Below are 133,570 nucleotides of genomic sequence, written 5' to 3'. Positions count from 1 at the left end.
TCTCATCAGAAGAAAAGTGCAAGGTTCTATATTATTATATATAGAAAAAACTGGCAAACAAAAATAAAATATTAAATACAAAATTAATTTTTTTTTCTTGGTTAATGTTCTTATGCCGTTTCGTTTATGTATTTTCTCGGTGGGTAAGTGAAAATAACAGTAAGACGGATATTAGCTCGATTAGTTTATTTGTAATAAAACGTACTACTATATTTATGATAAATGTACTGCCCGAATATGGCATTAAAAATTAGTAACAAAATACAGTAAAGTATATAATACACACGTATATAATCAAATAACATTATAAATAACACCGTAAGGCGGGGCAAATATCGTAACCAGGGGCCGGAAAAAACATCGTAATTCACATCGTAACCTGAAAAACTGTATCCTTCGCCACCGTATACCGGGGTTATATTGTTCATGGATAATCGGATAGCTTCGAGTACTTTCTCTAACACTCGCTTTGACCAACCCAGTCATTCGCTCTATGGTTATTATCTCATTACTCACGCAGCTCAAATAAAAGCCATTGAATTCACCCACGCGTGTGGAATCCGTTTGGGTAGAGCACTGTCGTAAGTATTCTCACCCGCTACTTAATTGGCTGAAAAATGCGACGCTCGCTCTTTGTTTATAAACAAAACGGTTAGAGCACTGTACAAGTGATGGACGGATGTTTATTTAAATAGACATTTGGCGAGATTATTTACGGGCACCGCTCCCGTGGGTCGATGGTTGTAGGTTCAATCCTCGGCTTGGGAGAGGTGCTAGTCTAGCGGCACTGATGAGTTGTGATACAATGAAACAGGACTGTATGTCGATGACTACGCATATATATATATATATATATATATATATATATATATATATATATATATATATATATGCGTAGATCATCGTATAACGACTAGATCACTGTGGCTGACGTTACAAGCATTTTACAAAATAAAATGTTTAAATTCAATGTTATTTCTCGTGGTTAATGGTAGCCGATTGGATACGGTCTTTGCTAATCAAGCCAGAGATGGCTCGTGTTGCTAAGTTCGAATCTGTAAATTGGTGTTAATTGTGGCACCCTGCACTGAAGATTTCCGAAGGGGTGAAACACTAGTGTCTGTGCGTATTTAATTATTATAGTAAAAACTGATTTATATATATATATATATATATATATATATATATATATATATATATATATATATATATATATATATATATATATATATTAGTGTTGGGATGATTAATCGAAATCCAGAATCAGAAAAATCGGGACTTTTGTGGGTATTGGAATTTATATTATAAACTTTTTTAGATTCCAAACCGATTCTTTTAATTTTCTTGTTTTTGTTTTTGGACAATAAAAATTGAAACAAACACAAATTACTGTTTTATTAGAAGTTGTTCATTTACAACATAAGACTGAGAAGGGCCACAGAATGGGTTATAAATCTCATTTACAGATTTAACATTGATTCACGGAGTTTAATTTATTTTATTTATTGATCATTTATCGAAAGATAACTTGCCTATTTACTTTGTAAAGTTTTTACATCTACTCGCTAAATGCCTATATGCTCCCATCCGAGGGAGTTCACTTGATTATTAAACAATTTTAAATGCTCTGGACAAGTTTTTTTTTTTAATTTCGTTGGTGCCAGCTGTACATTGGCGGTGTCTATCATCGGCTTCTTCTGAAAGAATTCCACTTTTATGGCTCTTCTCTTTGGACGCAAATGAAAAATATAGATGAAAATCTCAAATGGGTCTATCAAAATCTTGGATAAGATACATCATAAGAAAACATTCTGAAGGTTTTCTTAATTAAAAAGGAAATTATATCTACATTTAAACTTATACACGCACCCTGAAAAAGAATGGGATTGTGACATTTATTACTGTAATTAAAAAAAATATGATAAGCAAATATGCAACAAATAAATGTTACCAAAGGCAAAACTCTTCTACATACCTGAATAAATTTGCGCTTAAACTTCTTTTAAAGTGTGTTTTTCGGTTCAAAACAAACTTAGTGTCTTCTCTTTCAGTTAGAATTTTTTAAAATGGCTGTCCCGGCAGAAGTACCATTGATAACATATCAAAATTGAAAATTAAACAAACGCTGATAGAAATGATCTGAAATGGAACACGTACATCAAATCTGTTGCCAGGGACGCTGGGAAAATGGTGTGATCCTTCTACCGCTCCAGAAGATATCTCACTACTGATGCAATTCTCTATCTGTATAAAAGCCAAGTACGTTCAAGGATGGAGTACTGCTGCCACATCTGGGCAGGAGCTGCTAAAAACAGCCTATCCTGCCTTGACAGAGTACAAAATAGACTTTGTGGTTTAGTGGGGGATGCCCTTTTCTCTTCCCTGCAGCCTCTCTCCCACAGAAGAGACGTTGCGAGCCTGTCTTTGTTTTATCATTATTTCCATGGCAGGTGCTCGTCTGAGCTCCAATCACTCGTCGCTTCTCGCCAATCTTTCATGAGAAACACCCGTCTGGCTGAAACTACTGTGCCTAAATCCAAACGTAGATTCCATGAGCAGAGCTTCTTTCTCAGAAGTGCACGACTGTGGAACTTTCTTCCGTTTGCCTGTTTCCCACCTGACTACAACTTGGACGTCTTCAAGTCCAACATAAAATAATTCCTGACAAACCGCCCCCTTAAGTAAGACACTCTATCAAACCCCAATACTAATGATTACTATAATACTATCTCATTGATTACTGTACACGCAATAACCCTTATCCCTGAGTGGCCTCCGGGCCTTGATAAGTGGTGATCTCCATGTAAAAAAAAAAAAGAAATACAAAAGTGTTAATAATCGATAGAAAATGTTATACTGTACAAGAATTTGTTTATGTTGAACTTGAAGAAAGCCAAGTTGTAGTCAGCTTGGAAGCAGGCAAATGGAACAGAGTTCCACTGGCGTGCAGTTCTAAGAAAGAATCTTTGTTCATGGAAGTTACGTTTTGATTTAGGCACAGATAAAGAGCGGGGAAAATTATCGACAGTGGTTTCAGCCAGACGGGTATTTTTCGTGAAAGATTGGCGTGGGGGACCAGAGATTGGAGCTCAGACGAGTACTTGCCAGGGAAATAATGATAAAACAAAACCAGGCTCGCAACGTCTCTTCTGTGGAAAAGAGCTTGCAGGAAAGAGAAAAGGGCATCACCCCCACTCAAGTCTTCAAGCACCTCCGACAGTATTACAGGTAGATCCGAATATTATTCGCTATTATTGATTTTATTTTACAGCTTAACTGAAAAGCTACTATAACTGAGTATTCTAATGGTTGGCTTTGATTTGCGATTAGTCTGGATAGACCATCTGCATGGCCAATTCTATTAGTTGGTAAAAACTTCACTTTATAATTACAGTTGTGAAGGGTGGCATTTCATTTCAAAATCTATTTGCCGTATAAACTGGTAGTCTCTTTCTCCAACCGAATATTGTTAGTAAGAGCTTATGATCAGGCAGCAGATTGTAAAACCTTTCATGCAGATATCTTACTGCAAAAAATATATTGACGACTTTGTTTTCAATTTGGCTTTACGCTTTTCCTGTGGGAAGTAACATTCTCGAAGAGTGTGTAATTGTTGACTTTTCGTTTTTGCCCCATCTGACATAAGATATGGTGTGCACGCTCCGGGTTAACATCACAGGCAACAGTGACATATAACAGGGTGCTGAAGTATGTCAAAATCGTTCTGATGTTAGTGTAGTCTTTATTTTTATTTATTTTTTATTTTTTCAAAAGCTGACACTCAGTTGTCCATTTCCACTTTTTATCTTTTTGCAAATGCGCGCGTAGTTCATACATGTTTTTAATGAATATTTCATGATAGCTGGATAATTCGAGAAAGCTTGTGAATTCCGTGACATTTTTTCGTGAAGTCATATTTTTGATAGCTTCTATCCGCTCTGGATCAAAACGTCTTCCGTTCTTGTCAAGATTCCTTATGAATCGGAAAAGTCTGACGAGTCGCACAACAAAATTCACTCTACACAGGTTGAACGCTTCTGCCCACTCCCCCCCCCCCAAATAACCTGCTTTTATGGTGCCCGGGCACACCTCAAAATCACGTGTGAGACACAATTTTTCGAGAACTGTTCGAGACCGTAGGCATTAAAAGACCACGGTCACCATCTTGAATCTTTTCGTTTTTCCTTCTCAGCCCGCATAACAGACAGACCCGAGCACGTTTTTGCAGTAAGCCTTCTCTTTTTTTCCCCACACCAATCTCGATGTCTGGAAACCTTCAATCCAAGAGCTTCAACACCTTTTTGGTATATTGTATCTCTTACTGTCTCCCAATCACAATCTGAGAAATCCACCTGATTAAAAGCAGATTTCAAGATTATTACATGCTTCCAGCCTGTTAGGCCTACACATGTCACAACTTCTCCATCACCACAGGACCTTTTTTTTACCTGTGAACACAATATAACAATGATAATAGTAAAATTAAGACAGCAAAGCATATAGAAATAACAAGAACAAAAGAACAATGGAAAATAAAGGTCTTCTCCCACTAGATTTTGAAGCCAGTAATAAAGGAAATAATAAGAAAACATAATTGGAAGTAAACCAGCAAAACTATTATTAAAAACTTATTTCTCTTAGCTGACTTTTTGGTGCTTCCATATTCTACAAACAAAAAAACGTAAATTTTATCCTTTCTTCATAGTAATTATGCAGAAAACAGTGCTTAGAGATTTTAAAAAGAAACAAGTGAAGCATGTATGGTCCCCCGTGAGTGCACAGTGAACGAGGCATAAAAAAAATGACTAAGTTCAGCAATTGACCACACTTCCCCCCCCCAGTTTGCCCCCAAAGTCCCCAGGAGACGTCAAATCCTAGTGAAAATGAACAAAAGATGTAGTTTTAGGCCTTAACATATGTAATTTTGAGTTTTGCACCATGCAAAAAAAAAGAAATGACCAAGTCCCTCATTTGCCCCACTATTTAGCCCCAAAAGTCCCCAAGGCCTTAACATATTTAAATTTGAGTTCAGCACTATGCAAAACTGCTGAATAGACATAGACAGAAAATTTTGGCCAAATATGGTAAAATAGTCCCAAAAATGGAGTGTTTTTATTAGCCCTAAAAGAGCCTCTGGGGCACACCCAAAAGTTATCGCAAAGTATAGAAAAACAAAATTATTTAGAAATTCAGTTAGTTACAACTTTTCAGAAATTTTTATAAAAATCCAACACATCAATTTCTTTTAATAAGCACAAAAGTGTCAATTTTAGCCATTTTAACCATAAAGGCACCCCCTGGGGAGGGGGATCAGTTTTCCCGGAAAATCCGTTCTGTTACTTTTATACTCATATCATTTTTAATGTTTGTGCAAAATTTCAAAACAATTTGAAAGCAGTTATTAAGGAAAGTGCAGACAGGCTAACAGACAAGGGTGAATTTACAGGTTCACCCTCCGTTTGTCGGGGGACTAATTAATTGATGTCCTATTTATTTTTTTTTAGTCATGTTCACCCCAAATAAGGGATATTGCCACTTAGACATAAAGGGGTTACTATTTGGGATCCTGTTTAGAGGTGATGAGCAAGATGTCAGTTTAGATCACATTTAAACTTCTGCATGTCAGTATAGTCAGGAAAGCAGGTAAGAGGGAAGGAATTCCAAAGCTTAACAGCCGAAGAGAAGAAGCTATTAGAGTAAAAGGCTTTCCAGCATCTAAAAACTTCTACAGTGAAGAGGTGAGATTTTGTTGCGAAATGGGTTTGTCGGGAATATGTACGTCAAGTGGGTACAAGTGCAATGAGGTGAGAGCAGATTCCATTAAAATACTTGTAAATCATGTACAGAGATGTAACATTGCAGTGATGGGACAGGGGTTGGAGCTTGGTTGACAGTACGAAACCTATTAGATTAGAGACTCTTTTTTTAAACACTGTCCAAGAGGAAGAATCTAATCGTAGTTGTACCAACCCAGATGTGGCAACAATACACCATACATGGGCAAATGGTGGCTTTATAGAGGAAAAAATACTCTCTGGTAAAGGGAACCCACATTCTTTGCAATAGTCTTGGCAATGTCTTCAATGTATTTGTTCCAGTTCATGTTGCCTGTGAATGTTAGGCCCAGGAGTTTGAAAGATGTGCTCTAAGATAGTCATACTATCGATGGTTGAGAAGACTTCTTGTAATTGTTAAAGGAAAGAAGTTTAGCCTTAGTAGCATTAAATGTTACTATTCACTTACGGCCTCATTCCTTACAAACTAGAGATCGATTTTTAACGATTCTGCCATTGCCTTAATATGTGCACATTCTTTTTCCCCCGATTATAGTGTTGTATCATCAGTAAATATACCCATCTCAGACACAATTTTAGATCAACCCCTGAGACACTCCTACACTAATATCATGCTGTTTGTCTCTTGTCCAAGGAGGATCTAATTATATTTAGCATTTCTCCAGTAATACCGTCTAATGCCAGACTATGTCAACAGCTTTGTCTCAAGTGATTTCCATTAAAAAAAAAATAAAAATAAATAATAAAAAAAAGAAATGCACAAGTTGGTTGGCATTTCTGAGTAGGCTATGGGTATGTATCATGCAATTTTCGCTAGAGACTAAAAGAAAAAAAAAAGCTACAATGCCTTCCTTCTATAGAAAAGTTTTCATCGTTATATGTAGTCTTCAAGATCATTGCTTTTCCAGCTGGTCCATTGTATATGGATACATGTCCAGCCAGTACCAAAAGTTGGTGTCTAACAACTGCTGATATGCGTGGAAGGTAACCGTAAAGCATTTTATTATTACACCAACCTGGGTGCCCGGTGTTACCCAGGCAGGCAGGCTCGAACCCGTGACATGAAGGCAGAAGAGAAAGTGAAAAAAAAATCTGATGTCTTATCGCCACTCCATGATGCCACCGGAAGTTCGGAACATTGAAATTAAGTATACTCATTTCAACTGATACGATGCCTTGCAAAATTGTCAAAAAAAAAAAAAAAAAAGACCCTATTTATAAAAAACTGCTCAGTTGAGGGTGAAGGAATTAATGTTTTTAGCCAATTTTTCGATATTTATTGCCCGAAGGGTTGAGCTTCAAAACGATAGTGATCTCATGAAAATCCGTCGCCTCTGTCGAAAGTTTTAGGCAGATATACAAACATACATTTAAACAGACAGGTGAGATTTATGTTATAGACTAGCGAGGGGTACCCGGCGTTGCCCGGGTGTTTGGAGGTGTGCGTGGGGGGGGGATTAAAAAAAAAAGTAAGTATGAGGATCGAACCCGAACCCTTGAGGCAAAATTGTGAAAAAAAAAAAAGTGCAACGTTAACCATTGCCCCACCGCGACATGCTTACAGAAACACGTTTGAATTTATTTAATTACTTGGATTTAGCAGGTGGTCATTTTAATGAGTTAATGAGGTCAAGTTTGACTGCGGGATTTCATTTACTGCTGAACGCTTTTTTTCCCCCAAGATGTTATAGGAAAAAGACTAACCCACATGCGGCGAGTGACAAATATTGAATATTTATCTTCCCGAAATCGGGCAAATTAAATAGACAGGCGAGCTTCATTGTTAACTGTGAGATATTACGATTTATATGTGATATAAAAAGTTTTAAAAAGTTGTGAAGCGACCGAACGCTTCTCTGAAAGAAGCCTTTTGTAGACACACAGAAAAAGCGAACACACATACATACATACATTTTCGCTTTTATATATATAGATGGTCCAACAGTCTGATATGTAGAGACAGATGGATTCGACTGATGACTTGAAACTGAACACAATGATGTAATGTAGGCAGTTTTGTTTTTATAAATGCAAAAGAATTTTTCCGATATTGTGTGCATCGATATCTCTAAATATAAATATAGCACTATTTTAAAGAAAATATCAATATCTCTAAATATAGTGCTATTTTAAAGAAAACAAAAACAAGCCACAAGGGAAAAATTTACTTTCACCATGACTAATGTTTGTGTAAAATTTAAAAAAAAAAATCAGGAAGTGGTTATTGAGAAAAGTGCAAACAAAAAAACGGACAAACAATTCTGAGGCAATTTTACCCGTATAATTATCTCAGGAGATTGGGAACAACCAGAGTTATTCCAGAAAATCCGTTTTGGCAAAAATTTACTTTCACCATTGCTAATGTTTGTGAAAAAAAAATCGGAGGCTGGTTATTGAGAAACATAGGAACAAATGAACAGGAGTGAATTACTAGGTCCAATCCTTCCTTTGTCAGAGCGAACCAAATAGCCATTCACCAATATAGTGAGCTTAATGTAGGGTTTGAAGTCTTTTATAAAAAGAAAATCCAAGTTTTTTTGGGGTATTTTTACATGGAGGTCACCACTTATCAAGGCCTGGAAGCCACTCGGGGATAAGGGTTATTGCGTGTACAGTAATCAATGGGATAGTATCATAGTAATCATTAGTATTGGAGGTTTGATAGAGTGTCTTACTTAAGAGAGCGGTTTGTCAGGAGTTTGTTTATGTTGGACTTGAAGACATCCAAATTGTAGTCAGGTGGGAAACAGGCAAACGGAAGAGAGTTCCACAGTCGTGCACTTCTAAGAAAGAAGTTCTGCTCATGGAATCTACATTTAGATTTAGGCACAGATAAAGAGTGGGGAAAATTAATGACGGTAGTTTCAGCTAGACGGGTGTTTTTCGTGAAAGATTAGCGAGGGGGGACCAGAGATTGAAGCTCAGATGAGCACTTGTCATAAAAATGATGATAAAACAAAGACGGCTTGCAACGTCTCTTCTGTGGGAGAGAGGCTGTAGAGAAGAGAAAAGAGCATCCCCCACTAAACCACAAAGTCTATTTTGTACTCTGTCAAGGCAGGATAGGCTGCTTTTAATAGCTCCTTCCCAGATGTGGCAGCAGTACTCCATCCTTGAACGTACTTGGCTTTTATACAGATAGAGAATTGCATCAGTAGTGAGATATCTTCTAGAGCGGTAGAAGGATCCCACCATTTTCCCAGGGTCCTTGACAACAGACCTGATGTACGTGTTTCATTTCAGATCAGGAGTAAAGGTCAAGCCCAGAAGCTTGTCAAAACATGGAGCCTCCCCAAGATGAGAGCCATCCATTTCAATTGTTGCCAGATGGGGATCAGAGCATTAATGATGTAAAGATAGAAGCTTGGTTTTGGATGCATTAAAAGTAACCAGCCACCTCTTCCCCCACTGTACCACACGCTCAAGATCAGAGAAGAGAGAATCCGACAGAACTTTGTCATTTACGGCCTTTGATGTGTTGAGGGCAAATATATATCCAGTGGTGTAAGCTAGTGCAACCCGAGAGCACATATAAGGTAAATTAGGGTCTTCTCTGGAGATATCCCTACCACATGGAAAGCCATCTTTAATATAGGCACATACTCCATGTCCATGGCGATCTTGGGGATCAGATTTAGATGTTAAGTTAGAGTATCCCTTAATTATGAACTCATCTAGGGAAGTGGTCGGCCCTATGCCAGTTTCAATTAGAAAGAATATGTCCGGTTTCATCTCCTGTAATTGTGTTTCAACCTCTGGAAGGTTGGAACATAGACCCCTGATGTTGGAGAAGACATGGTAGTAGGGGTCTACGTTGGAGGATGGGGTTCTAGGTTTATTCGTGTTTTTTTTTCTGGAGATTTGTCATGTTGAGGTTTTGGGATTTGTGGAACAGGTCGATAGACTTGGTTCGAGCAGGACAAAGAGTGAAAGTAAGAGAGAAAAAGACAGGAAATTTTTTTTTTGTTTTTTTGTAGCACATGAAAAGGTAAAGCTGTAACAATTACCCACTAGTATGACACCAAGAGGCCCTACCAGAAACTACTGCATGGTCCAGAATCTATTCACCAAATGGCAATACAGCAGCCCCGGTACTTTGCACCTGCTGATAGGACAGCCTCCTTAGTGGTTAATCCAAGGCTCAGGTCCCTGACTATCAGGCGGATAACATCAGCCCAGATGAAACGTTTACCTCCAGCACCCTTACTAGTGACATGACCACAAGGATAGACATAGAAACAGAAAATTTCCGACATCTCTGGCTACTGTTCACAAAGTACTACCGACCTGGAAAGCAGCTTTTTCTTCACCCTTTGTCAGAAAAAACACTCATTGGAAATGAGGACTGAATGACAAAAAAAGAGAAGCGAGAGTTACTGGAGCTGCTGATAGCACATCCACATGCATTATCTACTCTTCATTTAAAAAAAAATAATAAAAAAATAAAGGAAAATTGCGAGCACGTAAAAAAAAAAGTAACAGGCAGGCAGGCTCAAACTTGTACCATGAAAGAGGAAAAGAAAGTGAAAAAAAACAAAAAACATGGTGTGTTAGCTGTTGCGTCCATCACCAAACCGGAAGTGATGTATGTTTAAATAAAGGTTAGACAATCGAAATGAGGCGATGACTTTCAAAAATATTGGCAAAAAAGCGACACCTTCCCTGTATAAAAGTGTCCGATTGAGGGTGAAGGAATAAATGTTTTTGACCAATTTTTCAATATTTGTTGTCCAAAGGGCCAAGCTTCAAAATGACACTGATCTTGTGAAAATCCATTGCTCTGTTGAAAATTTTTGTGAGGCATACAAACATATATACACACACTTAAACAGACAGGTGATATTTATATTATAACTAGCGGGGATGCCCGGCGTTGGCCGGGTGTTTGGAGGTGCAAAAGAAAAAAAACAGTTTTGATAGGAAAGTAGGATCGAACCGGAAGCCTTGACGCAAAGGTGGAAAAGAAAGGGAAAAAAACCCTCACAGCTAACGAGGGGAGAGGAAATATGAACTGTCTTCATTTAACGTTTATAAAGTGAAATTGACATGTGCGAGAATTTAATAAGGTCAAACATCACGTGACTTAAGTTTGATGCTGCAAGCCAGTTTCTGTGTATTTGTTTGTTTCCCCTACGAAATGAATAGCAATTGTCTGATATGACGGGGGTTTTTACCCAGCATTCATCAAACCTTATTTCCTTTATGGATGTCTTGGCGGCAGAACACAAATTCGTTTTCAGTTTTGCTTTTTTATACTGAAAAGCGAAACAAAGACAAGGCAATCGAAAAAAATCTCGAAAATAGCGTGTAAAAGTTGTTTGTAACTCATAGGTATTATGATTTAGACAGTATATAAAAAGTTTTAAGAACGAGTGACCCGACCGAGTGCCCCCGTAAAAAAGGCTTTGCCGGACATACACAAAAAGTGCACACACACACACACAAACACACATTTTCGCTTTTATATATATATACTAGCGAGGGGATACCCGGCGTTGCCCAAGTGTTTGGAGGTGTGTGTGGTCGGACGGGGTTGGGGGAGTGTTAATGAAAACCTAAGAATAAGCAAAGTAAAAAAAGAAAACAAAAAATCGAAAAATAAAAAAAGATATCTCACACCACGATTCAAACCCAAAACGTTTAGAGAATGACCCAGCGCTCTAACCAACTGAGCTAACACAACGTACATGAAATTGTGTCAGTTCTTCAATTATATAAACTAAATCAGGTTATGACATTGTCTGACGCATGCGTAGAACTGATCTCATCATGAGAGGACAGTTTGCTGACCCCCCCCTTGTAGAAAAGTGTTGATTTCAGGGTGAAAAAATTAACGTTTTTGGCCAATTTTTCGATATTTGTCGGGCGAAGGAAGGGGCTTTCATATGAGACCAAGTTTTTTTTCAGTCTGTCGAAAGTTTTTAGCAGACACACAAACATACATACATTTTCGCTTTCATATAGACTAGTGGGGGATACCCGGTGTTGCCCGGGTATTTGTAGGTGTGTGTGTTTGGGGGGGGGGGGTAAATCAGAAGAAAAAGGAAACTTTAACGATAGCAATTTAAAAAAAAAAAGATGGGGGGTTGGTGGCATGTGGGTTCGAACCTGGAGCCTTGAGGCCTATAGACTGAGCTTGAACACCTGCGCTACGGCAACAATAGTAATGTAAGAGCGATTAAAGTGAGTCAAGTCAAGGAGGTTTGATTGACAGACGGACGCTTAATGAGTTCATCGTGGTAGCGTTACGATGACGGGGCAGTTTTTTGGCGTTTGTTTACTTTGTTTCACTGCGGGACCGCAGATGATGGGAGGGGGGAAACCAGCTCCCCATTGAAAGGGGATTGTCCAAATTGAATAGCAATTGTCTGATATAAGGGGGGCGAAATGAAAACAAAGCGAAGTAATAACCCTGTTTAAATATTATTAAAAAAAAAAAAAATGTGAAAACTTCTAAAAAAAATCGTGAAAAATAACAATTAAAAAAGCGAACGTGATGCAATATATAGTCCGGCGGTGCCCAGGTATTTGAAAAAAAAAAAAAAAAGTTTGAGGGAGGAAGGCATGCTCAAACCCGAATCCTTGAGGCAAAAGTGAAAAAAAGCGTGATGACTTAACTAAAAAGTAAATTAGGTCAAACATCAATCCCGCAGTCAAGTTTGTTTGGTTTTGTTTCACCAAGATGTTCTTCCCCATAAAAAATGGGGGTGTCCATATGAAAGCAATTGTCTGATATGACGGTTTCTACCACATAAATCAAAAGCTGATTGCTTTCTGGATGTTCTGGCGTGAAAGCCAAGAACACACACCGTTTCAATTTAGTTTAACTTTATTTATACTAAAAAGCCGAACAAACAGGCAACATAGCGAAATAGCGCGAATCTTATAAAAGTCGATGTAAATAAATCTAGACGCGACGTGAGTTCGCAAATCCTTGATATTATGATTTAGACGGTATATAAAAAGGTCTAAGAAATAGTAACCCCCCCCCTCGAGAAGTTTGGCGAAAAAAGCCTTTGCCAGACATATATAAAATGTGCACACACATTTTGCCTTTTATATATATAGATAGACTAGCGAGGGTAACCCGGCGTTGCCCGGGTGTTTGGAGGTGTGTGTGGAAACTCCAGGGGGTGGGGGTAAAAAAAAAAAAGAAAAAAAGTAAGTATGAGGATCGAACCCGAACCGTTGAGGCAAAGTTGTAAATTGAAGTGTGAAAAAAAACAAAAACGTGCAACGTTAACCATTGCCCACCGTGACATGCTTACGGAAACACGTTTGAATTTATTTAATTACTTGGATTTAGCAGGTGCTCGTTTTAATGAGTTAATGAGGTCAAGTTTGACTGCGGGATTTCATTTACTGCTGAACGCTTTTTTCCCCCCAAGATCTTATAGGAAAAAGACTAATCCACATGCGGCGAGCGATAAATATTGAATATTTATCCTCCCGAAATCGAGCAAATTAAATAGACAGGCGAGCTTCGTTGTTAACTGTGAGATATTACGATTTATATGTGATATAAAAAGTTTTAAAAAGTTGTGAAGCGACCGACCGCTTCTCTGAAAGAAGCCTTTTGTAGACACACAGAAAAAGCGAACACACATGCATACATTTTTGCTTTTATATTTATAGATGTTAAAAAAAAATTGAGTCTCAACTAAAAACGAATGTTAATTATTCATTAGTAACAGATTACTACATCATTATAAGGGCTAGGACAACAGCATATTCTTTTCATTGTTTTGACTCTCGAGTGTGTATCCATTGATATCTTATATGCTTTTATATAGAGTGATGTGAATCCTCGTTGATTTACTGTATCTGTCGGATATATACTTGAGAGTCAAAACAATGAAAAGAATATGCTGTTGTCATAGACCTAATCATTACATACATTTACTTTCATGATCCAGTGAACGGTCTTCACTGCAGTTAGTTTCCCTGAATCCATGCAGTTACCTCCCCTACTTTCATAAAAACTATTGTTAATTTTTTTTTTATTCAAATAAAACTTTGATTTTTTCCAAAGCAATTTTCATAATTTTCTAGTTTATCATTTTTCATAATTTTTCAACATGTTATTAATTCTGACATAAATTTTTAGTTGAAATTGAATTTTTAGAAAAAAAAAAAGAAAAAAAAAGAAAAGAAATCACATTATGATACAGAAACAGACAAAAATGCAATTTGATAAATTTTTCTTGATTTACTATGAACAGAAATCTAGTTATGCTATGAAGCAATAAAACGATTCAATGCAATGAATTAAATTTTATAGGAATAACCAAAGTTGCACAGATCCCTCATAATTATTGCTTGAAATCTGCATTTTTAGCCATACACTATGGAGTTTACTCAACATCAGATCTTTCTTTGACAAGAGAATAATCCAAGTTGTCCTCAATTGCTGAAACCACTACAAATAATTCCCCCCACTCTTTATCTGTGCCTAAACCTAAACGTAGATTCCATGAACAAAGCTTTTTTATTAGAACTGCACGCCTGTGGAATTGTCTTCCGTTTTCCTGCTTTCTGGCTGACTACAATATGATTGTCTTCAAGTCTAACGTAAATAAGTTCTTGATGAGCCGTTCCATATAAGTTAACAAATTTAACAAATTTTCATTACTAATGATTATTATATTGTCCAATTTCTACTGTACACTCTTTAACCCTTATCCTTGCGTGGCCTCTTGGCCTTGATAATGAGTTGATACCTATGAAAAAAAAAAAAAAAAAGAAAAAGTCCAATGTGAACAAGTTCTAATTGAATCGTCCCCCTAAGTAATCCAAGTTTCAAAATTCCCACTGTTTACTATGCTAAAATCACAATGACTAATGTATACCTATTAACCCTTATCCTCGAGTGACCTCTGGGCCTTGATAAGTGGTGACACCCTTGTTAAAAAAAAAAATACAAAAAACAATTACTGTACAGCTAAACAAAATATTAATGCAGATATGCTCCAGGAGTCGATCCTAGGACCTTTATTATTACTAATATTTATAAATGATCTCCCTGATAAAATTGTGCCCGAGATGGGTATATTTGCTGATAACACCACACTCTGATAGATATGAGGGAAAAACGAATGTACACATATTCAAGGCAATAACAAAAAGCCAAGAAAACGGGCTTTAACCTGTAGTGGAAGGATGTCGGAAGTGAATGGTAACATTTAATGCTGCTAAGACTAAGCTTCTTTCCTTTGACAATTACAAAAACCGGTACTCCTGCATAATTTGACCTGAATTCTTGTGAATTCCCGTCAAGCATGGATCGGGTGAGACTAGGAATCATCGGTGTCAGCTGAACGTTGTTCAAATGTTGAAACACTAACTTGACTTTTTATTTCATTTATTTAATTTTTTTTTTTTCTGTTATGCTTTTAATAATTTTTAAGGTGATGTTAAGGGGAGGGGGGGGACTATTTTCTTATTAGTTACCTTTTTTTTTTTAAATTTCTGGGAGTTTGATTAGCTAATGAAAAAGTGCTATCTAAATGGAAGCAAACGACATTCGAATTGGAAGAAAGTGACTAAAAAAAAAAATTAAAGACTAAAATAAACTTCATCAAATCTCCACAATCACAACGTACTGTACTTGCAATAATCCTTAACCCTGAGTGGCTTCCGGGCCCTGATAAGTGGTGACCTCCATGTAAACAAAATAAAAAAATAAAATAAACATTTTCATTTTGGAAGGTAGGTTTTTTTTTTGTTATTTTTGATTATTTGCATTTGTATTTTTTTTTTTCCGTTTTTTTTTTGTTTTTTTTTTATTAGTCTGCATCTATTAGGATACTTGGCTGACACCGATGATTGCTGGTCTCACCTGATCCATGCTTGATAGGAATTCGGGTCAAATTATGCAAGAGTACCCAAAAACCTTCTCATCGAATGCCATGAGAAATAACACCCTACCTGAGAGCCTACCTTTCAAGCTCTTCAGCCTAACATTCAAAGGCAACATTAATTAAAACAAAAACGTTGGGGACATTGCAAAGGCTATTGCAAAGAAGGTGGGTTCCCTCTACTGTGCTAGAAAATTACACGCACCAGAGAGCATCCTATAATAAAAACCAGATCTGCCTATGCATGGAGTATTGTTAACACATCTGAGCTAGTCTCACTCTTGAAAGCATAAAAAAAGCATTAAAAAAAATAAAAAAAAAAAAGTCTCAAATCTAATGGGTTTCGCACTGCGAGTTAAGCTCCAACCTCTGTCCCATTGTTGCATTCCTCTGCTCATTTTACAAGTACTTTAATGGAATGTGCTCTGATGAACTTCTAGTACTTGCGTCCCCCTCGACGTACATACTCCTGACTACACTGATGAGCAGCAAAATCTCACCCCTTCACTATTGAGGTCCCTAAATGCTGGAAAAACCTACTCTAATAGTTGCTTCCCATGGACTGCAATACTTTGGAATTCCCTTCCAGTTTCCCTGACTGTACTAAAATGCAAAAGTTTAAATGTATTGTGAATAAGCATCTTGCTATTCAACTCTCCACACAGTCCCCTATTAGACACAATCACAAATAGCAGCCACTTAATGTTCCAAGTCGTAATATGCCTTGTTTGGAGTGAAAAGAAATATAGCACACATTTTCGAATTTGCAACAAACTTTGAACCATCACAACTTGATGGTTAATTCAGTTATTAAAATAAATTTGGTATCCAAAAACTTTGGATTTGGAATTCTATTTTACATGCTGGGACCTTACGTCGGAAGTGATTAAGTTAGCTTGTGTGAATTTTGACAAGAGTCACAGTGAGTGCATGTTAAACCAGACCTGTAAAGCAGGATCGTTTTCATAGTTCAATGAAAAAAAAAAACAAATCAAAAAATAAAACAAAAACCAAAAAATCTAAAATCATTATTTATTTAAATTATCCTATTTACAGGAACTCCTGACAATCACAACACGAAAGGAGTAACCCTTTCTCAACAGTGTCATCCCCAAAAAGTTCCACAACTATTTACTCTTCTTCAGCCTCCTCAAACTCTTCATCATCAGCTGGAATTCCAAGTTCAGCATCTGTCCATTTGCTTGGCTCTGGATAAGTGAAATGACCCTACAAAAAAAAAAAAAAAAAAAAAAAAAATATATAATAATAATACGCAGTGGCATTTCAAGTTATTATATACTTAATCACGTTCCACACACATTTAAAATAAAAGATCATAAGCGATATATAATACATGTGACTGGAGACTGGGAATTTGATATTCCTTAAACACTTCCTCCTTCACGGGAAACTGGTTCAACCCGCCTAGAGTTAATGCCGCTGGCTGGCTGTAAGGTATGAAAATCTTACTTTAGCCATTTTAAAATGAATTGTTCCAAAATCTAATATCTTCCAAACAACTAATATAGTTTCATTTTAAACATTTCAAAGAGGGACATTTTTATTGAATTGTATTTATCTGGCACTTATTTTTGATGTAAAAAGAATATTGTTTTAAAAAGAAATTGTTACAAATTAAAAGTTTTTATTTAAAGAATAATTATCTGACAAAATGAATGAAATAAAAGTCATTTTTCTTAATAGTAAAAATCCTGTGAGACATTTGTTGATTTAAAAGGATTACTATTAAAACGTAAAATTATGCACATTGAAATGAAAACACTATGGAATTTCCGGCATGGAAGTCGGAGGAGGGGGGATCCACTAGGCTCTTTCTCTCATTATATATGAGTAAACATAATAGAAATATTCGGATGGAAACTTATTTTATGCTTATGTTTTGGCCAGACTATTGTTCTCATCTCTAGTGTTGTTTGAGCAAGGTTTTGGTCGATGAAGCCTTGCATAAATAAAGATGAGAAGAATAGTCCAATCAAAACAAGTAAAACAAACAATAAAAACGATTATATTGATAAGAAAAGTAGAAATGAACTTTTTTCCACTAAGTCTCTAAAAAAAATTTAAAAAAAAAAACAATTTGACACTGACAAAAGTAAAAATTATTGACCGGTGAAGGGGAGATAATTGCTCTTGTCTTGTTTAATATATCCACCAAAATTGAATTATTCAAAATGATTTTCTGCTTCACTTTATTATAAAAAGAAAAAAATTAAGATATAAAAATTTTTTAAGTCTATGGAACTGAAATATTTTTCATAGAATTATATTCACGTAAAGAATAATTGAAAGGTGAATTTGGAACGCTAAAGCTTACACAATTGAAAAAAATAGCCTCAAGTTCAGTCTAATTTGGATCATTTTTTTTCAAATTCATACAAATTTCACCATGAGGACAAGTAGATAATTTTTTCCCCTGAAATGCGTTGGTTTAAAAGATCACCAATGTAAACAAGCACTGAAAAAGTAAAAGCATTTTCATGTCATTTTTTTTTTTCAAGATGATATCGAATTTTGCCTAATGATCCAGATTAAAAATTGCTTCCATTATGATTAATTTTCTATAAGATATAACTTTTGTAAGAACTTTTTCATTTTTTGTTTGAAGCCTACATTTTTAGTTATACATTTTAAAATTGTTTTTTTGTCTAATAGCATGCAAGATTACAAATTTGTCTAATTCCCAACAAATTTGGAACAGACATATTCCGTTAGCTAATTTGAGCAACCAAAATAAATTTGGTGCCATTGTTTATAACTGGCAAAGGTTTATGTGTCCGCATGAAAGGTTTTAGTAGTGATGGGACGATTCCACTATTTTTCCGAATTTTGTACTAAATTACAGATCCCGATTCTTTATAAATATCCGAATATTTAACAAGGTTATTTATTCCCGATTACCGTAAAAATAGTTAAATGTGCAAAAATAGAAGTTAAATGTGCAAATATTTTCTCACGTGTAACAATAGTCCTGTGGGAGGAGGATCTTTAGATTTTACTTTTACTAGTTGTTTAAAATCAATATTTTTCAATCATTATCAACAGTGGAAGATCTTGCTTAACATAAAACAAGTGAAGCATACATGGTCCTCCATGAGTGCACAGTGAACGAGGCATAAAAAAAATGACTAAGTTCAGCATTTGACCCCCCCCTCCTCCTCCCATTTAGCCCCAAAAGTCCTCAGGGAACGTCAAATCCTGATGAAAATGAACAAACGGAGCAGTTTTAGGCCTTAACATATGTAAATTTGGAGATTTGAGTTATACACCGGGCAAAAAAAAAAAAAAAAAAAAAAAAAATGATTAAGTCCATCATTTCCCCCCCCCCACCCCACCCCAGCCATTTAGTCCTAAAAGTCCCCAAGGCCTTAACATATTCAAATTGGAGTTCAGCACCATGCAAAATTGCTAAATAGACATACACAATTTTAGCCATTTTAACCCTAAAGGGGCAACCAGAGTTTTCCTCGGAAAATCCGCTCTGTTACTTTTTTTTTTTTTTTACTCATATCATGTTTAATGTTTGTGCTAAATTTTTTAAAATTCCAAGGCGTAGTTATTGAGAAAAGTGTGCACAGACGAACAGACAAGGATGAATTTATAGGTCCATCCTCCTTTTATTGGGGGACCAAAAATACAATTAAAAGTTGTTTTTGGCATCGAGAAATAGGCACAAATTTTACTGATTCCATTGCTGATTCCAATACACCTAAAAGTTCTGATTTTTCCGATTCTTGATTCATCGTCCCAACACTTGTTTTTAGAGTTGATGAAAAATTTTTTAGTTTGAGTGATAAATATTGCTTGTGAAAATTAAATCTATAAATTTGATATTAAAAGTTTAACAAACGCACTTTTTGATGTTTAAGTGATTAAACATAAAATGTTTATTTCAGTTAAAGAAAAACTTCTGCAGTTTATGGGCCATGCCAAAATATACACTCAAAGTTAAAACTGTTGCAATGGAGACAGGAAACCTTTGCATTTAAATAGGGTTAAAAGATTGTTTCTTTTTTTTATTTAATTCAGAATTTTGATTTTTTTTTTCTTTAGTATATTTGTTTTGTACTTTGTATAATTTACTTGGTTCCACGTGAGAGCAGCTTGCAAAAATTTTAAATAAAAAATAATTTGAGGCTATTTTGTTTTTATCTACATCTAAGGGTTGATTTAACGATTCAGTTACAATTAAATAAATATTAGTTAAGCAAATTCCAAATTTTTTTTTTTTTTTTAAATGAAAAATATCAGCACACCAAGTAAGAAAGAAGAAAAAAAAAAGGTAATTCTTGTTTTTATAACAGATATTTAAGCTTGTCACTGACTATTAAAAAAATTAGAAGATTGACTGAATTAAACACCAAAGACTCATAAAGAGAATATTTTTCTTGATCACTTATTAATGAGAACATTACAATATCTAAAAAATAAGGGACCTTTACGATGTAATTATTTATGAAGGACAATAAATACAGTAGTGATGAGACGATTCCAATACCCCCCCCCCCGTTTAATTCCGGTACAATTATTGATTCCGATTATAAATTTCTAAATATTTCATTATAAGGAGCTTATTTTTCCCCATTACCATAAAAATAAATGTTAAATGTGCAGATATTTTCTTGAACGTAAAAAAAAAAAAAAAAAAACATTCGTGAGAGATGATCTATCAATTTTAGTTTTACTGGGATTTTAAAAATCAATAGACATTTTACCAAACCAAAATCAGGCCAAGGTCAAATCTGTTCATTAGATGCTTTTTTCTTTTCTTTTTTTACACAGGCAACACCACTTATAAAGGCCAATAGACCACTCGAGGATACGGGTTAAAGAGTGTACAGTAGAAATTGGACAATATAGTAATCAATTCGGTAAATTTGTTAACTTATATGGAACGGCTCATCAAGAACTTGTTTACGTTAGACTTGAAGACAACCATATTGTAGTCAGCTGGAAAGCAGGAAAACGGAAGACAATTCCACAGGCGTGCAGTTCTAAGAAAGAAGCTTTGTTCATGGAATCTACGTTTAGGTTTAGGCACAGGTAAAGAGTGGGGGGAATTATTGATAGTGTTTACAGCTAGACGAGTGTTTCTTGTGAAAGTTTGGCGAGGGGGAACCATAGGTTGAATTTCAGTCGAACACTTTCCATGAAAATAACGATAAAGCAGAGACAAACTCGCAACATCTCTTCTGTGAGATAGAGGTTGCAGCGAAGAGAAAAGGACATCTACTACGGGGCTACAAAGTCTATTTTGAACTTTATCAAGGCAGGAAAGTCCTTTCTAGCAGCTCCTGCCCATATGTGGCAACAGTATTCCATCCTAGGACGTACCTGGCTCTTATATAGATAGAGAATTGCATCAGCAGTGAGATATCTACTGGATCGATAGAAAGATCCCACCATTTTTCCAGCGGCCTTGGCAACAGATTTGATGCACGTGTTCCATTTAAGATCAGGAGTAATGGTCAAGCCCAGAAGCTTGCACTTCAATTAATTGATTTCGGTTAATGGAGGAGTAGTCCTTCATGACTGATAAAATTTTTATTTGTAACTATTTAGCATGCCCCTTTTTGGGGAGCTGAATCTTCCCCACATTAAAAACCGACCTTGTGTCTAACTGCCCTCATGGAGAGGCAAGTAAACAAACCAAAATTTAAAAAAAAAAGCCAATTAAAAGAACCATTTTTCGCATCGAAATAGGCACAAATTTTTCTGATACCGCCTAAACTTCCGATTAATCGTTGCAACACTAAAAGTACAGTTGATGAAAAATTGTGAAAATTCATTTAATAGTTTTGTTTTTATGAAATAAATTCAACTTTTAGTCAGATGAAAAAAAAAAATCACTGCTATTATGATATTCAAGGGCGATAATTCATTTTTTCACGTTTTAAAAAAAAAAAAAAGTTGATTTCTCTCTAGAAAGTTTGAATTATCTCCCTTGACTTTCAACCATAATGCGAACAATGGATAGAAAAAAATAATGAACATAATCAGAAACAAAGAAAAACGAATAAAACCGCAGTATCACACTTACCACTATATGATCAAATTCATGATATAATTTATAAAGCATCCAATACCACAAAGTGAATCCGAGAACATTTGCAATGGCTAATGAAGACTTGCTTGTTAATTTGGGTGTTTCTCGATAGCTGAAACTGAAAAGTAAAAAAAACATTTAATAAATAATTAATAATCTTCTCTACTATTACATAAAAGGAACTGTCTGAGTTTGTTCCTTATGAACTCAAAAACAGCTGGGCCGATTTTTACAAAATTTCACACGAGGGTACGTGATGTGTTCTTCGATAGGTTTCGTGTCGGAATGTTTTCGATGATAACTTTACGGTCAATTAGCACAACTCTTCTTATTAAGGTGTCAATAAGTCGAATGTTTTTGTAAAAATAAAAATATGCTAATGCATTTTTGGTACTGCGTTACTTTTAAATAGTTTTTTTCAGATTAAAATTCAAACGTTATAATTGAAAAGTGATCCCCCCCACGTTAAAGGTCATTAAATAAACTTTTTAAAAAATTAAAAAAATCCTGCAAATATGAAAGTTAAGTCTGTTATCGACGATAATACGCAGAAGAAAACATGAAAATAAATTAATTTTCCTGTAGGGGGTAAAGATCGTTCTCATTCAGGTCTGAGGAAGGGAAGCTTGTTCAGGTCCAAACTTTTTTTTTTTTTGAATATGAAATCGTTCTGTAACGAGTAAGTACGTCATGTAGACTTTTCTGTATTTTCTTGAATTTTAATTGCCGCTATAAGTGCAATTCTAGCAGTGTCAGAAACTGTCATTAAAAATTTTTTTATTTTTATTATTTTTATTTTTTTATTTTTTAATTAAAGGAGCAAAGACCAAATTTTTAAAAATAACACGTTTAATATCAAATTATGCAATATTTGCTTTTTTTTTTTTTTTTTTAAATCAGTTTCCTTTAAAAAAGATTTGAAGAAAATCAACAAAATTTTACTTCGATTATGAAAAATATATATAAATTCAAAAACATCATTTACCTATAAAAAAAATACTATTCAATGGGTACTTCCATTCTTCATTAAGAATTTATCCATATTTATATTTTAAATTCCATGTATTTTTTAAATAAAAGAATTTTTTTAAACAACTACTTGAAAAAGTCGCATTATGTAAGCATTTTTACGGTGTTAGCGAAACAGTGTTGGTCCTTGTTTAGAACTACGGATGCACAGAAGGAGGTAAAAACCACACGTTCGCGTTAGCCATCTAGTCTTGTGCGTGAAGAAATATGTGTTCCCATAGGTGAAAAATAGTCAAATTTTACTTATAAGTTTCTGCCTTAAAAAAAAAAAAAAATTGAAAAAAAAGAAAAATTAAATAAAATAAAAAAGTAAACCGAATATAATATTTTAGACAAACGTTTTTTTTTTTTAATTCACCCCCCCCCCATTTTGAAATGTCTATTAAAATGAAAATAATTTTCTCACCTCAAATTTATATATCACAAATTGAAGATAAAATAAATAAATAAAATAAGCTAATTTAAAACAAAAAAGAATAGTTATTTGCAAATTTACCTGTAAAGTCCAAAGTTTAAAACCTTTTTATTTTTAAAAACCATGTTGAATTTTTTTTTAAGTGAAACCTTAGAATCTTCTCAAACTGCACAGAAAGTTTTGTTTAATTACAACACTTATTTCTATTTCATTCAATGTTTTTTTTTTAGATATTAAAAAAAAAAAAAAATTCACTCCATAAAGAAGTAATATTAAAGCAAAAACTCATGTATTTCTTTGAGAAAAGAAAAAAAAAAAAGAAAAAAATTCCGACTGTTTTAAGGCAAAAACTTATAAGTAAAATCATCTATGGAGACACATATTTCTTCACGCACAACACGAACGTGTGGTTTTTACTTCCTTCTGTCCATCCATATTTCAAAACAAGAACACTACTTCCTGCATTTCACTAACACGTAACAATGCTTATGTAATGGTGTTTTTTTTTCAAACAGTTGCTTAAGAAAATTCTTTTATTTAAAAAATACATAGAATTTAAAATATAAATATGGATGAATTCTTAACAATGAAGAATGGAAGTACCCATTGAATAGTATTTTTTTATACGTAAGTGATTTCTTTGAATTTATATATACACATTTATTGAAGCAAGTTAAAAGTTGTTGATTTTCTTCAAATCGTTTTTAAAGAAAACTGATTTAAAAAAAAACATTACATAATTTGCTATTAAACCTGTTTTTTTTTAATTTGGTCTTTGCTCCTTTAATTGAAAAAAAAAAAAAAAAAAAATTAGAGTTTGAATTACATTTTTCAAGTAGTTATAAGCTTGGAAAGATAGGTCGAATTATTCAATTTTTTTCACGCTTTTTTAATGTTGGTTTCTGACACTGCTACTGATACACTTGGTGTATCAGAAGTGGCCATTACAAATGCATGATAAGAACTTTAATAATTCAACTTTCTTTGTAAGCTTATAACTACTTGAAAAATGTCATTCAAACCCTAATTTTTTTTATCAATTAAAGGAGCAAAGACCAAATTTTAAAACAATAACTGGTTTAATAGCAAATTATGTAATATGCTTTTTTAAATCGGTTTTCTTTAAAAAGATTTAAAGAAAATCAACGGAATTTTACTTAGATTATAAAAAATATATATAAATTAAAAAAATATCACTTACCTATAAAAAGTAATATTCAATGAGTACTTCCATTCTTCATTGTAAAGAATTTATCCATATTTATATTTTATATTCTATGTATTTTTTAAATAAAATACTTTTTTTTAAGCACGTATTAAAAAAAAACGCTGTGATCAGATGTTTCTCACAGTTGAAATAAAGGGAGAAAACTGTCTGATTTTCTTCATGTTAAATCTTTGGTGGCGCTAAGTGTCACAATTAATGTCTCTTTATTGCATGCTGTAAGCCAAAATTAGTATTTTGAGGCCACTGTAGTTAATAAACTGAACACATTCACTTAATAGTTTTTTGCCGTTTAAAAAACAAACCCACTTTACCGATTTTTTTTTCTTAATGAAATACATAAGTTTTTGATTAATATATTTTATTTCTACTTTATCGAGTGAATTTTTTTTTAATATCTAAAAAAAGAAAACATTGAATGAAATAGAAAAAAATTGTCGTCAGCATCCAAGAAAAAAAAAATCAACGTGGTTTTAAAAAAACAAAAAAAAAACACTTTGGACTTTACAGGTAAATTTCTAAAAAACACTTCTTTTTTTGTTTTAAATTAGAATATTTTATTTATTGATCTTTTATCTTGAATTTGTGATATATAAAACTTTGGTGCGTAAGTTAATTATTTAAATTTTAATAGACATTTTAAAATGGGGGTGAATTTAAAAAAAAAAAAAAAAAAAAAAAAAAAAAAAAAAAAAAAAAAAAAAAAAAAAAAAAACGTTTGTCTAAAATATTATATTCGGTTTATTGGAAAGAGCATAAAATTTCACTTTGACCCTGAAAATATCGTAAAAAATTGAACCAATAGAAAAATTTTGATAGATTTTTATAGTTTAAAAATTGAAAACAATTAACTCGTAAAATTCAATTGATTTCATTACGTAAAAAACATGGCTGCATGAACGCGCGTAGGCACTTTGTAAACACTGTTTTTTAAAAAAATAAAAAGAAATAATATTTCTACTATTTTTTGGTGCTAGTGCACTTACTGATCCGCGCTATTTTTTAAATCGTATTCCCAAGTTTAAAGTTTTATGTTTTTTTATTCAATTGTAAGGTTAAAGTATAGAATAGGTACAAAACACCCTCTCCATGTTAAGAATGGCTTTTTTGAATAATAACGTTATTATTTCAGCACGGATCAATAAGTGCACTGCACTAGTCCCTATTTTTTTTAAACTTAGTTTATTTTGGAATTATATTCCATCCACTTTAAAAAGAGAAATGGCGAGTTTTTTAGATTTTATTCGGAGTTTCGTGTTAGGGGTGTAAAAATTCCCCCAAAATTCTGATACACCTAGTGTAATTCTGACTATGCACCTTTCTGACATTGGGTTGAATATGTGTGTACATTTATATTTTTTTCTGATCATGTCCATGATAGAGCGTAGTGTCGTCAGTAAACGTAACCTTATTTACTTGTCTCCCCACGAGGGCAGAGGCAGACACCAAGGTAGTTTTTTTTTTTTTAATGTTTAGGTAGGATCAAAACTAAAAATTTTCTCAGTCGTGAAGGATTTCTCCTCCACTAACAGAGAACAAAAAATTGAACTGTAGCATCAGAGCAGATACTACACTTCGAGTTATTTTTGGTATTTTTTTTAGATTAGGTCGACCTCCACAATTTTCTCTAAATGGTTTTCGACTATGCTGACTACGAAAATTGCATTGAAATTTTGCAGAAATAATTAGTTATCGAGATATAAATGTTGTATTATGCATTGTATTCTTTGGCGGCCATCTTTTTTTACGCGCGTGTAATGTCAGTCATAGAGGAGTAGATTTGTTTGGGGCGCACGCGCGTAAAAAAAATGGCCGCCAAAGAATACAATGCATAATACAACTTTTTATATCTCGATAACTACTTGCTTCTGCAAAATTTTAATGCGATTTTCGTATTCAGCATAGTCGAAAATTTATAAAAGTCGTCATTTAAAAGGAAAGTGTTGAGGTGGACCTAATCTGAAAACTTACCTATTTTTTAGGGGGGGGGGTGTATTACTGTACACAGATTCGAAAAAGTTGTCAAAAAACAAATATATAACAAATGTTATCAAAGGGAAGATAAGTTACTTTTCTATCCAACTGGATATATTTTTCGTGTTTTTATTCAATGTAACATGTTTATTCAGTTCGAAAAGCATACAGTGTTTACCGATGTATTGGAAAATTCAAAATGGCGGCCGACACTCTCTTTAACACGGTAAGTTCAGGAAAAGATGTTATAAATAATAAACTAGACAAAATACTGTAAGAAATTCGCTCATTATATGTTACTGTGACATAAGTTGACATATATTCGGTATTTTTTTTTATAGTATTTTGTCTAGTTTATTATTTATAACACCTTTTCCCAAACTTACCATGTTAAAGAGAGTGTTGGGCGCCATTTTGAATTTTCCAATACATCAGTAAACACTGCATGTTTTTCGAGCTGAATAAACATGTTACATTGAATAAAAACACAAAAAATATATCCAGTTTGGTAGAAAAGTAACTTATCTTGCCTTTGATAACATTTGTTATATATTTGTTTTTTGACAACTTTTTCGAATCTATGTGTACAGTAATACAAACCCTTTATTTATTTTTTTTATTATTATTCACTCTAAAAGTTTACAACCAAAACAGAAATCCCGAAGGCCAAGAATCTTACGCGCACATGCTAAACAATTTGATGAATGGAAATTACATTGCTTGTTGAACATAAAATTATTATGGTTCCGAAGTTAATTTTCACACGTCTCCTATGTGATATATATATATATATAAAATAAACTCCTGGCAGACATATAAAATGTACAATATCAACGGAGAGTGTCATTTTGTTTTTGTTATCACGTCGTTAGAGGTCAAATCAAACATGACGGACGTAGTTTTATGAAGGAAATTCAATTAAATAGGTCAAACCTCCATTTTTGAAAATTATATAAATCTATCTAAAAACTTACGGTGCATCTCCTCCGTGCCTTACTGGTTGTTTCGAAATTAAAGGACGAGTTCTCATTGCCGCTATTCCAAAATAGCGGAGAGAACGGAGTGCAGCCGCCATTTTCCCAACTGGACTTGAGATCACGTTTCTCAACGTGAAGTCTTAACGAGATTTCGTGAGGTTTTATTTTTATTTATCTTGACGTAATTTTTTTAATTAATATTTTCATTAATAGTACATAAAAAAAATGATTCTATTAAAGAAAATCGTGTAAATATTATTTAAAAGATTGTTTGTTGTTGCTATAGTAACGACAACATATTTCCGCCATATTGGTCGTTATAACGGAACCGAGATCACGATTGATGTTACGTTTAAACGAGACTTTTATTTTTTTTCCCTCCATAATTATTGATTTATATTTTTAGTGAGTCATTGATGTTTAATCACTAATTTAAATATTGATACATAAAAAACGCATTGATTACTGTATTAGTAATCTGGTAGTAAACGCTAGTTTGTTTATTATCCCCATGGTAACAAGTGGCATATGATTATCTCCCTTGCTTTGAAAACAAGTGCTTGTTGTTATGAACTTAGAGAAAAACGAAAACAAAATAGTAATCATTACCTAAAATGCTAAAAAAAAATAATTAAATGAAAAAAAAAAAAAATATTAATGTTTTTTTTCAGAAATCTCATTAGTAGAAAATTCCTATGAATAATTAACTGAAGCTGAAAACTGTAAAACTTCACCCAGCTAATTATTTTGTAAGTATAAAAAAAAGTATTTCAATTTTAGACTTTAAATTTACATTAAGTTTTATTTATTTATTTATTTATTTATTTATTTATTTTATTTTATTTTATTTATTTATTTATTTTTGTAGTTACGACTCCTCCATCAATGCTGTGAAACTACCGCCTTTTATTTTATTTTCACGGATATATTAACAGTTTATGAGAAACTGGCCTTTGGGTGAGGGAGGTCTTGGAGCATAGTGTAGTATCTGTTAGGGACAATCTTGACAATCGTGGGTTGCATGCGGAAACATTTATAGCATGGCCGGAAGAGATGATGTCACTTGAGGAATGAAAAATGCGATATTCAGATACATGAAACGAAATACCTTGTAATAGTTTGGTCACGTTTTAATAGTTGTGTTTTATAAGCATTGCTACATTTGTAGAGGGTGTGTTTTTCGGTAGGATAGCAAATTCATAATCGGGATCTATCAGTTTTTAATACCGAGGTTGCAGGTGCAGGAATCTCTAGAAGTCGAAAGTGGTAGAATATCTGTGGGACCATTAAAGATAAATTTAACCAAATGTCCGATTTACAGAAGGTTTTCACCAAATCACATCCTCACAGACATAAAATAAAAATTTGCATAAATCCAGAAAATAATGACATTTGACAAAGAACTCGAGATCGTGGTATTAATATGAAACAACATTTATTTATGTGTTAGAAAAATATTCATTCAAATCGTTCCCACCTTAGTTTTTTTTTTCTTGCAACGAGTGTTCATTATGCAAATTTATTTAAATGAGAATCTTGTGAAAATGGCATGAAATTTAAGATTACTGTTTTTTTTTTGTTTTTTTTTTTACATGGTAGTCACAACTTATCAAGGCCCGGAATTCACTCAGGGATGAGGGTTATTTTATGAACCAAGTGACACACATAATTTGAATGTGGTAATTTTCTGATCTTGATCACGTGGTACAATGGGGAAAGGAATGACTGGTTACTTTTAATGCATCTAAAACCAAGCTTTTATCTTTACATCATCAACGCTCTGATCCCTATCTGGCATCAATTAAAATGAATTGCTCTCGTCTTGGGGAGGCCTCAAGTTTTGACAAGCTTCTGGGTTTGACCTTTACTCCTGATCTTAAATGGAACACGTACATCAAATTTGTTGCCAAAGCCGCTAGAAAAATGGTTGGATCCTTCTATCGATCCAGTAGATATCTCACTGCTGATGCAATTCTCTATCTATATAAGAGCCAGGTACGTCCAAGGATGGAATACTGTTGCCACATCTGGGCAGGAGGTGCTAGAAAGGACTTGTCCTGCCTTGATAGAGTTCAAAATAGACTTCGTAGCCTCGTAGGAGATGTCCTTTTCTCTTCGCTGCAACCTCTATCTCACAGAAGAGATGTTGCGAGTTTGTCTCTGCTTTATCGTTATTTTCATGGAAAGTGTTCGAATGAACTTCAACCTATGGTTCCCCCTCGCCAAACTTTCACAAGAAACACTCGTCTAGCTGAAAACACTATCAATAATTCCTCCCACTCTTTACCTGTGCCTAAACCTAAACGTAGATTCCATGAACAAAGCTTCTTTCTTAGAACTGCACGCCTGTGGAATTGTCTTCCGTTTTCCTGCTTTCCAGCTGACTACAATATGGTAGTCTTCAAGTTCAATGTAAACAAGTTCTTGATGAGCCATTCCACTTGTTAACAAATTTACCGAATCTCCATTACTAATGATTACTTTATTGTCCAATTGACTACTGTACACTCTTAACCCTTGTCCTTGAGTGGTCTCTGGGCCTTTATAAGTGGTTATGCCTATGTAAAAAAAACAAAAAAAAACAGTCATTAAACTATGTAAGTGAAATGTGAGTGTGTGTGTGTGTGTTCATCGCATAAACAAACAGTAGTTTGAAAAAACATTGTTAAAAAGAAGACTGAAATTCTCGTTCAATGTGGTAATTTTCCACGGTGAGAATTTAAGGTTCATGTGCTTGGCCTGCAAATTTAAAACAGCGAATTTTAATGCCTTCCAAGGGCAGAGTTATTTTTAGATCCAGTCTTCAGGAAGACAAGAGAAAAAACTGGAACAAAACTAAACTGATTTGATTTTCACGGGCGAATCCTTATATACAGGTTGTTTTCGAACATGCCAGCCTGTTTGCTGTATCACTGCAATATAATTCCTTTATTCCAGTGTGCAGATGGTCAAATTGCAACATTGTGTGCTGGTGCATTCTGATATACATGGGCATTGAAATGGTGTTTGCTATGGAATGTTCCTGCTGAAGATTCGTTCTAGCTATAAGGAGCGATCCCTCCACATTTAAAAAAAGTAGCAACAAATTGTTTTTCTTTTGTAATGAGTTTTTAAAGGCAAAATTTATCTATAATATAAATTTCATCTGTCTGTTTAAATGTATATATGTATGTTTGTATGTCTGCATAAAACTTTTGACAAACGCAACATAATTTCACAAGATTGATATCATTTTGAAGCTCGACCCTTCACTCGAAAAATATCAAAAAATTTGCCAAAACTCTAATTCCTTCTCCCTCAACTGGGTATTTTTCTACAGGGAGGGGTTGTTTTATTCGCCAATATTTTCGAAAGTCATCGCCTCTTTTCGATTGTCTAACCTTAATTTAAACTTACGTCACTTCCGGTTTGGCGATGGGCGCAATAGTTAATGTGTCACATTTTTTTTTTCACTTTCTTTTCCTCATTCGCGGTACGGGGTCGAGCCTGCCTGCCTACTACCACTTTTTTTTTTGCTCAACACACATCTCCAAACACCCGGGCAACGCCAAGCATTCAGGCTAGTTTTAAAATAAAAGTGAATCTCCTATGAATGTTGAATAATACTAGTCTCTCAGTTTTTGTGAGCATACATGAGTGTGTGTCATGTATCTTTCCACATGATCGTTCAATTCACGGTCATCTATAACAGGTTGCATTTTGCTTTTGTTATGCTGAATAATTGCCGTTAATGGGATTAATCCCTTTGAGGGACAGAACCCTTTTTCCAGGGACACTATCAGTTACTCATTGTGAATCTAAGTTAACAATTTGCAATTATACTTATTCCGAACATGTTTAAGCATGGTGTATTCAGGTATCTGATTAGAGAGCCGTTTTGGTGACTGCTCGTCCATCCATTTCCAGGTTGCAGCACAATGTTTCTTCATTGGGTTGAATATATCATTAAAGTCGGGTAGTTTTATTTTCACTGCAACAGCAGCATCAACACTGGAAACCTTATTTGGGAAATTGTCCTCACTGTGCTCATTTGTATGAACACCACCCAGCTGGTGGATGATGTCCAGCAGCAGATCAAACTCCGATAGACCTCTGTCCATGACCAGCATCTTCACCACTATGTAGGTTCTCTTATCCACTTGCAAATTAACTTTGGTCGCTCCTGTGGGAGCCTTTTCTAGTCTCACACAAAAACATGCGTTCACATCTCAAGCTATATTACTTGTCATATACATACGTGCACACAAACGTATGTACGCATGTCCACACACGTACATAACACTCATATTCACATGTATACACACACACACTAATGTACACACACATACGCGCACACGTATGCACACAAGGACAACGTCACTTTCCCTTTCAAAGGAAATCCACACATGCGCAAAAGACCACCGGAAACAATTATAAAAGCAGGAGCAATAAGCAGCATCTTTCTTTTCGGACCAGCTCTCGAGTTGAGAGGTTTGGCGAACCAGCCGCCTCCCTTTTGGGAGGCGCGTGCTCACACGCATCACATCCCCTGCTACTATGTATGGGGCACGAGCTAACAGACAGTATGTACACTTTATACGTTTTCTATCTCTCTCTAAATTACAATAGACTTTCCTCCTCACCAGCTAACAGCGAGAGACGCACACCAAACTGGATTGACTTTCTCTCTCTACGACAATAGACTTTCCTTATCACCAGTAAACAGCGAGAGATGCACGCCAAACTAAACACGTGTAGTACCCTTTTCTTTCACTTGTTTCTTCACAAAATAAATCCTAGTTCGTTTAATTCAAGTAAACGCGTTGTTCGTTTCTTCCTCGAGACAATTCATTATTACTAATTTGCACCACCTCTATACTCCTCTGCTGGCTATGCTCTTTCCGGCAATGGTCAACACTTGCGTCCATTCACTGGACCAGAAACCAAACTTTTCACAAAAGACCATGTGTATCCTGAGCCAATCAATGTGTCACACATAACTTTGTTAACGAACATACACCACTTGCAAGTTTGTATTCATTTTATACGGTGTGAGTGTGGCATTCACATCTTGCCCCTGCTTTCATTTTCAAATATTTTGACATGACATGGCCCTCCCTTTAGCATCTGTAAGATCAGATGGTTGGCTTATAATGCTGCTTCGGTTGTTCAAACTGGCTGTGCTTAGCCAGATGATTGGGCTCGGAGCAATTAAAACAATGCAATAAGTCCACTGCGAGCTAGGGTAGAGACATTTTTTCTGTGACTGATCGATCAGCGGTGGCAGCAGCCTTTCATTGTTCACTAGCCTGGGTGCTCGATGTCGCCCGACGTTGCCCGGGTGTTTGGAAGTGTGTGTTGAGCAAAAAAAAAAAAAAAAAAAGTGATGACAGGCAGGCTCGAACCGATGATGCGAAGGCAGAAAAGAAGGTTAAAGGAAATCTGACGTCTTACCACTACTCCATGACGTGATCGTAATTTCGGAAAAAGTCAATCCAACCGATTGCAAAAATGGCTCACAAAAAATCGACCCCCTCCTTGTAGAAAACAACCCATTTGAAGGTGAAGGAAATAATGTTTTGGCCAATTTTTCGATATTTGTCATTCGAAGGTTCAAAATGATACCAATCTTGTGGAAATCTGTTGCTTCTGTTGAAAGTTTTAGGCAGACATACAAACATACATACATACATACATACATACATACATACATACATAAAAAAAGACTTTCTTCAGTCTTGACAGACTATGGATACCCACTGTAAAGCTGCCTGCACAACATTGTTGAATACCAGTGGCAAGTGGATGTTCAGGACGACTGGAAACAATGCCGAGATGAGCGGAAAGCACATACATCGCCTAGAATTCCCATATGGTCACCCATCTGGTACCAGCCAGACATACATACACACATACATGATGATTGCAACGTCTTGTCAGACGAGTGCCACTCTCTCAGACACTTAAAGTCCATGAGCCCAAAAATTACTTCCATCGCCACAAGACGATTTTAATAGAAAATGCCTGAGGGAGTATCTGTACACAGATGATGTTCAGTCTTAGCTTTGTATGACAGCTAAGTCTCTCTCTTGGTTCAAAATGTTGAGATCCAGCAACAAGCAAGAGCAAGATAGCCAGCAACAAGTTAAAGTGCAGACCAGCTTAATGCGGGTACTGGTCTTCCGCTTTATGTTTTTTTAAATCAGAGATTTGCTTCTCCTCGAAAGGTTGCCTTCACCACACATACACACATACATACACACATACATACATACAATTAAACAGACACGTTAGATTTATTTATATTATAGAAGATGACACTGGTCCTGGATATGACCTTAAACTATATCCAGTGGTGAGGCCCCAGTTTGCGGGCTTTGGGGAGTGTGGAGCCACCTTTTAATTGCCATTGCTCCCAGGTCTACTCTGACCTGGAGTTGTAGTACCTGTTAGGGTCCCAACTATGGGTTAAATAGAAACTGACTTGAAAACAACAAATATATTCTATTAAAAAATTTTCTTCAAAATAACTGGATTCGGCATTAGATAACCTGAAAAGGGTTGATATGCCGTAAAACAAAAACAACCGACCAGAAGATGACAGCTCTTGCTTGACTGAGCATGCTTTATGTCTAGATGTGGTCAATGTTGGCAGATGCATGCAACAACCGTTAAGTATGGGCAGCAGTTCGTCAATGAATGTATACTTCAGTGTCCTGCTGGGTATTCCTCCAAACAGGCTGGAGAGCTTTATCAATGCCATGTAGAACTCATTCGAGCATAAGGTGTATTTCGAAACTGCTTGTATGCCTTGCATGGGTCAAGGACAAAGGCTGTTCACATCTTTTACCCATGTCACATTGGTCTTATGTGCTCTGACAATTATTGGTAGACGTTGAAGGCTCCTCCTCCGGTGGTCACAAGAGGATTACTTGTTGACGCTGTCAATTCCAGAGAATTTGTAAATCACGCCCACTATTTCCAACCAATCTACAATAGACGTTGCCCCATTATATTCCAGTGCGAGTATTAGGTTGAATCTTCCCTCAGTCATAACGCCGAGATAACTTGTGTTGAATGTTTCTGTTTCGTCGCCTTTAGCTTCTTCCTCCTCTATTTCTTCTACAATTACAGTCGATGTTGAAACAAACAACACGCGGGAATCTGCCTGACTCAGAAACCAAGACTCCTTACACTCAGAAATTCACCATATTTAATACTCCCAACGACTACGCTTATGCAAATGAGTATGGGCCCTGCTTTTGGTCCAGTCAGTGCTATTTCTACGTCCGTCGTGATGACATCCGCCTCGCCATGCATTGTCTACAGAATTTTTTTTATAGTTTATTACGACTTGTCTCCCTTAGATTGAGTCACTGTAGAGTTGCTTCCCTTGAAATTTTCAATTTTAGAATAAAAAATTTTGGTTGGTTTTCCTAACGATTCTAATTTTTTGTTATATAGAATTTTTATTGTGTAGAAAAGTAATATTTCAACTTTTAATGAATTTTCTTCTTGACATTATTGTTGCTGAAGACCATCAACTAAATTTACTCTCACTAATGAGAATCTACTTTTTCAAGCGATTACATCAGAACACTTTGAACAATTTGGGGAAAAATATTTTTTAGAATTTTTACTGGGGATAAGTTAGTTTCGTATATTAATTTAACGTAAAATGATCACTCACTTGCTTACCAGATAGTGTTTTGAACAGTATGTAACTTTTATAACTAGATATTAAATATAACTATGTTCCTTTTTTGTTGGGGGAGGGGGTTTGCTGCGACACTGACAGAGGATTAGTTGTAGGGTAAAAGGAGTTTTGGAAGAGGGAATTGTTGCTACCCAGATGTCGAATTAGTGATAGCATTATTTAGGCAGTTACCACCCGGATTATGGATTAGTGACTGATAGGGATAACAGAACTTTTTTATTGGGGGGGGGGGCGTCTGCTGCCACCCGATCTTAGATTTTGTAGTAGTGTTAAATAATTTTTTTTTTTGACAAGTTTTATTTTTTTAATAATCTTTTGAAATGTTCTTTGAAAAATATCCCCCCCCCCACTAGTTTTTGACGAAATAATTCTTTGTCAAAAATAAATAATTTTTCAAATAATGAAAAGTAATTATTTTATTTTGGGAAAACAAAAACCAATAGTATCTGCTGACCTTTTGTGTTAATTTCAACTCCAAGCAATGATGTCTACTTAATTGTTCCTATTTACAATGCCTCCTCACGAGACAGAGTTAGACACCAGGGTCGTTTTTTAACGTGGAGAAAAGGAACAAAAAATAAAAATTGTCTCAGTCGTAAAGGATTTTTCTCCACTGACAGAGAACAAGGAATTGAAGTGCAGCATCTGAAGAACAGATGGTATTTATTTGCTCCCCCACCGAGCAAATTAGGCACAAGGCCAATTTTTAATGTGAGGAGTGAAGGGAGGGGGAAGGGAAAAAAGGGACCAGCTCCCGAGAGGTGGGAAATGGGAGCTGGTTAAAGGTCAGGCATGTGGGGTTGCCCCCACATCTGGTCTTTGCTAGTCATAGCTTGCAGCATCTGAAGAACAGATACTACACTTTGATCTTGTCCCGAAGGCCAAAATTGTTATGTCAGAAGTTGTTAAATATTACCGCATTATTTAAAATACACAAGTTTTCGATGTTCATCCTAAAAAACCCTCGCCATATGTCTTTGGAAACACAAAGAAAGTAACTCAGTTATGCTACAAACAAGGCAATTAACTCGTATTTAAAACTGTTAATGCATAATTTATTCTAAAAGATTGGCAATAGTCACATGCTATTTACCTCCCCTTGAAATTCTCTTATGTTTTTTAGCCAAACATTTTATTTTCGCTAATTTTTGTCAAAAAAATGTTTTCTTTAATAATTTTTTTTTTTAAAAGAATCGTTTTTCGCATCGGAAAATATGCACAAATTTCCCCGATTCCGATGCCCCAAAAAATCCCGATTTTTCCAATTTCGATTCTGTTTAATCATCCCTACAATGAGTTTCTCATTTCAGGCCATTGACTACTACTTGTATAAACTCCTTTTTCTCATCGTATGTATGGCCGTGATTGTTAGTCATTTTCACAATAACTGCAATTTTTCCTACATGAGATGATTGATGGTAATTGATTTCCTCTTTTCTTTTTCAAGTATTTTTCTAGGTTTAACCATCAGTGACTTCTCGCAGACATTTTTGAGGCCAACTTCTCAACGTGAGTGGTGTCCGTGATGGATTCTAATACGGTCCCAAAGATACCCAACATCTTCGGCAATGTGCATGAGGACAACGTCGTATTTTGCATCGACACATCTGGCAGCATGCATAGCGCATTGCCTGTCGTTAAACTACACTTACAAGAAACCCTGTGCACAATGGCGGCTGACAAGAAAAAGAAATTTTTTAACATTATCGAATTTAATTCCAATGTTACAGCCTGGGCTGATAAACTGATTTGTAACACGAGAGAGACAGCGGCACTTGCCATGGAATGGGTCGGACATCTAAATGCCAAAACTGGTACAAATACGCTGGGAGTGCTACGATCAGCATTTAGCAATCCTCAAGTAGACGCTATCTATCTAGTCACTGATAGCCTCCCTGAACAGCATCGGAATGATATCCTAGATGAAGCCGTTTATTTAAGCAATGGTCGACCAGTCCATTGTATCTGCATCACGGATTCCGTCCCAGAAACAGGGCTTACCGATTTCTTGGAAGATCTTGCTGTTGAAACCTTTGGTTCTTTGCACGTCGTCCAGGTGTCGACCCACGGTTATGTCGAGCGGGTGACGCACATCTATTCTGCAGACCATGGCCCAGGTAAAATGTTGACGACATCGTCTGGAGGTCGATACATGCCTCAAAAATCATGCAGTCTCACAAGCACGTTACAGCTGGACCCTGATTACTGGAAAGGCTACCCTTATTTGCCGTGTCCATCTTTTCATCCCATCTTATATGATTCTCTGACTTGGCCTTACTATCCATTTGTCTGGCCCAGTCGTTACCCGTATGGTCCGAGAGGTTGGAGTCGGTTTTATCCTGCCAAGTCTTGGTTAAAAGACAAGCGGAATGAAATTGCAGCCAGCCTGTCACCTGGTGCCGGTGCTATTTTGATTGGAAAGAAAGTTCTTGCAAGAAGACATGAAGATGGACTTTTTTATCTTGGAACAGTACAAAGCCAGGTAAATGATTTTGGGAATTTCTTCATCTTTTTTTTATCTGTCTCTTTATTTTGTATCTCTTTATCCCTATCTCTTTCTCTCTATCTCTTTCTCTCTTTATCTCTTTCTCTCTCTATCTCTTTCTCTCTTTATCTCTTTTTATCTGTCTATTTATTTTTTATCTCTTTATCTCTATCTCTTTCTCTCTATCTCTTTCTCTCTTTATCTCTTTCTCTCTCTATCTCTTTCTCTCTTTATCTCTTTTTATCTGTCTCTTTATTTTTTATCTCTTTATCTCTCTCTCTCTCTATCTCTTTCTCTCTTTATCTCTTTTTATCTGTCTCTTTATTTTTTATCTCTTTATCTCTATCTCTTTCTCTCTCTATCTCTTTCTCTCTTTATCTCTTTTTATCTCTTTATTTTTTATCTCTTTATCTCTATCTCTTTCTCTCTATCTCTTTCTCTCTTTATCTCTTTCTCTCTCTATCTCTTTCTCTCTTTCTCTCTTTATCTCTTTCTCTTTCTCTCTTTATCTCTTTCTCTCTCTCTCTATCTCTTTCTCTCTTTATCTCTTTCTCTATCTCTTTCTCTCTTTATCTCTCTCTCTCTCTTTCTCTCTCTCTCTATCTCTCTCTCTCTCTCTCTTTCTCTCTCTCTATCTCTTTCTCTCTATCTCTCTATCTCTTTCTCTCTTTACCTCTTTCTTTCTCTCTGTCTATCTCTATCTCTTTATCTCTTTATCTCTTTCTATCTCTCTCTATCTCTTTCTCTCTTTACCTCTTTCTTTCTCTCTGTCTATCTCTATCTCTTTCTCTCTTTATCTCTCTCCCTATCTCTTTCTCTTTTTATCCCTCTCTCTCTATCTCTTTCTCTCTTTAGCTCTCTCTCTCTATCTTTATCTCTCTCTATTTCTATCTCTTTCTCTCTTTATCTCTCTCTCTATTTCTATCTCTCTCTCTATCTTTTTCTCTCTCTCTATATCTCTTTCTCTCTTTACCTCTCTTGTGCAAGCCTTTTTTAGTCGCACACAAAAACACGCGTTCACATTTCAAGTCACTTTTCTTGTCATTCACGTACGCGCACACAAACATATGCACGCACGTACACACACTTACATATATTCACGTTCACGTACATACACTCACATTCATGTGCATACACACACACACGCTAACGTACACACACGTACGCACACATGGGCAACGTCACTTCCCTTTAAAGGAAATCCACACATGCGCGAAGGACACTGGAAGCAACTATAAAAGCAAGAGACCTAGGCTTTTTCCTTCTTTTCAATGCAGCTCCCAACCTAAGTGGTCGACAAACCTACCGCTGCCTTCGGGGCGCGCTCGCGCTTCACGTCCCCTGCTACTATGTGTGGGGCAAGAGCCAACAGACAGTACGTACACCTTACACACTTTGTCTCTCCATAGCTTGGATTGACTTTCTCACCCTCTCTCTCTACAACAATAGACTTTCCCTCTCACCAGCTAACAGCAAGAGACGCACGCCAAACTAAACACGTGGCTGTACCCTTTCTTTTATTTGTTTCTTCATGAAATAAATTCTCGTTCATTTATTTCAATTTAACACGTTGTTCGTTTCTTTCTCAATTCAATTCATTTTTCCTATTTTGTACGACTGGGGGATATAAATAATATACCACCAGTCCGCTACACTCTCTTTTTATCTCCCTCTCTTTCTTTATCTCTTTATCTCTCTTATTTATGCAAGAAAATTTGATTGCAACATAAAATAAAATTTCACACAAAATTCAATAATACATGAAATTACTAGATAAGCATGCAAATTATTTTTTCTACTATGAATAAGGTCTGATTGAAAGACTAAAATATCAACGTTTTTAATATGTATCTGCTATTATTTGAACTAGTTTGTTTGCATGCTTATCCACTAATTCCATATATTAACTATACTCACACCTGAGAGTATCCTGTACCTCTACAAGGCCACCATTCGCCTATGCATCGAGTAGTGTTGCCACATCTTGGCTGGTGCATCTACCACTAGTTTCTTCCTCTTGGATAGGGTCCAAAAAAGAGGGCCCTGTCTGTGGGGCTTTAGAATACGCCGACTGCCCCCCTGCAGAGGGTAAAAGTCCCTCAATGGGGGTCCTGGATATGACCTTAAACTATATCCAGTGGTGAGGCCCCAGCTTGTGGACTTTGGGGAGTGTGGAGCCACCCTTTAATTACCATTGCTCCCAGGTCCACTCTGACCCGAAGTGGTAGTACCTGTTAGGGTCCCAACTATGAGTTAAATAGAAACCGACTTGAAAACAACAAAAATATTCTATTAAAAACATTTTCTTCAAAATCTTTGGATTCGGCATTAAATAACCTGAAAAGGGTTGATATGCAGTAAAACAAAAACAACCAACCAATCTACCTGATGGCACCCAACATATTTTTTTAAAACGTTTGAAGTCACATTTATATATTAGGTACAATATGATATTCAATTGAGAATTGGCTCTGTAATGATACATGAATCAAAATATTATATTTAAGTGTATTTTATGATTGTTAAATTCATTACCCTCACAGCAGCAGCCGTATAGCGTAATGGTGAGAAGACTTGATTGTCATTTGGGTGGTTGGGTTTCGATCCTGGCTTGAGGCAGTTGCCTGTCTAGCCGCACTGATGAGCTGTGAAACAGCGAAACAGTACTGTATGTGGATGATTATATATATATATATATATATATATATATATATATATATATTAAAAGAGTTTATTTGTGGTACAGAATTTACAAATAACGGGGAAAAGACGTCTTTGACCATCCTCATCAGGGGCAAACGATGCCATTTTCAAACTTTTTTAAAAAAGAAAATATGGGGTTGAAATTAAAATTAATAATGAACATGGGAAGGATTAATTTACAATTAAAATAAAATAAATGTACAGGAAAAAAGTGGGGGAAATGATAAAATAAAATGAATTAACGGGTGTTTCTGTGTGTGTATATATATATATATATATATATATATATATATATATATATATATATATATATAGATTATGTAGATTACTGTTTTAAAAAAATAATAAATAAATAAATAAATAATACGCCAAATATAAAATGGGCGACTTTCTAAGAAAAACACCGGTTCTCCGAGGCGGAGACATAAACATTACTATCGTTTAAAAAATCAAAACAAAAACCACTTATATATATATATATATAATGAGTATGAAAAAAAAAAAACTATCACGAATGGGAAATGATAATCCGCATATAGATATACGAGGAGAGAAAGAAAAAAGAGGAAAAGAGGATGTGGAAACATTTAAAATATCTCTACAATTCGACAAAAAGGTCCAGGGTGTTCACAAACCGTTTCTGTCTACAGAGAGGGGGTTTAAGGCGTGCAATAGAGACCGATTCGAGAGTTTTCAAATGACTACTCGATCGGCCTCGAAATAAGATTGAAAAAAAAGTCGTCCTTATAAGCCTGCCCACATCTCTATCTCCTATTTGGTTTTATCAAGCTTTTACATCTGGTTGAGATTATTGATTGAGATTGTCGGACTGACTTCCTCATCTTGATTGTTATTGTCACAATGTTTCAGCCGTTTTGCCCTCCGGCCTTCGTCAGTTGTTTTGTATCGAACTGGGGAACTGTTTGTTAGGACTCTCGAACCCAACCCTTTTATTATTATTACGGGGATACCGTGTTCGGACTCCAGCTAGGCTTTGGGACATAGTTGCTGATTCTCTGTTTTGGATGTTACTTTTTTCACTGCCTTTGTTCAGGATTGAACTCAGCACCTTTGGGTAACTGTAAACTTTGATACAACGTCTAGGACCACTCGGCCAGGGGGCAAAATGGCCGAAACGTTGTGACAATAACAACCAAGATGAGGAAGTCAGTCCGACAATCTCAATCAATGAAAACACCTCATCTCAAAAATACAGACAATTACTGGTTGAGATTACTTTATAAATATTAATTCTTTAATATTTATAATATACTTTAGTTTTACCATCTTGGATCATTTTGGTAAATTTAATTGTAATTTTTATTTTATATATATATATATATATATATATATATATATATATATATATGAATTTCCTTGGAAACATGAGTTGGAACAATTACATTGAAGGCATTTCAGGGCCACTGCAAGGAAGGCGGGCTCTCTCTACCGTGCTAGAAAACTACTAACACCCGAAAGTATCTTATACCTCTATAAGGCCATCATTCGGCCATGTATGGAGTATTGCTTTCATATTTGGGTTGGTGCATCTGCTACTAGTCTCTCGCTCCTTGACAGGGTTCAAAAGAGAGTCACAAATCTGATAGGCCTGAACTGGCATCTAAGCTTCAGCCTTTGTCCCATCGACTTTATGTTGCATCCCTCTGCCTGTTCTACAAGTATTTTAATGGTAAATGCTCTGACGAACTGCAAGCACTTGTGCCCTCACGACGTGAACACCCTCGACAAACTTGACAGGCTGCTAAATCACACCCCCACACTGTAGAGATCCCTAGATGTAAAAGATCTTTCTACTCCAGTAGTTTCTTCCCCAGAACCGCTAGACTTTGGAATTCCATTCCAGGTCCCTGCTTATCCAACTGTACTGACGTGCAGAAGTTCAAGTGCAACGTGAACTGACATCTTGCTGCCCAAATCCCTACATAGTACCCCAGTAGTTGTTGTCCCTGATAGTAGCCCCCTACACCAAAGTGGCAATGTACCTTGTTTGGGGTGAAAATGTAATAAAAAAAAAAAAATTTTAAATATAAATAAACATAGGATGGTATGATCTTATGGGAAAAAGAACAGAAAAACCTATAGCATTAGAAAAATATCAACGTTTCGTCCCTATTTTCAGGGGACTTCTTCAGGATGATAAAATGATTGAGAAAACAAATAGAACAATGATGAGCTGAAAGATTTTCGTGCAATCTTTCTTCGAAGGGGATCATTAATAATGTTTGGAAAAAGTATGTTTATAATGTGCTTAAAAAAGTATCTTTTTTATATACATACATTTTTTTTTATTTACACGAGAAAACTGATTGAAAAGATGTGAATTAACTAATCAGGTTCTTTGATTTTATGATAATGGGAGATAAATAATAGTTTGAGGAGTCTCCATCAGGCTTTACTATGAGCGAACTTAATTATTTTAACTTTTGTGAAAATAAAAAGAGTGATTCTGCTGTGAGACGTGAGATAAAATGGCATTTAGGGGGTTGCCATTTCTTATATCCCTCTCATGTTCATTGAATTTTTTTCTTAATTACCGAAGGTACTGTTGCGGATCAAAGTATAAATACTCTAACTCGCTACAAGAAAAAATAATGAAACGAATTGAATGAAGGAAAAAAAGAACTCAAATGCTGGAATAAAATAAACATGTCGTTTATTTTCTGTTGAGAAATGAAAGTCTTGGGTGTACACGTGTTCATTCAGCCGTTGACGACTACGCGCGTGGAAGGAAAGGGGAATGCAATAGAGAAACGCTAAGTGGCAAGCCGGCCTGTAGAAAGAGAGGGTTAAGCTCAGTAGAGAGTTGCGCACATGTCCATGTTGATGGACCAAAGCCGAAAGGGGAGATAGAGTGAGAATGTCAATCCAGTTCATGGAGAGAGAAAGCGTATAAAGTGTACGTACTGTCTGTTAGCTTTTTGTCCCACATAGTAGCAAGTGGTGTGAGGTACCCACGTGCGCGCGCATGCCGAAAAGGCACGCTGTCAGTCCGTAGACCGTCCAGCTAGGAGGCTGGTCTGAAAAAGGCTGAAAAATGCTTGTCTCTTGCTTTTATACTTGTTTCCGGTGGTCTTTTGCGCATGTGTGGATTTCCTTTGAAAGGGGAAGTGACGTAGTACTTGCGTGCGTGTATGTGAGTACATGTGTGCATGTTAGCGTGTGTGTATATACACGTGAATGTGAGTGTATGTACGCGAACGTGAATATATGTACGTGTGTGGATGTGGGCGCATATGTTTGTGTGTGCGTATGTATATGACAAGTAATATAGCTTGAGATGTGAACGTATGTTTTTGTGTGAGACTAGAAAAGGCTCACGCAGTACACAGGTAAACTTAAATTAACCCACGAAACAGAACAAAACAACTCTCTTACCATTTCTATACAAACTTATAAAATCAGAAAATAATTTACTGTGTAATGTACAGCGAAAACCACATACAAAAAACAACTGCATACATTTTTACTCACACAAAAAACAACTACATACACTTTTACTCACACAAAAAACAACTACATACACTTTTACTCAGAACACAACAACAAAATAAAACTGGCATGATAATCAATTTCTTCTTACGTGCTTTCAGAATTTGTAGCTCTCAATATTTCCATGAAAAACTCGAAAATATTACTAACTCGCTAAGAGCATTACATTATCCTACATATTTTATATAAAATGCGAAGAAAAAAAAGCCATAAAATTATTTTCCAATATAAATAGGCAGAAACATGACACACCCAATACTTTCCTATTAAGCAGATATCTTCTCGTACCCACCCATACCAACAATACAACAATTTGTCACACCCTAAACAAACTAGGATTACAAACGATACAAACGCCGTCATCTATAATATGAATCTCACCTGTCTCTTTAAATGTATGTATGTATGTATGTATGTATGTATGTATGTATGTATGTATGTATGTCTAAAACTTTCGACAGAGGCAACAAATTTTCACGAGATTGGTATCGTTTTGAAGCTCGACACTTGCAGACGATAAATATCGAAAAATTGGCTAAAAACATTAATTCCTTCACTCTCAACTGGGAACTTTTCTTCAAGAAGGGGTCACTTTTTTTGCCGATATTTTCAAAAGTCATTCCTTCTTTTTGATTGACTAGCCTTAATTTAAACCTTTGCCACTTTTTCGGTTTGGTGATGGGCGCAACGGCAAAAACGTCATATCTTTTTTCACGTTCTTTTCCTCCTTCGTGGTACGAGTTCAAGCCTGCCTGCCTACTACCAATTTTTTTTTTCTTTTTTGCTCAACGTACACCTCCAAGTACTTGGGCAACGCCGGGCACCCAGGCTAGTTAACTATAAATCAAACATTAAAAACTACAAAGCACTCTTTCAAACCCTTCACATCCGACGCCAGCATATACACTATCTTCTGTAATTTATTTCCCATCATCATCAAATTAATAATCAAGAAACAGAACATAAATTTAGAACACATTTTTAGTCGCTTTTATCCTGTACATAAAAAAACTGTATGTATAAAAAAATGAATGTATATAAAAAAATGAATGTATATAAAAAACTGTATGTATATAAAAAAATGAATGTATATAAAAAAAATGAATGTATATAAAAAAATGAATGTTTATAAAAAAATGAATGTATATAAAAAAAATGAATGTACATAAAAAACTGTATGTATATAAAAAAAACATACTTTGCTCACACATTATAAATGATCAGCTTTAAAGAAAGATAGCAAGGCTACTGCAGGGAAGGTTGGATCCCTCTACCGTGCTAGAAAACTACTTACGCCTGACAGTATCCTATACCTCTATAAGGCCACCATTCGCTATGTATGGAGTACTGGGATCAAGTAAAGAATAGATACCCTGTAGCAGACGACGCCGCCTGGCGGTGACAAGCGGACATTTCAACTAACACCGGTGATTCGACCTTGACATTGGCACGAGCACATAGCGTCGGTTGTTTGTAAACACGTCAAATAGCAAACATGCTCGAATATTCGCCAGCAATTTTTTTTTTTTAAATATGTTTACAAAACTATTGAAGATTTAAAAGAAAAATATATATTTACAAAACTTTTCTTTTTAAGTAACAAAACGAACGTATTTAAGCAAAAGATATTTAAATAAATGGGTGTCTTCTATTTCGGATTTTTGCGGCCAAATTTTTAAATCTCGATTGTTTATACTTGTGATTTTATTATGCATAAAAATTGCCCCGGCCTAGAAGGATTTCTCCTTCACTGAGCACCGACATACATCGCACTTTAAATAAATATTGAATTGTATTATAATAATAAATAAATAAATAATAATGAACCTTTTTTGTAATAAGTTTTATTCAAACAGTTTTTTATTTGAACTTAATAGACTGTTTTTTTTTTTTGTTTTTTTTTGTATTAATTAACTGTTTTATTCTATTTTATCAAACAAAAATAGAGCTTTTATAATGAAATATATATTATGGACTGTTTTTCAAACATCGAAATTTTAAAATTAAAGTTTACGGGTTTGTATTACTGTACACAGATTCGAAAAAGTTGTCAAAAAAATAAATATATAACAAATAAATGTTATCAAAGGCAAGATAAGTTACTTTTCTACCAAACTGGATATATTTTTCGTGTTTTTATTCAATGTAACATGTTTATTCAGCTCGAAAAATATACAGTGTTTACCGATGTATTGGAAAGTTCAAGATGGCGTCTGATTCTCTCTTTAACACGGTAAGTTTGGGAAAAGGTGTTATAAATAAAAAACTATACAAAATACTATTAAAAACCCGCCGAATATATGTCAACCTATGTCACGGTAACATATAGTGAGCGAGTTTTTAACAGTATTTTATCTGGGTTTGTATTTATAACACCTTTCAAGAAGTTCAAGTGTAATGTTAACAAACATCTTTCTACTCATCTCCCTTCATAATGACCCCGCTAATTAAGTTCCTGATAGTAGCCCCCTGCTTCAAAGTGGCACTGTGCCTTGTTTAGGGTGAAAATTGAATAAAAAAAAAAAAAGCACTAGCTGTCAATGGTTTTCCCCACTCTTTGTCTGTGCCTGGATCGCGGTGTAGATTCCGTGAAGAGAGCTTTTTCTTAGAACTGCACGCCTGTGGAACTCTCTTCCGTTTGTCTGTTTTCCAGCTAACTACAATTTGGCTGTCTTCAAGTCTAATGTAAACAAGTTCTTGATGAGCCGTCCTCTTAAGTAATACAGTTTATCAAATTTCTCCTACTAATGATTATTACGATATTATGCCATTGGCTATAGTACACCCAATAACCCTTATCCTCGAGTAGCCTCCGGGCCTTGATAAGTGGTGACCCCTATGTAAAAAAAAACAAAAAACAAAAAAAACTTTTAACTCGTTATGTTTTTACTTAATTTTCCTCAATCATTTTATCACCCTGAAGAAGTCCCACGAAAATGGGGAGGAAACGTTGATATTTTTCTAATGTTATAGTTTTTTTCTTTTCATTTTCCATATACATACATGATGATGATGATGATTGCAACGTCTTGTCAGACGAGTGCCACTCCCTCGGACATTTAAAATCCATGATTCCAATGTCTGAGGGAGTATCTATACAAATATGATGTTACAGAGTCTTAGCTTTGTACGACAGCTAAGTCTCTCTCTCGGTTCAAAATGTTGAGATCCAGCAACAAGCAAGAGCAAGATAGCCAGCAACAAATTAAACTGCAGACCAGCTTAATGCGGGTACTGGTCTTCCGCTTTATGGTTTTTTAAATTAGAGATTTGCTTCTCCTAGAAAGGTTGCCTTCACCACGGCTTACGGGAGCCCTCTCTACCCCAATACACACACACAAATATACACAGTGCTAGTTGGCCGTTGACCCAGAAAAAGAGTTCATTCGCCCTTTGAATATGAATATACATACATACATAAATACATACATACACACATACATACATACATAAATAATTATTACTATAATTATTTTTTTAATACCTACAGACACTAATGTTTCATCCTTTCGGGAATCATCAGTGCAGGGAGTTATGATTACAGCCAGTTGTGTGATTCGAACCCAGCCACAAAGCCTTTTCTAATTCTATTAGTAAGGAACAAACGGCACGGCCAACGTTAACTGCAAGAAATACAGTTGAAATTAACATTCATATAAATGTCAAGATGGCGAGAGTGATCTTATGATATCAACATCATGATCTGCGCACGTGAGCTTAAGTGACCAACTAAAATTACAATTTAGAGTGCTCAATAATAATAACCGAGTACATATATATATGTATGTATATATATATATATATGTATGTATATATATATATGTATGTACGTATATATATATGTATGTATATATATGTATATATATATGTATATATATATATATGTATATATATATATATATGTATGTATATATATATATATATGTATATATATATATGTATGTATGTATGTGTATACATGAACCCTTTTTCAGGGTCAACGGCCAACTAGCACCGTGTGTGTTTGTGTGTATGTATGTGTGTGTTGGAGTGGAGAGGGCTCCCGTAAGCTGTGGTGAAGGCAGCCTTTCTAGGAGAATCAAATCTCTGATTTGAAAAACCATAAAGCGTGAAAAAAATTACCCGCATTAAGCTGGTCTGCAGTTTTACTTGTTGCTGGCTAGCTTGCTCTTGCTTGTTGCTGGATCTCAACATTTTGAACCGAGAGAGAGACTTAGCTGTCATACAAAGCTAAGACTCTGTAACATTTGTCTTTTAAAATGGTCCTGTGGCGATGAAAGTCATTTTTAGGCTCATGGACTTTTAAGTGTCTGAGGGAGTGGCATTCGTCTGACAAGACGTTGCACTCATCATCATCGTATATATATATATATATATATATATATGAACAAAAAGTTTGACCTCTCATGAGTTTAAAAGCGATAAAAAAATAAAATTATATAGGACTTCATGGTGTAATGGATACCGCACCACACTGTAATACATATGGTCTGAGGTTCGATTCCTAGAAACAGTCAAACTACGCTATAGATAAGTAGGATCTCGAAACATGCACGTCCGTAGATTACTATTTTATAAGTAAAATAAAAAAAAAATAAAAAAATATATATATATATATAATTTTTTATTTTTTATATATATATATATATATATATATATATATATATATATATGAACAAAAAGTTTGACCTCTCAAAGTAGAATGGAACCAAATTAAAACTAAAGTCTTTCCATAAACAAATGCTCAATATCCTTTCAGATAGAGCCATATCAATAAAAGATTCTTAAAACATTACTACAGTTTCATAGCATTTGGTTTGTTCAAGAACAGAACAAAAACATTCTTTTCACATAAAAATTTCGCCACATTTAAAAATATTGTAATGGTGATGTGTCGTTTGAAGAAAAATAAATCAAATCACTCATTCCATGTCATAAACTCATTACATATTTTGAATTCTAACAGCTGTATTTTATTTGAAAAAAAGAAAACAAGAACATCGTTTTCACATGACGGAATATTTTTTAATATTGCACTTGTATTTTGTCTGTTCAAATCAATCATCTTGAAGAAGTCTTGAAATAAAGCCGAAATGATGATGAATATATAAATAATTTTTATTTTTCATTTTTCCATATGTGTGTGTGAGAGTGTGTCTTTGTCTCTGTGTATGTGAGTGTGTGAGATTTTGTGAGTGTGTGTGTGAGGGTATATGTATGTGAGTGTGTGCAAGTGTATGTGTGAGTGTATGCAAATGTGAGTGTGCGTGTGTGTGTGTCTGGGTATGTGAGTGTGTGCGTGTGTGTGTGAGGGTATGTGTGTGTGCGTGAGAGTGTGTGCAAGTGTGAGTATGTGTGTGTCTGGGTATGTGAGTGTGTACAAGTGTGTGTGTGTCTTTGTCTGTGTATGTGAGTGCGTGCGTAAGTGTGAGCGAGTGTGTGTGTGTGTGTGAGAGTATGTGTGCATGTGTGTGAGTTTATCTTTGTCTGTGTATGTGTGTGAGAGTTTCTGAATATGAGTGTGTGTGTGTGTGTGTGTGTGTGTGTGTGTGTGTGTGTGTGTGTGTGTGTGTGTGTGTGTGTGTGTGTGTGTGTGAAATGTTGATAAAAACCGTCAAAACATTTTTGAAGAACTTTTTAATCTTTGTGTGAATTTTGCAGATTCTCTTGAATCAGTTTCTGGTCGCGTTCGGCCCTTGTAAACATGGCGACTTCATGGACACAACTTACCAAGAAACTGACGTGTTCGATATCATCGATTACAACGAAGCAGAACGACACTCGATCCTCACAGGAGATTATGTGTTGGCTCCCTGGGAACCTGAGGGAGAAAAGTTCCGACCAGGGAAGGTCCTGCATGGCCAAGAGACACGACAATCTGAGCCAAGTAAAACATTCTTTATTCTTTTTTTTCTTCAATCCTTTGGATTTAGATTATTTCAAATGAAATGCGTGTCCTTATGGTTTTGCGGCGTGGTCCCTGGCTTTGGTAGAAGCCATTTAGGAGGATAATAGCATCTTGGGGTTTGATCAAGAATTGCGCAAACATTTAATTTAAATTGTCATATCAAAGTTATATTTTAGCAAAGGATAAAAAAAAAAAGAAAAGTATAGACAAGGGTGGTTCCAAAAGTAAAGCCTCCTATTTTTCTAATGCAAAAGATCGAGAAGCTACGATTGGTACCACTAAAACGAGTGACCTTTTGTATGCCAGAATTTATTTTTCTACATAGTCACCAGCATTCTTAATGCACTTTTGCCAGGAATTCAATTCTAGATTTCTGCTTCTGACACATGACAGGGGTTGTTTTTTTTTAGTGTCTCACACCGTCAATATCTATAAGAGAGAAATGAAAATCACACGTCATAAAAATGCAATTTGTAATCCCCTCTGATCCATTCAGGCAGAATAAAAAAAATTGGAGGCATTAATTTTGGAATGCCTTTCGTATGCATCCATAGAAAAAATTATAATTTATGCATTTTAGCGTTAGTTAAAAAATCATTCATGACTTCTAATCATTAGAATACTCTTTTACTACTTTACTCGCATTTGGCATTTATAGGTGTTTAATTTCCTTAATTCTTACATACTAGCCAATGGAGCCAAAGATAACTTCTTTTTTTTTTTTTTACACAGGCATCACCACATTATCAAGGCCAAGAGGCCACTCAAGGATAAGGGTTAAAGAGTGTACAGTAGAAATTGGACAATATAGTAATCATTAGTAATAGAGATTCGGTAAATTTGTTAACTTATATGGAACGGCTCATCAAGAACTTGTTTACGTTAGACTTGAAGACAACCATATTGTAGTCAGCTGGAAAGCAGAAAAACGGAAGACAATTCCATAGGTGTGCAGTTCTAAGAAAGAAGCTTTGTTCATGGAATCTACGTTTAGGTTTAGGCACAGATAAAGAGTGGGGGGGGAATTATTGAGAGTGTTTTCAGCTAGATGAGGGTTTCTTGTGAAAGTTTGGCGAGGGGGACCATAGATTAGAGCTCAGCCGAGCACTTGCCATGAAAACTTTGTAACTGAATCCCATGACAAGCAATAATTATAACTTCCTGCACTGATGATTGTGAAAACATGAAACACTAGCGTTTGTAGGTATAATAATAATAATAATAATAATAATAATAATGATAATATATATATACATATATATATATATATATATATATATATATATATATATATATATATACATTAGCAGGCAGCTTAGTGTTGCTTGGTTGTAATATTTTAATTTATGTAGATTTGGTATGTATAATTAAAGAGCCAATTCTCTATTGATCATTATATTGTACCCAATAAGTAGTAATGAATTTAATATTAGAAAAAAAAATGTGATTTGGGTTCCTCCGTCAGAATCAAAATCAAAACATAAAGCTCTCTAGCGGCATTTATTACCAACAAATGCTAACGACATATGCAGATCAAACTTGATAAATTAATGCAGTTAAACATATAAATGTATATTTGTGCATGCATAGAGCATTTTGACCCTTTGACAGCTATTTTTCAGCTAAAACCAAACTGCTTTTGTTCCACATAGTCCGAATATGCCATATATCAAGTTTCAAGTCTGTAGACCAAAACTTGACAGAGTAGTTTGGTAGAGAACATTTTACAGACAAAAAAGGTCACTTACAGATATATGCATATATATATATTAGGGTTGGATGATTAATCTGAATCAAAATCCAGAATCAGAAAAATTGGAAGATTTGAGGGTATCAGAATCTGAAAAATTGATGCCTATTTTCCAATGCCAAAACGATTCTTTTAATTATTTTTTAAAAATTTTATTTTGTTTAGATCAAAATCTTCCATTCCTGGTAATAATGATAAAATAATAAATATTTATTGATTTTAAAATACTTAAAAGGTAAAATCGAGAGATCATCCTCCACAAGTGTATTTTCACGTTTAGGAAAATAGCTGCATATTTAACATGTGTTTTTATGAAAATCGGGAGAAATAACAATCTGATAGTTAAATACTTAACTAGATAGATAAATACTTAATAACTAGATAGTTAAATACTTAATACTTAATAACTAGATAGTTAAATACTTAACTAGATAGATAAAGAATTGGAATCGGTCGGAATCAGGAATTTAGTTAGGAATCAATAATTGTATCGGAATCGGGCAAATTATTGGAATCGTCCAATCACTAATATATTTATATATATATATACTAGCAAAAGTACCCGTCGTTGGTATCTGAAGGTGTGTTTTATCCACTGAAAGAGATGCATCATCAGTCTTCATTAACCATTCATCTAGGGGAAGGAACATTGTTAAATAAATCCAGAGTTCCACTGTTTGCTCTGTCTTGTGGCAGCCATTACACCGTCTGAGATTAGCATTTATACCAAAAAGTGTGGTCAGTTCTGCACAAAGCCGTTACCACTATAAATAAATCATCTGTGTGGATTTCCGAACAACTGAGTTGTTGTGGTAGACTTAATATGTCAAAATCGTCAGAGGCTTCATCATGTGTGTGTGTGTATATATATATATATATATATATATATATATATATATATATATATATATATATATATATATATATGTGTGTGTGTGTGTATATACTGTGATACAGCGAAACAGTACTGTATGTGGATGACTATATATATATATATATATATATATATGAAATTAAAATGGTAGACTTATGAAGGCTTTCTCAAGAGGGATATTATAAGATGGGCGAAATGTTGAGCCTCTAGGGCTCTCTGCCTCCATTTTAATTTCATATCGTTGGATTTTATTCATTTTTAATAATAATAATAATAATAATAATAATAATAATATATATATATATATATATATATGTATACAATCAACAAGAAATGTACATACGTTTAAAAGTGATAAAAAATAAAATTATATAGGATTATATGGTGTAATGGATACCGCACCACACTGTAATACATATGGTCTGAGGTTCGATTCCTATAAACTACGCTAAAGATAGGTAGGATCTCGAAATATGCATATCCGTAGATTACTGTTAAGTTACATTATTGTTTCAGCTACTCGGCCGTTTTTTTGGCCGTCTGTAGCTTCCTCAGACTTTTACAGAAATGTTTCTGTAAAAGTGAGGAAGCTACAGACGGCCAAAAAACGGCCGAGTAGCTGAAACAATAATGTAACTTAACAGAAAGATACGGTAATAAAAAATCAAACATATATATATATATATATATATATATATATATATATATATATGACACATTTATATATACATATATATATACATATATATATATATATATATATATATATATATATATATATATATATATATATGTACTAGCAGGCTGCCTGCGATTGCCCTGATGTAAATTATGTTTAAATATATTTTAATTCATGCAGATTTCGTATTTATTATTATAGAGCCAATTCTCAACCAATTATTATATTGTACTCAATATATAGTAGTGAATTGAAAAGTAAAAAAAATCAAAAATGACTTGAGTGCTATCAGCAAAAATCAAAGCCAAAACGTGTAAGTTTCCAGCCTTATCCATGGGCGTATGACATAAATCCATATATATCTGTAGGTATGTATATGGATGCGGAGGAGTACGCCGGCGCTCCCGTGTGCAACCACATCTAACCAAAAAAAAAACCCACAAATGAAAATGAAAATATTATGTATACGACCTTGAGAATGAGTTCATGCTCATATCTATGTATAATCATGTCTATGTATAATCATGTCTATGTATAATCATGTTTATGTATAATCATATCTATGTATAATCATGTCTATGTATAATCATGTCTATGTATAATCATGTCTATGTATAATCATGTCTATGTATAATCATGTCTATGTATAATCATATCTATGTATAATCATATCTATGTATAATCATGTCTATGTATAATCATGTCTATGTATAATCATGTCTATGTATAATCATGTCTACAGCGAACGAAAGTATTGCGCCTATGTACCCACAAATGAACTTAGATTTAAATCTATTTAGACGAATATGTCTATACCAATAACTGTCTGTATAACTGGGTGCGCATGTGTGTGTGTTTGTGTGTACACACACGTGTGCGTCCACGTGTGCGTCCGTGTGTACATGGGGTACCGATGTATATGTACACGTACCTATGTATACGTGCGTGGATGTGAGAGTATATGTGCCCGCTGCCTGCTGTCCACATACGTGTGTGAGAGTGTGCAGCTGTGTATATATGTCGATGTATGTGTCCACGAGTATTGGTATCTGTATGTGAACATGCGCTTGCATGTATGCGTGGGGATGCAGGTATGCCTGAATCAATATGCGTGCATGGGCCCATGTATACGCCCCCTTGGGGGTAGAGGCGTCGATGTGTGTATGTATCTGTGTATGAGAGCATCCATGCTTGCGCACACATACCCAATTTTAGCAACTTAAGAAAAATTTAACATAAGCGGGAACGATGCGGGTATCTATGCATGCAAGTGCACATATGTGCATATATTTGCACGCCAGGGCAGAGATGTATGTGTACATGTGAACGTTTCTTTAAGTATATATGTGTGTACGTGCGCATGTGTGTGCTTGCGCGCGTGGCCGCTAGCTAACACTCTCCAAACAATTAACAACAAATAAAAACTAAATAAATAAACCGAATCATAGCCCCACCCCCGCCTCCGAACCTAAGCGAACACCCAACAGGTCAAGACATACTTATCAAGAAATCATTTCACCAACGAGACGCCAAAAACTTTAACATTAAGACTCGAATTTTAAAGTAACCCCCTCCTCCTACCCCCACATATTCCCCTCCCCCCTCAATGTATCTCTATGCCCTCAGCCACACCAGAAATTAACTTCCCAGACCCTCCCCCACAAGTTCCTTAAACTCCAAAACTAAAACATTACCGACATACCAAGCACCCACTCCCACCTTTCCCCTTTGTTCCCTTCCTCTTCCCCCACCCCGCTCTTCTCGCACCCCTCCCCTGTTCACTCTTACACTCTTTCATCCCAAAATAACAAACATTTCTGTAAAAGTCTGAGGAAGCTACAGACGGCCAAAAAAACGGCCGGGTAGCTGAAACAATGATGTAACTTAACAGAAAGATAAGGTAATAAAAAATAAAACGTATATATATATATATATATATATATATATATATATATATACACAAAAAAAAATGAAAAAAAATAGCGTTATTTAATTTATTACTTTTAATTAGCACATGCGCACAAAAAAAAAACATCAGATCAAGGTCAATGTTATTTTTATTTTTTAATTTTGACCCCTTGGAAGTTATTTTGCTAGCTAAAAACCAAATTAAAAGTGTGCTACAGGCTCAAAATCTCATTTCTATGTAGATTTATTATTCATTATTATTCCTACATAGAGATAAAAAATTTTGCAATCTAATTTACATATTCGTTTGTGGCTTGTACAGAGGCACATGTGTAAATTACATGGTGACCGAGAAAATACAGAATCTTTTTTTTTTTTTGCAATGCTAAGAGGACATAAAGAAAAAAAATAAATATTGGTTGAATAAACATACGATAAAAGTTGGTGACTAGATGGGTGTGATAATATACGATTAATTAAAACAATTAAAATAGAATTTATTTAAGAACATAACTGAATTCAGACTAAGGAATATTTTAACACAGATTTTGTGTATTTTATTTAAAGTTTGTGTGCGTGTATATATATATATATATATATATATATATATATATATATATATATATATATATATATATGTTTAAAGAAAAAATAGAAAAAACCGAATGAAATTATTAAAAAATCAACGTTTCGTCCTTGTCTCAGAGGACATCTTCAGGATAATTGAAATAAAAATGTGATAAAAGAAAATGTTTCAGGAAAATGAGTAGTTTCGCAGAAGAGAAAAAAAAAAAATGTACATATTTATTTTAAATGCATTTTAAAATTGTATATATAGACATCAAACAACCTTCCCATACGCACACATATTCGTCCTTTCCCGACATGGGTTGGATTTTAAAAAACTGTCTTTTTTCGCACGATCTATGACTTTTTCTTTTATCACATTTTTATTTCAATTATCCTGAAGATGTCCTCTGAGACAAGGACGAAACGTTGATTTTTTAATAATTTCATTCGGTTTTTTCTATTTTTTCTTTAAACATAACGTCAACCACCGCTGGTACATTTTTTCATTCCTTATACATATATATATATATATATATATATATATATATAATGCGTTAAGAAATTCCAACAAAAGAAAAATGTATATTTAAATAAGGGGGTAGTCACCAACAATGTGTATTTTTAACATTATTTTATCATTCCGTGTCTTGGTTTTTCATTGAGAATTATGTTTAGATCATTGTAATAATGTTTTTAAATCATTGAAATCGTTTTTAACGCGTTTCAGACATTCTACGAAGCGTTCTCTTCAGAAATTATTTTCAAATGTGTTGGAGATGTAAAAATAGCATTTTCGTAGTTCATTTGAAGTGTTTCCAAGGGATGGAAACGTGTAAGTGTCTACTATTCATTGGAATATCCACAGAACGTCTGAAACGCATTAAAAACGATTTCAATGATTTAAAAACATTATTACAATGATCTAAACATAATTCTCAATGAAAAACCAATACACGGAATAATAAAATAATGTAAAAAATACACATTGTTGGTGACTACCCCATTATTTAAATATATATATATATATATATATATATATATATATATATATATATATATATATATATATATAATTTATTTATACAAACATTAATGGCTACATATGTGCATACATGTTTCTGTAGTCACCTGTTTTAGGGAGACTACGTCTTCAGGCCAAGAATTTCCCTCGAAATCTCACTCAAGATATAAAATCGCCTTTTTCTCCACCCTATTCCCTCTGCTTCACTTTTTGTTATCAAGTAAGATCTTTGACTTACTTGTAGTTTCATCAAATACTTTTGCAAGCAAAATCCGATCCCGCATTTTGTCTAAATCCTACCCTCTGATGAGAAGGAAAGTATTTCTTCGAAACTCCGTGGATTAAGGACTATCCACTTATTTAGTGTTTCCTTTTCAAATTAAATATGTTTTTAACTCTTTTTCAAAGTGTTTTTAACATGTTTTATTAACTGTTTGCTCTTATTATAAGCTCTATCTCCTATTTGATTTTATCGAGCTTTTACATCTGGTTGAGATTACTTTATGAATATTAATTCTTTAATATTTATAATATACTTTAGTTTTACCATCTTGGATCATTTTGGTAAATTTAATTGCAATTTTTATTTGATTATATATATATATATATATATATATATATATATATATATATATATATACGCAAAAATATTTCCGTGTGCTAGAACGTTTTCATCTTAAATACTATGCAAGTATGCAGAATGTAGAAACTATGCATAAATAGTAATAGTGAAATGAAACGAATCATCTAATGAGAAACAATAAAACTAATTAATGCTCGTTTTTTAAAGGAATATGAAAACTAGTTAACCTTCCTGTCGTTGCTTAATCACGTTGACACACCAGTTCCTGTCAGATCACCGAAGTTAAGCAATATTGAGCCCGGTCATTACTAAAATGGGTGACCAATTTGGGAATTCCAGGCTCTGTATGGAGGAGGACGTCGACACCTCACTGCAAGAGTTGCAAAAACCCAACGTCGTCATCTTCCCTGACAGGGATATAAATTCGACTATGAATCGCTTGTGAATTTCATACTCCCATAAAACTTCCTTCTTTGGAGGAAGCCAGTTAAACCAGAATAGGATTAGTGCCGTAGTCGCTTGCGTATCCATGACTGAGTGTATTAAAAAGTTTGTATTAATACTTTTTAAATAAAAAATAGATTTTTAATATCAATGTCAGAGCGAGAAAAAATTCAACTTAATAGGTGTACTAGCTGGGAAACTCGACGTTGCCCGGCATTTAATAAGGATCAACGAATGTTTCACCCTCCCATATTTTATTGTCATCGAAATCAGTGAAGTCACCTATTTTTCAATCAAATCGATTGCTCACTATCTCTATTTGGGAACCCACTTGGGTGAAGCTTCAGATTCTTCCCCACACTGACTTAGTCCATAATACATTGCAGTATAGAGAACCTACTGTGGATTTTCTAAAATTAGTTTTGTATATAATGATTAGAATCAAAGTTAGGAATGCAAAAGTCAAGCATCATGCTTCAGTTGTGTTCTAAATAGAAACATTCATGTCAAACGCGTCCCTGTCATATCAAAGAACCTACTGTTGATTTTATATGCTGGCCATTTCTGTTTGTGTCATAATGAAACTTCTCAAATGCACTTGTGTAAACATGGTAACGTTGATCAAAATCGGACTGTTCCATTTTTAATGTTTTGTTTTTTTAAGATTATCGATTTTTAATAATTATCAGAGACATTCCGGTACTAAACCTATCTAAGAACACTTCCAGGCACATAAGGTACATTTGTATGAAATTTAAAAAAAATCGGTCCTGCCGTTTTGGAGTCTATAGGGTACAAACTCACAGATACACAGACACACAAAGTTCCTTTTATAAGTATATAATAGCAGAGATAGAGATATATATAGATTTTATGGGTGGCACTTTTTTAGGGTCACTTTGTAACAGATTGTAGACTAGCTTTGAATTTTACACATTAAATCAATCACCTATTATAATTAGAAACCATAAAAAATGAATAAATAATTAATGAACGCTCGTTTTTTTTTTCTTTTAAGGAATATGAAAATTAGTTAAACTTCATGTAGTCGCCTGCAACTCTATAACTGAGTATATTAAAAAGGTCGTTTTAATAATTTTTAAATAGAAAAAGTAGACTTTTAATATCAATGTCAGAGCAAGAAAAAAATTCAACTTTATAGGGTTTTTTATAGAAATGTATATAGATTTTATGGGTGGCACTTTTTAGGGTCACCTTGTTACAGACATTTTAGATCTGCTTTGAATTTTGCACATTAAGTAAAAAAATTTATCTATACTATTAATAAAATTCTTTTTTTTTTTTTACACAGTGATCACCACTTATCAAGGCCCGGAAGCCACTCAGGGATAAGGGTTATTGCAAGTACATTACGTTAGTGTGGAGATTTGATGAAGTGTTTACTTAAGGGGGGCGGTTCATTAGGAATTTGTTAACATTGGACTTGAAGACATCCAAGTTGTAGTCCGGTGGGAAGCAGGCAGACGGAACAGTTCCACAGGCGTGCAGTTCTAAGAAAGAAGCTCTGTTCATGGAATCCGCGTTTTGATTTAGGCACAGATATAGAGTGGGGGAAATTTTTCACCGTGGATTCGGCTAGACGGGTGTTTTTCGTGAAAGATTGGCGAGGGGGGACCAGAGATTGGAGTTCAGACGAGCACCTGCCATGGAAATGACGATAAAACAAGGATAGGCTCGCAACGTCTCTTCTGTGGGAGAGAGGTTGCAGGGTAGAGAAAAGGGTATCCCCCACTAAGCCACGAAGTCTATTTTGTACTCTGTCAAGGCAGGATAGGCTGTTTTTAGCAGCTCCTGCCCAGATATGGCAACAGTATTCCATCCTTGGACGTACTTGGCTTTTATATAGATAGAGAATTGCATCAGTAGTGAGATATCTTCTGGAGCGGTAGAAGGATCCCACCATCTTTCCAGTGACCTTGGCAACAGACTTGATGTACGTGTTCCATTCTAAATGTTTATTAATTTATGCGTGTGTGCCTATATACCAATAAAACTTTCGAACGGATGCACGAATTTAAAAATCCTTTTTTCCCTGAAAGGTGTGAGTACCTAGATTTTCCTTATCTATATATAGTTCGTAACGAACAAAGCTGAGTCACACAAAACGCCCGAAATAAAAAAAAGTTATCTGCCCATATCAGTCGTGCTAACATCTTTTGGCATACGGACAGGACTTGTGACGCAATGGATAACGCGTCTGATTACAGATCAGAAGATTCCAGGTTCGAATCCTGGCAAATTCGTAATAATTTTAACCATCATTTTATCCAATGTTTATTCATTATACTTACCCTTAGTTTTTGTTTTTTCTGTGCTTTTGTTTTGTGCATATGGGAATTTCCCATACTCCGAGTTCACAGAGTAAGCATTGATGGTAAGACGATGTTGAGTGTACTCGATGTTGAGTGTATTCGATTTTGTGTTTGACTCGGTGTTGTGTGTGCCGACGCGGCACAGCTGCTAGTATACAATATTTTGATAACTAATTCCTTTCTTTCTCTTTATTATCTTGTAGGATCTAAAGACGCAAAACTTACAATCTCATTCGACAATGGAGTTGTTGCTAATATCAAACCTGATGTCGTAGTATGGATTCCCAAAGAGTTCTATGAGCGGGTGAAACTGGAACTCCAAATGACTCCATTTGCTCGACGTTATGTTCAGGGTCAAGATGGGTATCCAAGAATATCAAAACCAGGCTACCCTTCCTCAGGACCTCGACCATCACCAAAATACTACCCTTGCGTTAACCCACTCTCCTTGCGACAACCTAGCTTTGCCCTAACAAACGGGAGGTTCCTGTCTTCTCCTTTTGGCTTTGTGCCGATTTCGACTGTTTATCCAGCTGCTGGAAATTTTCTCGTCGATGCCGATGGATCAAATAGGTTTGAGGGTGATATTGCTCACACATCCAAGGAGATTGAGTCGCAGGTTATTCCTGGAACGAATCTGAGCGTGAAAGAGCTGAACGAAAAGGTAGACTCACAGATAACCGAGCACAAAAAGGGCATGGACGCATTAGCGAAGAGAAGAACTCTCAACATGAAAGAAAAGCAAGATGGCAAAAGAAGCCTTCATCCGTCTCCTGACAGAGATCATAATATCAAAGAAGATGAGGACAAAAGTGATTACGAGAACATTCATAGGAAACAGGATGCTGATTTTGATGAATACAAAGATAACGATTGGTGCCCTTCAGGAAAAGACGTACTTGCAGCATCGGATCTTGAGAATTCTCCAGATTTGGGATTTTATGACGATTTTGGAATCGACGATCTCACTCCGAGACCAAGTACCAAAGACATTGGAATAAATACGGAATTTTCAGAATCCAAGAAAACTTCAAAGTACCAGCCTCCCTGGAAGTATTGGCACAGTGATCCGATTCCGCCTTTGTTAAAGTCACCCAGTAAAGTTGGCCCTTTCAGAGAGACAATGTTACAAGTGCCTCTAGAATTGCGTGACAAGTTCCAACCTCCGGAACCAGGTTAGTCAGATTTTTCAACTGATACACACACACACACACACACACGCACGCACGCAGGCACACACACACACACACACACACACACACATATATATATGCTGATTTTGTTTTGCTGTTATTGATCTTTTAGCTATAATGAAATTCGATATTTGTGCCCTCTTCCGAGGAGATCAAGGAATTAGTTTTACCTAAGAAATATCGCCCATATTTTTAGGAAGTTAACAAATAAATATATTATTTATTTTTATTTTACATTTTTAAAACAGTACTCTATGTATACGTGTTTCGCTGCTCTACAGCTCACCAGCATAGCTTGACTGTGTTAGGGCTCGAACGTCAAACCATAGGTTCTATAGTCAGGTGCGTATATGGTTACCCTACAGGCCCCTGCTGATATTGTTTACTATTTTTTATTACTTTTAAAATTATGTAAATGTTTTTATTGTTGAACTCCTGACGAGATGAGTAACTTTGTCGAAACGTTGATTAATCCACATAAGGTTTTTCTGATTTTTATATAATTTTATTTATGATAATTCTACATATGTATTGAATAGTGTTTTATTTTTAAATTTTAACTCAATATGTTTGAATTCATTTCATATATATATATATATATATATATATATATATATATATATATGTATGTATATATATATATATGTATATATATATGTATATATATATATATATATGTATGTATATATATATATATATATATGTATATATATATATATATATATATATATATATATATATATATATATATAGAACAATAGGAATGGAAAATGAAGTCACAAAACAATATATTGGTAAATATAGATTGGTTCATTTATTCAATAAGGGAATACAAACAATTAGTTGGGGGATAGAAGGGACTCTTTATGCCAAGGCATTTCGAAGCCTAATGCTTCTCATCAGAAGAGTAGAGAAGATTGTAGGTAACATAGTGGGGATGCGCCGTCTAGCATGGGATTCATTAGGAATGAAATAGATCAAATAACATTATAGATGGTGTTGGGGGAGTTTTATCGAATTCTAAATAAAGGAGGAGCGTATTATATAGAGTGTAATGTAGAAAGGTGTATAGGTTCTTTATCATAGTTTTAAATGTATGTAGTATTTGTTTTAGGGTTAGAGTGGGGATATAGCCTGGATGGGTGGTAATTCTATTTTAACGGTGTTTAAGGTGTCTATTATCTATGGACGGACATTTTTTGTATATATATATATATATATATATATATATATATATATATATATTTATTCGATTGGCAAAATTTTAGAATAATTATAAAGAAGTGAACCATCGCGTAAATTCAATCAACTAAAATAAGATGGAAAACGGGTGAGGAAAAGGAAAAAAAAAATGGGGCAAGTTATATGTAACACATGTACAATTCAATAAAATAAATAAGTCGATTAAAAACAAGATAAATACACCCGAATCCTTTTTATATGGTCCTCTTCTATTGAGGATTTAGTTAGCCAATCAGCTTTCTAGTATCCACCGCGCCCCTTCCTATCAGCCAATAGGCATGCATTTTATCGAACAAAGGACCTGTTTTAAAACTAGGTTAGTGGTTTAAGGCAGACATTTTCTTTTTTTTTTTTCTTTTGTTAGTTTATATATAAATATACATATGTGTACATGCATGCCCATTGGCTGATAGGAAGAGGCGCGGTGGATACTAGAAAGCTGATTGGCTAACTAAATCCTCAATAGAAGAGGACCATATAAAAACGATAAACAACCAGAGAATTCGCGCATAAGCCTGAGGAATCCTAGAGTGGATGGAACGCCGAATATTCAGTGTAGCTTAATCGCCATATATATTTTATAAATTACTATATATATATATATATATATATATATATATATATATATATATATATATATATATACTAGCAAGGTAGCCAGACGTTGCCCAGGATTAAATGGTGATCAACAAGTGTTTCACACTCCCATATTTTTATTGTCATCAAAATCGATAAATTGCTCATTTTTCAATTATATCGATCAATTCCCTGATTGGGGATTCATTGCAGTGTACTTGGAGGAAGCTGACATGCCTCTCACAATGACTTAATCCACAATACATAGTAGTCTATATTGCACTGTAAAGAACCTACAGGTCCTGGATATGACCTTAAACTATATCCGATGGTGACGCCCCAGCTTGCGGGCTCTGGGGAGTGTGGAGCCACCCTTTAATTTGCATTGCTCCCAGGTCCACTCTGACCCGGAGTGGTAGTACCTGTTAGGGTCCCAACTATGGGTTGAATAGAAACCGACTTGCAAAAAACAAATATATCTATTAAAAAAATTTTCTTCAAAATCACCAGATTCGGCATTAAAATAACCTGAAAAGGGTTGATATGCCGTAAAACAACCAACCAATCCAACCAAAAGAACCTACTGTTGATTTTATAACATTATTTTTTATGTATAGTCTTGAATTAAAGTTTAAAATACAAAAGTCAAGTATCATGCTTCAGTTGTCTTCTAAACTGAAAAATTCATTTCGAATGCGCCCCTGTCATATCAAAGAACCTATTTTATATGCCTGGCTTAACTGGTTTTGTGGTGATAATTGCTTGAATTTAAGTTTAAAATGGAAAAGTCAAGTATCATGGTGCAATTGTGCTTTAAAAAGAAACATTCATTTCAAACGCGCCCCTATCATATAAAAGAAACTAGTGTTGATTTTATAGGTTGGTTGCTTCTGCTTGTGTGGTAATAAAACTTCTCAAATGCACTTGTGATGTTAGGCTATGTAAGGTGTTAACTTTGGTCAAAATCAGCTGTTCCTTCTTTCATGGGATTATTTCGAATATTGATTATCGAAGACATTCCTATAAAAACCTATGTAGGAACACTGCCGGATACATGAAGTACTTTCGTGTTAAATTTCATAAAAATCGGCGCAAATGTTTATGAGTCCGTAGGGAATGAACTCTCACACACATATGCACACACACATACACGCATATATATATATATATATATATATATATATATATATATATATATTACAAGAATTAAATACGAAATAAATGACTTACTTTTACGTAATTGAATCAGTTAAAGTTAACAATTTTGTTGTTTTTTTTCTGACAGCTGAATGGTCATCTTGTATGTTTAATTATGTAGACAGATTCGCCCAGCACAGACATAAAGATTCTGTGAAGGAACTTTTGAAAACTCCTAAACCTCCTACAACAGCACTGCACACCAACAGACAATTGCTTCGTGATACACATACACCACAACATTTAACTGACGAAGAAAAAGCAATTGCACGCCAAAATTCAAGGTAAATTTATCTCTTAAGACACGGCTAATAATGATAATTCTCGAATTTTAAGAAGCTAAGTTTTTATTACGTTTCTGAATGATTTTGATAAGGATTGCTTATTTGTATGTTTCGGACTACTGTTTTCACCTTGAGTACCATTTTCACAATGTTTTGGGTAACCTCTGACCCTTTTCAGGTGTATGTTGTCGAACTCAGAAATCTTTCTGTCGAACTTGGGAGTCTTTCTGCACAGAACCCTTAATTAATCCACAGGGATACTTAGGTTAAAGGTTCCTAAAATTCATACTAGAATTGTCTACAACGATTCGTGAATAAAGTATTTAGTAAAATTTTGTTGTAAACTTACTCTCTTCTGAAGGTTGAAGATTCAATCGGGCGACACTCAAAATAACTTTGAATTGAATAGAAGAATTCGAGCCAGTCATGGGTGACGGGATGAGAGCATGTTACCACCGTGAATTAAATAAAAGGTACCATGCAGATTAAACATACACAGACCAATAGAAATATTATTCACTAGCAGGACCCGTAAACCGGCGTTGCCCAGTAGTAGGATGCACCCCACCCCAATGTAAAAACTTAAAATATGGCTGTTGTTGTTTTTGTCATTTGCCAAACCCAACCTCCTCATGTTAAAAAATTCATAAGCAACAAGTCAGGCTGACATATGGTCGCATATGGTATCGCACTCTGCCATCATATGCATCCGAGATCAATATCTATTTTAAAATTTGGTGTTTATGCATTTGTAATAATTGTTTTCAGGTTAAATTCAACTTCCATGCTATTTTTTTTTTATTCAATTGTAAGGTGGAAGAATATTTACAGAAGACCGTTTCCTGTTCAGTGCTTTTAATTATAAATTATAAAATGAAGCACATTTACTCATTGTAAAATTCATCTGGTATTATTTCCTTATTTGGTAAATATGAAGAATGATTACACCCTTGGTAAATCCTTTAAAACTACCAGATGTGACGTGACCCAGGTCTAGTCTAGGGGTTAGGAATTTCGCAAGAATTCTATACCCAAGTACACGTCGTAAGAAAAGTAAAAGTGTGGAATTTTGCCGGTCGTAAGAATATCACGACTGCATGGCATCTCCCAAGTTTCGAATCAGTGGAATCGTCATGTACTACCCAATAACATTCACGTTTAATAATAAAGATGGCAGGGAATGAAAAAGGTCGGACACCAAATGAATAACGTTAAAATATATAAATTTATTATTCAAACAAAAAAACAAATGAAGGAAATAAAAAGCATAAAACAGTCATAATGACAGTCCAGTCATAGACAACATCTGATCAGGATGGGGGGGGGTCATTGGTGGAGATATATTATTTTCCTCTCTTTCTTTTCTCTCCTTTTCTTTCTTTTCTTTTTTGATAAAATACAGAGTCACAGTTAAAACAAAATATTAGAATGTTCGAAATGAAAGTCGGGTCACAGACTTGGCAAAACATAAAAACACAGACCAAACAAAATATTAGGATAATCAAAATGAAAGTCGGGTCGCAGACAATATCAGGTGGGGATGGGGTTACGGTTTCTCTTTTCTTTTTATAATGCGTAAAGTTACAGTTGACACAAACATTAGAACAATCAAAGTTAAAGTTAGGTAACAATGTTCTTTCTTTCCTTATCCTTCTTTTCTTTTCCAATTCTTTCACCTTTATGCTTGGTGAGGGAAGAATTTATTTCACGGAAAGAACTCGACTGTCACTGAGTGGGCTGAGGGGGAGGTGAAATATGAGAGAATGGATATCGAACGATGCTTAGCTTTTTGGTGGGAATTTCTCTCCTGACGCGCGCATTTCGATGACGTGATAATGTCCTTAGTTTTTCCTTATCACTTCTTTTTCTTTCTTTGTCATCTTCGATATGCGGTTTGTCCTGACAAAGTTCTCGCGTTGAATTATATAGACCAAGGTAATTCCATGTTGGAGTAAATGTCCCTTTTTTGGTCTCATGGGCGTCCGCCAAGTTGAGTTGAGTTGATCATTTGCCGGTCACCATGCGTCGTCCGCGCGGGTGCATATTTCTGCTTTTTGGGGAGCAGAAAATATTGTCGTCGTTTCCCAACGGCTGTCAACTCGAAACTGAACTTCGCGCGCTTTCCTCGGCGCTTACGTCACGACCGCCTGATGTCGGCTGTCATGGTTACCTATGTTTGCGTGGGTGTTTGACTGCTGCTTATAGTTGATCAGTGAGGGAGGGAGGGGGTTGGGTCGTTCGACTGTTCAACTAAGGAAGGGGAGGTCTGCTGCTTGACTTGGAAGGGGGGAAGTGGAGGTCTGTCTGGCTTGACTTGGAAAAAGGGGGGAGGGGAGGTCTGTCTGGCTTGACTTGGAAGGGGGGAAGGGAGGTCTGTCTGGCTCATATCTATATATCCATTATGATATAAGGAGGGGGTATATATGTTTCTCCTAACACAGATATAAATAAATGTTAGTTTCTAAAATATGGGGGGATCACTTTTCTATAATAATTTAAAGCGAAATGAGTACCCACTTTATGGCCACATTTTTTTCGGGGGGGGGGGACATACAATGAACATAATCTAGCATAAAATGAGCATCGACTTTTTTGTTTGTGATTTATGAACGTCAAATCGATTATTAATGCCTGGTAGCTACAACCAAGCAAAAATTTAAAAAATTGGGTGCTCAGTTTATGGTAAATTGCGTTCATTGTACGCTGACCCCCTCCCTCAAAATAAAAGGTGGCCATAAAGTGTGTGCTCAATATATGTCAAATTATTATATACACGTGATCTCCTACATTTTTGAAACTAACAGTATTTAAAATTTTGCCAGAATTTTAAACGTTATTTTCGTTTTCAGCACACCCGAAACCCTTTTTGAAAGAACCATTTCTTCATATATGTTAAAGTACTTATTGGTCTGAATTTTAAAGGCGATTCTTAAGGATTGGTCGAAGGTGGAAAGAGTCCTTGTATTTACCCTTTTTATATCTATTAAATAACGTGGTAAAGTATTTGCTGGCAGGAATTTTAAACGTTAATTTTGTTTTCAGGGGTGCTGAAAACATATGAGTCGTAATTTGTAAGGATTGGTCGAAGGTGGAAAGAATCCTCATATTTACCCTTTTTTGAATTTGTTAAATAACATGTTTAAGTGAAATTTGTTAAATAACATGTTTAAGTGAAATTTGTTAAATAGCATGTTTAAGTGAAATTAAAATGTAATGACATCCTGACATGTGTAATAATAGCGTGATGTAATTTTATCCATTTATAGTTTGTGTATATAAGCAAACATGGAAACATATAAATCGAATCAGAAACTGGAAAGTCAAATGAAACGAAATATTATCGGATGCATTCCTAGAACTACTATTGGGGTATCTTTATTAATAAAATAAAAGGTGATTTTTAATTAATTGTTAACCACATAATCGGAAACTGGAAGGCCAAATGAAACGAAATAATTCTTAACCACATTCTAACACGTGAACTAATAGCGTGATTTAATTTAAGCCATTTATAGTTCTCTCTCTCCACCTTCTCTCTCTGTCTCTGTCTCTGTCTGTCTGTCTGTCTGTATGTCCGTCCGTCTGTTTGTCTGTCTGTCTCTCTCTCTTGCTCTCTCTCTGTCTCTCTCTCTCTATGTATCTATCTTTCTATCTATTTGTCTTTCTCTCTCTCTCTCTCTCTCTGTATCTGCGTCTGTCCCTCCCCCTGTATCCCCCTATGTCTCTGTCTGTCTCTCTCTCTCTCTATGTCTGTATCACTCGCTGGTCAGTGTAATATTCAGTGCGTAAGAAAAGAAAATACTGTCTAAGTAAATAAATAAAGACAACGAAGACGGGATAGGGCGTAATTCTCTGCATCTCTCTATCTCTGACTCTCTCTCTCTCTCTTTCTCTCTCTCTCTCTCTGCTTGTCTCTCACTTTCTATCTTTCTCCCTTCCCCTGTAACCCCCTCTCTCTCTCTCTCTTTCTCTCTCTCTCTCTCTCTCTCTCTCTATTGCTCACTGGTTGGTGTAATCGGCGAGTTCATAATAAAAGAACATACGGTGTTAGTAAGTAAACATAGGCATAAATAAATAGAAACATGTAGAAATAACAAAGACGGGACTGAGTAAGATTAAATGCAGAGCTTCGTAATGTAACTAATTCGTATGTATAAACATGGCAGCGTGATTATACGTTTCGAACCGTTCGTTTAAAGGGTTGAAAAGCGAATAACAGAATTACAGAATGTATACTGATCAGCCAATCAGCGAGGGATATTTTTTTTGTTCCGATTACAAAGTTAAACGATTATGAATTCATTCAAATGGTCCTTTATTCCACTTTCCGAATTTACTACCAATGTATATATAATCACTGTATTCTATTTTTAGGAGGTGTAGATTGGCTTATAAATTCACAATACTGTAACACGGCTTATTTCTCTCTCTCCCACTCTCTGTATATCTCTATCTCTAACTGTCCCTCTCTTCGACGTCAATGAGTTATGTTTTGGAGTTTAATATCCTCACAAACAAACAATAAAAGTTAAGAGTTTTTAAAGAGAATAATTACGCAAATTGTATAAATAAAACGTAAGAATAGTGTGTACTTACAGAAACGGCGGCCTAGTTTATTGTTGAGAACTGTTCATTTATTGTTGGAATAGCCGAATAGGGGATTTGTAGAATGCATAATTCTAAGCAAATCAGATTTGCCGGGTTTATAGATGGGAGAAATCATTATTTGTGTATGATGTAGAAGGAAAGAATATGCGATTCTGTAGAAAATCTGTAATAAGTTAATGACGGCTAACACCCAGGAAATTAAGAAAATTTATAAATGCACTCGGTGTAGAATGGTGTCGTAAGAGGAATCAGTATAAAGAGGGTGAAATTTGAGCTACTTCCTCTAAAGGGTAGAACAATATTGATCATGGTGCTCCTCGGAATAAAAGTAATGTTTTAATATTACAAAGTAATGTGTATGTGATTGCGTTCTATAGCTAGATAACGTAATGGCTATGACATATAAATAATTTTTATGTGCCATTTTCTGTTGTCAACCTACGACAGTTTCGTCCAGAGGGGAAAAATATATACAAGATAAGAGACCAATAAAAATGCTATATCAAACTTAAGTATGACAGAAGACTGAGTATGCTGTTTCAAACTTAAGCGTGAGAGACGAATAAATAAGCTATTTCAAACTTAAGCATGACAGACAAATAAATATGCTATTTTGGTAAGAACTAGGTTCTAGTGCAAACATAAGTGTTAATTCTTTTAAGAGTGGGAAAGGGATGTGATCCATTATTGTTGTTGGTTCATATGATGGATGAAGATGCAGTTGGACATCCCATCATCCAGGTGTCATCTTCTAATAAAAAAACACATATATTCAAGACTCATATTACACATTTTATATCATTTTTTTTCATGCAGAACATGCCTTATATTGCAAGATTCCATTTTCATACATGAATGCACCATGCTAATAGACTCTCCCTTTGGGCTCCGATAGTATTATAAGGTGACAAAATTTCTTCACAATTTTAATAGCCTCGCCAGCCAAATATATTTTCTCCACATCTGAGTTCTTATCTATATACATGCGATATCATAACAATCTAATTCCACTGCATTCTTGTGCATTCTGTACTAATAAGTATCATAAAAAATACTTATTATCGAACTCCAAAGTTTGTCTATTAAAGCCATAAGTTTGTGGGATTCAAAATAATTATCTTGTAATAATGCAAGATTATTTCTTTATGACAACAGGAGACAAGCTGTTCTCGCACGTGAATCAGCATGGAAGCAGAAAGTAGAGAAGGCCGAAAACCTGACAAAAACCAAGGAAGATGCACGTCGGGAGAAGATTCTGAGGCGTATCATGTCAGACAACCACTCTTTTAAAGAAGAGCAACGTCAAGTGCAGGCCACGTGCGACGCAAAAACGCAATTAAATGCAGAGATTCAGAATGCATTTGGTGCCAAACAACAGCGGGAATGGCAGCATGAAGATAAACGGATGAAGGCAAAACACGCCAAGAGAGAGCTCCGCGACAAGGAATATGCCAGTAAATTTTTTAAAACACAAGAAGACGAAGCAGCAAAAAAGGTATATTTGTTGCAATTTATTTAGTTTATATATATATGTATATATATGTGTGTGTGTGTGTGTGTGTGTGTATATATATATATATATATATATATATATATATATATATATATATATAAAGTAGGATCTTCATGTGCCCTAATGTTGGCATGTTCAAATTTTGTTTGAGGGAACATTCAAACTTATTAATACAACTAGAAGTTTTAGTTTTTTTTACTCTAGTTAGGTTCTGCATTATCTTTTAGAATTTTATTATTGTGTTTTTTTTAAATTATTTTTTCCCAATATATTACTGAGGCTATACCTTAATTAAATAGTATTTTTATTAAAAAATATAAAAATAAAATTATTATTATTATTATTATTATTATTATTATTATTATTATTATTATTATTATTATATAATATATTTTTATATTTATTATTTATTATTATTATTTTGTTTGTTTTTGTTACTATTTTTATTAATATTAATAATAGAATTATTATTATTATTATTTTATTAATCTTCTTCTTATTATTATTAGTATTAGTAGTGGTATAATTATTATTATTATGCTGGCTGTGGTTATTATTATTATTATTAATAAAATATGGACGGATGAGGAAAGAAAAGTAGCGTCCGAATGCTTTGTAAGAAGTGGAAGTACCAAATCTGGTGGATATATCCGAAAAGTGAAGAAAGAATGGGAATCGAGAGGCGGAGGAGCTAGAAGTGTCGCAAGTTTGGTATCCCAGTTAAAACAAATTAAAAATAACAATCTACTTTTAGAGAAGAGAGTGAATGGATGGTTAGAAATGAAGTGAATAACGAAAGTAAAATTGATGAATCTAGCTCTGATGAAAGAACTGAGAGAGTGGAAGTGCAGAAGAGAAATGTAAGCGATGATGGGAAGCGGACAACTGAGGGGGTATGGAATGCTATTGTTAGGGGAAGTAATGAGAAAGAATTTGAAGGGTCTAAGGCAGATGAGATCATTGACTCTGAGACAATGGAACCAGTGAAATGAGCAGATGTATGGAGAAGTGGTGATGAAGTTCGAACTTTGACCTCTGTAGAAAAAGAAGTACTTCAGAAGTTAAGAGAGGTTCTTCTTAGAGACGATATCATAGAGATTCCAAGTATAAAGAGTAATGATAGGCGGAAGGTGAAAAACGAGGTAAAAATAATTCAAGGAGTAATTCACAACATCATAAGAAAGAACATATCGATTACAAAACTTAACAGGCTTCTATATGCAGCTTCATACGTTATTGCGAATCGCCTTGGCTTATTACAGAAGAAAAAGGGAGAAATGAAGGATAGAAAGCCACACTGGCAGAGGCGGCTTGAAGAAAGTATTAAACGGTGGCGGAAAGACATTGGTAGAATCGAAGAAATAAGAAAAGGAGTTAAACTAGGACAGAAAGCTAAGGACGAGCTTGAAAGGAGGTATAGATTGCTGGAAAAGGGAACGATGAACGTTCTAACAATATTGAAAGGGAAGGTCCAGACTGGTGGTATGAAAATTAGGAACTTTGTTGGAAAAAGTGTTGTATTTCGGCAGAACAACCTTTTCCGGAACAATCAGTCTCAGCTGTATAAAGAATTAAATGGTATTAAACAGGCGGGAAATAGCAACACTCCAAATACAAAAGATGCAAGGAAGTTCTGGGGTGGGATTTGAAGGGCGATATAATGAGAAGGCTAGCTGGTTGGGAGAGGTCAGAGAAAGGCTATCAGAAATGCAGCAGATGAAGAACGTTGAGATAACTATCGATGACGTTAAAGCTGGCATACGAAGGATGACAAACTGGAAGGCACCTGGTCTAGATGGAGTGATGGGCTTCTGGTTTAAACAGTTTTCATGCCTTTATCCACCTATAGCTGCTGATCTGCAAAGGGTTGTAGAGTTGGGAGATGTCCCTGATTGGCTTGTGAAGGGAAGAACAACACTGATTAGGAAAGATCCTGCAAAAGGAACAGATACCAATAATTATAGACCAATTACATGTCTGCCATTGATGTGGAAACTGTTGACTGGAATATTTGCGGAGAAGATTTATGAACATCTAGAGAGTAATGGTGTTTTTCCTGATGAACAAAAGGGGTGCTGGAAAGGCTCGAGAGGTACTAAAGAGCAACTACTAATTGATAAAGCAATAATGCAGGATGCGAAGAAGAAGAAGAAGAAGAAGAAGAATCTGAGCGTAGCATGGATCGATTACAGAAAGGCTTATGACATGGTTCCTCATTCATGGATACGTGAAACACTATTGATGATGAAGGTTGCTGAGAATGTGGTAGGGCTTTTGGAGACTAGTATGGCTCAATGGAAAACGTTGCTGACAGCAGAGAGGAGATGGGGCAGGTTGACATTAAACGTGGGATATTTCAAGGAGATTCTTTTTGTAATGATAATGATGCCACTGAGCATCCTCTTGAAGAGAGAAAAACTGGGGTATAACTTTGGATCTGGTGACAGACGCCTCAACCATCTACTGTTTATGGATGAAAAGGAAATGGAGAGACTGGTAGAATTTGTGGGGGACATACTCAGAAGACATTGAGATGGAATTTGGGATTAGTAAATGTGCGGTGCTGGTGATGAAAAGAGGAGTAAAGGTTCATTCGAATGGAATAGTGCTGGCAAATGGAGAAATCATGAAAGAAATAGAAGATACAGGATATAAGTATTTGGGTGTGCTGGAGGTAAAGGAATATATAGAAGTTTTAAAAGCCAAAAGCAATGCGGAAAAGACCGGAATCATGAGAGTAAAGAAAAGAAAACCAAACAAACAAGTACCTGTCTACTTGTTTGTTTTTCTTTTCTTTACTATATATATATATATATATATACTTCCATAATTTTTTTTTGAGTATTGATATTCATATTAAAAACCCATTTTTTCTATTTATTTAAAAAGAAAATACAACTTTGTTATATATGGGTCGTCGAATTGCATTCACTAGAAAATATCTAGCTAATTTGCATATTCTTTTAAACATTAATTTTAATTAATTTTCTATTATTATTAGTTTTATTACTATTAGTTTTTTTGATTTACTTATGTGATTATCATCTTTAGTTAATTATTATGTATAATTATATTCATGCAGATATTCAACATGATTTATACTTGCGTAATATTTGTATAAAACACAAACCCCTTTCTATATATATTTATGTATGCGTATATACACAAACCTCTTTCTATATATATTTATGTATGTGTATATATATTTCTTTTTTAAATTTTGCCTACCATCTCCTCTATCAGTGTTTGGTGTATAGAGATGAAACTTAATATATAGGGTATTTGAACCCATGCAAAACTTTATATTTGAATTTTAGCCGGGGAAAATTGGTGCAAAAGTGTGAAAATTCAAAAAATGGAATTTACCAGGTGAAGGTGGAACGACAGCATTACGAATATGCATGCGTAACGTATTAGCTATTGGTTCATGTTTTAATTTTTAGCCTTGCAGCAAACATGTCTTCATAGTTAAGGCATTAACGTCAAAAGAAAAAGTAAATTGTAAGCCAAATGTTTTGGTTTCGATTCTCGATGGTGACGCATGAGTCATTTTTTTTTCAATAACTTTTTAAATCATTACTATATATTGGGTCCAATATAGTATAATACTGAATACAAAATCTGCATTAATCAAAATATTGTATTTTATGACTGGGCAATGCTGGGCGGCATGCTAGTACACACATATATATATATATATGTATATATATATATATGTATGTATATATATATATATATATATATTATTCTTTATGTAAATAAATATATATTTAAAGTTTTGCATGGGTTCGAATACCCTATATATTAAGTTTCATGTCTATACACCAAACACTGATAGAGGAGATGGTAGGCAAAATTTAAAAAAGAAATATATATACACATACATAAATATATATAGAAAGAGGTTTGTGTATACACGCATACATAAATATATATAGAAAGAGGTTTGTGTTTTATACAAATATTATGCAAGTATAAATCATCTCCTAATGAACCGCCCCCTTAAGTAAACACTTCAGCAAATCTCCTCACTAACTTAATGTACTTGCAATAACCCTTATCCCTGAGTGGCTTCCGGGCCTTGATAAGTGGTGATCACTGTGTAAAAAAAATAAATACAGTCATATCTTGCTATGATGTGCAGACTGTTTCAATTATAATAGATCTCATCAGGCAAGAAAAATTAAAAGATTAAAAATGGTTCAAGACCATTTTTAAAACAGATGATTTAGTGGAGATATACTTTGACATGACTGGCGTGGAGCAAGGTTAAAGATCTTATATATCAGAGGGCAGGAATTAACAAAATGCGGGATCGGATTTTGCTTGCAAAAGTATTTGATGAAACTACAAGTAAGTCAAAGATCTTACTTGATAACAAAAAGTGAAGCAGAAGGAATAGGGTGAAGAAAAAAGTGATTTCACACGAATGGATAGTCTGGTGAAAGCAAAGTATCCAATGACGATAAAATCCAAAAATGCAAATCCAAGAAAGTTAATCAAATTTCCATTCGCACAAGTAAAATCCAAAGGAATCGCGTAATTGGAAGACGGTCCAAAATAATCGGAAAGGCTGAAATCCATGAAATAATTCACAAATAGGTACAAGGATACGAGGAAAGAATTCAAATAATATTATTAAAAGAAAGATAAGATATGCGTTATACTTGGCTTAAGAAAAATGAGCGAAGAAGAGAGAAAAAAATGAGCGAAGAAGAAGAGAGAAAAAAATGAGTGAAGAAGAAGAGAAAAAAATTAAATGGTGATTGGCTTTTCTATTTTAAATTTAATTCAATGTCAAAATGACCCAGACAATATGACGTTAAAAGGCGCCAAAAATATAGAGCAATAAGGAGGTCAACTGAAATGTGCAAACTATTACTTAAGAAAATATCAGCAGGAGTTATTAAAAGACACCAAGAGAAAAAAAATTTAAGGGGAGAGAATGGCCGGTATCAGCAAATTCCGGATAAAGCAAGTAAGTATGTAAGCAAATGCATATAGTAAAATATAAGTAAATATACATACAGGATATGAACGTGTAAGTAGATTGATATATTTGATAGATAGGAATATTTAAGCACTAAAACAGAAATTGCAGATAAAAACCGGCTAAACAAAGAAGAAATAAAGAATCAAAATAAAGGATTATTAAGTTATAAAGTATTAAGAAAGTATGTAAAAAAACGATAATGTTAAAAAAAATTATATATCTGAAAGGTTAAAGTAATAGCTATATAATTTCAAAATTTAATATAATTAAATTTGGACTTATGTTTACAGAAAGAGATCAGTTCGTTTTTAGAATTTATTATATTATTACTTTGAAGGGTAATAATTATAGTTATAGCTTCGGTTCTTAGAACATGGAGTATAATACTTAACTCTTTTTAGGATAGTCCATTTGATTGAGAAGGGGGTATTATTAGAGTTAAAAAAATTTTTAATTAAGGTGGTTAGAGAAGTTCCTTGGTTATTATTAGAATTACTGTTGTTAAAAGAAGAAATGTGGTTTGATATTCTTTTCTTAATTAATGTTGAAGTAGCACCAATATATGTATGTACTTTATTAAAAGCTCAAGGTTTGAAATTAATATTAATTTGCTGATTTGTATTAGGGAAATAGTTTGAATTTTGTTTATAGTGTTCAACAAAGGGTGGGACAATAATTGTATGGGGACTGTTTTGGAGGAGATAATGAGTGTTGTTAGTGTCAGGATGCCTGTTAGGAGAAATATTATTATTTTCATTATTATTATTATTATTATTATTATTATTATTATTATTATTATTATTGCTAGTTGTATGATTGTAGATGGAGGGGCTACTTGAGTAGTATATTGGATTAGTAACTATATCAGATGGAGGATGGGAAGAAGGATAACTTGAAGACAAAAAATTAGTGTCTGTTATGCGAGGATTGCGTGGGAGCTCAGTAATTATACTTATTATAAGCTCTATCTCCTATTTGGTTTTATCGAGCTTTTACATCTGGTTGAGATTATAAATATTAATTCTTTAATATTTATAATATACTTTAGTTTTACCATCTTGGATCATTTTGGTAAATTTAATTGTAATTTATATATATATATATATATATATATATATATACAGAGAGAGAGAGAGAGAGAGAGAGAGAGAGAGAGAGAGAGAGAGAGAGCTCTGAAATGATTATTTTCTGTGTTTTGTTTGTCTGTTGTTCTTAATAGTATTCAAAATGTCTACTTCCTATCAAGGTTATTTAGCTTTATCGTAATACTAGCAGATATACATGACGTTGCCTAGTATTAAATGTAACGTTAAATTCCATATAAAAAATGAAGTAAAAAAACAGAAAGAAACTGAGACATGTGCATGCGAGTTTTTTTCTAAACAGTTCACTTCTTGCAAGTAAAAAAATATACTCGAGCTGAGATTGAAACCAAAATCTAAAGACGATGAGTTTAGTATGATAATCATTAGGCCAGCTTACCACGACTTTAAAACGTCTTTTCAAACCTACTTATCCTTAATATATTATGTGAATTATTCATGTATGCGCAGTCGTTAAACAGTTGACAAACAGATAAAAATCTGATGACCCCATCAAGTATCAATTTTGACCTCTTAGCAGCTTTTTTTATGAACACTGATTAAAAAGTTTCCAGATGTCTGAATATCCTATATACCAAATTTCCAGTCTGTAGATCAAAAATTGTTGAGTATATAGGTTGAGAAGTGTCCTCACACCCACACATTCTTACTTTGATAGATAGATAGATTTAGCTTTATCATAATATGTATCCTTCTTTTTATTACATTTGTCATCCCAAATTTGGTGCAAATCTTTATAATAATTGATTTCAATGGAGTTATAATGTTGTGTCCTGTCCCACCTACAATCTTTTGAGTCAGCTTCAATAATCTTGATAATACACACGTCCGTTCGTAACATGCAGTCTTTCAACTCGCCGGTTGTTCCTTTAACTACTTTCTTGTGCATACTGCATAACCTAATTTGCATAGAGTTTGCGTTACTCCTACGTGATCACCAAATACAAAAGTGACATCGCCATTTTCCTTAAGCGAATGAACATGACACCCACGCATGTTAGGTAAGCTTTTTTTTTTTTTTTTTTTTTTTACAAGGAGGTCACCACTTATCAGGGCCCAGAAGCCACTCAGGGATAAGGGTTATTGCATGTACAGTATGTTGTACGTTAGTGTTGAGATTTCATAAAGTGTCTACTTAAGGAGGCGGTTCATCAGGAATTTGTTTACGTTGGATTTGAAGACATCCAAGTTGTAGTCAGGTGGGAAACAGGCAGACGGAACAGAGTTCCACTGGCGTGCTGTTCTAAGAAAGAAGCTTTCTTCATGGAATCTACGTTTTGATTTAGGCACAGATATAGAGTGGGGGAAATTTTTGACAGTGGTTTCAGCTAGACGGGTGTTTTTTGTAAAAGATTGGCGAGGGGGGACCAGAGATTGGAGCTCAGACGAGCACTTGCCATGGAAATAACGGTAAAACAAAGACAGGCTCGCAACGTCTCTTCTGTGGGAGAGAGGTTGCAGGGTAGACAAAAGGGCATCCCCCACTAAGCCACGAAGTCCATTTTGTACTCTGTCAGGGCAGGATAGGCTATTTTTAGCTTTGATTTTCCCTACACTCCTCCCTGATCTCATGATTACAAACAGGGCAGGGGGGTAATATCCATCTTTGTCAGGTACTTCTTTGAAGAGGAATTATGCAGGCCTCACTCTCATACATAATCTCATCTGCGGGTCAGCTTTCAATAGACATCTCATCAGTTGGGATGTTACTAGCATTGAAATCACTGTCAAGCGGATCTGAATTCAAGTACATTAGCTGTTCGCTATCCTCAGAATCACTTTGGTCACTTGATAAGTGCATCCATATTGCTAGTCGAAGGTCTTTAAAGTGCTGAGCCACCCCATCAACTTTTACAGACTGTGGGCTGATCACTTCAGTAACCCAACCCATGTTATATTTCGTTGTGCACCTGCCACGCCGATTTTTGTAAAATGTTTTTGACTTGTGATGGGGGGTGTATGAGGCAAATGGATTCACCAATCATTTTTATAACCAACGGCTGTGCTAAACAACCAATGAAAACGTCCCAAAATTATTATAAAAATTGTCAAATTTTGGATTCAATCAGTTCGCCGTTTACTACGTCACGGACCGCATTTAATTCTTCGCTGCCATCTTGGTTACTGATCTGAACTATGCCGCCATCTTTGTTCAACACAATGTCTCAAAACTTAACAGGTTATGTGCCCAGCCACCGTCTTTTCTTTGACGGATCGGAATCTAAATTCGAATTGTGGCAGGTAAAATTTCTGGGATATCTAAGGATTCAAAAACTACACAAAGTCATACAATCTCCAACAGAGAATCCAAACGACCCCGAATTTCTTGAAAAAAAACACGACTGTTTTTGCAGAACTGATTCAATGTTTAGACGATAGAAGTCTGTCTCTGATTATGAGTGACGCATTGGATGATGGACGAAAAGCATTGAACATATTAAGAGAACATTATTTATCAAAAGGGAAACCGAAAATAATATCCCTATATACAGAATTAACCTCTTTGAAACCTAACGAGGATGAAACTATTACCGACTACGTCATAAGGGCAGAAACAACCGCCAATGCCTTAAAACTCTCAGGTGAAATAATAAGCAATAGCTTGTTGATATCAATGACCCTCAAGGGACTTCCAGCCGATTTTAAACCATTTACAACTGTTATAACTCAGAAAGACAAACCTATAAATTTCAGCGAATTTAAAGTGGCATTGCGCAGTTACGAAGAGATTAATCGTATGCTCATGGAAAATAATAACTCCAGCAATATTATTAAATTCAAAAATGCTTCTCGAAAGCAGACACCACCAAATTACGCAACTCACCGCAACATATTCTCCAAAAGTAATTTTCCCAAGAAAAAGAATAAAATTATCTGCTATAATTGTGGACGACCCAACCACAAAAGTTTCCAATGTCGATATAAACGCTTTAAAATGGACTCCGTAAAAAACGTTGAGAACTTTGAGGAAGAACATACATTTCTATTCACATGTGACTTTGACAATACCACAAACGGTAAAAACCTTCGTTGTGCACTGCCGATTTTTAACCCAAACGATGCCTCCTCTTTCCTACTTTCCTCCAGTCACCTCTGGTTAGGGCAATGGGCGAGCTTCAACACTTTTGATTCGAACACGATATCTATGTAGCATATCAGCTGAGGTGGTGCAAGGTGAAACATTATACTTTGGGGTGACGATGTGCCAACAAACCACCTCTAATACTGAACAATTCTTTCTGGCTGTAATGGTCTTAACGGTCCTATGACTTCGTTCTACGATTACGTTTCAACTCGTTGAATAGGCACATCGAAACCGCAGATGTATGTCCCAACTTTTTGCCAATTCTTCAAATTCTTTACTGATGAAAACAGTGGCATTGTCAGTTAGTATTTCCGTCAGCCTAGCTCAAGGAAAATATTCTCCAACTGTCGGATAGCAGTGGTCGCTTCTCTCTGACACAGTGGCTACTATATTGCAAATCTAGAGAGGCCATGTTAATCGATGATAGTTAGAAAATTCTCACTATTGGGATGGGCTATGCTCATTGCTAATCTGTTCTAGTTGTTCTTCACACAGAGTTTTCCTTTTTTCCAGGGAACAGGTTCCAGATCTATCGATCAGCAGGTTTTGCAGGCTTTCACAACAGATTTGCCAGTCTCTTTGAACACTTGTGGATCAACCAATCTGGCAAAATATAAAGTTTGTTTCACACTTGGATGCCCACTTTGATGATGGATGTTAGCCATCAGATCCTCATCCAGTTGTCTTACTGTTGCGCAACTCTTGAGCACCGGCTCTCTTCCTTTTTTGAGTAGAGTCATCCACCTGTATGGTACTCTGGTGAGACTATCTGCATGGTTCTGACAGGACATCACGAGTTTTACATCGATGGTTAATCCATATTCTTTTGTCAGCGATTGCAGGGTTCCTAACCATCACCTGATGCGCATCTCAGTTAAAGTGTCGGAAATCAACTGGTACATGCGCACCAAATCAGTGAGAAAGTGTAACATTGTTGCTTCCCTCTGAAAGGCCAAATTTACTCCTTTGAGTGCTGTGTCGAGTTCAGCTAGATTGATGTACTGAGCATCGTTAGTTGGACGTAGCCAACACACGTCCTCAATGACCTTCTTATTCGTTTCCAATGCCACTCCTGTGGCTATGCAACTTGCATCAACACAGACTGTAATTTCTTTACTGTCCATACACCAGTCTCCTCCAACAGGATCCACTTCTCATACTTTGCTCAAAGTTTCGGCCAATATGTGGCAGAAGAACGCGTTTTTGATTATCTCATCTTACCCCTTTGTTACAGCAGTTGCTAGGCACTTTATAAATGCGACTGTCACCCAGAGCAATCCACATACGGGTTTCCCGCAAAAAGAAAATATGCGCTTATGGGTGAATTCATCAGGGATTTTCAGAATGGAACTTCCTCGCTTCCATCGAAGAGTGCCATCTTTTTCCCAGACTTGCAAGCCAAGAACTCTGGCTCCATCTCTCAGTCATACAGGATCCTTGGAAACCAAACCATTGTCTAAAAAATGTTGTTACGCATGCGACGCAGGAACTACACTTTCATTAATGAAAATATCATCAATATATGCTGATGTGATGCTTTTGATCGCATGGTCTTGAGATACAATAGCGTCTATAACAGACTTCATAATAAGTGGCGGCACATTCAGCCCAAGTCCCAACCATGTAAGACAGAAGCACTGGTCCTTGAAAATAACTGTTTGAAACAGCCATAGCGCCTTGTCGACATGGATTTGAAGATATGCATTCCACAGATCCATAAGCGACTTCTTGTTGCCGCAACTCTTTTAGTTTCTGCATGCACAATTCTGCATTGGCAGTGAAAACATCTACAATCCCGTTCAATCCCTGGTAGTCAAGCACTGGACGCACCTTTCACTTCTGCTTCTGTACGACTGCCATTAAGGGATGGGCCAAGTTCTTCTTCTGAATATGGCATCCATTCTGCTGTCACCGTTGAAACGCGCTCTCCTTGCATGACAATGCACTGTGTATTCTTGCACACCGTTACTCAATTCACTGAGAGAGCGACCGTTTGTCCATTTCCGCAAGGTAGTCCATTCTTTGTTACTGCGATCATAAGTCACGCTAAAGTCCGACTTGTTGCTTGAGATGCCAGCACATCTGTCTAGGCCTCTGAAACATGCTTCACCTGATTCCGTGAAATAAACTTCACTGACTTTCTTGATCGCATCAATCTCCAACAGTAGATTCAAGCTGTTTATCCACAACCGACGCCTCAATGTCGACAGCTGGAACTTGGTCAACCTCTACATTTATTCTGCGGTATCCTCTGCAATTCAATGTTCTTCCGCCAGCTGTTAGTACTCCTGCTGACTTCTGCTTCCAAAAGCGACACACGGTTTTAGTCGTGAGAGTCTACGAACACCCGGAATCGATCAACGCACTGTATTCTTGTTCATCTACACCAGGGGTTCTCAACTGGAGTCCACATTGACCCTAGAGGTTCATGGAATATTTCTGGAGGTCCACAGGCAAAACATAACAATATTATCATAATTATTATACTTTATTTGCATTTAATTAGTTTTCATTTAAAAATAAAGCATAATTATATATTTCTTTGATTATTAAGACCTCAAAATTTATATTAGTGAAAAATAGAAGATTGTCTTTCGACCAATGTTTATGAAGGGGTCCACCAAGATAAAAAGAAGGGAAAAGGGGGCCATGAGTAAAAAAAAGTTGAGAACCACTGATCTACACTTACTTTCATGGAGGGGAGCTTCTTAATGTTCAATTGGTCAGGGAGGAGGCTAATGCTAATGCCTCCTCTCCTTAGGCATTTACCTGGCACTGCGATATGTCCAAGGCCACTCCATCTGAAGCCATGTATTTCACGATGGAATTTGTGCGTCCGACTGGCTGACTCCTCTTGGTGATTTTGTAAGCAATGTTTTACCATCACACCTGTAGCAAGAAAATTTTCTACCATCATTTCACACTTTTGATTCTGAAGTTGTTCGTCTGACGGAGGTGGCAACAATTTTGGTGTGAATCGGTATAATAATTGATTTCAATCGAGTTGTAAAGTTGTGTTCTGTCCCGCCTACAATTTTTTTTGAGTCAGCTCCAACATTACTGATAATACACACGCCCATTCGCATAACGCACCATCTGTCAACTCCCTGGTCGTTCCTTTTATCGCTTCTTTTATGTATCTTGCATAATCTAATTCACATAGAGTTTACCTTACTCGCACGTGATCCTCAAATATAAAAGTGACATCGCCATTTTAGCTTTTTTTAAAAAATTTTTCTTTTCCTTAAGCGAATGAACATTACACCCACGCTAGTCAGAAGCTACAATTTTCCCCACATTGGGTAGCCATTTTTATTTTCTTTCTGTTTTACGATTTTATTGACATTACTATTAACAGTAGTAGGAATAGTTAAAAAAAAAAAAAAAGTCCTAATATTCCTTTTCTTGTTTTTTTTTTTTTGTATGCAGCAAATCCAATTTGAACGGAACCAGCAGCATTGGGCAGAGACTTATAACCGTTTAGCTCGTGAAGAGGCTGAGGCGAATGTCAGGATACAAAGGGCGCAGCGGGCAAAACTCAGACAGATCCGATATTTCGAGAGACGAGAAAAGGAAAATCAAGATAAAAAACTAAAGAATGATAATAATGCAGAGCAACAGTTGGCCATTTATCGTTCCCGTGTCTTTCCTTAATTAGAAAAAGTGCCAGCAAGTTTTTATTTTATTGAAATCGTTTTATAAGCCAGGTAACACTTGTCACCCCCTAACCCTAATATTTTTATTATTTAATATGAAATAAGGACATCAATGACACACCGAATTTTTTGAAATTATAAATTCTAATTTCTTGTAAAAAAACTTGCTGAATATTTTAGATTAGCATTTAGTACAATTTTTCACCATCTTATAGAAATACTTAATTTGAGAAAATATTTACTTAGAAAATATTGATTTCATATAAATTCACAGATCATTAAAGTATTTCACAAATTTTCTGTTCGTATTTTAGGCGGTTGAAAAAAGGATGTTGGAGAGAGTAGAAAAAATACTATACAGAAAATACACAGAAATAAGAAAAGCATGCTTTAAGATAATGAAAATCATACAGACACACACACGCACAAACACACGCACACACACACATACACACACACATATATATATATATATATATATATATATATATATATATATATAGATATATATATATATAGAGAGAGAGAGACAGAGACAGACAGAGACAGAGACAGAGAGATCTGAAATGACCAAAAGATGCTCATGAATGTGTACCAACCTATAAATATTACGTAAAACAAAATAATTATATATATTTATATATATATATATATATATTTATTTATATATATTTATTTATATTATTTATATATATATATTTATATTTATTTATTTATATATATTTATTTATATTAATTTATTTATATATATTTATTTATATTTATTTATTTATATTTATATATATTTATTTATTTATATTTATTTTTATATATTTATTTATATATAGATATATATTTATTTATATATATTTATTTATATATATTTGTTTATATATGTTTATTTATATATATTTATTTATATATATTTATTTATATATATTTATTTATATATATATATATTTATTTATATATATTTGTTTATATATATTTGTTTATATATATTTATTTATATATATTTATTTATATATATTTATTTATATATATTTATATATATTTATTTATATATATTTGTTTACATATATATATTTATATATATTTGTTTTTATATATTTATTTATATATATTTGTTTACATATATATATATTTATATATACTTGTTTATATATATTAATTTATATATATTTATTTATTTTTATATATATTTATGTATATTTATTTATATATTTATTTATTTATATATATTTATTTATATATATTTATTTGTTTATATATATTTATTTATATATATTTATATATATTTATTTATATATATTTATTTATAAATATTAATTTATATATATATTTATTTATATATATTTATTTATATATATTTATTTATATATATTTATATATATTTATTTATATATATATATTTATATATGTTTTCTTATATATATGTAATTATTTATATATATTTATTTATATATATATATTTATTTATAAATATTTATTTATATTTATTTATTTATTTATTTATATTATATATATGTAATTATTTATATATATATATATATATTTATTTATAAATATTTATTTATATTTATTTATTTATTTATTTATTTATATATATTTGTTTACATATATTTATATATATTTATATATATATGTGTGTATATACATTTATATATATATTTTTATTTATATATATATTTATATATATTTATTTATATATATTTATATATATTTTTTATATATATTTATTTATATATATTTATTTATACATATTACTTTATTTATATATATTTCTTTATATATTTATTTATATATATTTATATATATTTATTTATATATATATTTATATATCTATTTACTTATATATATTTATTTATATATATTTATTCATATATATATATATATATATATGTATTTATATATATGTATTTATATATATTTATTTATATATATTTATTTATTTATATATATTTGATTTATATATATATTTATATATATTTATATATATATATTTATTTATATATATTTATTTATTTATATATATTTGTTTATATATGTATGTTTATATATATTCATTTATGTATATTTATATATATATTTATTTATATTTATTTATATATATTTATTTATATATATTTATTTATATATATTTCTTTATATATATTTGTTTATATATATATATATTTATATATATATTTATATATATATTTATATAGATATTTTTATAAATATATACATTTATATATATATTTCTTTATTTATATATATATTTATTTATATATATACATTTATATTTATATATATATTTATATATATACTTTTATATATATTTATATATATACATATATCTATATATATATATATTTATATATATACATTTATATTTATATATACATTTACATATATATTTATATATATATTTATATATATACATATATATATATTTATATATATATACATTTATATATGTATATATATACATATTTATATATATATATTTATATATACATAGTAATATATATTTTTATATATGTATATATATATATATTTATATATATATTTATATATATATATTTTTATATCTATATTTATATATATATATTTGTATATATATATATATATTTATATATATATGTATATTTATATATATATTTATATATATACATATTTATATACATACATATTTATATACATACATATTTATATATATATTTATATATATATTTATATATATACATATTTATATATATACATTTTTATATATATATATTTATATATGTATATTTATATATACATATTTATAGATATATATTTATATATATACATATTCATATATATATATTTATATATATACATATTCATATATATATATATATTTATATATATACATATATATATATTTGTATATATACATATTTTATATATATATTTATATATATACATATTTATAGATATATGTTTATATATATACATATTCATATATATATATTTATATATATATACATATTATAATTATATTTACATGTGTATTTATATTTATATATTTATATATATTTATATATTTATTTATATATATGTATTTATATATATTTATATCATCAATATATTTATATATATATTTATTTGTATATATATTGATATATTTATAATTATATTTATTTATATCATAAATATATATATATTTATATATATCTATATTATATATATATATTTATATATATATATTTATATATATATATATAGTTATATATATATATATATTTATATATATATATATGTATATTTATATATATATACATATATATTTATATATATATATACATACATATATATTTATATATATATATTTATATATATATATTTATATATATATATATATATATATATATATATATATATATATGTGTGTGTGTGTGTGTGTGTGTGTGTGTGTGAATCACATGTTTTTCTTATACTCTTGTTTCTGAATGATATTTCTCTTACTCTATCCGACACACCAGGCTGAGTTGAATGGAACCTAAGGTGTATAAGAATCCCTCTGCCTGTTCTACAAGTATTTTAATGGTGAATGCTCTGACGAACTGCATGCACTTGTGTCCCCACGACGTAAACACCTTCAACAAACCCGACAGGCAGCTAAATCCCACACCCACACAGTAGAGATCCCTAGATGTAAAAGATCTCTCTACTCCAGTAGTTTTTTCCCCAGAACCGTTATACTTTTAAATTCCATTCCAGATCCCTGCTTCCCCAACTGTACTGAGGTGCAGAAGTTCAAGTGTAACGTGAACCAACATCTTGCTGCCCAAATCCCTACATAGTACCCCAGTAGTTGTTGCCCCTGATAGTAGCCCCCTACATCAAAATGGCAATTCGCCTTGTTTCCGGTGAAAATGTAATAAAAAAAATATATGGTCACTTCTTTCCCTTTCTCGAGGGATTTCTGGGAAAATTTTATTTTATTTTTATTTTCGGACTACAAAACTAACTTGATATTCACTTGAAGTCCTGGTAAGACATGGAAAATATTGAAAATGTATATATCAAAACAGGTTTTTACAAAGGTTGAAAACAAAAAGATATCAGATATTCTGAGGATTAATATCTTTGCGAAACAACAGAAATACAGGGGGCATATCAAAAGCAAGTAAAGCTTTGGTGATTGCAAACACATCAGGATGAGTTTTGACTAGCGCCGGTAAAGATTGACAAACAGGTGTTCACATGTTTCGACTGATCGATGCCTCTGTTCAGTCTTGAACTGTAGGGGCAGTTGCGCATGTAATTGTGAGGCAAGGGTCGTGCAATCTCTAACCACACCTCTCCTGAATCGGTACTGCTTGAGTCCAGTGGCAAGGAGAAGACCAGGACGACTGGAAACAATGCCGAGATAAGCGAAGAGCATATACAGCACCTGGAACTTCCAAATGGTCACCCATTTAATACTGGCCAGGTTCAACGTCGCTTAACTTTGGTGATCCAGCGAGAACCGATATGTGAACGTGATTATGACGTCACATGTTTAAGGAAGTGTGAATGCAAATACAAAGAAGGTAATAAAAGGAAGGAGGTAATTAGCTGAGCTGGTGATGAAAGTTGAGATAATTAAGTGCTATGAAATATTCACAGAACATAACAACCGTGATCTTCAAGTGCGTAAATATCTTCATTATTGGATCATGTGTAAACAGTTTAATATCGAATGTATCCCTTTTTGCATTATTTAAAGTTTGGTAAAAAGTTTTCATGATAACTAAAAGCAAGCTTAGTTACATCCAACTAAAGTGCATTATCTATTCAATTTTTTTTTTATATCTTCAAATATTTATTCACAGTGTTCGGATACATATCAGATGGAGTTAGACATGTTAAAGATCTATGCAATTTGGGAGGGGGCGTTGTTTGCATTATTTAAATGTGCTCTCTAAAAGGAAGCTTAGTTACATCCAATTAAAGTGCATTATCTATTCAAGTTTTTTATATCTTCAAATATTTATTCACAGTGTTTGGTTTGGTTGTTTTGTTTTACAGTAATAGTAATCGTTTTTTGGTTATTTAATGTTGAATCACATAATTTTGGGAAAAGGCTTCCTGCTTCAAGTTATATATATATATTTTCAAATATTTATTCATGGTGTTTGGTTTGGTTTGGTTCTTTTAGATTTTTGTTTTGTTCATAATAATTTGGTGACTAAAGTAGGAAATAAGACACCAAAGAACAAAGAAAGAAAAGATTATTTAACAGTTAGTTGTTTGCTGTCTATTGCATGGGACAAGGTTGAATACAAGTTAGAAAAGCATTTCATCTTAGCCATGAAAATTGTTAAACAAAATGTTTTTACTATAGGCTTTAAAAATAAAAGTACAAGATTCAATTTGAAATTTATTTATCTTCAAAGTGCACTTTTATAAATTTTACAAAGTAAGGTATAAAAATTTCATTTAAATTGAATCAAAAAATTACCTTGGATTTATTTTATGTAATGTACATTCTGTTGCCCTTTAAAAATAATCATTGAAAATTTTATATCTATATCATTAATTGCTAGATGAAAGATAATGTTTTTAAAGTGCACCAAAATGTAAATTACATAAAATAAATCCAAGGTAATTTTTTGATTCAATTTAAATAAAATTTTTATACCTTACTTTGTAAAATTTATAAAAGTGTACTTTGAAGATAAATAAATTTTAAATTGAATCTTGTACCTTTATTTTTAAAGCCTATAGTAAAAACATTTTGTTTAACAATTTTCATGCCTTAGATGAAATGCTTTTCTAACTTGTATTTTTTTTTTAAGATTATATTTTAAAACTCTCCTTCTCTCTATTTCAGTTTGTATTTCTCCTCACACCACAACTCATTTTTTTGCAATCCCCTCTTTGTAATACAGGTCTGAATAATGAGAAAATCTGATTTTTTTTAACAAAAACTTTAAAATAACTTTTTTAGATTAAATTTTTTAAAACTTCTTTCAGAATAGAAAATCTTTAAAATTTAATAAGGAACATATTTCATATAGGTTTCATTTACAAATATTCAGTACATAACGAGAAAAATATAGATGAAAATTTCAAAAGGAGTGTATAACTGGTTACGGTCAATAGTAGTTCTCGACAGCGAAAATCTTTGTTATTGTTATTCTATTATTATTATTATTATTTAAAACATTTTGTGTCCTGCTCTTTCAAGCGAGGACTAATATTCTCTGTTGATCTGCTTCTTCGTGAATATGTTCTGGAAGAAGGATAATTCAGATATTAATTTTACTAGCTATCCCTATCCGGTGTTGACTGGGAGTGTTTTACTTTCATTTATGTTGGTGTTGCAGTGTAAAGGCATGTCAGCCCAAAGTGAAGAGAAAGACAGAGAAAATAACTTTAGAATGAAATGATGATGATGATGATGATCATCTGGTTTTGATGTTTAAGGTGTTGCGAGTGTCTGAGTGTCTCGGAATTCAGAATGAGCAATACCAGATAGTGTTCCACACCTGGTCAGGGAAGCCCCTTTGTCAAATGGTGGAGGAGACAAATCTATCCCCAGCATACTAGATGGAAGAATAAAATTAAAAAAAAAATCTATCTAGCATGCTGTGAATAGATCTGTAACATGCAGTCTGATTCCAAGGGTTGATAGCAGTCATGAGCACGTGGTCCAAGGAGAGGGATACAGTGAAATAGATTGTCACTTTAACCTCCCCCCCCCATCCAAAAAAAAGCAAAGCTTCTCTCTTTTCACTACTAATGCTCGGATCTTTATTTCTCCTCAGTTGAAATGAATGCATCTCTTCTTAAGGAAACTTGTAGAACTGACTCTTACTCTGAACCTGGACTGAAAGACTTACATGAAGTCTGTCGCTAAGGGGGAAAAATGCTTAAATTCTTCTATCGCTCCAGAAAATACCTCAGTCTTGACGCAATCCTCTCACTATATAAGAGCCAGATTTGTCCTTGATGTCATACGACTATCATGTTTGGGTAGGTTCTCTTTATGGCCTTGACAAGGTACAAAAGCGACTTTGTAATCTAGTGGGAGATGATCTTTTCTCTTCTCTGCATCCTCTCTCATAGACAAAAAGGTATTGCTAGCCTCTCTCTACTGTATCAGTATGTTCATAATAGTTGTTCGCTCCATTCAAAGCAAGAACTCACCTGATTACAACCACAACAGGAGATTCCTTTCTCTCTCTGTATCAAAGACCAAGCACAACTTCCATGTTTCTTTCTTAAGATATCTGATCTGTGGAAAAAAATACCATAAAGCTTCTTCACAGCCGATTACAATAAAGTTGTCTTCAATATCAGCAGTGCTTTTAACAGTAGCCTTTTTATTACACACACACACACACACACACACACACATACACACACACATATATATATCCATATGGTCGTGGATCAGAGGCTAAGGAATGAGGGAGGAGAGTGGTATGTTTTCGATCCTAGCTGAAGGCACTCAAGTCATATATATATTTTTTAGTTTTGATCTCACTACTATATATTAGGTTCCATATAATAATCGATAAAGAATTGTCTCTATAATAATAAATATGTAATCTGCATGAATTAAAATATCATATTTAAGCATATCTTATGACCGGACTATGCCAGATTGTTTTAACAAAAATCAAGACATCAAGGAATAAATTGCTAGCAACAAATTGTGTATTTCATCGTTAGTTACATTTGTTTCAAGACTATTCGGACAAATTCAAACATTATGTCGTTTGAAAATTTTCACAAGAACAGCCTTTTCTTGTGAAAATTTTCAAACGACATAATGTTTGAATTTGTCCGAATAGTCTTGAATCAATTGTAACTAACGATGAAATACATTATTTGTTGCTATCAATCTATTCCTTGATGTCTTGATTTTGTTAAAACAATATATGAATGCTCAATTATGAAATATGATAATTTTGTAGCTTACATTTTAAGTCATCTCACTTTGACATAAAACTTATTGGTATATGAACGATTACCGAATTTTCATTTATATAAACCCAGTAAAATTCAAAATACTATAAATAAGACTATATATATATATATATATATATATATATATATATATATATATATGATTACTTCATTTAATCACATAAATTAATATATGAAGATATAATTTTAGCTGTAAATTTGTTAGCATTTACTTTAACAGTGCTCAATACATAGGTAGAGCTAGGTAGTAATTACGAAAATATATATGGCAATTAAGCTACACAGAATATTCCACGTTTCATTCTCATGAGAGTTCGTCAGGCTTATGCGAAAAGTTGTGGTTGTCACTTGTTTATACATACATACATGCTATTGAGTTTTTGTTAGCAATCAGATTTCTAGTTAACACAGCATAACACACAAAGAGAAGAGGTGAAGCGGGGGTAAACTGTGCCTTTGTCCTGTTAGTGCCTGCCCATTGGCTGATTAGGATGGGGGCATTGGCAACTAGAAAGCTGATTCGCTAACAAAAAACTGAATAGCATGTGCATATATATATATATAAACGAGCGACAGCCACAACTTTTCACGTAAGCCTGACGAATTCTCACTAGAATGAAATATACCTATTTTACTTTTTACTTTTTAAAAAAATTTATTTATGTATTTTTGTATACCTATTGTATTTTCAATTTAAAATGAGTTTTCACATCATATATATGATTTAGTTTTATGTGAATATTTTAAAATATTTCATATTAGCAGTTGTCCGAGTCGGAATAAGTCATTTTTATAAAAAAAAATGAATTGTTGTAAAGTATATTATTATATATGTTTCTAAAAGTCAGCCACTGTACCTCCTCCAAAAAATTAAAGTTATTGCTAATAGTTAATCTTGCAAGAACAGGTATTCTGCTAGTTTTGTTATAAACCAAACTTGTGAGTAAAAAAAAAACAAAATCAACAACAAAAAAAAACCACGAAAAACACTCGTCTTTCCAGAACCACTACCAATAGTTTCCCCCACTCTTTATCTGTGCCTAAACCTAAACGTAGATTCCATGAGCAGAGCTTCTTTCTTAGAACTGCACGCCCGTGGAACTCTCTTCCTTTGGCCTGCTTCCCAGGTGACTACAATATGATTGCCTTCAAGTCCAATGTAAACAAGTTCTTGATGAACCATACCCCTATATAATCCAACTTAGAAAAATTCCAATACCTATGTTAAAAACGCTATAATCACATTGACTAATGTATATCCATTAATCCTTATCCTCGAGTGGCCTCCGGACCTTGATAAGTGGTGATTCCTTTTGTAAAAAAAAAAATAAAAAATAAAAATAAAAACTTTATGAAACATAAGCTTTTATTAAAGTGGTCGTTTCTACTTTGCTACATGATTACAAAGTAAAGATTTATAATGATTTCTTCATCAGATATTTTAGGTTTAAAGCCGATTAAAAATGGCGACGAGGAAATGAGTGTCGGAGGTTGAGCAGATGGATTTGTCTTCTTGCTTTTCACATTCTGGTGTTTGCTCGAATTCGCTCATTTTACATTTTAAGTCACATGACTTAAGGAACAAACAGCTGCTTCTAAGGATGATTATTTCTAGGGGTATTCTGAAGCATTCCAAGCGTGTTTGTGCTTTGTCTATACAAACAAAGCATCTTTTAGAAGCAAAACACAAAAACGCTTGAAATGTTTCAGGATTTATCATTCTGATGTTCTTAACGTTCCTAGAAAGAGTCACCCTTAGAAGCAGCTGTTTTTTCCTCAACTTATATGACTTCTTTTAAAACATCCAATATTTGAATTAACTAAGTCTGACACTAGACCATTCTTTATTTTCAATTTGATTTGTGTAGTTTGTCTGTTTTATGGCATATCAACGCGTAATTAATGAAAAACAAAACAATCAGACGTTAAATAATTACAGGAATTGAATCGGATAAGCTTATTAGTTAAGATGACGTCATTCTTCTGATCATTGTTACGACCTCACAGAATTGTAGTTGCGGTAACATTTTAGCTTGGAATTATTCCCCAACGCATGAAGCAGCCGCCATTTCTATTGTCAGTAAAATCGTTATAGACTGTTGTCCAACTGTTGGCCATAGCACACAATAATTTATCTGCTCCTCCTCCACACTGACGTCCATCTCCATCGGCATACCACTCGAAACATAGTTTCATATTACGATACCAAATTGGGGCAGCATCAGGAACCACCAAACGCCATTGCATCTGACAGCCCTTTTTATAACTATCACTATCGTCTCTGTATTCTGGTGTAAATTGGTTGACAAATGCGCAAACGTTTTTGGTAGCTCCACTACTACATCGACTATCAGTGCAGCACCACTGGTAACAGATTTTAGTTTGTTGTAGCCAACTTTGACTTACGTAGGCGGGCTTCTGGATCCCCCATTGCATGCGGCAGCCCCCTCTACGTCCGTCCGTAGTAGGTCGTCATGAATCCAGCATTTGCACAAAGGTATCGTCCAACGCCGCCACCGCATTGTCCAACGTCATCATCTGGACTCCACTTATAGCACAGTTGGACATTATCCAGGAACCACGATGGCACCTCCAGTTCTTCTTCCAACTTGTTACCGAGTTTTATAACAGCATTATGATCACTTGTATTCAAGGCTTTCACTTGATTTTTATAAGCAGAAATTTTCTGATAGAAACTTGGATATCTTTTTAAGCCTGCATTTAAGAGGTCCATCAGGGAATCGATATAGGCCTTATCGATATAGATTTGAGTAGCTTTTTCCATAGAATTTCTCTTTAAGTTATCTTCGATGAGGTCACTGATGTTTTTAAGTTTACCAGCAAAAATCCATGGGTTCTTATTTATAGTTGGTTGCCATTTGCTTATTCCACCTGCAGCCAGAAGATTTGTATCGCCTCCATAATACCTAAAAAAAAGTAATAATAAATTTGAATATATATATATATATATATATATAAATGTGTCGTGATTATAATATCATACCCTCCTGCATTTCGAATTACCGTATATCTGCGTATGAAATATTCTCTAGTTTTGATGCTGTGTTTAAAGTTCGAATTTACGTATCTCTACACTGTGCTGACGAAACGATATCAATAAATATTGTCTCGGAAACGATCGTACATGAAATTGTTATGGTGAATTCTTGAAACGGATGTAAATTAAGTCATAAATTTGTTTACCCCGTAATTCTAATCGTATATAAATACACACACACACACACACACACACACACACACACACACACACACACACACACACACACTATCTATCTATCTATCTATCTCTCTCTCTCTATATATATATATATATTTAAAGGGGGTTAGAACAGTAGTCTAAAGAGCAGAGTGTATTTTAATGTGATAGTAAAATTACTAATTTAATTAAAATACAAGAAAAGAACAGTGCCCGTTGTTATTCAGATATATAATAAGCTCGATAGGCAAATATACTAGAGCTACTTTAATATTTAGTAATGTGATTGATAATTTAAAATTAAAATTAGAATTAAAAATTAAAAATCTGTTTCATAAGAAGGAACAACAACAAAGTCAATAATTTGTACGATCGTTTCGGAAACGATATTTTTTATTGTAATAGACATTAAGCCACAGACAATAATTTTGACATATAGTTTTTTTTTTAAACAAAGTCTCATCATCAGCAAAAGTATTGGGTGGGGTTTTTTATATGTAGAAGACACCATAAATAAACCTAGCAATTTTTAAGTAAGGCAGATGTATCTGGAAAAAATTAAAATAAAAAGGAAAATATTTACTTGATAAGAAAAGTAATATGGGTTGAGAATAAAAAATAGAATAAAATCATAAATCTGAATTTAGTTTAAATATAAGGTTATAATAATATGTTTTTACTTTACAGGCGATTACGGTGAAATTATTTTTAGGTGATTACTTTGGAAACTTTGAACAAACTATCGCGACTTGTTTTCTTTTTTCGCCGGTTCGCAATTAAAACTTTTTGTTGCGAAAGAAATAATGTTCTCATTAGAATTCTGCAACCTATGATAATCCACCCGAAAATAAAAATGTGATTCTTTATTTTTCAAGCGATTAGGTGTAAACGGCTTGAAAAAAAAAAAATAAATAATGAATATAAAGTCGGTTTTGCATATAAAGTTAATGGAAAAATGATCGTTCTTTCGGACCAGACAACGTTTTAAGGGTATAGTCAACTTTGTTTGTTTTAAAGTTTTAGTCATGTTAATTTTCCTGATCAAAATTTAGTAAAAATATGTCATTGTGAATAGTCATACAAAATACGATTTCTTTTTTCGTACTACTAACCCTGTCTGGGCGGTAATGCGAAAAATTAAGCGATTACGAGTGGTTTTATGACATAGTCAATCAGATTTAAGATAAGTGGTAAACCATTTGCTTATCTGCCCTAAGAGTTAGAATGATCCGTATAAGGGGATCATTTTATGCTTAATTTATGTGTACAATTCAAGCCACTCTAAATTCTACAATAATTATTTATTTTTTTTGTATGTGTAATCGCCTAAAAAAAAGTAAAATCTCATTGAAGAGGTGACTTTAAACATTTTTTTTAAAATTTGATAAATTTCTAAACGTTCATCCTTTTACGTATCTTATCCCCAGTTTTAATTAACTCATTACGAGATTTTTATGTTTTTTTTCACTTGTCGCAAAAAAAAAAAAAATAAATAAATAAATAAAATAAAATAAAATAAATAAATAAATAAATAAATAAATGCAATAAAACGTAGGATTATTTCAAAGATGACCACTCCATACAACACGAGACCAGGTCGGCGCCAGAAAAAATTTAAAATAACGCTTTCAGGGGCGGCTTGCTTAACCCTTTTCATTTAACTCTGAACTTTGAGGGGTAACGTACCGACTTTTATTACCTAGGTGCTAAAATAAGTGTAAGCATTTCAAAGGGTTTCCTAAGGCAATAAAAGTAAGTGAACAGTTTATTATTTATTTTGTATGTCATAATTTAACAATAAAATAATTAAATTGGACCTATAAATCCTGGTTCAGCGTCACTTACTTTCATGGTAAAAATAAAAAATTTTTCTTATAAATAAACACATCTATGTTTGTTTTTATATAATTTCCAGGAAAAAAACTAAAAGAATCGTTTTGGAATCGAAAATTAGGCTCAAATTTTCCCGATTCCGATACCCGATTCCGATTAATCGTCACAACACTAATATATATATATATATATATATATATATATATATATATATATATATATATATATATATGTATGTATGTATGTATGTATGTATGTATGTATGTATATACGTTGCGTTTTAGTTTTTATTACCGTATCTTTCCGTTAAGTTACATTATTGTTTCAGCTACTCGGCCGTTTTTTTTGCCGTCTGTAGCTTCCTCAGACTTTTACAGAAATTTTCGTTATTATGGGTGAAAAGAGTGAATGAGGTCAGGTTAGGGGTGCCAGAAGAGCGGAAAAAAGAGGAAGGAACAAGGAGGAAAGGTGGGAGGGGGTGCTTGGTATGTCGGTAATGTTTTAGTTTTGGAGTTTAGAACTCGTGGGGGAGGGTTTGGGGAGTTCATCTCTGGTGTGGCCGAGGGCATAGGGACACATAGAGGGGGAAGGGGAATATGTGGGGGTAGGAGGAGGGGGTTACTTTAAAATTCGAGTCTTAATCTTAATGCTTTTGGCGTCTCTTTGGTGAGATGATTTCTTGATAAGTATGTCTTGACCTGTTGGGTGTTCGCTTATGTTCGGAGGCGGGGGGGGCTATGATTCGGTTTATTTATTTAGTTTTTATTTTGTTGTTAATTGTTTGGAGAGGGTTAGCTAGCGGCCGCGGGCGCGAGCATATGTTGTGCATATATTTGCACGCCAGGGCGGGGATGTATATGTACATGTGAACGTTTCTTTAAGTATATTTGCGTGTACTAGCATTAATTGAAACAGCATTATATAAAAGCTAGTCATAAATGCATATATATACATATATATACATATATATACATACATATATATATATATATATATTATAGCAAATAATTCATAAAACGGAGAAAAGAAATGAAAAATAAAAGAATAAATTAAAAATCAAAGATTAAAAATCCAGATGAACGGATATGGAGAGATTAAATATTTCTAAGACGAAATGATAGCAAGAGTTAATGTTCTCATCAGAAAAAATCGGAGTTATAATGTTGACAAATGTAGCTGGAGTGCTGAATGTTTTGTTTTCGATTCTACTGATGGCACTCAAATTATTTTTCTTTTTCATTTTTTAAAAATCAGTACTATATATTAGGTACAATATAATATTCAATAAAGACTTGGCTCTATAATAATAAATATGGAATCTGCATGAATTAAAAAAGATATAAGCGTATTTTACGAACTCCGATATTATTGAAGAAAAAACCCAATAAATTACTTGTCTGTTTTCACTATTTTTTCAACAAAAATTACTTTTTTCACACGTCTTCATAACATTAACAGAGAAATTATCGATGAGTTTTTTAAACCAAGAAACATCAAAATATATCCGCGCATTTATCTGATAAGCATATTGGTGCTCTTTATGTAATTTTAGGGGAGCTTACTTAGATCCCCACTTTCTGACCTTTTGTCACATATTGGTGATGTGTGCACCAATTACGTATCTACCCTCATTATGAGTCAAAAACATTTTAACAGGTTTTAAGTGTATGTATCTATGAAATCGGAATGTCATCATCTGACCGAAATAGTAGCTTTGTAGGCACGCGCTTCTTCTGTTCTTCTGTCTAGAAACCAAACATTAATTACCAAAGAGGGACCGTGTGTAGCATATTTTATGCACCCAACTTCTCGTTTTGCATGATTTAACGAGATTAGTATTTATTTTTTTACGTGGAGGTCACCACTTATCAAGGCCCGGAAGCCACTCAGGGATAAGGGTTATTGCGTGTATAGTAATCAAAGGGATAGTATCGTAGTAATCGTTAGTATTGGAGATTTGATAAAGTGTCTTACTTAAGGGGACGGTTCATCAGGAATTTGTTTATGTTAGATTTGAAGGCATCCAATTTGTAGTCAGGTGGGAAACAGGCAGGCGGAAGAGAGTTCCACAGGCGTGCACTTCTAAGAAAGAAGCTTTGTTCATGGAATCTACGTTTTGATTTAGGCACAGATAAGGAGTGGGGAAAATTATTGACAGTGATTTCAGATAGACGGATGTTTTTAGTTAAAGATTGGCGAGGGGGGTGCAGAGATTGGAGCTCAGGGTAGTACTTGCCATGGAAATAATGATAAAACAAAGACAGACTCGCAACGTCTCTTCTGTGGGAGAAAGGTTGCAGGGAAGAGAAAAGAGCATCCCCCATGTCTATATTACGCATCAAATCTGGACACCAGTATTTTTTTTAGTACAGAAAAACTGTCCAACATCTTCATCCACACACAAGATGTCCAACATCTTCATCCACACACAAGATGTCCAACATCTTCATCCACACACAAGATGTCCAACATCTTTATCCACACACAAGATGTCCAACATCTTCGTCCACACACAAGATGTCCAACATCTTCGTCCACACACAAGATGTCCAACATCTTTATCCACACACAAGATGTCCAACATCTTCATCCACACACAAGATGTCCAACATCTTTGTCCACATACAAGATGTCCAACATCTTTGTCCACACACAAGATGTCCAACATCTTCATCCACACACAAGATGTCCAACATCTTTTTCCACACACAAGATGTCCAACATCTTCATCCACACACAAGATATCCAACATCTTCATCCACACACAAGATGTCCAACATCTTTGTCCACACACAAGATGTCCAACATCTTCATCCACACACAAGTTGTCTTACTTCCTCTCCTACTCACCCAAGTTTAACAATTCCAAATTTTCACAGTTTAGTCCTAAAAATTTCCGTCGGCTTCATTCGGTTAACAAATTGTGGAGAAAAAAACTACTTGTTTGTTTTCACAAAATATTTCTTCAACAAAAATGTCTTTCTACACAACACAAGTTTGCATAAAAAAAAATTAGAATTGTATGCAGAGTACTTCTCGATGATTATTTTTTAATCGAAAAACATCGAAAAAAAATCTGCCCATTTACCTGATAAAAGTCTTGGTGCTCTTTATGAAATTTTTGTCCACTGTTTTTACTTCGCGCGAGTAACTTCCGCCCACTTTTAAAAAGCTAAAAAATAAGGCACTTGCTTCCGCTTTTACGTTACTGTCCGATTTTCCTCTGTAATAAGAGTTGTTGGTTTCCAGATAATACTGTAAAGTGCCGCCAAAATAGAGTTTGGAGAAATAATGTGTTCCAAAATACTCGATGAACCTAAAGTATTTCTCGGGGTCGCTTTCGAATGAGTCTGGCAGAAGCCTATATTAAAAAAAAATACAAAATAAATAAATAAAGAAAGAAAAATAAAGAAAAAAATAAATTTAAAGAAACAAAATATGTTATGTAATGAGAAGGGACAAATTCTTAACATGCGTCCATTCAACATATGCGTTTAATAATGTATGAGGGTCATTCCAAAAGTAATGCCTCCTATTTTTTAGCTAAAAAATGTTTAAGAGCTACGCAAACGGAAGTTGTAACATTGACACGTGTGACCGTTTGTGTTCCAGAATTTATTTTCTACATAGTAACCATCATCCCCAATGCATTTTTACCAGTGATGGGAAAGTGGCTGTGCATGGGCATCTGGAGCGCGCTTTGTCACTCACATCCCTGTCGTCACCTTAAAATTGATGAACTCATCTCTTAACTGTGCTGATACCAATGTTAAGACGACACCTATCTAAAACCGTAACTGCATCTATGAGCAAACTATGCTCTTTATACAAATGTCCCATAAAAAACACAGGATTATGCGAACGCAGATATTCAGTATACAAAATTCAATGCAAAATTTGTAATGAATCATATATCGGAAGTTCTATAAGACCGTTACATATCCGAATTAACGAACACATTACCGCCAATCCATCGTCATTCTTCAAACATGCGTCCATGGAACATAATCCGGATAAAAAACATAAATGTGAAAATTTCAGCAAATGATAGGAATCAGGGAAACCTCAATACTGACTGAAAAATTAAAACAAAAAATTAATAGTAAAACAGAAAAATCTAACATATTTCTAATAAAGACACAAACAGATGAATTATTTTCCATATACGGTCTCAGCCATAATTCATACAGCAAAAAATAAAATATAAAAATAAAATAAAATAAAAAATAAAAAAATGCTCACCTTAACACCTACATAATCTAAACAAATTAGCAAATGAATAAATAGGTATAATGTGTTCCCCTTTCTAACCACATTTAAACAGAATTTATAATTACTTTCCCACTAATCATATATCTATAGATAAGTGAAAAAAATCACCCCCATTAATCGTTTATATAATCATTGAAGCTCTGGTGCGTCTATATGCTTACAGGAACATTTAAAAAAACAACGGCCAGTTATAACCATATGAAACAGAAATTTGAATTAAAATCTTATAAAAACATTTAAATAGGCACCGCCAAAACTGGAGGGGGGCAGGTAAGTACTTTTTGACGGACCGTCTTTTTAAAAATCTGCAAAAATCAGGTAATTCTCCAATCAATACGAAATTTTCAGCGATTATTAAAAGAAGAATGAACTTTATAACAGTGTACTTATTTTTCATAAACAATATTTCTATATCTATATTTTTTTTGCTTACAAAACCCACCTTGTTTTGAAGGGGTTCCAAATATACATTTAATCATCTGAAACTGAACAAAACATATTATGTTGTTGTAAGGGACGGGATTATAGATTAAAAAAAACCCCAAAAACAAAACTTGTTTGCATACCTTATTTTGATGTCTGAATATCAGAACTTCGATTGTGTTTAATTATCCCGCTTTTGAGTTTTGAAGTGTGAAATTCGGTGAATATGTTAAGTAAAATAATTAATTTAAGTTAAGCAAAACAAAAAAAAATTTCTTAAAAATATTTATACGAAAAAAGCCATTTTAAAATCTTTGATAAATAAATTAACAATTTCTTTTTAGCGAGCCGAATAATGACCATTATGAAACAGGGCATGCTTTGAAGAATCGATACAAAAAAAAATCGATAAATATTGTGCCCTTTGTGCTAAAAATATCATTATTTTTTCGATCAAGTTTGGAAACGTTTGCCGCCTTTCGACTACGGTGGACCAAACGCGCTGAAATATTTTTTATTCTGCTTTAAATTGCCCCCTCCCTATTTTGGAGAGCCTGCCCCCCACACACATACACATTAAAAACCAAACTCATACAAATGGTCACCCATCTGGTACTGGCCAGCCTCAGAAATTTTCGTCACTGAAAAATAAGTTTTTTTGGCTTTTTGGTCTTCCGTAGTTTGCTTTTTATCAAGTACAAATGTACACAGTAATCACATCGACTCGAAGTTACTGGTTGCCTATATGAATAAGTGGAATTATTTGAAACGCAGGTACTTATATTATAATAAAAAAATAGAATTACTTCCCTTGAACATGGCTGATTTAATTAAACTTTGAGCTTTGAGCATTTGGATAAAAAATCAAAAAGAAAAAAAAAGAAAAAAAAAGAATTATTTCCCCTGAACATGTAACTTATTAATTGATCTTTGAGCGTTTGGATTTAAAATCTTACAAAAACAGTCACTTTACAACTGACAGAGGATTTGTTTTTCAACTGATGATGGGTAATCACCCGAAAGAACCTTTGGAATAAATACCATCCACAGTTGAAAAAAAAATTCAGGTAGATAAATAAATAAAGAAAAATAAAGAAATAATATAAAAAATATTGACTTATTTATCATTCATTTATTTATTTATATATCTGCTCATAACGACTGTACATTCCTGCGTTGTAAGCCTTCAAAAATACTTTGTACTGATATCAACTGCATCGGCTTCGTAAACGTTCAACAGGCGCCGACGAATTTTTTTCCGCATGGAGGAATACAGTGACGCACCTCTCCCTTTAACGCACACCCATGACACTGGCTGCTTTCTTAGAGTCTCTTACCGTCAATATGCGCAACAGATGTATGAAGTTTCAAGGAATGAATGCATAAGTTCAGTCATCATAACAATGCAATTTCCAATCACCTATTATCCATTCAGACGGAACAAAAATAGGAGAAATCTTTTGGAACGCCCTTCATAAATACAATTTAAGTGCGACAGAAGAACAAACAGGATATTTCAAACTTAAGTGTGACAGACCAACGAAAATGATATTTCAGACTTAGTTGTGATAGATCAATGCAAATGATATTTCTAATTGAAGTGTGACTGTGCAGCGAAGGATGACGGACCAATGAAAAATGATGTTTTCAAACTTAAGCATGACAAAATGTTGGATTTCTTTTGTACCAACAATTATGTTTTGGTGTCGTATTTCTGATATTTTTTATTAAATCTATAAATATAAAAGCGAAAATGTATGTATGTATGTGTGTTCGCTTTTTCTATATGTCTACAAAAGGCTTTTTTTCAGAGAAGCGGTAGGTCAGTTCACAACTTTTTAAAACTTTTTATATCACATATAAATCGTAATATCTCACACTTAACAACGAAGCTCGCCTGTCTATTTAATTTGATCGATTTCGGGAAGATAAATATTCAAGATTTGTCGCTCGCCGCATGTGGGTTAGTCTTTTTCCTGGTGCCCGGAAAACTCGTTCCGGGAAAACTCGTCTCGGGAAAACTCGTCTCCGGAAAACTCGTCTCCGGAAAACTCGTCTCCGGAAAACTCGTCCCCTTTCGCTAGATAGGAAAACTGGTCCCTTATTGAATAAATATCGATTGAAAACACATTTTATGATCATTCTTGAAGGAGATTTTTTTTTTAAATAGATTATAGCCCCCCCCCTAATATTTAAAAAAAATATTTTTACTTGTTTAATGTTTTTTTTTTTTAAATAAAATCGATTTTCTAAGTGTCCGTTTTCTACCTAACTGGCTAAGTTCTTAGTGGTTTCACTTATATTAAAGCGTTTATTATGTTCATACAAAGTTAAATACAAATTTTTTGTTGTTCTTATTTTAACGATGTTTTTTGGAGTCATAAAAACAATAATTAAAAACAAAACCAAAAAAATTAAAAATAGGCAGCGATTCGATTTTTCGTTGCTTTTTGTTTTTGTTTTTTAATTATGATAGTTTTTTGTTGTTATGTTTTTGTTTTCTCTCATACAAAATGCACTCATGCGTTATTTAAAATTATAATTTTATCAATTATCAACATTTATTGTCGTCCTGTCAAATTTTGCAAAAATTAACTGATAAATTAAAAACGAAATATTTTTTTTGGCGCGAGCGCGAGGGATGTCATGTGCTAACAATCTCCCGTTAACTAATTTTTAATTTTTTTTAATTTTTACTTCAAAATTCTAAAATCAATCATTAAGAGAAAAAGTAATCACTAAATAAATTTATTAATCAATTTTCGGGTTTGTATTACTGTACACATAGATTCGAAAAAGTTGTCAAAAAACAAATATATAACAAATAAATGTTATCAAAGGCAAGATAAATTACTTTTCTACCAAACTGGATATAATTTTCGTGTTTTCATTCAATTTAACATGTTTATTCAGCTCAAAAAGCACACAGTGTTTACCGATGTATTGGAAAATTCAAGATGGCGGCCGATTCTCTCTTTAACACGGTAAGTTCGGGAAAAGGTGTTATAAATAATAAACTAAAGAAAATGCTATTAAAAAACCACCGAATATATGTCAAGTTATGTCACGGTAACATATATTGAGCAAATTTCTAACAGTATTTTGTCTAGTTTATTATTTATTACACCTTTTTCCGAACTTACCGTGTTAAAGAGAGAGTCGACCGCCATTTTAAATTTTCCAATACATCGGTAAACACTGTATGCTTTTCGAGCTCAATAAACATGTTAAATTGAATAAAAATACGAAAATTATATCCAGTTTGGTAGAAAAGTAATCTATCTTGCCTTTGATAACATTTATTTGTTATATATTTGTTTTTTGACAACTTTTTCGAATCTATGTGTACAGTAATACAAACCCATAAATTCTTTTTATATTAATATAAAAAAAGCGGTCTCGTTTCTGAACATACTAACCGCTTTAAAATAAGTGAAACCACTAAGAACTAAACCAGTTAGGTAGAAAGCGAACACTTAGAAAATCGATTTTATTAAAAAAAAAAAAAAAACATTAAACAAGCAAAAAAATTTTTTTTTAAAATATTATGGGGGTTATAGTCTATTTTAAAAAAACAATATCTCCTTCAAGAACGATCATAAAATGTGTTTTCAATCGACATTTATTCAATAAGGGACCAGTTTTCCTACCTAGCGAAAGGGGACCAGTTTTCCGGAGACGAGTTTTCCGGAGACGAGTTTTCCGGGGACGAGTTTTCCCGAGACGAGTTTTCCCGGGACGAGTTTTCCTAAATTCCTTTTTCCTATAACATCTTGGGTGTGGGGGAAAAAAGCGTTCAGCAGTAAATGAATACTATTCCGCAGTCAAACTTAAAACGGGCACCTGCTAAATCCAATTAAATAAATTCAAACGTGTTTCCGTTAGCATCTCGCGGTGGAGCAATGGTTAACGTCGCACTTTTTATTTCACACTTTAATTTACAACTTTGCCTCAACGGTTCGTGTTCGATCCTCATACTTACTTTTTTTTAACCCCCCCCCCAAACACCCAGGCTACGCCGGGTACCTCTCACTAGTATAAACTAAAAATAAAAATGTATCATATATCGGAAGTTCTATAAGACCGTTACATATCCGAATTAAGGAACACATTACCAGCAATCATAAGTAATAAACTTTAAAGAATAAAAAAAAAAATAATTAACCTTTTTTTCTGATTGGTCTAAAACTTTTGGTTATTTGAAGCCGCCATAAATAAGGAAATAAAAGAACTACCATCTGTTAGCATAGCTAGAAAGCAATCGTTCGTTTTGGAAATTAGAAGAGCATCGCCCCCCCCCACCGGGCAGCTATACTCTCGTAAGTTGGCCCGTTATATCCTACATTTTTTCGGGGATTTAATTTTTCAAGTTGGATCCAATTTTTGCGGTGCGTTAGTTTATTAACGATGAAGATACAGAACAGTAAAGAATGGATTTCTACATAACACCGTTGTTCCAGCGTCTGCATAAGTGCCGAAACGTGTTAAGGTCCTTTCTTGATCCTCGTGAATTTGAAGAAAGAATCTGATCAACTTTAATCATCCTTCTAGTATAAGGGAGTACCTGAAAAACCAAGTGTATTAAGTTTTGTTCACAAAACTTACAATGTAACCCCATTTATATTTTTGTATTCTATTTTTATCTGGTTCGTGCATTTTATTTATATTTGATACTTTATTCAATTTGGTTTTGTACGAAACTGCCGCGGATTTTGTAATGAAAAGGCAATTAACGGAATTTTGAGTTCGTCACCAAAATCCGTTTTTCATGGTAAAAAAATCAAAGAAACAAAAAGGAGAAAAAAACATATAAAGCAAATTTTTCGGAAATGGGGAACCAATGGAACTGAGCAAAAGAAATACAGACCCGAATATGTTTAAAATGATCCAAGTTTATTAAAAAAAAAAAGCTATCAATTGCCTTTATTTCCCAAGGCTGGGGTTAAAAAACCTTAAAGAAACATTTAAAATGCGTAAAAAAATAACACAAAAATACGACAATTCTTACTTGTAAGAAAGGCTGAAAGAAACATATTAAAAACAGAAAACAGTCCCTTTTTTTAATTCAGTCTTTCTTTTAACGAAATGTTCAGTCTTGGACACAATGTTTTTTTTTTCTTTTCCGAAAGGAATCACAAACAAAAAGTTTCTTTGACCTTAAATGGGAGAAAGAATTAAAATAATTTTTCTTTGTGAAGGTTCAGATACCTTTTAATTCAAAGGGGAGAAACAGAAGACCATAACGGCTTTATGTGTACAAATACGGGGTAAATTCTTGTATTATGGAAGATTTCCTTTCTGAAGGAAACTTCGGTTGAATAATCTTTCAATTTCCTAGGGCCGATATTTCTGCTCGTCTCGTCGGCGAAATTAATTTTTGTTCTTTACAGAAAAGAACTCCTCAAAACACGGCGGTTTCTTTCGTTAATACTTTAAGAATAGTAATTTACCAGTTGTAAGACTCTTGTTTGCCTTTTAATAACTAGTACTAATTTTCCAGTCGTAAGACCTAGTTGTGTTATAATGACTGCGAATAAAATAACGTTAAAAGTTTAGTATCTCCTAATGGGGTTCTAAACAAACGTCTTTCTCTAAAGGAGAAAAATTAGGAAAATTAATTTTAACGTCAAGACCCTTTTGACGGAGAACGAAATTAGCCTCTGTTGGAATTTTTTTTTGTACCAATAATGGTGCATCCCCCATGTTTACATTTATCATTGTTTATCTGGTTCTTATATATGATTTTTTGTATTTTGTATCCATTATGATTTTTAGTTTCGTATATTTTGGGTTTGTACGAAACTCCCTTTAATTTGGAGAAAAGAGAAATGCTAGCTCTGTAATGACGTCACGAGCTCAGCGCGTATTTGGCCCTCTTTTGAAATTCTGCTGACGAGGAGAGTGAACGTGTTGTTTATTGCCCGGCGCTGAAAATGGAATTTTGACGAGCCTCCTTCAAAGAAGTAAACCCGGCAAGAAATTAATACCCGCCTGTGACGAGACAGACTTCTGGAAACTATTTACGTGACTACGGTTCTGCACGTATTTTAGGAGGAGGGAAATTAAAGAAAATACCTTTTTACGTGACAAGCTGTTATGGAATTTCCTATCCGGACAAGCGACGAGGTCTTGCTCCTGTAATACATGTGTGTCTACGGTTTTCATGCAACATGGAGGGAAGGAAAATTCTAAAAGAACTTTAAACAAAAAAAAAAAAAAGAAGAAAAAGGCACGTGCCTAACTGGCTTTCAATTGTGAGTACGCTCCTAAAATTAATTTCATATGCGAGTGTGATTAGGAGATACTACTATTTTGTATATTCTTGTTGTATTCGTTAATGGATACACACAACTTCTTTATAAGAACCAGCAGTGTTGTTATTTTTTCATTACATGTTACTTTTTTCATATGCTACCTTGGCGTTTAAGGTTAATGCCCGCAAAGGGAAAAATTTGCAACTTATTGTAAATAAAGTTTCTTCGTCGTTTCAAAACAAGACATTTATATTTCATTCTTTACTCCCTCCCCCTCTTTTGTTTGATGCTTTTTTCAGCTTAGTTACTTTACCGTCGAATTTATCTGGAAGCAAGATAAATTCCGACACCTTCTTCTTCTTAGGCCGGCTAGGCTCGAACTGATGAAAATGGGCAAAAGCTAGTGACATATGGCCGAGTGGTCCTAGACGTTGTATCAAAGTTTACAGTTACCCAAAGGTGCTGAGTTCAATCCTGAACGAAGGCAGTGAAAAAGTAACATTGAAAAACAGAGAATCAGCAACTATGTCCCAAAGCCTAGCTGGAGTCCGAACACGGTACCCTCGTAAGAATAATAAAGGGTTGGGTTCGAGACTCCTAACAAACCGTTCACTTGACGAAGGCCGGAGGGCAAAACGGCCGAAACGTTGTGACAATAACAACCAAGATTAGGAAGTCAGTCCGACAATCTCGTCCGTATTCATATTTGGCCAAACAAAACGTTCCGCTATTAATTTCACGGTGGCACGTTTTTCTGGGTGGGACAAATTGTGGAAGTGCTGGAAAACTTGTCGTCTAAGGCTGGGTGAAATATAAGGGTGAGGGTGTTTTTGTGAAACATCGCAATAGAAAGTTGTTGTTCCGAATGGAATCGGCATTTCTTTCAGCTTCAGTGAAGTTTTGTCCATTATAGATGGGAGCGTGGTATCGGTTAATTGCTCTTGTGCTATTAATTCCATACTTAGTGGAGTGGAATTTACAGAAGCACTTGTTGCGCGAGATAAAGCGTCAGCTACAACGTTTTCCTGTCCTTTTACGTACCGTATATCGGTGGAATATTGGGCTATAAAGTCCAGGTGTCGAATTTCTCGTGGACCATATTTACGATATGTGTGTGTAGAGAAAATGTTAGAGGTTTATGGTCTGTATAAATGGAAAATTTTCTGCCTTCGAGGAGATGTTTAAAGTGCTTAATTGCAAGGTAAATTGCAAGTAACTCTCTCGAGAAAGTTCTATATTTAGTCTGCGCTTTGTTTAACTTGGCAGAGAAGAATGAAATAGCGGTCATTTTGTTGTCAGAAATTTGGTGAATGACAGCTCCTACTGCTATTTCCGATGCGTCCGTCGTAAGAGTGAGTTCCGTTGTATCGCTATCTTAGATATAAGTGAGTTTGATGAAGTTTGCCAAAGCAGTTTTCGATTGTTCGAAGGCCTGTAGTGCAGGTCCTTACAAAACTAACTTTTGGTTTTTGGTTCGGTTTTTTAACAAGTCCGTTAAAGGTGCGAGTAACGTGGAACAGTTAGGAAAAAAACGTCGGTAATAGTTAATTATGCCTACAAAACGGCGTACTTGCCTGGCAGATGTCGGTAGAGGGAAATTCGAAATAGCACTTACTTTTTCAGGCAAAGGGGAGATTCCATCCTTGTCAATTAAATGACCGAAAAATTGAACTTCCTGGTGGCCAAAAACACATTTATCGGTGTTTAGTTTAAGACCGAAATGTGACAGTCTTTCAAAAGTTTATTCCAAGTGTAGCCGGTGTTCTTCGAGGTTTCTGCTGGCGATTAAAACGTCATCCACATAAACGAATATGAACGGCAGACCTCTGAAAATTTCGTCAATCAAACGCTGAAAAGTTTGACAGACGTTTCTCAACCCAAAAGGCATCCTTAGGAACTCGTAAAGGCCAAATGGTGTGGTTAGTGCGGTTTTATGAATGTCTTCTTCCGCGACTGGAATTTGAAAATATGCCTTAACGGGGTCCAGTTTGGAGTAAATTGTAGCGCCTTGGAATCCATTGGCGAAGTCATGGATATGGGGAATAGGATATCTATCTGGAACAGTTTTTGCGTTTAAACGTCTAAAATCTCTGCACGGTGGCCATGTGGTTTTGTCAGCTTTCTGTACCATGTGGAGTGGTGATGACTAAGCACTTTTCGAGGGCCGTATTATTCCCATGTGTAGTAGGTTTTGAAACTCGGATTTTGCCAATTTGTATTTTTCCGGTTTTAAACGTCTGGGGTTTGAATAGATGGGCGGTCCTGTTGTCTTAATATAGTGCTTAGCGCTGTGTTTGATGGGGTCCGTGTTTTTAAACGGCTGGAAAAGTTGAGGAAATTTTTGGAGTAACCGGCGGACGTGTAAATCTTTAGGTAGGGCAGTGCTGATTTCGGTGGTTAAAAATTTCGAGGTAGTTTATCTCACTGAAATCTTCGTTTCGTTGTCTGTCAATGTGTGATGAGTCATGTCGACAAACAGGTTGAAATGGGCTAAAAAGTCCGCCCCCAAAATTGGAGTGGTCACGCTGGCTATGGTGAAATTCCATAAAAAAATTCCTCCGCATTCCAAGGTTCAAATTTAAGGGGTTTTCTCCAAAAGTGGGTATTTTGGTACCGTTGGCGGCTTGTAAGTTGAAAAATTGGGTCCCTGTTGGATGGCCATGCGGTGTCGGTATGACGCTGATTTCCGCTCCGGTGTCTATTAAAAAGTTATATCCGTGAATTTTATCTCGGATATAAAATAGACGACCTTTTTTGTGTGCTCCAGCTACAGTCGTCGTCGTTACTGGCTGGAATGTTCGTTTCCCTGTGCCGGTTTTTTGAACGCGCAGGGTTTAGTGCATCTTCTCGCGTCAACGCCGAATCTTCTGTGGTAGAAACACACATCTTGTCTATCTCGTGACGTGGATCGGTTTCTGCTTGAACTTCTTCGCCTGTAATTTCGCCGCGTGTCGTCGTGGTTTCTGTGAGAATATTGACGCGTTTGAAGTGCGTCGGCTAGCTGCTTCGAAAGCTTCTCAACCGCCGACTTTAATTCTGCTACTTCCTCGTCTCGGTTTCGGTCAGGTTGCAGTTGGTGGGCATATACTTGTCGGCTCCGGGAACTTTCGTGAATTCTGTCGGCTATGTCGGCGAGCTTTTCTGTTGCCGTCTCCTCCGACATCGGAGCGAGGATTTGTTTGGTAGTTGGGGGTAATTTACCCGACCATAGACTCTTCATAATGCTGTCCGACATTTTGTTGTCTCCCAGCAAGGCTTTCATGTGGCGAAGTAGTTGAGAAGGCATACGGTCTCCTAACTCCACTTGTGTGAACAAGTTACGAAGCATGGCTTCGTTAGAAACACTGGTTCGTTGCAGGATTGCTTGCTTCAACGTGTCGTACGGTCTTTCCTCCGGTACATTTTCGAGGAAATCCGTGACTTCCTCAACCACCTCCAACGGCAGTTTTTCCACTAAATAACAGTAACGTGCTCATTGTGACGTTACCCGTTTAGCGTCAAATATGGCTTGTAGGTGGATGAACCATATTTTTGTATTTGTCGGGTTGAAGGGTGGAATATTTAATGCCATGGTTTCGTTGGAGTCCGTCTGTTGTAGTTCCATTTTTTTTGTTGTTGAAATGTTTATATTTCAATGTCGTGTGCGCGGTTTGAAATTGTTCCTCCTCGTGGTCGACAAGTTTTTTTTGTTTGTGAGAGAAAAATTGTTTTTCGTGCGTGCCGTGAATTTGTGTGGAACGGTTTAGCTTACACCGCGTGTCTTGTTCACTCATTCATTTCATTTTAAATAAAGGAGGGTCACCATTTCATGTTGCACGTGGCAAGAAAACGAAATGGAGTACAGGAACTAAAAATGAAATACTGGAATAAAATAAACATGTCGTTTATTTCTGTTGAGAAACGATGGTCTTCGTGTACACGTGTTCATTCAGCCGTTGACGACTACGCGCGTGGAAGGAATAGAGAAATGCGAAGTGGCAAGCCGTCTGTAGAAAGAAAGGGTTAAACCGTGGCCTTCGTTATAAAGATGGCCGGCTAGCTGAAAAAAATGACGTCATCGCCGAGGTCCCAACAAGCAAGATATGTGGAACTTCTAGACTGTCAATAATGAACAGTAATTTTTGCAGACAGCGTTACAAAACTTCAAAATTGGATTAAAATAAAGAAATAAAGAAAGAACACGATGATTTATACTGAAACTCATCTAATATTAATAATAAAAAAATAATAAAATAAAATAATAATAAAAAAACACAAGTTGTTTGTTTAAGTATTATAAGCAATTGAATATTTCGTTGTATTATAGATTTTAAAGATTAGAATGCGTTCTTTAATTACTTATAAATTACATTTTAAAACAGTGAAGGAACACGATTTGATTTGTAGTAAACTTGAAGTTTATTTAATATAATTAAATGAAAATTATGCATGTAAGATTATGAATATTTGAAGCAGAACACAAGCAAAACATTTGATATGAGTTAAGACAATAAACAAATATTAAAATTAAACTATTTTTTTTAATCAAAATGAACAATATTTTTTAAATCAAAATGAACAATATTTTTTAAATCAAAATGAATTTTTAAAAAGTCAAAATGAATTTTTGGGTTTGTATTACTGTACACATAGATTCGAAAAAGTTGTCAAAAAACAAATATATAACAAATAAATGTTATCAAAGGCAAGATAAGTTACTTTTCTACCAAACTGGATATAATTTTCGTGTTTTTATTCAATTTAACATGTTTATTCAGCTCGAAAAGCATACAGTGTTTACCGATGTATTGGAAAATTCAAGATGGCGGCCGATTCTCTCTTTAACACGGTAAGTTCGGGAAAAGGTGTTATAAATAATAAACTAGACAAAATACTATTAAAAAAACCACCGAATATATGTCAAGTTATGTCACGGTAACATATATTGAGCGAATTTCTAACAGTATTTTGTCTAGCATGTCTGGCTTTCACTTTAAAGGAAGTGATGTTTCGCATGTGTGTGTACTTGTGCGCGTATGTGTGCGTATATGTGTGTACGTTAGCGTACGTGTGTGTGTGTGTGCGCGCGCGTGAATGTGAGTGTATATGAGGCTGTGTATATGCGTGCGTGTGTGTGTGTGTGCGTATGTACGTGTGTATATGTAAGGGAAAACATGTTCGAACAACAGATAGGAGAGAGGGGATGTGAGAAAGATCGAAACTTACCAGTCCACATGCATTTTAGCATATTTGCCAAGTTTCAGTGCAAACGTTGGTACGAGTTCAGCTGTCCGTGTCGACTGGTGAGATACAACGCGTTCAACATAGCACGAATCATAATAAAAATTCGATGTTATTCTCTTATAAGAGGCACTTGCTGAAAAAACCCCTACTATGTCTAAGCCAACACTTGCACGCATCATTTTCAGAACATCGGATGATTTCTTGAAGATTTGGACTCCCGATCTCAAAATGCCCCCGGGTTTGTTTGTGACGGAAATAACTTGATCCGGGATATCATAACTAGATTGAAAAAAAAAAAAAGAAGATATGTATCATAATATGTTTCACCTTCATATACAGAAACAAGAAGTTATAAATGTTACCCACACCTGCGTGTATAATGTTACCCAACACGGTGTAGACTCGGTCGCAAAGTAGACTAAGAATAGGAAAGAACTTCAACTCACTTTTTCCCAATTGTAACAGCAGCATTTAGTTCCTGATTCTCCCGTCAGCGCGACTTCTCATTACGACTGTGACGTCACCCACATCTCTAAAGTGCTCTCGAACGTCATCCACGTCTCTTACGTGATCGTCTTCTCTAACATGATTTTCCTCCTTTTTATAGGCTTTTTCTTCACCGGTTACATCATTTCGCATGCATTTGTGTCCGCGCCCTGTTACACATGTAAATTTTGATTGTTATTTTTATGGCGTTTTTGAAGAGCAACCCTTTATCAATGTTTTATTAATATTTATTTATAGTAGGTGTGCTGTGTGTTTTAATTGAATACTTGCGCCTTAATGCTCAGTATATAATTTCTTGCAAGAAACTGTAACTTGGGTCAAAATAATAACATCCTATTTTCCCCTTGTTTTCAGCTCAGTACTCTTTCTAACAAAACCGGATGTTTGATCTTTCAACAGTTATGCTCACGTGGCAGAAAGAAACGCAATTTCGTCTTTCTGCACATATTGTCATTCTACCGACCAATCAGATCTCAGCAAGGTATCTTTAACATCAGCATACAACTGACCAGCATAAAAATACTGTTTTTTCATTTAAGGAACACTGGGGGCTGGTTCCCCAACATTACTGCTTGACACGAATGTGATTAACCAGATCTCACGAAGGCATCGTCGTCGTCGTCGTCGTCGTCGTCGTCGTCGTCCTCCTCCTCCTCATCATCATCATCATCATCATCGAATTGGTTTGTACAAAAATGATGTTTCTTCACTTAAGGTGCGCAACTAGATTTCACCAAATTATCATCGTCGTCGTCATCCAACCGGTTTGTACAAAAATGCGGTGTTTCTTCACTTAAGATGCATTGGAGGTTGATCCCCCAGATGTTCTGCTCGACAAAACTTTGATCCACCAATTGCCCTTGCCGCCAGAATCCCTGCCAGACGAGGCATTGTTGTCCACCACGTTAATGATGACTGACCAGATTTCTATAATCCTCATCCACGATGATTGCAACAACGGAGATGTTAACTGCCGTCAACTGCTTTTGCCATAATCATCACGGCAACTAGAGGGAGGTGATAGTGGCTTAGTAATTAATAAGTAGTAGTTAATAACACAGAGTAACAATCTGAGTGTACCAAGTTCGAATCCAGTTCATCAGGCATAATTACTTTCACTTAAGAATGTTAGCAACCTTCATGTGGCCCTTTCCGTAAGTACCTGATGTCTTTCTAGAAAAAAATTCTTATTAGAGAGATATCAGGAAAAAGAATGCCAACAATAATCATCTGATTTATACGAAATGAATGATGTTCAACAACAACAACAACAACAACAACAATAACCACAGCAACAACAACAGTAGCAGCAGCAACAACAACAAGGACAACAATAAAAACAACAACAATAACAACACAACAACCACAACAACAATTATAACAACAACAATAACAGCAACAATAAAAACAACACAACAGCAACAACAAAAACAATAACTACAAGAGCAACAACAGCAACAATAAAAACAGCAATAACAACAAAAACAACAATAGCAACAATAACAAAAACAGCAACAACAATAACCACAACAGCAACAACAGCAACAATAACACAAACAACAACGAAAACAAAAACAAAAAACAACAATAATAACCACAATAACAATAACAGCAACAACAAATACAATTGTAGTCAATAGAGGAGCAACAGTTCTTTGATTTTTAGTTTCCATGTTTGAACTTGTAAAGTTCTAATGACACAAAAGGGAAATAGAAGTCAACAAAATGATTCTTAGATATTAATATTTATTAATTAGTATTATTCAATTAATATTATTCAATTAATATTTATTAATTAATATTTATCAATTAATATTATTCACTTAATATTTATCAATTAATATTTATCAATTAATATTTATCAATTAATATTTATTAAATAATATTATTCAGTTAATATTTAGTAATTAATATTTATCAATTAATATTATTTAATTAATATTTATCAATTAATATTTATCAATTAATATTTATCAATTAATATTTATCAATTAATATTTATCAATTCTAGTTTTTACATTTTCTTTTCACTGATAAGAACACAAGTCCAGACAACGAAAAAAGGCAATGAAAATTTGTCAACATAAAATTATAAGTGATTATGTATATTAAAAATAACCCAACTATTTTAAATAAATTTAAAGTGTATTTTCTTAATTAAAAATTAATTACTAACATGTTTGTTTTTTAATTTTTGTTTCATATTTAAACATATTTTAATGTAATGTAACAGTTTGAATTGTTTTCTTTATAAAAGTTAATTAGTCTCTTATAATATAAAAACTTATAGGTGTTGTTGTAATAATAATAATAATAATAATAATAATAATAATAATAATAATAATAATAATAATAATAATAATAATAATAATAGATATAGGTGTGTCAGAAATTTCGTGAAAAATATTGAATAATTCCACCCCGTCTTTCCAAGCTTATAACTCCTCAAAAAATGTAATTCAAGCCCTAATTTTTTTTCAATTAAAGGAGCAAGGACCAAGGTTACATTAAAATAAAAATAAAACAAAACAAACAACGTGTTTTTTTTAAACAAAAGGTTTTAAACTTCGGACTTTACAGGTGACTTTCTAAAAAACACTACTTTTTTATTTTAAATTTGACTATATTATTTATTGATCATTTATCTTCAATTTGTGATATATAACACTTTGGTGAGTAAATTAATTATTTACTTTTTAACAGACATTTCAAAATGGGAGGCGTGAAATCATTCGACCCCCTGTCTTTCCAAGCTTATAACTACTCGAAAAATGTAATTCAAGCCCTAATTTTTTTTTTTCAATTAAAGGAACAAGGACCAAGGTTTCATATTAAAAAATAACAAAAGAAAAAAAACAAACAACGTGGTTTAAAAAAAGATTTTAAACTTCGGACTTTACAGGTAAATCTCTAAAACACACTACTTTTTTTGTTTTAAATTTGAATATATTATTTATTGATCTTTTATCTTATTAAAATAGAGGATCAGTTTCGCATGTATACTTAATGTAAAATGAGACCCCTAGGGACTGCCAAAATTCACCACAGAATTACCCCACCCTATATGTAACACGATGTAACTTTATTATAAATTAATATTATCAGTATAACTTTTGTACCATTTAAAAGAAGAAGGGCAAAATAAACCAGTAATAATTTTTTTAAATTTTTTTCATCGAACGAAAATAATGAAATTGCGAGACGAAAATCGTGTTTACATAATTGGCGCTTTAAAATAACGTTCCCATGTAGTAGACATTCCGTACGTGAAAACATACTCGTATTTAATAATTCTAGCAAAAATAAACTAATGGTCAGATTTTCGTGAAATTTTCGATGCTTATCCATTTTCGGATGATATTACATATAAAATGCAGTTTTCGTGAAATATACGAGGGGAAACATTTTTTTAGTGCGTGCCCCCCATATTTATTTTTTCGAAATTCGAACAAGATATATTTAAATCTATCAAAATTTCTATTTATTATGAAACATAAGAGTTCAAATAAGTAAAAAAACATTTATTTTTAAAAAATTTAAATACACATATTGAACAAAAATTTACATTGAAGTTGCAATAAAAAAATTGATATAAATTTAATATTATTTATTTATTTATTTTTTAAATAGCGCTTTTTTGAATTAATATATACTATAATCGGTGCCCGGAAAACTCGTCTCTGGAAAATCCGTACCCGGACCCCCCCCCCTTTTTGCTAGGTAGGAAAACTGGTCCCTTATTGAATAAATATCGATTGAAAACACATTTTATTACCGTTCTTCAAGAATTAATTCAGTTTAAATAATTCTTGTGTTATTACAAAATAACAAAAAAGAAAACACGGTCTTATGTAATTTTGGTACCGCGCTGAAATAATAACCTTATTTCGAAAGCCATTCTTAACATGGGGAGGGTATCATTTAAAAGTCATTTTGGGAGCATTTATGCAGTATGCAGACGGTGGCTATTGCTAGGGGGTGCGCGTCGACCATAAGCGCGCGCTTGCGCGAACAAAATGGCCACCCGTGATAACATATAGAATCATATGGTTTAATATTTGGGAAACTACTTGTTTTTCGTCTAATTTTAATTTTTCGCCAATACTACACTGTGACAAGGCAGTTTGGTACGCGAGTGCAAATTTAACAGCCTTTTTTATGCTCGTGCGTAGCGTAAATGAAGGCTGGGCTGTGAAATGGAAAATAGTCCCAGAATTAAGGGGTTAATACTATACAAACCGTAATTTTGCGACGGAAACAGTTACCATATTCTTTTAAAGCCCACCACACTGAAAACTACAAAACATTTTTTTTCTATACGAATGTGAGACGAGCCTTAAAGTAAAATAATACCGCTTTTTCTTTATTTTTTAATTTCATCGTGTCTTTATTGAAAGATGAAAACAGAAAAAGAAATCGAAAAAACCTTTTGTTATATTTAGGAGTCTTAGTAGTATTATTGTTGTTGTTGTTCGTTGTTATTGTTATTGTTCGTTGTCATGAAGAGATTCATATATATATAAAGTTCGTACTTAGAAGTGTAGAAGCACTTTGAGTGTTGAGACATTGTGTATGTAAAGACATTTTAAAACACATATATATAAGACATGTAATTACAATTTCACTCTACCTTTTTGGTAGAATTACAACACAAAGATGACGTTTATAAAAACACATGATGGGTTTATTTCTTCTTCGACCGGTCGGGGTTTTCTAGTCAAGAATTCAAAGTTTCACATTCTAAGTTTCAAAGGTGACCGTCTCGTTTCTAGACGTTCGAATCCCATGTCTGGACTCCAGACTCTCGTCTCTCGTCCTCAGGCTCTCTCTCAGACTCTCCCCCAGTTTCTCTCCGCTTAACTCTAAAGTTTCTAACAATATCGAGAACTTCCCATTTTCCATGACGTCATACACATGTTAAAACATGTGTATTCTTTTACGTGTTCTGGAAATGCGTGTCCAAAACTTTTTCCTTTGTTTACAAAAGGAATTTTAACCTATATTCCCAGTAACCTATATTTCCAATATGTTAAAAACATGTTTATTAAATTATCTTATAGTTGCATTCCTACAATTGAATTTCATAACAGAATTGACAATGCACATTCTTTTCTTAAAACTATTTTATCCCTAAGCTTAACAATGGTTTGTTTTTTTACATTCCATTTGCTAATTCTCTCTCGTAATCTATTTCTAAACCTAAATTACGAGGTTCGAATTTTGTCTATTCTATTTCATTTTTACATGTAACTAAATCTCTCTATTTTTATACTTACATGAAAAGGGGACAGCCCTTATCATGTAACACTTTTAGACAATAAGCACTAGAAAAAATGCCCCCTCTCTCAGGTGGCCAGAAAGTGGGTGCCCATTTTAGGTTAAATTTACATGAAAAAGTGATCACCCACTTGTCTAAAAAGTAATTTCTTCATATCATGAAAACTATTTTTTTGCGACAGAAATTGTTTGCAGATTCATTTTTAGCACACCGAAATCTACGAAAAAATATATTTTGTCATATACGTACGTGAGATGGGCTTTAAGGTACACCCTTATTATTTCTTTTTAACTAAAATAAGTTTAAACACCAAAAACTTACAACGCTAGGCAGAAAACAAAAACTTAGAAAAATCAATTTAATTTTTTTAAAACAGAAAACAAGTAAAAATATATATTTTTTAAAAATATTATGGGATGTGCATTTATTACCTAAAAATATACAAATTTATTTTCTTTTGGAGAGGAGGGGGCTCGTTTTAAAACTATATCTACCTTAGTATTTTCTTTAATTTTCTATTTTTGAGCAATTATCGACATTCCTAAGACGTGATCCTCTTATGTCGGACATTTTTTTGTTCATAAGTAACACTTGACATTACTTTTTTTTAAAAACTAAATAAACTCTTTAAAATAAGTGGAAACACCAAAAATTTTCAAAGCTAGGTAGAAAACGAAAACTTAGAAAAAATAATTTATTTGTTTTAAAACAACAGTAAACAAGTAAAAATATTTGTAAAAGTATTATGGGATGTGTATTCTCTTTTAAATACAATATCTTCTTCAAAAACGGTCATAAAATGTGTTTTCAATCGATATTTATTCAATAAGGGACCAGTTTTCCTACCTAGCAAAAAGGGACGAGTTTTCCGGGGGCGAGTTTTCCGGGTACGAGTTTTCCGGAGATGAGTTTTCCGGGGACGAGTTTCCTAAATTCACTATAATCAGTTGAATTGCCAAGAAAAAGTAACTTCGTAAACATAAATTTATTTTTAAAAGATTAAAACGATTAAAATTTCATTATTTCAAAATGTTCCGTTACAACATAGATTTTTAATTAATTGTGTTTAAATTTTTTTTAATATTAAGTTTTAATATAAACATGACTTGTCAGCTATTTTATCGCCAGATTAAAACCAATTAAAAATATTATTGCACAAATATTACGCATTTTGTAGCCTCCCCCCTCATATTTTGTTTGTCTCTTTTTACCGAACAAAATATGGAACCCTGTAGGTAATCAAATGAACATTCAGTAAAACCGTATTTCATATTTGATATACAAATGTTTATAATATTATTAATCGTTAAACTGTGTAAATCTTAAAACCTAACAAAATTATAACAAAGATTAATTATTAATTGCAATTTGAAGAAGATAAAGGTTTTAAAAAATCATTTAGTCGTTTCTGCTTTTCCATAGTTTGTATAATCTGACGTCACGGAAACATGCGGTCCATTTTTCACAATCGTTTGGCAGTCCCTAGAGACCCCATCTCTATGCCATTCTAACGTTTTAAGACAATTAACAGCAGCAACAACAACAAAATGCTGTTAAATTTGAATTTAGGAAAACTCGTCCCCGGAAAACTCGTCCCCGGAAAACTCGTCTCCAGAAAACTGGTACCCGGAAAACTCGACCCTGGAAAACTCGTCTCCTTTTACTAGGTAGAAAAACTGGTCCCTTATTGAATAAATATCAATTGAAAACACATTTTATGGCCGTTCTTGAAGAAGATATTGTCTTTGAAAGAGATTACACATCCCATAACATTTTTAAAAAATATTTTTACGTGTTTACTCTTTACTCGTTTTCTACCTAGCTTTGAAAGTTTTTGGTCTTTCAACTTATTTTAAAGAGTTTATTTAGTTAAAAAAAGTTATGTCGAGTGTTACTTATGAACAAAAAATGTCAGACATAAGCGGATCACGTCTTAGGAGGATAATTGCTCAAAAATAGAAAATTAAAGAAAATATTGATATAGTTTTAAAACAAGCCTCCACCCAAAAGAAAATAAATTGGTATATTTTTAGGTAATAATGCACATCCCATAATATTTTTAAAAATATTTTTACATGTTTATTGTTTTAAAAAATTAAATTGATTTTCTAAGTTTTCGTTTTCTACCTAGCTTTGTAAGTTTTTGGTGTTTAAACTTATTTTAAAGAGTTTATTTAGTTAAAAAGAAATAACAAGTAATGTTGCACTCGACATTAATTAGTAAATAATTTTTAACAAAAAAATGTCCGAAAATTACAGAAAATACTGAGGTAGATACAGTTTTAAAACGAGCCTCCCCCACCTCCAAAAGAAAATAAATTGGTATATTTTAAGTACTGCACTGCACAAGTGCCCCCGAAATTACTTTTAAACGATACCCTACCGTCCTGGCTTTCGAAATAATAAGGTTATTATTTCAGCGCGGTATCAAAATTACATAAGACCGTGTTTTCTTTTTTGTTGTTTTGTAATAACACAAGAATTATTTAAGCTGAATTAATTCTTCTAAATAAAATAATTGCTTTCTTTGATAATACGTGTTTTCTTTATTTTTGTTTCGTAATAACACAAAACGTGTTAAAACTAGAGTATTTTTTAAAAATAAATATTTAGTTTCGTTTTTCGTATCTTGACTCCGTGATCAAGTTTATTTTTTTAAGCAAGAGTTAAAAATCTATTTTTAAAATATTACGGGAGTGCATAGTCTCTTTTAAAAACAATGTCTCCTTCAAGAACGGTAATAAAATGTGTTTTCAATCGATATATATTCAATATGGGACCAGTTTTCCTACCTAGCAAAAAAGGGGGGGAGTTTTCCGGGTACGAGTTTTCCGGGTACGAGTTTTCCGGGTACGGGTTTTCCGGAGACGAGTTTCCCGGGCACCATTAAATTCCTAAACAAAAGTATTCCCCCATCCTAAATGCGAAACTGTTTTTTTTTTCGTTCCTACATTTTTTTCATGGCGTTTGAAATACATTTGTAGATAAGGACCCGTAGCTTAATACAACTCTCAGAATTTTTAGGCGATTACGTGTAAAAAAAAAAAAAAACAGAAACGAAAATAAATAAAATGCTAAAATTTAGAATCAGTTTCTTATATAAAATTATGGTCAGTGGGGCATTAGAATACGCCGTCTGCCCCCCCCCCCCTGCAGAGGGTAAAAGTCCCTCAATGGGGGTCCTGGATATGACCTTAAACTATATCCAGTGGTGAGGCCCCAGCTCGTGGGCTTTGGGGAGTGTGTAGCCACCCTTTAATTACCATTGCTCCCAAGTCCACTTTGACCCGGAGTGGTAGTACCTGTTAGGGTCCCAACTATGAGTTAAATAGAAACCGACTTGGAAACAACAAATATATTCTATTAAAAAAAAATTTCTTCAAAATCTTTGGATTCGGCATTAAATAACTCGAAAAGGGTTGATATGCCGTAAAACAAAAACAACCAACTAACTTATATAAAATTAACGTGAAATTATCATTTATTTTCAGGTCATTGTCTAACTGGATAGCGCTTCAAGTAAATCTATCTAGACAGTATTTGTTGAAGGAGATAAATTATGTATTATAGGTGTTATTATACATTATAATTAAAAACATCCTTTAACTTTACTACTAAGCCCATGTCTGGGTGTCAAATCGCAGCAAATATACCTCCAATCTTACAACTGCTAACAGACTTCCTTCCTCAAAACAAGAATCATATGACCACATATATGATTTAACTGAAACGGTTACATGTTCAAACGCTACTTGGTTAGAAAGTGCGTGATCATCAACAGTAGATATGTATTATGCTTGTCTCTTACTTCTATAGCGGGGGTGGGGATTGCCCGGTTGTAAAATACGCTTAAATATATTTTAATTTGTCCAGCTTTCGTATATTATTATTATAGAGTCGTGATTTCAAAAGTGAAAAAAGTATATGGATACCATCAGCTAGAATCGAAACTGAACGCAAACTGTCACATTCAAAGCTGGTGACGTTACCACTGTATCAATATGGCGTGCATATCAACTGATTAAAAATAAACTAACAAAAATGTACAAAATGTATAACGATCTTTTTCAATTTTGACGCCTTTTTGACTCTTTTAAAACTACTTCAACCGGCTAAAAACCCATAAAAGAACGGCCCATAAAAAAATCCAATCATTTAGGACCTCCTAGCGCCGCTCTGCGACTTTTAGTTTCGGAGGAGATAGAGTTTGAAAATATGGAGGCAGGCATAGCGAGTTTTATAAATCAGATTTCTCATGACTTTGTATGTCTATATATGGCTATGTGTTTTTAAACCAATATTTTAAAATAAGGTATAACACTTTACCTTAGAATAACAGAAAAAAATGAACTACTACTACTACTACTACTACTACTACTACTACTATTCGAGATGAATTGGCAGTAACTGAAATGCGTAATTTAGGTTTTTTAAAGCTGCATTGTCAATCTGAAATATTAGTTGCTGTAATCTTTATAGTCTGATAATCCAGATTAGCCATTTAAATATTCTCAAAAAACAAAAAACAAAAAACAAACAAACAAAAAAATGAGTGCCAATGTAGAACTGAACCATACAATGGTTACTGCTGAATCATCAGAGACACTGGCTATGCTCCTAGGACGATTTATCGTGTTGTAGCGAACTAAAGGGAAAGTAAAGACACCGAAAGGGATATTCACAGTCCGAGGAGTGATAAAATCCGCACCAGAAGGTTTCTCGGTGGCTTGAAACGGTCCATTGCAACAAATCCATCACAGCCAATGATTGAACTGGCGAAAAAGCGGAATGTGACCAAAATTACTATTTCTAATGCAGTTCGAAAAGATCTTGGGATGCAGTCATATTGCAGACGATGTTGTAACATTCTTACAACGAAATCCAAGACCATTCGTAAAGAGAGAAGTCCCTTGCTACTAAATCACCTGAAACACTATAGTGGTACCCTGCACATTTTTGTGGGTAAGAAAAAGTTCATGGTAGGCAAAGTCTCTAACCGCAAAAACTCGAGAATGATTGCCAATTACCCTTTCGGTGTTCCTGCAGTCATGCAGAGTAAACACCCTGCCTCTCTCATAGTGTTCGGAGCTGCTGCCAGCGATGGGGACGTCATGCCATCTTCTTCATTGAAGTGGACCTGAAGATCAATACGGCAGAATATCTGAAGATTCTGGAGGAAGTTCTCTTATCCTGGATTAAGAAGACAGTGATGTTCATCCAGGACTCTGCACTTGCGCATCAAAGACTTTCTTGAAGAGATAGTTGCCGCTTTTTGCGCCATCACATATCTGCCCTTCTAGCTCACCAGATTTGAAAACCTGTGACTATTTGTTATGGGGCGATGTCGAGAAAGTCTGTAATGCTCGTCTCCTATAACAGTGTGGCCTCCCTGAAGACCTCCATATGCCGAGAATTCCGCGCTATCAAGAAGGACTTATCTGTCAAGGCCTGCCATGCTTTACGGCTCGCATTCAGCAAGTTGTCGACGCAGAAGGTGGACGCATAGAATAAAGTGTTTGTATTTGTATTTAATAAAACAGTTAAATAAACATACTCTAATGTTTTACTGTCCCTTTTTTATCAAGGTTTAAAGTTTGAGATTCAAACTGCCAGTTTATTGTTTGCACCCTATACTACTAATGATAACAGCATAACAAAAATGATAATCATCTCTACAAAGTTGAGTTTTTTCTCACTCTGACATTGATATTAAAGGCCTACGTTTTCTATCTAAAAATTATTAAAACAAACTTCTTAATATACTCAGTCATGGATATGCGAGCAATTTCATGAAGGTTAACTAATTTGCATATTACTTTGAAAAGCGAGTGTTAATTAGTTACTTATTAATTTTTACGGTTTCTTATTAGATGATTAATTTCATTTCATGATTGTTTCTATTCAATTCTATTTATGCATAGTGTCTACATTCTGCATAATTGCATAGCATTTAGGATGAAAACGCTCTAGCACACGGGAATATTTGATATATATATATATATATATATATATTTAGGCAGAATTTCGTTATTCGCGCATATTTTATTGAAGAGGATCTTCGTTCTTCTTTTTATGATCTTTCTTTCGAATTTTTCTTGTTTCCGTACAAGTATTTTTGTTGTGGGATCCAAAGTTCTTATAAAGTCCCCTAGTTTACCAAACGTTTCGGTCTCGATTGACCATCGTCAGGGTTCAAATTAGGCGAAACTACACACAGTAAATTAGTAATAAAAACAGTAAAACGACAGAGAACAAATCAATCAATAAGTAGGATGCACAGGAAGAACAACCCTGACGATGGCCAATCGAGACCGAAACGTTCGGTAAACTTGGGGACTTTACAAGAAATTTGGATCCCGCAACAAAAATGCTTGTACGAAAACAAGAAAAATTCGAAAGAAAGATCATAAAAAGAAGAACGAAAATCCTCGTCAATAAAATACGCGCGAATATATATATATATATATATATATATATATATATATATATATATATATATATATATATATATAAAAAAGTGAATTTGTTAGTGTGTGTGTATGTGTGTGTATGTGTGTGTGTGTGTATGTGTACGAAAAGTCTCTATCAAACACCTCTCTGAATATCTGGTCCACAGAGTTGGAATTAAATATATAGAGTATTTAGAGCTGTAGCACATTTTCGATTTGGTTTTAAGCTGGTAAAAATAGCTGCTAAGGAGTAAAAATTGGAAAAAAAAATTGACTTTGGACTGACGCAAGTCGACTATACTCGTCTTTTTCTGCGCATGCAAAAAATAACATTATTTAACTCATAACTTTCAATTTAAAAGTTATAAGTTAAACAATGTTATTTTTTGCAGTTTTTGTGTACATATGAATTTAGGTCATACGATAACAGATAAGGCTGGGGAGTTGTATGTTTTGGTTTCGATTCTAGCTGATGGCAGACAATTCTTTTTTTACTTTTGAAATCCCTGCTATATATTAGGTACAATATAATAATCAATAGAGAATTAACTCTGTAATAATAAATATGAAATCTGCATGAATTAAAATATATTTAAGCGTATTTTACGACCAGACAACGCTAAGTTGCCTGCCTACTACTACTACTACTACTACTACTACTACTAATAATAATTAAATAAACAAATACATAAACAAATACTCTATTATAAAAAAATGTAAGTAAACAACCAATTTAAAACTAAGTAATCTTCGATCACAAAGAAACAGATACGCACTCATTGGCTACAATAAATGCGTGTGTGAATAACTAAGAATCTGATTGGTTGACTAGCAAACACATTACGACAGGGATATATAAAAACATGTATAAATAGAACTGAGCGTAGTTCAATGAAACCGATTATCCAATAAAAAATCATGAAAAATGAATAAATATTTTATGAAAGTTCGTTTTGCAAAGGAATATGCAAATTAGATAACCTTTACGAAGTCGCTCACATATCCATGACTGAGTATGTTAAAAAGTTTATTTTAATGATTTTTAAATAGAAAAAGTAGGCTTTTAATATCAATGTTAGTTAAACAAAAACTCAACTTTATATATATATATATATATATATATATATATATATATATATATATATATATATATAATTATATATATACTGTGCTGTCAGAAGGCGTAGACATTCGAATATTTGTCTAATTTGCATAACTTCTATTAAATAATCTATAATTAATTAATACTTGATATTATTCATTTGTAATTTTCCCTCTATATCTGTAATAACTTCATTCAGCAATCCATTAAAGACCCATAAAAGAACGGCTTGTAAAAAAAAAACAAATCATTTGACGCCCCTAGCGCTGCTCTGCGACTTTTAGTTTCGGAGGAGATAGTTTGAAAATATTGAGACGGACAGACGGACAGACAGTCCTTTATATATTAGATTGAAGTAATCTAATTTATAAATCTCACTATGTTTGCCTGTCTCCATATTTTCAGACTCTATCTCGTCCAAAACTAAAAAGCACATAGCGGTGCTAGGGGTCTCAAATTATTGTGTTTTTATGGCCGTTCTTTTATGGGTCTTTAGCTGGTAAAAATGGTTATAATAGTTTTTAAGGGGTCAAAATTGAAAAATTCGTTGTACATTCATCTTAGTTTATTTTTAATTTTCAATTTTTAATCAATTCATATGCGTGTCACGTTAGTACAGTGGTAACGTCACCAGCTTTGAATGCTACAGATTTGCTTTCGGTTTCGCTCCTGGCTGATTGTACCCGTATACTTTTTTTACTTTTGAAATTACGACTGGTCCTGGATATGACCTTAAACTATATCCGATGGTGAGGCCCCAGTTTGCGGGCTTTGGGGAGTGTGGAGCCACCCTTTAAATAACATTGCTCCCAGGTCCACTCTGATCCGGAGTGGTAGTACCTGTAAGGGTCCCAACTATGGGTTAAATAGAAACCGACTTGAAAAAAAAAAATATTCTATTAAAAAAATTTTCTTCTGAATCACTGGATTCGACATTTTCGGGCCGGGATCAAAGTGTAGTATCTGTTCTGCAGATGCTGCACTTAAAATAATTTGTACCAGTCAATGGGGGAGGGGAACCCTCTATGCTGGGACAATTATTATTTTTGGTAACCAGAGTGCCTCCTTTTTGCCTACTTTTAGGGGAGCTGGTTTTTACCGCACATTAAAAACGGCCTTGTGCCTAATTTGCTTTGGTGGGGAAGCAAATAAATACATTAAATAATCTGAAAAGGGTTGATATGCCGTAAAACAAAAACAACAAACCAACTGAAATTACGACTCTATAATAATATACGAAATCTGCACAAATTTAAAATATCACATTTAAGCCTATTTTACGACCGGGTAAAGCCAGGCACCTCCTCCACTCCACTCGTGTGATATAAAAGAATAAATTACAAAAAAAAAAAAACAACAACTTTTCTTGAAATATGCGCATTATCAAGGGGTATAATTCAAATGGAACTACTATGTTTAATGAGCTAGAAAAATATACCTATTAACCATCAGAGTTCACAGAGAAAGAGTTGACTCTCTCTCTCTCTCTCTCTCTCTCTCTCTCTCTCTCTATTTCTCTCTCTCTCTGTATTTTTTTCTGTCTCTTTTGTGGTATCTTTTGGATACAATAAAAAAGAAAACTTGCCGTCGTTCTCTTTCACCTATTTTCCATAAGTTTATATTACAATGGAAAAATTAAAAGAAATATGGTTAAGCTTAAACATGGAAAAGTAAAGGACTAGTTGTTAAAACTGGAAAAAAGACAAGATATTCTAATAAAAAATACAATAAATTTATAACTTAAAATATTGCAGCATCTAGAATTGATTATATAATGTTATAAATTGAATTTAAACAAATCTTAACGCTGCAATATTTTAAGTTATAAATTTATTATATTTTTTTTACTAGAATATCTTGTCATTTTCTTTTCTAGTTTTAACAACCAGTCCTTTACTTTTCCATGTTTAAGCTTAACCATATTACTTTTCATGGTCGCATTTTTCTATTGTAATCTATGATATTTCCAGTCTTCCAATAAATTCACTTGTTCTTTGTTTAATTTCAGTCTTTTTTTTTGCCGCCATAAACACATATGTAATAACAATGTACCACAATAAAATCCCCCAATTATCTCAATTTCATGCTTTCATTAGTGAATTAGTAGCAACAGTAGTCGCTGAAGCGACGTGGTTGCTATGGAAAACAGTCATAAAAACGTCGCTCACCTCCTTATATTTTTTTTACGATTTTGAAAACGAGAAAATTCATCATAACTTTTGTTTTACTTAACGAAAATTGACTTTTTTTTGCAATATAGAGAAGGTGATGTATAAACTGTAATAATTGTTTGAAATTTAGTCGAAAAATAAGTGAACTGTGAAGCTTTAAAGCAGTTCTAAATGACTAAAACTCCCACTTAACCATATATTCAAACACGGTAGTGTTTGAATAATATTTGTATAGACAGGATGCACACCTAAACTAATTAACCGATCATTATTAATTTATGTATGTGAATATGTTTACATATTCGTATTGTCAGGACTTACAGCTAAACTAATTAACCGATCATTATGAATTTTATGTGTGTGTATATGTTTGTATATTTGTATGGACAGGATTCGCGCTTAAGCTAATTAACTGATCATTATGAATTTTATATATGTGTATATATTTACATATTTGTATGGACGAGATTCGCGCCTAAACTAATTAACCGATCATGAATTGCAAATGATGTATTATGGTATCCGTTTGATATACAAATAGGGATTAGTCACCACGATACCACGTTTACTCTAGAATTCCTCTTGGAACTACTGGGCCGATCAGAACCACTGACAACACCAATGATAACTGAACTAATTCATATTTTATACAGTACCTTACTATGGTCGTGCTTTGTGCTATTTTTATCTTTTATTTACGTGTACCATTTTTACCACGTACGAGTAATCATTGCTTTTTGCTAAATATCATTAAATGAGGAATCATTTCAATTTAAAAATCAAGTTAGGATTACGCGTGTAAACTTAAGAAAGGCACATTTCAAATGGTTTTATGTTGCTTTTTGTTAAATAACATTTAATGAGGAATCATTTCAATTTAAAAATCAAGTTAGGATTACGCGTGTAAACTTAAGGAAAACACATTTCAAATGGTTTTATGTTGCTTTTTGTTAAATATCATTTAATGAGGAATCGATTTAACATTACGCATGTAAACTTGTCAATATTATATGAATATACGAAATAGAAACAAAATGGCGACCGAATTTGACCTGATGTCGTGTGCTTTTACTTATTCAGATACTGTTAACACATTTCAAGCGTGCTTTTTCTTAATTTTACATGTGTAATACTAAATGGATTTGCACTATTGATGATAAATGAACATTGGACAAAAAAAAAAAAAAAGGAACAAAGACATAATTTTAAGTGTCTCTTACGCCATCAAGGTTCCGGTGCTTTCCTCCTTTGCAGCTGAAATCGATAAGTGGATTCTTGAAACCATCTGCAGTTGTAAACGACAAAGGTAGTAAGTCGAGCTTTGTTACGTCCACACCGAGCCCTAACTTACGCAGACCGGGTAGCACTTGTTGGCAAGCATCGTTTGAAGTAGGAAGGTTCGACGCCGGCGTTGATTCTTTGGCTGTCACTGTTGGGGGAGGGCCACTGCAATCGGAAAACCGCAAGCAGAAAATGAAAATAAAGAAAGATGAGGATAAACTGGATCCGAAGGGACCACTGTGAAATTGTTTATAATATTTCCATCTCATTTTCATTCTATCTCTTTCTCTCTCTTTTGTTTGTTTGTTTGTAACTACCATAAAGTATAAGACTTCACTTTACATTAAAGAAACTTTTCAGTGAGCAGCAAACAACTGTGAAAAAAATGAGAGTAAATGTTTCTCTTTGTATAAACCCAATTTATATGCGTTGTCACGTATTCACTATCCAATATAAATTCTTGGAACACTTGAAAAGATAAAGAAATTTCTTTAAAATGAAAATCCCCGTTTCCTTCTTTCATTTTCTATTTTTTTTATATAGATACATGAGTCATGGAAATAGCCGAACTGCCCTGCTTATAGCAACTTAAAACACCCAAACTGCAAACAGGTTTTGTACATTTTATAAAAGTTTGAAATTTTATTTTTATTTCATTCTCATCTCCGCGATATCATAAAACAACTTAGAAACATCCAAAAAGTGTGGGCCTAATCTCATCTCTGCTATACTAATTAAGAAATGCTCAGCTGGGCTAGCCCCCATACTTTCAAAGCTCTGAATCTTGCTTTCCTAATAGCTGGAAGATTGCCTCTGTGGTACCAGTGTGTAAGAATTCTGGTAAAAGAACTGACCCTCTCAAATATCACCCTATAAGTCTCCTTTCCCTCTTCGCTAAAATTTTTGCGACCTTAATTAATCAAGTACTAGTTCACCAGTTTGAAATTTTTTTTTATATAAGATTCAAGTATTGAAAACCGGCCTTCTACCTCCAACCAAACTACCCAAGCTGACCTGCTTATAACAGCCTGTTTACCTCCAACAAAATATCCGAATTGACTTTCGGTCGGGCGCCAGACCCGGCCCCAGCTAACAAAGACCATATGTGGGGGAAACCTCACATATAAGACCAATTGTCACTATCTAGCTCTCCTACTCCTCGGGGAGCTTGCCCCCATTTCCCCAATCTCTCCAAATTAAAAAAACGGCCTTGTGCCTAATTTGCTCAGCGGGGAAGCAAATAAATACACAACCAAAATATCCGAATTGCCCTACTTATAGAGGGCCTTTTGCCTCCACTCAAAATATCCGAATTGCTCTACTTATAGAGGGCCTTTTACCTCCACTCAAAATACCCGAATTGCCCTACTTATAGAGGGCCTTTTACCCCCACTGAATATATCCGAATTGCCCTACTTATAGAGGGCCTTTTACCTCCACTCAAAATATCCGAATTGCCCTACTTATAGAGTGCCTTTTACCTCTACTCAAAATACCCGAATTGCCCTACTTATAGAGAGCCTTTTACCTCCACTCAAAATACCGGAATTGCCCTACTTATAGAGGGCCTTTTACATCCACTCAAAATATCCGAATCTCCCTACTTATAGAGGGCCTTTTACCTCCACTCAAAATATCCGAATTGCCCTCCTTATAGAGGGCCTTTTACCTCCACTCAAAATATCCGAATTGCCCTACTTATAGAGGGCCTTTTACCCTCACTCAAAATATCCGAATTGCCCTACTTATAGAGGGCCTTTACGTTTGGTGTATAACATAAGAAGATTCCGTGTGCGTATGATTGTCTCTAATATAAATGCTAATGTGTTTGATTATCATAAAGGGAATCGTGTGTGTGACATGTAATTTTAGAACCTACCTCTGCTTCTTCAAAACGGACCATCTGGAAATTTCTCATCCTGGAGGGAGACTTGATACCTGTTTGACGAAGATTTATCACTCCAAGACGATGAATGGGTTTTATAGTTTTTATTTCACTTTCCCCAGAGGTCCTGCAGAAGTGGAAGTGAAATCGGCTTGTGTGGGTTCTTCTTCACATACGTCAGCGTTCGTCTCCCCCTCCCCAGTTAAGAGGGGGAGACAACGGAAAAACCGTCCGTCTTCTTCAAAGCCCAAATCAAATCTCCAGATCTAGCCAACCCTGACCACGTCACATATACGTAATCTGGTCAGCTGACCTTCGGTTCTGGTAAACGTGTCTACCTCCACGTTTACTCACCTCTCTCTCTCTCTCTCTCTGTAACATTCCTTCCCACCTTTTTATCAAAATGTATGGCGAAGGCATACATTTTCTACTTCCCACATTTACTAAGAATGGGATATATATGCTCACCCGACTGGCAAAGAAAACTGTCATACTTTTATTCAATATACTAAGTAAAATAATATCAACAAATAATCCCATGTGGCGGTAATCCTTGCGCCCTCGGAGGTCAACAACTCCCTGTGATCCCATGGTCTCTTCATAATTTAAATCAGAATTTCAGGAGCATCCTTTACTCCCGTCGACACTACGCGTGATCGATAAATTCTCGGCAATCAACCGAATAATAAAATCGAGGTCCATCTGCCTCTTCAAAACGGACTATCATCGTCCTTGGCTTTACAGATCAGCTTTTCTTCCCATAGGTAGCACACAAAATTTTTTTTTCCATCCCAAGCCTTATCCTATTCATCATAAGCCTACTCTTATTACTAGTATTTTGTGGGAAACAAAAAAAAAACTCTTAACATTCCATATGGTGGGTAGCCTTCTATCTTCCTCAGTACTTGTATACATATTTCATTCATCTTCTCTTGAGAGATTCGTCACATAATGGCCACGTCAGCCATTGCACCCCCTCTGCCCCTTACACCATGTCAGAGGGCATTTCATTTGCTCCCTGAAGGTGATTACAACTAGACCCGCTTACGCTGGACAGAATACATTCCGTTTACTGCTATGTTAGAAAAAACTTTTTTTTTCCAAAGTCGGTAAGCGCAACCTGCCTTGAAGACACATAGCTTCACGGAAAACATCGGATTTTCACACATGAAGTACTCAAACTTGCTCCATGTTGATTCTACTCGAAATCAATAGAAATCACGATAAAAAAAATAAAATTCGAATCATTTCTCGAGAATAATGAAATTAATAACTACCCATGTAACTCAACACCTCTCCAAAATTCTAACATGCTTGCCACAGAAATTAAATTCCATTCACGCCCCACTTTTTTCTTTCATTTCTTCATATAGTTTATTTAAGCCTATATTTATCCTTTTTTTTCTACCTTACTTATATGGTCAAAAGGTCACTCATGTCGAATAGAACATTTATTCTACATTTCGAAAATTAAAATTAATACCGACTGAACCTTTGACTCTTCCGAAACTTTTATTATTATTATTATTATTATTATTATTATTATTATTATTATTATTATTATTATTATTATTACACTGTTTAAATATTATTTCTTTCTCTTTTTCCCTATTTTATTATTACTATTATGATTATTAATTAATTCATTAACAACACGTTCTTTCTCTTATTAATAATTCTTTCAATAGACCCCACAAGCAAAGATTCCACCTCCCCATTCTGCGAAAAAAAAATACATGTCAAAGAACAAGAAAATTCTGCCAATACCGTTTGACAACACATCAATTACATCAAAATAATAAATTAAAAATATCCTATAAGCAATCACAAAGTCCCATCTTACTAATAACAAAATTCCAATCAACAAAACACAGATTCGTGGAAACCCATTTGACCACGTCATCAACTAGGTCGGCTGCATCATCTTTTACCATTCCACAGAATTCAAAATTAAAGAAAAATCACAGTCGTTTACAAAAAATACCTAGACATTTACAATTAAAATACATAGTCGTTTCTAAAATCAGACAATCCTAACACTCGATGGAACTAAAATTGTCCATGTCAGAAAAAAAAATTCCTAAGAAAAAAAAATCATACAATTAGTGAAAAAGGAAAAAAATCACATTTCAGAACCTATCCATTGTTTTTCATCAAAAGTACATATTGTTTTTCATTAAAAGTTACACTTAGTTCACAGTTTAAAAATGCAACGAAATATTCATAACACATATTTGTGATTGACGTGTTTATCTTTTGGTAAGCTGAAAGGCTGACGCACACTTACTAAAGTCATATGTTCTATTTCTTTTTTCTTCTTCTTTCTGGTTTACTCACTGGCTGTTGCTTTTCCCTTCTAATTTTTACATTAAGTGATATTTTTCTTCGTTCATAACGAGCTAATTCCCAATACGATAAACATTTTTTTAAACTATTTTCTATATATAAAGTTTTACATCTGTGTGTCTGTATGTCTTCCTTTTCTTTCTTCGTGAAAAGGTTGTACGTGTGTAT

The 133,570-nt window shown here is 34.0% G+C and overlaps 2 protein-coding genes and 1 pseudogene across 3 annotated transcripts; 1 reads left to right on the top strand and 2 right to left on the bottom strand.

Annotated features, from left to right (window-relative positions):
- Nucleotides 1-16,670: 16,670 nt before the first annotated feature.
- Nucleotides 16,671-27,488, bottom strand: LOC145248213 (NADH dehydrogenase [ubiquinone] 1 beta subcomplex subunit 2, mitochondrial-like). The gene is made up of 3 exons (XM_080110078.1): nucleotides 27,334-27,488; nucleotides 21,711-21,834; nucleotides 16,671-16,879 (listed from the first exon to the last, which is right to left on the bottom strand). The coding sequence occupies exons 1-3, from the start codon at nucleotides 27,432-27,434 to the stop codon at nucleotides 16,784-16,786; spliced, it is 321 nt and encodes a 106-aa protein (XP_079966204.1). The 5' UTR covers nucleotides 27,435-27,488; the 3' UTR covers nucleotides 16,671-16,783.
- A 316-nt stretch (nucleotides 27,489-27,804) lies between these two features.
- LOC145248212 (uncharacterized) lies at nucleotides 27,805-83,545 on the top strand. The gene is made up of 7 exons (XM_080110077.1): nucleotides 27,805-28,085; nucleotides 36,480-37,514; nucleotides 49,392-49,617; nucleotides 60,004-60,975; nucleotides 64,097-64,292; nucleotides 70,056-70,395; nucleotides 83,024-83,545. Exons 2-7 carry the CDS (start codon nucleotides 36,558-36,560, stop codon nucleotides 83,246-83,248), a joined length of 2,916 nt encoding a protein of 971 aa, XP_079966203.1. The 5' UTR covers nucleotides 27,805-28,085; nucleotides 36,480-36,557; the 3' UTR covers nucleotides 83,249-83,545.
- A 9,495-nt stretch (nucleotides 83,546-93,040) lies between these two features.
- On the bottom strand, nucleotides 93,041-112,663 carry LOC145248211 (perivitellin-2 67 kDa subunit-like; annotated as a pseudogene). Its single transcript, XR_013863339.1, has 3 exons — nucleotides 112,366-112,663; nucleotides 99,300-99,572; nucleotides 93,041-94,088 (listed from the first exon to the last, which is right to left on the bottom strand). The product of XR_013863339.1 is annotated as a perivitellin-2 67 kDa subunit-like (transcript).
- Nucleotides 112,664-133,570: the final 20,907 nt, after the last annotated feature.

This window comes from Euprymna scolopes, chromosome 26 (genome assembly GCF_053919585.1).
Source record: "Euprymna scolopes isolate OS-2025 chromosome 26, ASM5391958v1, whole genome shotgun sequence".
Taxonomy (NCBI): Eukaryota; Metazoa; Mollusca; class Cephalopoda; order Sepiida; family Sepiolidae; genus Euprymna; species Euprymna scolopes.
This window is presented reverse-complemented; position numbering and strand designations above follow the sequence as displayed.

Coding starts and splice junctions, on each gene's coding strand:
- LOC145248213 (XM_080110078.1), bottom strand. CDS start 27,434: ATGGCGGCTGCACTCCGTTCTCTCCGCTATTTTGGAATAGCGGCAATG. Junction 21,835..27,333: donor AGGCACGGAGGAGATGCACC/GTAAGTTTTTAG, acceptor TTTACTTTTCAG/TTTCAGCTATCGAGAAACAC. Junction 16,880..21,710: donor ATGAATTTGATCATATAGTG/GTAAGTGTGATA, acceptor TTTTTTTTGTAG/GGTCATTTCACTTATCCAGA.
- LOC145248212 (XM_080110077.1), top strand. CDS start 36,558: ATGGATTCTAATACGGTCCCAAAGATACCCAACATCTTCGGCAATGTG. Junction 64,293..70,055: donor ATTGCACGCCAAAATTCAAG/GTAAATTTATCT, acceptor TTATGACAACAG/GAGACAAGCTGTTCTCGCAC. Junction 70,396..83,023: donor AAGACGAAGCAGCAAAAAAG/GTATATTTGTTG, acceptor TTTTGTATGCAG/CAAATCCAATTTGAACGGAA.